This window comes from Psammomys obesus, unplaced genomic scaffold (genome assembly GCF_907164565.1).
Source record: "Psammomys obesus unplaced genomic scaffold, mPsaObe1.curated_primary_1811, whole genome shotgun sequence".
Taxonomy (NCBI): Eukaryota; Metazoa; Chordata; class Mammalia; order Rodentia; family Muridae; genus Psammomys; species Psammomys obesus.
In genome coordinates, this window is record NW_026596046.1 from 37,712,994 (window position 1) to 37,820,855 (window position 107,862).

Below are 107,862 nucleotides of genomic sequence, written 5' to 3' on the forward strand. Positions count from 1 at the left end.
ACCATGGTGTGTGGTCTGGAGGCTTGGAGATGACTGCAGGTGTGCGGAAGTGTGCTCAAGGGGCTGAAGGCCCGTCCTTTTATTCTTTGCCCTGGACCTTGCACCCCTTCCCCCTCCCCAGGACTCTGAGGCCATTGGTCAAGAGAGGCTGGGCAAGACAGGGTGGGGTCCAGTGGGTAAGTTTAGATAGCATTCTCACTAAGAGAGTGTCAAGCAGGCCCTGCCTCTTGGAGGGAGACCCTCCCTCCTGCTGCACTTGTCATAGCCTTTACTCTTTCTTTCCTTCTTTCCTTCTGTTTGGTCCCAGCAGGAGATTTTTAAGGATCTCTTTCTTTTTTTTTTTTTGCCTCTGGAATTAGGAAGGCCAGTAGATAAAGCTGAAGCATAGGCAAACATGGGAAAGCCTCAGAGAGTATGATGCTCTTTTGAGGCATGGGGCTCAGGACCAGAGTGACAGAAATACGCCTCTTACACACAAGCCGTGTAAAAGAAAGAAGTGGTGAGCAAACCGTTGGATGCCTTTTCTATGGTTCAGGCCACGATCTTCCTAGTTCCCAACAGCCATGGGCAAGCAGCTCCTGTGACATTTTTGTGTCTGAGTGGGAATAGAACACTGTGGTGTGTTAGAACCTGGCTCATCTGCTGTGTGTGAACAATATTTTTCACCATCTGAATACACTGTAGCGTTGATACTAAGCAACAAGCATTCTCACTGGATAAGTGTAGCTGCCTGGTAATACAGGGTGTGTGCTCTGCCTTCTCTGTGCTCATGGAAGGTTAAGTACTGAGAATGCTGAATAAGTGATCTTTCTTTTGGCTTCAACCAGACTCTGTCACTGCTTTTGTGTGTTTTTTTTAATTACTCTGAAGTCAGAGGCAACATGTCTATCCGGTAACAGTCCATATGCTGTGACAGCTGGGACAGAATTACACATTAGAAAAATCATTCCTAGTTTTCACTTTCTACTAACAGCCCTTACACTTTCTTTGCTCTTTCTATATAGTGGTAGGAGGGATTTTATAGGTGTGTAAGTATAGAAAATACAGTATGATAAAATCTACAGACCAAAGAAGCTGAACAAGGAGGACCCTAGGGAGGATGCATATATTTCATTCAAATGGCAAACAGGATAGACACCAGAAGTTGTGGAGGGGAGGACACAGGATGGGAGCCTACTAGAGAGGGTCCTCTGAAAGAATCCACCCAACAGGGTATCAAAACAGATGCTGAGACTCAGGGCCAACCTTTGAGCAGAACACAGGGAGTCTTATGAAGAAGGTGGGTAGGGGATAGAAGGACACAGAAGGGACAGGAGCCCCACAAGGAAGCCAAAAAAGCCAAAAATTCTGAGCCCAGGGGATCTTGTAGAGACTGATGCAGCAACTAAGGGCCATGCATGGAGAGAACATAGACTTCCTGCTCAGATGTAGCCCATAGACAGCTCAGTCTCTCTGGGGGCTCCCAAGTAAGGAGAGCAGGAGCTGCCTCTGTCATGAACTCGGTTGCCTGCTCTTTGATCACTTCCCCTGATGATTCGGCCTTGCCAGGCCACAGAGGAAGAGGATCCAGGCAGTCCCGATGAGACTTAATAGGGGCACATGGCAGGCAGGAGAACTCCCCCTTTCAGTAGACTAGGGAAATGGAATGGGGGAAGAGGGAGGGAGGATGAAACTGGAAAGAGTTGATGGAGTGGGCTACAATTGGAATATACAATGAATAAATGATAAAAAAAAAGGAAGGAAGGAAGAAAGAAGGAAGGAAAAGAAAATACAGTAAGAGAGAAAAACTACTACATATCTTTAAGATAAGACATTTGTGAGATGGTAGTAATGTACACAGATCTGCCAACACTGCCAAATGACCACCTGAAGCCCAGGCCCAGGGGAAAGCAATAGCTCTGGCTCCTAGGAGCACCTCTTTTTCACACACACAAACACAAATAAAGACTCATAAAACTTAAAATAATGAAAGCTTTTTAAAACTTTTTCTTTGAAATTATGATATAGTTACAGCACATCTTCCTTTTTCTCCCTCCAAATCCTTCTGTATGCCCTCCTGACCACCTTTCAAATTATGTCTTCCATTGCTATTGTCATTGCGTACGTGTATTCATATGTGATTTTCTTCTTCTCTCATTTACAACAGTCTCTACTGTAGATGATGGCCACTGCAGAAACCCAGAACCAATCAAACTGTACAGCTGTGAAGCCCAGTCCCATTGAATACATCTACAAAACTCTCCCGCACCTGAGGCCTGGGGGCAGTAAAGAAGAGGGACAAAAGACAGTAAGAGCCAGAGGATCAGGGAGTTTACTGAGACACATGAACGTGGATGGGGAAGTCCTTGAGACTTCAACAGAGAACTACAGACAACTAAGGAATGCTGAGAGCTGCCACAAAAGTCTTCCCTAGGGAAGAGCATATCAGTTGGCTACCCAATAAATCCTTTTTAGAAGAAAATGCACATTATATAATTTAAAATAATGATCATATCTTAGATATTAGATTAAAGCTTTTTTCTTATATATTAAAATATTTGTATATTTTTCTGCATTTATTTATTAATTTAACCACCTTACATTCTGATCCCAGCCACCTCCCTCCTCTCCTTCCAGTCTCATTCCCACACCCCTCCTCTCATCTCCCCCTCTCGGATGTGCTTAGCCCTGCAGTGACTAAAGCTCTTTCTTAATGGAAATGGGAAGTCACTACCTCCTGTGAGACGTCACTTGTCACCCTTTATAGTAGGTTTTCATGTGTTCCATACACAGCTCCTTCTTTACCACGTCAACGCATTCTTCTTCTCTTTGAGAATCCTCTCACTCTTTAGACTCTTCCTGGCCTGCAGATACCTTACACGGCATCTGTTTTCCTCTCTCGAGTCCCTCCAGTTTTCAGAGAAACTCAGGTGCCTTCCTGTGCTTCTCATTTTCCACAAATACATCAAATATTTTTTTTTCCTTCGCTTAATAAAAAAAAAAAAAACAGACAAGACAAAATGACTTGGTTTTGATTACTGGGAAGAATGATCTTTATTAAACATTTTGTGCTATCAAGGATCAGTCCAGAACACGTGTGGCAAGGGAGCAGAGGGGACACACAGGATTGCTGGACAGCGAGAGGGCTCAGTGGTACTTGAGGGACAGAGCAGTGGCCACAGCAGCCACCAGCTTCTGCCAGGCAGCCTGCACTTCCGGAGTGAATTCCTTGCCGAAGTGACTAGCCAGAACAATCACCAGCACGTTACCCAAGAGCTGTTAAAGGGAAGACAAAAGAAACAGGTTGTTGTGTTAGATGAAGATTCAGAAAGGAATAACCATAAAAAAACAAAGAAATGCTTTGAACCTATACTGTTTAACACATTCAGCATCAAAGTTCTTAGTCATCTCTGACTAAGAAGGTTTAATATCTCTAACATAACTCTGTCTGCCCACTCACCACTGTCCTACCTGAATTCTCACACCTCTTTTTCCCATCATTTTTGTTTGCCTTTCCTCCTACTTTTCTCATTTACCTGTTGTCTAATATCTGGAAATACAGAATTTCTGTGCTACATCTGATCTTGGTGGTGTAGGAAAAACCCTCCATTTTTTATAATATTCATTTGGGATTTTAATATATTTTTATAATGTTGACAGAGAAATTCCATCTTTAAATTGCCTCCCAAATCTTTTCTTCAACATCAATCATTAAGACCTACAGAAAGTTAACTTCTTTTTTCTTTTCAGATTCTTTTTCTTCTTACACAGACCTGCTATCCTTTCACATTACTCTCCGTGATAATTACAACAACATTCTATTATTTAAAAAAATTCTAAAGGCTTCTTACAGCCATTCACTGTCACCCCGCCTAGACCAGTGAATTTTGAGATCTGTGTTGGCACCACCAAGACAAGCCCCAGATAAACCTGTGAGCTTGCCCTCTGCTCACCTTGAAGTTCTCAGGGTCCACATGCAGCTTGTCACAGTGCAGCTCGCTGAGCTTAGCCAGGGCAGATTTGAGGTTGTCTAGGTTCTTAATGGATTCTCCAAAAGAAGTCATCACTTTCTTACCATGGGCTCTGACCCTCGGATTGCCCATGATGGCAGAGGCAGAGGACAAGTTCCCAAAGCTGTCAAAGAATCTCTGGGTCCATGGGTATACAACAAGAAGCCTGTGAAATGGAGGAAAAACATATGGAAAAATCAGGGGTCCTCAGAATCCTTGACTTTCTTGCCTAGTTGTCCAAAGTACTACTCACCCATCACCTAGATGAATCAATATGCAATTCTTACCTTCCCAACGCTTCACCACCAACATCTTCAACATTCACCTTACTCCATAGGCCATTGATGAGAGCCTTTTCCTCAGCAGTAAAGTTCACCATGGTGTCAGGTCTGGGAGCTTGCCGGTGATCACAGGAGTGTCAGAAGCAAGTACATGCTGCTGCTAGAAATGGTGGCCTTTTATCCTTCATAGCCCTTTGTTCTGGTCCTTTGTTCTGCATGATTCTCGGAAGCCATTGGTCAGTTTGACCTGTGGTCCTCATGGGTGGAGCCAGGTCATGGGAGGGTCAGCAGTAACTGTACACTGAGATAGTGATAATACACTGTAGATATGGAGGCATTCTTTTTTTGTTGGCTCCTCCTTCAGCAAAAATTTTTCTTTTTTACTTATTCTCTTCTCATTCTCTACTTTCTCCCTGTAAATTTCTAATATAACACTCATCTCTCTCATTGTATTTTCCAAAACAAGTGAAGGAGAGGAGCCTAACCCATTATAGAAAAAAAAAATTTCAAGCCTAAATTAACTTTAACATTTAGGTAAAGAGTGGTCACATTGATAAGAACAAACTCAAGAAAAAAAAGTGAGTTTGTTCTATGGACACAGAAGTGTCCACATTATATCTAGTCCTTCTTTTCTTAGATATGTGGATTATAACTATACTTTTTTGATATAACTTGCCCCAAGTTGACAAGAATTGTACATGTTTGCATCTAGCAGATGAATAGAATAGCGAACAATCAACAAAGGGACCAAGGACTCGATTCCCAAACATAAAGCAGAGAGTGCAACACTAAAGAGAAAATAATAAGTTCGTTATCTGTGGCTCTGGAGAGTCCTCTTAGCAACTCTCTGTGGATCTCTACTCCTTTGGAGACATTGTTCTGGGTTCTTTCCTTGCTTATTGTTATATAGATATTTCTCAGCTGTGAGATGGAACTGAAATGGCTTTAAACTATGCTTCATGATCCAACTGAGGAAGAAGCAAACTGATGCCTCAGTCACCTTAAGCAACATCTGTGAATAGTCAGCATTTGTTATAGCCAAAGGTTCTGTTCATGGGTGTTCTTGATTTCTGCTCTCTTCTTGGGATTACTTGTTAGCTCTTACATGTTGGACCTGAAATTAGAAGTCCATGTGTTTAATTGCATCCATGTGTGTAAAGGCTAGTCTCTGTACCATTCTATTGAATCTACATCTAGAAATACAGTGAGCATTATCCACCCTTTACTTAAATGAAGGAATGAAGTTACAAAAGTAATATAGCTGTGCGGTGAGAGAACTGGTGATTGAGGGAGAAGGGTGCAGAGTTGTGCATAGTTCAGCTTTCCTATGGATGGGAAAGTTCTCTTATATTGCCATAATGTAGTTGCCCTTTGAAGTTCCTGCCTCTGGCCAGTTCTGCACATATATCTATCCTTTATCTCCTCTATTGCCCCCTATGCTCCTAATAACCCTAAGAATTTCTTTTCCAACAGCTTTCATTTCGTATAGTTTAGTTCTATTTTCTTCCATTGTTTGTTTGGTTTTGGGTCCCAAGTGCTACTGGCTATTACTCATTTAGCAGTGCAGCTTCTGTTTCTCAAGTCATCCTACTCCAAGTTTACACAGAGGCCTTTCTTTATAATCTTTGGCCTGCTGTGGCTTCTATGATGATTCCTTATGTGTATAACACAACCATTTCTGACATATGCTAATGCCTCTTCTTTTCTTTCTATGATTGCAGAAGCTCTAATCTAGTTTAAAGTTTCCCCCAGTTGGCATCATTACAAGCCATTGAATCTCTACGCAGCTCTTGGTTTTAACCCTACATTATCTTTTGGGAACAGATTCTAACCCATGGCTAATACAGATGTGAACTTATCTTTGTGTGACATAGACTAAACTTGGCAGGCTGTTAACTACTAAATAGTGTGCATAAACTCATATGCACAGGATTACCAAAAATGTCCATGTAATTTCCATACCAGTTTAAATATTAGTGTAATATTGCACTAATTTTTATGGACACATTAGATTAAGTGGTAGATCTACCGTGACCACGATATCCATTCCATATAGGTTGCTGGTAAGGGTATCTGTAACAACTATAGCTACCAATTTTAAAATGCTCTCTGGTCCCAGTTTAAGATTTCCTTGCCTAGCATAAACAGCCTAGGAAAATGGAATTCTAGGTTAAGAGAGATGTTTGTTTATCAAATTTAAAATGGGATAGACAAAAAGAGATTGCTGTCAGCCCAAGTTACACAGCAAGACCCTTGTCTCAAAACCCCAAGTCTGGAGACTCAAACAATACAGTGTTTGCCTAGCATGTACAAAGCGCTGGGGATTAGATTCAATCCTATTCTTTAAAAAAAAAAAAAGAATCAAATACTATGCTAATTTTTGATGTTATTAGTATGGGAAACCAAAAAATGCATTGTTTGTAGTAAAAACAGGTTCTTTGATGCAAGTTTTTTAGTGTTATCCAAGAAAAAAATAGTCTCTAGTGTTGTTCTTTGCCGTAAGTAGTTTTAAAACAGAAAAATTATAGTGAAGTTTCTGAACAGGAGAAAGTGTTTTGCAATTCTAACTGAAAGAAATGGTCACTTATATTGCTTCCATTGTGCATTTGCATTTGTATTCCCAGAACAGCAGTAGATGGGATAGAACAATTAATACTATTAAGTGTTGCATTAGCCAGAAACGACTTAAATGCTAATGGCATCAAGGTAACATCCCTGTAACCAGCTCCAAACTTTCTCTAGTTCCCTGCAGAAAATAGGGGAACATGCTACAGACAGTGTCAGATACACGGAAGGCATAAACCTCATGATTTCCAATGGATTGTAGAGAGAGCCACGTCCCATTCTCAGCATGACTTCCCTCCCTTTTTCGTTCAGAGCTGACACCTGCTTGGTTGACCTCTGGAGCTGCACTGAGCAAGCCAGGCAGAGATGTGTGTGGGCTTTAATTACCAAGAGTGGTTGTTCCTAGAAAAAGAAAATAGAAACCCACAGCCAGCCAGTTATTCTGTTTCCTTCAGCCTTGGAAGTTTATACTCTGGGCTGGTAACCTAGGAAAGTCATAAATGTTCTATTTTCTCCAAAAATGTCACTTTGATTTCTTGGTTTCTTTTGTATTTTATTTTAATTTGAGTCATTTATTAAAGAAAGTTGTCTATTTTCAGGACTAAAATTTTGGAGAACACTTGCCTTTTTATGTTAAAAACTCTCGCTTGTGTATACTATTAATGAAGACCAACCTATCAAAACATTCTGACATAGTCAAAAAGACAGACACTCTTTTTTTTTTTTTTTTTTTTTTTTAGGGTGGGTACTTTTTGTTTTCAGTCTTCCTTAGTTTACACCACTTCAGGTGACACCTTAGATAATGAGCAAATTTCTTTGGTTTTTTCTAGTTAACTAAGTCAATTAATAACTGATGAACTTTTTTCAAATGTGGTCCTTCTTAAGTATACACTAACTAAATATTTAAATAATTTCTGAATAAAGCTGGCTCAAAAGCCATGCTGATGTGCAGAAGTTAGAATCTATGTCTAAATATGATGGAAATGGTTCTACTATGTGCTTAGGGTTCATTTGTACTTCTAGCTGACAAAGTGAAAGATGTCTTCAATTTGGTATAAAATGTTGCCTAGGCATGCCTCTTCAGCACTTCCAGTGTCCTGTGTGGAAGTTATATCTTGGGGCAATTCCTGAACAATGGGAAAAGATAAAGATTTAAGAATTGGCCAAGTAAGCAAAGATTCAATAAAAGCCATCCTTACAATGGTCAGACCCCATTAGCATCCCTTAGTAAGGTCATCCCCAGTGGGTGTTGTGATAAACTGGGACCTGGTGCTTGTTGTCCAAGGCTGGCAAAGTTTAATGATTGTTCTTGCCCCAAAATTCATAACGCAGCATAGTTGTTCTGAAAGTAAGCCATGTCAGCCTCCAGTTTATTGAGTCTAAGAAACCTATGATGGGAAGAAGCTTTCCTTTTTCAGGACGGTAGACCAAGGTTCTGAAAGAGCGCTTAGCAAGACTCCAGTCTCATTCTCACTAGACAAATTTTCTTCTCTTCATCTTTCTTATTTTTTCCTTCTCTCTCTTCTTTCTTTTTATTCTTGTTCTTCTGGCTAGTAGCTTAGGGCTTTCTTTTTTTTTTTTTTTAAGTAGAAAAGGCTGGTGTTTTTCTTCTTTTGGGACTTTGGCTCTTGAGAGCTGGGTGGGGTCAGAGACTGAGGGGACAGATAAGGGCCAGAGCTGCACAATGCTGAGTCAAGGTTGGGGCCTCCCTGAGACAGTGACAGCCAAAGTGTTGGGGCTCCTGCCTTCTATGTCCCATCATTGCTCCTCCTAAGCAAATAAGAGAAATGGGTTACGGGATAGTGTTCCATGATCTGGTTTGGGAATTCCTGATGAATATGTTTTCTGTTATACATACATAAGTTTATACATAGTGTTATAAATGTGAGGCTACTATTCTTTAAGAATACCATGGCTATATATTTTATGAAGCCCACAGAACCAAGGAATTAATAAATTACTTTCTCAAAATTCAACTGAGATGTAATTTTGTTTTTTAGAAAAGAAAAGAAATGAGCAAAAACTCAAATGATCAAAAGAGGGGCTCTAAGTGTTATGAAGGAGCTAAAATGGCTTCGGGCCATTATAGGCTTTTGACTATAATCTTATTAAATTCTGATATTTAAAGGAAAAGTTAGTAAGTAAGGAACTGGCCCAGTATAAAACTGAGGAAAACTGTTGACTTCCCTAGAGCTATTTTGGACTTGCCATGGTTTCTCCAGGCCATGGTGGCTCTCCTTTCTCTGGAGGACAGGAATAAAAGCTGCAGCTGTGATGTTGGCACGGTGACGGTCTCAATGGCATAATTGCAGAATGCCTGCCACATGTTCACACATGCTCACTCTAACTCATGCTGACTTCTAAGTTGGAGTATACATATGTATAAGGATTTTGAGGATGAGTCCATGCCTGTGGTCATCACAATCATGGCACCAGAAATGCCTTGGAAGTTCTACTGGATGAGAAATTGGAGAAATTAGAACATATTTGGAAGTTGTCTGCATATTAGAACTTTAGCCAAAATAATAGCAGGTAATAGCCCTCTCAGATGGTAACAAGTGGCTTAGAATCCATGGCTTTTTTTATAATTATTTTTATTTTTTATATTAATTACAGTTTATTTACTTTGTATCCCAGCTGTAGCCCCTTCCCTCATTCCCTCCCAATCCCACCCTCCCTGCCTCTCTCTAAGTCCACTGATAGGGGAGATCCTCCTCCCCTTCCATCCTGCATTTTTTTTAATTTTTATTTTTTTAATATTCATCACAAGTTATTTACTTTGTGTCCCAGCCATAGCCTCCTCCCTCATTCCCTCCCAATCCTACCTTCCCCTCCCTCATCTTCTCCCTGTCCCTTTCCAAGTCCACTGCTTTTACCTGAAAGAAATTTACACTTTCTTTGAGAAAAGAAAACCCTGTGATGTCAAAATAATTGAAGGAAATACATCAGGGCAGTGAGGGCCTTTGGTATAGAGGCTGTGGCCTCTACGTTAACAAGGGAGGTCCAGGTGCTTTCTTTTTCCCTCCAAATTTGCATTTGCACTACAAATATCACCTGTCTCTCTGGGAGGTATCCCTAATGAACACTTCTTATGTTCAAAATGATGAGAATAGTAGAATTTCACTCAACCAGCATTTATAGCAATGATTCTAACCTAAACTAAGGTTCTGTACTAGAATAGAGGTTACATAAGAACTAGTCCAGGAACTACCTAGGTCAGATCCATTGACCCTAACTATCCTAATAGCATTTGGTTAACTACTGCATATTTTATGAACAAAACTCTTGTGTGTGTGTTAAAAATGTGTGATTCTTTTGCTTTTAGTTATGAGACTAAATAAGCACTGAATTCCCAAAATCTGATTTTGTTATGCCATCTAATAAGGATCATAAGAGATAAATTTTAATCAAAAAATAAAGTATTCTAGGATATGTCACAAGGTGTGGCAGGGTTCTCCTTTCTTCGTGATGCTGGTGGAGGCAGCAAACTTCTTTTCTTGCCACCTTCCCTGTGAGCTCTCTGCTGGAGACCCAGATAGCACTCATCACCCAGGCCTGAAAACATCTGGCCATCCACCCTGAGCCCCAGCATGACTCAGCATGACTCAGCATAACTCAGCTCTGCTGTGCTCAAGCCAGATGCTGGCTCAGAAGGCCAAACACACCCAAAAGGTGGGGGCCAGAGAACTAACTCAGCTTGGGCCCAGCCAACTACCTCTATGCTTGGACTATGGAAATGCAACAATGAAACCTAGAGACAGAATATGGAGGAGCAGAAAACTGGAGTTTATTTAAATTAGAGATGGGGGCTAGAGAGAAAAAAGAGGGTTGTGAGTTTCTAGAAAGCCAAATAGTCATTCAGGAAATCTTTGTGGGAAACCTGCAGTGTGCTGACACTAATATCAATGCTTGAAAAATAAGTGAGACTAACACTGTCACTTGTCTGCCAGAATCCTGGTTAAAACTACAGTTAATCATAATACAAGATTATAATATATTCTTACTTTGTAGAGATTGTGAGGTTGGAAATGCATGTCTTTCTCAATGGAGATACCTTTTAGAAAGTAAGGGATGGGTAAAACATGAAATATAATGTAAAGAACATAAGCTGATTTTTTTTTCTTACTGAGTAGGCCTGTGCTCTCCCTGTTTAGAACAAGGCCTGGGAACTAGTCATGATTAATTGACTCAGTGTGATGTATTACAGTCAGAAGCCCCACTAAGCAGGAACAGAGAAGGCAACTTCCTCATTTAGCACAGGCCGCTCTTCCTTTCTCTTCTAGGCCAGATTTTATATAAGCCTACTCAGTTAAAGTATGTCAGATGAGGAAATAGAATGCCAGTGAAAATCTGTAATGAATACAAGCCCATTTCTAATGCAACTAAGCCATCAGTGTTCCAGTGGAGATCACACCTTTAATCTAAGACCTCGAGAGGCAGGAGTAGGCAGATCTTTGTAATTACCAGCCGAGCCTGGTCTCCAAGCTGTGTTCCAGCCAACATGGCTATATAGTGAAATTCTGACTCAAAATGAAGAAAGAAAGGAAGGAAAAAGGGAAAGGGGAAAGAACAGGGACTGGTTATCCTAGAAATACCACCTACTTCCTATGTAAACTTGAGCAATTTGCTCAGCTTCCCCAAATTGTAAAACAGAATGGTAATAGAGCTAGAATTAAAGGACTGCAAGGATTAAACTTGCTGTTAAGAGAGTAGGAACATAGGACATGCTTAGTAGCTGTTAATTATAATATTAGCTCAAGTTATATGTAACTACTAAGTTCACTTGTCACTTTAAGACAGTGACCAGAAATACATTGTGGTATTTATTTTTTTTATTTTCAAAATTGAACCCATTTTCATTTAATAGATTTGCATGCACATTCTACCACGTCTCTTTATAGAAGATAAAGATTCACATCTGAATTTTAAATGTCAATTTTAGAAATTTATACCAAGTGCTTATTGTGTTCTTAAGCGAGCTACAGGCCATGGGAGATGTTAGGATCTCAGTGACTTTAAAACTACCTTTGAACCCAAGTTTGGTACTAGACCCCTCCAGCTGTGTGATCTTGAGGGATCTACTTCCCTCCTCAGGCCTTCAGTACCCTCTTTTACAAAATGGAGATAGTTAGTGTTAGGGTTTGCGTGCTGGATGTCTAGCACAGGTTGTATCTGAATACTTAGTCTATAGCTGGAGGTACTATTTTAGCTATTACTTCAATATCTAGCTTAAACAGATTCATTTTGTTTAAAAACACTATTTAGGTCTCCAAAAATAATTTCTCGGGAGATGTGTGATTATAGATCATCCTGCTGGAACTTCTGCTCAATCTTCTCTATCTAGACACTCCTACTTGCTCATTTTCTTTACTCAATCTCTAGTCAAGTTTTTCTCTCCCTAGCCTGACTCTGACCAGTAGGCCTAGACAATATGAAGCCTCTAAGTTTAGCCCTAGAGGAACACTGCCTGCCAGCTGACATTTGAACAATAAAAGCTGAGAGCGGTGGCCTGACAAAAATGTCATCAGAACTTCTGTAGGCCTGGTACTGAGACTTTCCATCCTCATTGAAGATGAGAATAACAATATGAAGCACAGAATGATTTTTGAAGCTGTTGGAATATGGAGTAAGATACGTACTGCTGAGACCTGAGAATATTCTATCGTCAGACCATGCACACTTGTCTCAAGCCAAGTGTTCCTGTTGTAGCAGTGCAGCATGCTGCCTCTCTCGGTTTAAGGTCTTTGAACCTAACAAGAGGTAAAATGTCACGCCACGTGCACTACATGGGTAGATTTACATGTACCAACGAAGGGGAAGTCAGTGTTTAGGACAGAAGATTAATGGTGGACTTCATGCATGCTCAGTCTCTTTAAACAGTGCTGACTCTTGGCCATAAGACAATTTGAGCACCTATGGCCTCTAGTTTTCTCCAAAATGTACCTATAATTAATCATCTGTAAAAATCTCTGATTGAGGACATTTTCTTTTTGTATTCCAGACGTTTTCAACATACCTTTAAATTTTCTTCTCAAACTTTCCTATGAGATATAGCCATGACTAAAGAGGTGTGATATACAAGTGAGTCATGAACTCTATTTTTTATATATTTAATTTTTAAGATAATATTTTATTAATTTTTGAGAAATTCCTACAGTGTGTTTTGATCATATTCACCCCTCTCTCCTCTGAAGCCCTCTCAGATCTACCCCTATTTGCCCCGTCCTTTTAAATTTAATATCCTGCTATTCATTTTATTTAATCTTTTTCAGAGCCCCCAGAATCTAGTTCGTTCTGCCCGTGAGCATGAGACTATCACTGGAGGGTGGCTGAATCACTTGGGAGCCACGCTCTTCAAGAATAGACTCTTTGTCCCCAAGAAGCCACCAGCTACCCATAGCTCCTCAGTTCAGGAGCCTCTCCTTGCTCCATGCTTGACAGTTATTTGTCTTCATCTTTTTTTTTCTAAATTTACTTTTACAACTTATTAAACATAAAGGAACTTATGCATGCTAATGAGATAAATTTGTTTGCTTCTTTTTTACATTAAGAATGACTGCATAATATTTGATACTATAAGATATACAAAATTCTCAATGTTTTGGGGTTGAGTATTTTGAATTTTTTTTATTTGAGGATTTTTGAGATAGGGTTTCTTTGTGTAGCCTGAGCTGTCTCAAACTCGCTTTGTAGACCAGGCTGGCCTCGAACTCACAAAGATCCACCTGCCTCGGCCTCCCTGAGTGCTGGGATTACATGTGTGCACCACCACATTGGCTCAGTTGTTTTTACTTTATGGCCATTGTACTGGGAACGCTACTTCACATAAACACATAGTACAAAAATGTAGAGTATGTTTATGACCACACCTGACCCCAAGACTTCATGAAGTAAATGTCAGAAGAGGTGACCAGGGAGAAGGAGTTTGTGTTTCTACTTCCTTGAACCCACAAGAGATGGTTTCCTTTGTGTGTTGTTGTTACAGCAGTATTCTTCAGCAGGAACAGAAATTACCTTATAGTGTCACTTTGGGGAGCTCTGTAATCTTGGGCCAATGACATCTTCTCTTTGGTTCTCAATACCATACACTTACCAAGAAGTAATATACTATATATAGCATAACAACCAGTACACCTGGCTTATAATCACTAGATCATTTTCTATATGCCTTAAAAACTTATTCACCTTACTATGTTTGTTTCCCTTCCTCATCAATGAAGAAAACAACAATTCATTTCTGAATGTTGTTATGAGCATAGGTAAATTCATAATAATGATTTCAATTAGATTCTAGCAACTCAGTACTCAACAGGTGTTACTCATCACTGGAGTTAATCCTACATGTGGCAGAGAATTTAAGTATCACAGAATTACCGTGATGGTGGACAAACTGAGATTTCAATTAAGTACTATCCTTTTAATTTTCCTTTGGTCTAAATACATTATATCTTCCAGTTCTCTCATATGGCTTCCAATTCCTTATCAAACCATGCTCTTCTCAATTTCTGCTCAGGTTCCTAAGACTCTTTTATGCCTAAAAATCTTATATGTGTTTGCTTGATGACAGCATCATTAGTTACAGAGGTGTTCTTGAGCAGAAAAATGGCTTTCAGTGGTCTTCAAGTACCTGGTTAGATGCTCCTAATACAACAGGGTATAGATTTGTTGTTGTTTGGTTTGTTTGTGTTTTTAAATAATATCCAAACCATTACTAGTTAATCATAAAGCTGTGAGGCTGGCATTACAATTCTTAGAGGGTCTTATTTTCTCTAACTTATCTGCTATTTAGGCCTACTGGTTCTGAGGAAGATCAAAGTTCTGAACTGAACTGTTGGTCACTGATCCATAAACCGTTATCTCACTTGATCATCAAATAACCACTCAGGATATATACAGTTGTGACCATGACTTTTGTAAATGATGAACATAGAATCGGGAACCAAGGGGTTGTTTTCATATAGCTGAGAGAATGAGAGTCTCATGTGGTAGGACATAAAAACGCCATATTCTTTTCCTCCCCACCCTTTCTCCTGCTCCTCTCACGTTCAGGTCTATCTTTTCTGAGTCACAGACTCCACCCTGAGTTGCAAAACAGACCTGGTCACCTATCAAAGCCAGCAGGTATGTGACCCTTCTTGATAGCTGGCAGCTAGCTTCACACTGCCCAGTCTGGGACCTCTGATAAACACATCTTCCAAAGCAGCTCTCTCAACTCCTAGGGGCCTAGGGTTTGCTGAGTCAAAGTTCTCAGTAGTTGGTACACTAGAAACCTGTGTTCCCAAATATGCAGTCATAGATCTTTCCCCTGCTTTCTCCTCCATCTGTTACTAGGTTCCTCTTCATCTAACCCACTGAATCCTCATCAGGGCAGCAAGGATCTGTCAGTAGCAGCTTTAATCTGGCATCTTTTCTCACATTTTGACCTTAGAAAAATATCCTGACTCTTCTGAGTTCAGCCTTGTCACGCAGAAAGAAGGACTATTACTGGTGTCTATTTATAAAGTGAGTTGAAGACTTGGCAAGGACTGAATTGCTGGACCATATACAGCAGAAAAGTCTTCAATGAATGATAGTTGATCTTACTATCTACTGATCTCTCTGCTCACACACCTCATTTATCTTTCATTCTTTTATTTAGCTTTTGTGTTTGCTTATATAATTCTTCTTATTACACTCTTCTTACTGTTTCCAGATATGAAAGTGAGGTAGAGGCTGAGACAACTGTGGTCTTTCTTAATAAAGTATTTCTCATGTGGACCATCCCAGCAATGTTGAGAAGGGAGCAGGAGAGTCAGAGGGCTAATGGGAGTATCTACACTCGCTACTTCTCAGAGACTAAAAACAAATTAGGGCTGGCTTCCAGGTGTCACGGTCATTCCAATTATTAAGGCTCTGAGATCATTGGGAAGTTGTTTCTGTCTGCAAAGAAACAAGAGAAACTGAGGAAAGGCTGGAGGGTCCTCTGAAAGTCTAAGTCAGAGAGAAAACCAGTTTACAGGAAGGAGTCATGCTTAGTGTAGTTTAGGCTCTGCCTCTTAATTTACACTTAATTCAAAACTATTTTGTGCTATTTCCTTGTGTGTGTGTGTGTGTGTGTGTGTGTGTGTGTGTGTGTGTGAATACCTCAATCCTAGGTCACACACTCAATTCCCTAGAACATAACCTTTTTTATTTTGGAATATATGGAGATTAAACAGGGATGCACTTTAACAAGAGCTAGACATGAAAATACACCAGAAAACCACAGACTTTAGATTCATGAAGATAATTTGTTCACTGAACGTGATCATCTATAACCAGTACACCTTCTCCACTTAAGTCTCTCTGGCTTTGAGTAAATGGCATGGGATCTTTTGGATCTGAAGTCACAGGCTGTCATGAACCAACCATCATGGATGCTGAGATCCAAACTCAGGTCTTCTTAAAGAGCAGCAAGCAAGCTGAACCTCTGAGCCATTGCTTCAGCACAGTGGTATAATTTCACATTAGCTTGGGACAGTAGAGTATAGAATCAAAAACATATTTTGTCAGGGCCAGTAAGGTGTTTAAGGGGATAAAGGCTCGTGTCACAGAAGCTCAATTCAATCCCCTGATCATCTCAGCACTTCTGTGGTGACAGGAGAACGGCTCTCGAAATTTGTGGAGCAAATATCCTGCAGTCCACAGACCAGCAGGAACAAGAGAGATCCTATTCTGACAATGAGAAAAGAGAGAACTGACTCCAAAAGCTTTACTCTGATCTGCAGATATGAGTCCTGGCATGTGCGCATGTGTACTTAACATAAATCACATACACTAGTAATAATAGTGGCCATAACTGACACAGGGACTAGGGCTTAAAGCTTCAAATTCAGCACTCTGAGTTGTAAATAGTATGAAGTAGATTAATGTTCTGGAAAATGGAACTGGGAATTCCCGAGAAAGAAGAATGGTTGAGGAATGAATTCAAATTCTACCATTTGTATATGTGTAAGTGCATTCATATGCTAGAGAAGATTGAAACAGTGTTTTCTTAACTGTAATAAAATAAAAATATTAATAGTATATACTTTAGGTAGTTACGTAGTCAAGGGGATAATTTATCTAAAACATTTTTAATTTTTCCACATAATAAGCCTTCACTAGATATTAATTTTATCATTACTGTGCTATTTAAAAACAAACTAAACCCGCTAGGCCACAGAGGAGGACTTTGCAACCAGTCCTGAAGATACCTGATAAACCAGGATCAGATGAAAGGGGAGGAGGTCCTCCCCTATCAGTGGACTTGGAAAGGGGCAGAGAGGAGATGAGGGAGGGAGGGTGGGATTGGGAGGAAATGAGGGAGGAGGCTACGGCTGGGAAACAAAGTTAACCAACTGTAACTAATATTAAAAAAATAAAAAGAAAAATAAAATAAAAGCTAAAATAACATGTGGACCAAGACAGTTTTTAGTTGTAGTTAGGAAGATTACATAAAAGTAAAATATTAGCAGTCAACATTCCTGGATCATTTAACATATGCAAGGCAATACTGTAAACTCTGTATAAATAACCCCAGCAGTTTGCACAACAGTTTTAGCAAGCATGTTGAAAGCCTATGGGACATTAGGATTTGGTTTAATGCTATGTCCACTTAAGGCATGGGGACAAGGGAAGAGGGGTAAAGGATGAGAACTGGAAGGACTGGAAAACTACAAAAAAAAAAAATCTCTTCTGGACACAGCAGGGCAGTTGCTCAGATGAACTCATGGTGGTTGTGACAGCATACATGAAACCTGAGAAATTCCAAGGCAGAGAAAATCCCAGCATGGACAGGACAGCTGGGCACATGGTCCCACTGGTTGCCTTGGGGCTGTTAGCATCCTTAGCTGTTGGGAAAGGAGGGGCTCTCTAAGAGCACAGCCATGGGAAGTCATCCATGCTTCCACCGAGGACCCCACATCCAAGCGTATTGTAGGCACAAATTGTTCTTGAGGTTTTGTTGTTGTTGTTTTCAAGGACGTAAAGTTGAGGGATTATGGAAGGGGGTATTGCTCTGAGAAGAGCTGGCAGGGTGAATCTAATCAAAACCATTGTATGAAACTTGAAGAACTAACCAAACAATGTAAAAAAAGAATTCTTAGAAGTTGATAATAAAATGACAAATAACCCATCTGAAGAAAACCCGTATACAGGTGAAGGAACTGAACCACACAGCCAACAAGAGGTGCTGAGTCTTGCCCAATGTTCTGTGTAAAACTTTTGTGAAATAAAAGGGTTGAGTCCCGGGAAAGGAAATGAATATGTGTGGGGAGAGAGTTCTTTCCTTGAGTTCTATGAGAACAGAACGGAGAGGAGCTTCTTCTCTCCTCCACAATGGGAAACACCCACATATCTAGTGCTCAGGAGCCTGGTTGAACAGGATAATTTCACTAAATTAGAAAAACCTTTAGACTAGCTGCCAGTAGAGGGCCTCAAATTCAGCGACCTCTCTGTTGTAGGAAATGGGGGTGTTCATACATTTAATGGATGTAATGCATATCGAAACACGCACACATACGCCAAAAACTGTCGAAGTGGTTTCCATGGTAGAGAAGAGAAGAGAAAGTCCTCCTGCTCAGCAGCTGGAAGGCCCAGGCTCTGGAACCTGGTGTCTCCTGGTCTGGTAGATACTGTTATCAGAGCCCTGGCAGACTCTATCCACATTGCTGTGGGTGCGAAGGTCTCAGCCTAGCAAAGCGGTGGGGAAAGCCCTCTCATTCTGACATGGCTGCTGGACCTTAGAGAGGACAAAGAGTTCGCGCTCTGTAAACTCAGGACAAGGCTACCCTCACCTGCAAGGAAAAACGACACTGGGTGGTCTCTGTGCCCCCGTATCCCTCCTTTAAAGTAAAGCGATGGAAAGATCTTTGCACCGAATGCAGTTCTGTTCCAAATCTCATATTCCCCAAACACCAGTCACGGAAAATATCCCTCCTCTGAATGCTCATCATCAAACAATAGTCAAGGAAACAGTTCAGGTCTCTCCCTCCCTCTTACCCTGTTCTTCCCACATCAAAGGCTCAGTAGGAAGAGTGTGCCATGTAGCACTTTTCCCCTACACGTGGAAACAGACTTAATTTCGTAACAGCTTAACGGCATTGGTGTCAGTTCACAATATTTATTTGTTATGGCTCTGAGAAAATTACTTCTAGCGAGTAAATACAGTGCAAATCAAGACATAACAAGAACAGCTTTGAGCCTGTACTTTCTGTCAAATATAGAACTGGAGAGATGGATGGCTCAGTGGTCAGGAGCTCCTGTAGCTCTGGCAGAGGACTTGACTTTGTTTCAAAGTACCTATGTGGTAGCTCACACCTGTCTGTAAGTCTAGTTCCAGCGTATCTATGCCCTCTTCTGACCTCCATGGGCACTAGGCACATCCATGATATACACGCATACATACATACATACATACATACATACATGTTGGCAAAATATTCATACACATTAAATGAAAAAATAACTAAAAAAATTTAAAGCATATAACTATTATAAAATTAATCCAGTGGTTGTGAACAACAATGAGATAATGTATATAAATTTCTTTGAATGAAACATGGTATAAAAATTTAGAAAATACATTGAGGCATTTTATTTTATTTTTGTTTGATTTATTATTATCCTATTTTTAAGTTTTTCAAATATTAGTACTATTTTTACATCACTTTCTCTGTTTCTTCTCTTTTCAATTTCTCTTTAATACCTCCCACTCCTCAAATTAATGGGACATTATTCTTTAATTATAATTTTATATATAATATGAATTATATAATGTATAATTGTGTATAATACATAAGTGTATAATTACAGTTCACTGATATCATTTAGAGTTGCTGAGATGTGTCTATGGCTTCCCATTTTAACTTGGCTAACTGATGGGGGAATTTATCCTGTTTCTTTCCAGCAACCACTAATTGCCAGTAGCTCTCTTTTGAGAAGTGAGTAATTTTAGTTCCTAATCCCTGGTACTACCTGGGTAATTTAAAGAGTAAGCATACATATCACTTATACATACCAAAACTGACTGGAAAAGATATTTGATGTAAGTCAAATTTTAATTTTTATAACCAAAAAAATAAGGAGACACTGTCTTTCTATCAGTGACAAACACTTGGTCTTTCTAACTATTGGACCTGAGAATGAGTAGCTAATAAAAGGCTTCCACATGCTTTTTGTCATGTGGCAAGGTAGAAGTTCTCAAAAAAACAAGTATTTTGGTGCCTAGTAGGAAACTCCTTGCCAGCATGACAGTGACCTGACATTTAAAAGTACCAAGTACACCCCTTGTCTAATCCCCAAAAGGAGATGACCGTCAGGGTTAGAGAGGGCTGGGAAAGTTTGATTTCTGCCTCCGAAAGCTGACACCCTTTTCCTCCTTGTTGGCCCAGTCCCAAGGTCACTGTACTCAGGTTGAGTTCTAAAGACTGACATACTGGGACTCTGATGTAGAGAACAGGAGACATTAAAGCTTAGGCTATCAGCACCCTCGTGAGCTACTTTGAGTCAGCCATCTGTGAAGCTTATGTGTTTCCCATATCTTTTGAATAATTTTGAGATGATAATATATGTTACAGACCATTGAACTGAGTCAAAGGCAGATACTTCAGATCAACAACAGGAGCACTTTATATAAACAGCACTAAATAAACTCAGCAGATTATATTGGTAGATTCATGCTAATATATATAACTAATAATTAAAAAATATGAGGCTATGAATTTGAGGAGGAACAGGAAGCGTTAAAGGAGTTGGGGGGAAAGAGAGAAAAGTAAAACAAAGGAAATATATTACTCACATATGAAATTCTCAAACTACATTAATTTTTTAAACAAGGGAGATGATTTTGATGACCAACATTTATCATTATTTACCTATGTCTTATCTATCTTTCTGTCCAATATCTATGTATCTATAATCTACTTCCCTAAGTATCTATCTCTCATCTATCATTTCTCATTTTTTCTTTTAAAAACATGAATGCAAAGCTTTCAGTGTGGCATAGCCAGTGAACACGCAACACTGTAGAAATGGAGTTGTTGGAAGTAAGGTGAACAAGACTTTGCTGCCCCCTGTCGTCCCTCTGCTATATTGCAGTTGTCTTTTTAAATTATTCTGACTTAAATTTGTTCTTTTACACATCCGTCTGTAACTATATAATGTATATGTGTGTGCGAGCGTGTGTTTGTGTGTATATTCATATATGATGTATATAACGCATTTCCATCACTCCCCACCATTCTGTCTTGTCTCCCTCCCATTCTCATCAGTTCCTCCACACACTGATGTCTTCTTGCTTGGTTTTGTGAACTAGTGAGTTTAATCAGGACTGTCTGTGAGATCACGGTTTGGGATGATCTGTTGGAGCACATTAGTCTCAGCAATAAGGATACAACTGAAGACACGTGTCTTTGGGCTTCTTGGTGTAACTGATCATTATATGGAGGAGGGGGCACCTGTCCTCTTTGTTTCAGCATTCCACAAAAACCTATGAATAATGATCCCTAAAATACATCAGAATATGGTCATATAGGGAGGGTAGTATATAAAAAAAATCAAAACAGAGTTTGAGTTCAGGCCTCTGGAAAAACTTCATGGCATTAGCCAACTTGATCAGTTTCAGGAGTTCTGTAATTCTCCAGCCCCAAATTAGGATAATAGTACGTGACTCCTCGTGTTGAAGCTTAAATCTTTGATATAGAAACATTGCACAGGTTAAGAAATTTCAGTTTTTTCAACCTTATTTTAACAGTACCTGCTGCGGATCAGCTCATGTGCCTAATGAAAGTTTTAGGTGCACCATCTTACTTAGTCCTTATTAATGTTGGATATGTTTTTTTCCCCACATGAGCAAATTACAACTTAGAATATTTTTTAAAATGTTCAAAATTGGATAGTTTGTGTAGAACTCCGGAATTGGTTTATATTTTAAAGTGATACAATAATATAGACTTATATAACAACTGTATCTCTCCAGACACACTCATCTACCCCGAGGAAGCTAGCTGCAGTTACCAGATATTAATTCTCATAATATATATATATATATATATATATATATATATATATATATATATATATTTTTTTTTAAGAATTGAGAACTTAAGGAGAATTGTGGGAGGAAATACAGGCATGGGGAAGCTAAACTGAATGAAAAAAAGAAAGGTGAATATTAACAACAACAAAAAAAAAAAAACAGTTACTAGTTTATCTCTTGGAAAAACAACTCTTCCTAATACAATAAATTTAAAGAAACTTTTCCCTTCCTGCTTTTTCTAAAATAAAGACTGCCTAACATGAAAATGTATTTGAAAGTCTCTGGCATTTGCAAAGTACAAGGTGCTATTTTACTGATTTTACTTAATTATTGTAAGTGGGAGAACAATGACCTTTTCTCAGAAGGCCCAGTGGGGAACAGAGAAGTTAGGTTTAAGACCTAAGTGTCTGTTCATCCAAACCAGAAAACCACCTCTAGTCAAGGAACCTTTTCAGCACTTTTCTGACTCGAGGATCCACACACCTAGCTGTGCTGGTTCCGTAGCAATTGCCTTTCCCCTCATGCTCAAAACTCCTCCTTCTTTTCCTCTAGTTCTGTCGGATTCCAGTCGGTTAATATACTCCACTATTAAAAGTAAACTGTGTTGAAAACAAAAACAAAAAACAAAACTGTATTTTGTTGTTGTGATCAGCATTCAGCTTCTCATCCTTCACTGGGGATCACTCAGACCACTCCATGTGAGGACCAGCAGGCTGTGACATATTAACCTGGAATGAGTCTTCATGCTTACTCTACTAAAGTGGAACTGATGCAGCAGAGTAGAACTTTGTAGATAGTTTCCAAAAAAGAAAACGAAAACATCTGCACAGTGTATACAGAATACTTGCAATGTTCATCAAACCATGATGAGAAACTTCAGCAAAAGACCATACTAATTTCTAATCTAAGCACAAGCTCATACTAAGAGGACCATGGCCAGATGGAGGCAAGAGGAACACGAGAAATTATAGGATCAAGAAAAGAGCCCATTCACTCAAACATACTACAGATAGGACCAGAAGGATACAAAAAAAAAAAAAAAAAAAAAAAAAAAAAAAAAAAAAAAAAAAAAAAACAAAAAAAAAAAAACAAAAAAAAAAAAAAAAAAAAAAAAAAAAAAAAAAAAAAAAAAAAAAAAGGCAAAGGAGAAGCGACTCTGTGAACATGGACAGCTGCTGTAAAAAGGCTCTCAGTGGACAGAGGCCCAGGTGCTGTGGCCTGTGACGTGCTGAACTACAAGAACCATCTCTGGGAGACACTGTAAAGGCAAGTCCTAAGGCTGCTAAACTGATGGGGACACCACAATAAAAACAGGCATAAGCATGGCTCACTTCATTAACCTAGGCAGTTTCTCCTGCAGCTTAGATGTACGCACCTGTCACAGTCTGGGGCTGAAAACTCTCACATTTCAGCCTTTGAGTTGGGCATCTGGTACATGGAAAGAGGAAGGAAGAGAGTGTGGTTGGGGACACTCTACCTTAGCCAGGAGCACATTATTTTAGCATCTATTTAGCCAAACTCAGACACATGACAGGATGACTGTGGAGGGTACAGATATTTTAATGATGAGGCTCATTCCTGTAATCACAGTCACAAAGTCTACCAAGACCCCGGGCTCCCAGAATAAAATCAGAAATATGTATGTCATTTGTAAGCACAAGGAGATAGGTGTTTATAATTCCTAAGCAGTTAAAGACTGATTAGAAATGGCAAAAATATTAAAGAGTACTTTATTCTTCAGCATGTAGACTCTCTTACCCTAAATATCTATTTCAGAGTAAATACCGTAGACTGTGTGAAACATTTTATCAAAGAAGAGGGAGAAAGAAAGAGAGAGAGTTGTAGAGCCCGGTGACAATGGATACGTCGACAAAATAATTCGACACCCAAGCTCAGGGAACACTGTGGAAGATGATGAGAAGATTGCAAGAGCCTAAGGGTCATGGAATTTGCTGTGAGAATCTCTCCTGGTGATGTCAAAAGCTACATCCATAAAATTTTATCAGTATGGCTGCCTAAACATTAGCTGAACAATCAGTCTCCAAGTAGGTTCCCTAATAATGGGGACAGGGACTGTCTCTGACATGAACTCAGTGGCTGGCTCTTTGATCACCCCCCCTTGAGGGGGAAGCAGCATTACCAGGCCACAGAGGAAGACAATGCAGCCAGCCCTGATGAGCCCTGATAGGCTAGAGTCAGAGGGAAGGGGATGTTGACAGTCCCTATCAGTGGACTAGGGGAGGGGCATAGGAGAAGAAGAGGGAGGGAGGGTGGGATTGGAAGGGAATGAGGGAGGGGGCTACAGCTGGGATACAAACTGTAATTAATACAAAAAAATAAATTAAAATAAAAAGAAGTAAAAAAGACTATTTTTCTATGAAGAAAGACATTGCAAATAATAGATTGATTATGAAAACTAGATATATCAGAATTAGCCAACAATATGCAAACCTGCATTCTTTTTTTTTATTAATTACTCTTTATTCACTTTGTATCCCCCCCTGTAGCTCCCTCCTACCTCCCCTTCCAATCCCTCCCTTCCTCCCTCAAACCTGCATTCTTATGCTTCATTTGAATGTGGTTTTTAGCTTTGTAACCCTGAACACAATCTTGCTTCGTTGTTGAAAAGATACTGTATGGAATATAATGCTGAGTTTAATCATTTTTCAACAACAAAAACAAACAAACAAAAAAACCATAGTGAATCCAAATGCAGAGTTTAAATCCAATCTTTGTTATAATCTTTAACACTTTTGTACATTCCCTAAATTTTCATTATTCATACATAAAATCCACAGTTTTTTCTTCATTTTCTACTTGCAACTGAATGATTACATTGCTATCTTAAAAAACAGAAAGAAAACAGAGAAGAGAAAAAACCAATATAGACACCAAAGTTGGCTGGGGAAAGCTCATGAGGCCTCTGCTCTACCTGAAGGCAACTAGGAGCAATCCCGACTCTCCTGGAGCTTCGCTCACATTCAGCTTCACTAGGATTGATGTACAGGCCAGCAGAGAAGCAGAGCCCCACCTGACGGTAATGAATAACTGGACATTTCTACTGTTTCCCCTGACCAGCCCATGGGAGACGGCTGAACCACCATGTTTCTGTGAATAGATCTACCTGGGTTGCACATAGTGTGCTTTTTGATAAATACTTAGCCTACCTATTCACCTGGATAGGCATCAATCTCTTCAAGGTAATGAAAAGAAACTGAAGCTTCTCGTGGGAACCAAAAGCTGTGAAGCTCTTGGTACAGAGGTTAGTTAGACTAACACATGAGAATAGGGCATGTACCTTCATTCTACTCTTGCTCCCTGAATTCACACAAGGCAGTAAGTTCTATGTTTTGTTAAACTGTACTTTGCTGTGACTTTGAAGTTGAAGGTTAATAATGCACCATGCCCCACAGGTTAGCCCTAATTCATCTTCAAGTTGTAATTCTTGCTCCTCGTCTTTCAACAGCATGTCTGAATTCAGCTGTTTAGCAAAGATAACAATTAGTGCTGATGCAGAAGGGCTTAGACAGACTATCAGAGAGTCAAGGCCAGTGAATACAGCAGAAGAATCTGTCAGAAGCCAGATAAAAAGAGTGCTTTGGGAGGGTGTCTCATGAGATAAGAGACTGAAGAAAGAAGAATGAAAAGCATGTCTATCAAGACTTAAGTGATTTCACTAAAGCACATGAATAAGAAAACTAAAAACGATTCAGCATTTTAAATGAGAGTATTGAGCTATTCTGGCAAAAAAAAAAAAAAAAAAACTCAGGAAAGGCTGTTAGAAATGGTAGAAGCTTACACTAACTGGTTGGAAATAATTGGGAAATGGAAAACAGCTGCTACCTTCACGTGGGGAACACCTAATCAAAGAACAATGAATCAATGGCAGATCCCGGAACTCAGTAGTACTAAGTCCCCAAAGCACTATGCTGGGAGAAAAAAAGATAATCTCAAAGAATTACTTCCCAGCTAGTTCTGTGGTGCCACGTGTTTGAATATATAAGAAATACTAGTGACTTCTGTTACAGGGATTAGCATTAGAGTGTGTCATTGAACAATAGCAAATGGGCTTAACTTGGAGTGAAAGATCTGTGCTGTGTCATTTTATAGTGTGCTACTCAAGTAAGAAACAGAGACCGTGAAGAAAACTGGTACATCAACGTCCTTATTCCACAGTGAGAAACCAAAGGTCCGGAGAATGCCACATCTGCAGGTTTCTGCTCTCACCATCTGCACACACTACCGTGAAATATTTGAGTTATTTTTGCGCTGTGGCTGTCTCAAGTGTACTATAACTAAGGAAAAAGAACTCATAAATCTCCGTACAAATTTGAGCAACTGGACAAAGCAAGCAGACTCAGTTTAGAAAGCTGCAAGCATTCCACGAATTTGGGACTCAGCAAATTTTCATTGCTTAAAGATAGCTGACATCTCAAGCATTGAAGACAAAACTTGACAGGAGGAAAAAAAACGATACATACTGTGAATTCCTAAGTGGAAATTTTAAGGAAGCCAGAATATTTCAGCGAGGCTGTCTAGAAAAAGCCTAATACTCACAAAGAGGTGGTAGAATTAAAAGGAAATGTTTATGGAATGGAAAATAGTCACGTCTGAATCTGATAGTTTAGAAATAGGCAGAGCATAAATTTTATTCAGCAAGATAGGTAACAAAGTTAAAATCTAGAACATGGGGGTAATGGTGCTAACAGAGACAACCACAGCTGCTCTAGGCATTGATACCTATAAAACACTTATCCATGAAAATCAAGATTAAGCTTTATAGAGATCTTTGATCTGTGACCTTTGTATAGTTTATACACCTATAAAATCAGGTCATTTCTGTTTGCATACAATCAAGTAATTTCGAAGAAGGTATATTATGATAATTAAAAATAAGAAAAACATTTTCCTTACAACTTCAATTAGAATCTGTTTGTCCGGAATCTTTAAAATAATTTTGTACGGTAAACAACATCAGTAACAAGTCTGAAGATGAATTCAGGGAGACTGTGATGATAGCAATCTTTTTACCCTTCCATCAGTATATAGCAAAGTCTTATCAACAATCAAAAATGCATATGTAGGAATTGTAGGATACTGTGATCTCTCTGATAAGAAGTCATTACTCTGGAGAAAAATTAATAGAAGAAAGGTTAATGAGCTCTGAAGAAAACACTATTTCCTAGGACACTAGCTATGGTGAATCAGTCAGAGAAACTGAATGCCAGCTACTCTAATAGGGAGGGGAAGGAAAGGACGTTATCATGACATTATTATGACCTGTTAGTCATCTTGGCTTTGCAAAACTAATGTATACACCGCCATGAGCAAAATCCCTGCTACAAACAACCTACGTGTGGAGAGGAGACGTAAGCTTCACAGCCTGTTATGTGGAATAGCAGCAAGTGAGGAATCTCTGCCTCCTGCCACTCTGAGCGGTAGATCAGAGTGAGCAAACACAAGACCCAGCTTCTTTCTAGACTTTGGATCAATGAGGTTTTAAGTATTGATGCTAAATAGGAACTCTTTTGAGAATAGTTAGAATTTGTTAGTATGTATTTTATTGACAAGCCAAAGAGTACCCTATTAATACTCCTTACCAGAAAGTATACTGAAATTTAATTGTAGCGTAACTGGCAGTGTCAGAAACTTTGTACATATCTGACTAAAAACAGCTGCTCAGCTTAGAGGCTGTCCTTAGTGTGGGCCTGGAGGAGGCTTCAGGGCACTGGTCGCTCTTGCAGAGGACCTAGGTTCAGTGTCCAGCACCTAGATGGTGGGCCACAACTATCTGTAAATTCAGTAAATTCAGGGATTCCAGCACATATCACTGGCTCAAACTTCTGGAGAAATTTTGTTTTCTTATCAGGCAGTGTACTGGGATCTCAGGGATGTAGTTAAGACTGATACATTGTCTCACTTACCCCTTTCTGAAGGTTGGTTTTGGACTGATTCTCCTAAAGCAGTAAGCCCTATGCCCTCAACAGTTTACCATAATCTCACAAACAGCATCCAGAAATTGTTCAGATAGTTCTAGATAATCTACAATCATCCTCTATAATCCGTGTCCTCTGATAGCATGCCCTAACCTCAGCCTACCACCCCAGAATGTGTTTATTTACAAGAGCTGTGTAGGTCAGAGTTACCCAACTAGAAAACCATAGGCTGAAGGTGGCAACCTAAAGTCACAGCTTGGAAGAACTGGTTAAAGTTTATCAGCCTTCTATGCTAATTAAGATAGAAGATGGGGAAAGAAAAGTTTGCTTATTTGGGGAATATTTATATAGAAAGAAACAAGAGTATCATGACAAAGTGAACCAAGAAATGGTAAGTTTAAATTATTGGAGGATTCTAAGGGCGATTTATATTTGTTTTGTCTATATCTTTTTTATTTATTATTTATTACAATTTATTCACTTTGGATCCCGGCTGTAGCCCTCTCCTTTGTCTCCTCCCAGTCCCACCCTCTGTCCCTCTTCTCCCCTATGCCTCTTCCTTAGTCCACTGATAGGGAGGTCCTCCTCCCCTTCAATCTGACCCTAGTCTATCAGGTCTCATCAGGACTGGCCAAATCATTGTCTTCCTCTGTGGCCTGGCAAGGCTCCGCACACCCCCTCATGGGGAAGTGTTCAAAGTGCCAGCCACTGAGTTCTTGTCAAAGACAGCCCCTGCTCCCCTTGCTAGGGAACTCACTTAGAGACTGAGCTGCCATTCTGGGCCCAGGGGTCTTTGCAAAGACTGATACTCCAACAAAGGACCATGCATGGAGAAAACCTAGAACCCCTACACAGATGTCTTTGTCTTTTTTTTTTTTAGTTGAAAGTTTACAGCATGAAATGTCTCAACAATCAAAAAGTATCCGAATTTTCAAATAACATAAAAATTTTTAAAGTTCATTGTTTTTTGACAAGTATGTCTCTGGTGAACTTTCAGAGTATAGCAGGAATAGATGCCTAATGATTTATTTGGGAATGAAAAGTGAATAAATACAAAAAAAATGGAAGATAGGACATTACTTAAGTTTTCTAGAAAAAGGAAATTAAAATTTTGGCAAACAAACCATTTTTCTAAGGTTGAACATTATGTGGTATAGAGCAATTTAAATTCAGTTTTCTTTGGATAAAATATTAAGCTTATTTTTCAATTAGAATTCATTAAACATAAACAGCACCCCTTTAGTTCATATTTGTCATTCAGTGCAGCATGACCTTTCCTTAAATTCTTATTTAAGTAATTAAAAAGATATTTCTTACATTCTCAATTTTGTCCCAAGAATTATTACAAAGCCAGGTAGAAGGCTGAATTTTAAATGTATGTACTACAATTTAAATATGTATTTCCTTACCTGAAACAGTTTTCTCTTTGTGATTTCTAAACATTTCCATCACACCCTTGGTATACATTTAGAATCCTAAAGATTGGCATATTTATTTAAAAAAAAAAAAAAACCTCCCAAGATGTCATTCTATCTCATTTCCAGAGGCTGGGTATACCACGTAAAACCTAGAGATACTTTAGTGGTTAAGAATACGTACTTGCATTAATTCTGGGTAGCTTACAACTAATCTAACTCTTTCTCCAGGAGATTCTGCACCTTCCTCCTCCTAATCCTCCTCCTCCTCTTTTTTCTTCTTCTTCCTCTTCTCTCTCTTATACACACAAACATATGCAGTTAAAAATAAACCATCTTTTTATTAGTCCTATGAGAATTTCATTCAATAAGTTGTTTTGACTCTATGCTCCAACTCCTCCCAAATTTGCCCCTTTTCCTATCCACCCAACTTTGCATTCTCTTTATTTCTTTTCACTCATCAAATGCTATTCTCAAATGCATGGATGTGCACCTTTCCCCTGGACCATGGTCGACTTAAAAATGGCAATACTCTTAAACCTCCTGTTCCCACTCCAATATCTACCAACTGCCAATACCTCCCTGGCTATGGTGGGACTTCACGTCAACTTCCTCTCTCCATGCTGGGATTGGTCATGCTTAAGCTTTCCTTAGAAGAAGGTGTAATGCCAAGCAGAGTACAAGGAACCTCCAGACTTAGACTAGGGGAGTGTGTAAAAGAATGTCTGCACAGATTGGCTCTAAAATAATTCAGTGCGTGTTTATCTAAAAGACATATACAAACGACCAATAATCACATGTCCCTCAAAGGAGGAATGGGTACAGAAATTGTGGTATTTCTACACAATGGAATACTACTCAGCAATCAAAAAAGAGGAAATCATGAAATTTGCAGGCAAATGGTGGGATCTAGAAAAGATCATTCTGAGTGAAGTATCCCAGAAGGAGAAAGACAAACATGGAATATACTCGCTTATATAGACCTAAAAGATGTGATAAACATAATGAAATCTATACACCTAAAGAAGATAATCAAGAAAGCAGACACAAGGTATGATGATCAATCCTCATTTACAAAGACAAATGGGATATGCATTGAACGTATGACAGGAGTCTGCCGCAGAAAGCATCTGAAAGACTACCTAGCAGTGTTCCAAAGTAGATACTAAGACTCATAACAAAACCTTCAGCAGAGTGCAGGGAATCATATGAAAGAAGGGGAGTTTGATGTGGAAAGGATAGGAGCTCCACAAGGACCAAACATATCTGGGCACAGGATCTTTTCTGAGATGGACACTCAACCAAAGACCATGAGAGGATAAAACCTAGAACCTCTGCTCGGATGTGACCCATGATAGCTCAGTAATCAATAGGTTTCCCATAGTAAGGGGAACAAGGACTATTTCTAACAGGAACTCAATGACTGGCTCTTTGACCTTCCCACCTCCCAAGGGAGAAGCAGTACTGTTAGGCCACAGAGGAGGACTTTGCAGCCAGTCCTGAAAATACCTGTCAAAACAGAGTCATATGAAAGGGGAGGAGGTCCTCCCCTATCAGTGGACTTGGAAAGGGGCAGGGAGGAGATGAGGGAGGAAGGGTGGGATTGGGGAGGGAATGAGGGATACAGCTGGGATACAGAATTAACAAAATGTAACTAATGAGAATAATAAAAAAAAGATGTTCATCATAATTATTCATTACAGAAAGGTAAATCTAAACTGCAATGAAGCATCATACTGTGAACCTAAACTGACTGTAATCAAAATAACAATTGTTGGTGAGAGTGTGGATTAGTTGTGATTCTAAATTAGGTGGTAAAAAAATGTAGAGTGGTTCAACAGCTAGGGAAACAATGTAGAGCCTTCTCGATGTAACTCTTCTCAAAGGGTTACACCTAAAATTACCATAGTAACAGAAACTGCATTCACACACCCATATATATGCAAGGATGTACATATACTTTGTTTGTTTGTTTGTGGGTGGTACGCATGTGTCATGTTAATCTGTGAAGGTCAGAAGACAGCTTGTAGTTGTTTCTATTGTACTACATGGATGGTAAAAATTGGGCTTGGAATCAGAAAGTGGATAATACTGAGATATTTCAGCACCCAATGTAATATATATTGTTCGGTCATTAAAACAATGAATATCTGACATGTGCTACAATGTATGTGAGCATTAAAGGTCTTCCTGAGATGAGCCATATACAGAGGAAAAGTGTGTGAATCCACTTACATAGGGCTTAAGTTCCAAAGGCATACCAGTCCTCAAGTCATGACTCATCTGCTCTGTTGAACTACCATGTGTTAAATTGACTAAACTTTTATGACATTGTATTACCAAATATGTAACTGAGAAATTAAAGTTGGTTTGTTATAAGTAGAGCCAGATGAATGAAAGAAGAAAAGGAAGGAAGGAAAGAAGGAGGAAGGAAGGAAAGAAAGAAGGAGGGAGGGAGGAAAAAAGAAAGAAAGAAAGAAAGAAAGAAAGAGAAAGAGAGAAAGAAAGAAGGAAGGAAGGAAGGAAGGAAGGAAAGAAAGAAAGAAAGAAAAGAAGGAAGGAAGGAAGAAAGAAAGAAGAGAGAAAAGAATAGATACCAAATTCAAATTAGAAGGTACTAAGTTCTTGGGAAGAACATAGCATAGGAAAATACTAATTAAAGAACACCAAGCTATTCTATTTTTGGTTGTGAGCCTAACCTTTAATGGCTGAGCCATCTCTTGAGAACTTTGGGAAGTTTCTCCATCCCTGACTTCAAGCTGTACTACAGAGCAACAGTAAGAAAAACTGCATGATATTGGGATATAAATAGACTGGTTGATCAATGGAATCGAATCAAAGACCCAGAAATAAACCCACACATCTACAAACACTTGATTTTTGCCAAAAAGCAAAAACCATTTAATAGAAAAAAGCATCTTCAACAAATGGTGATGGTCTAACTGGATGTCTACATGTAGAAAAATGCAAATAGATCCATACTTATCACCCCGCACAAAATTCAAGTCCAAGTGAATCAAAGACTTCAATATAAAACCAGACACACTAAACCTGTTAGAAGAGAAAATGGGGAAGAGCCTTGAACTCATTGGCACAGGAGACATCTTCCTGAACAAAACACCAACAGCACAGGCACTAAGATCAACAAGTGATAAATGGGACTCATGAAGCTGAAAAGCTTCTGTAAGTCAAAGGACACTGTCATCAGAACAAAATGACAGCCTACAGACTGGGAAAAGATCTTCACCAACCCTACATCTGACAGAGGGCTAATATCCAGAATATATATTTTAAAAAAAACCCAAGAAATTAAACACCAACATACCAAATAATCCAAATTTTAAAAATGGGGTACAGATCTAAGCAGAGAAGTCTCAACAGAGAAATATCAAATAGCTGAGAAGTACATAAAGAAATGCTCAACACCCTTAATCATCAGGGAAATGCAAATCAAAATAACTCTGAGATTCCATCTTACATATGTCAGAATGTCAAGCGTCAAATATTCAAGTGACAGCATGTGTTGGTAAGGATTCAGAGCATAGGGACCACTCCTCCATGACTGGTGGGATTTACACTTGTATAAATAACCACTTTGGAAATTAATCTGGAGGTTTCTCACAAGATTTGAAATAGTACTACCTCAAGACCCACCTACACAACTTCTGGGTATATACCCAAAAGATGTTCCACATTACCACAAAGACACTTGCTCAACTATGTTCATTACAGCCTTGTTAGCAATAACCAGAAACTGGAAACTATCTAGATGGCTCTCAACTAAAAACTGGATTAAAAAAAAAATCTATGGTACATTTACACAATACTCAGCTATTAAAAACAAGGAAATCACGAAATTTGCAGGCAAATGGATGGAGCTGGAAAATATCATCTTAAATAAGTAACCCAAGAAAGACACACTTGGAATGTACTCATTTATAAGTGGATATTAATCATATAGTACAGAATAACGATGCTACAAGCTACAGACCCAAAGAAGCCAAGGAGAGCCCAAGGGAAGATGATCGAATCTCACTCAGAACAGGAAATACAATAGACATCACATGTAGATGGAGGGAAGGAACTAAGTGAGAGATAAGGTGAGAAAGGTAATAGGGGAGGAGATCAGGTGGGCAGAGAGATGAGGAGGTGGTGAGGAGAAGAAATCGGCAGGTGGGGGGCCTCTCTGTGGCGGGGGAAGCTCCTGGAGGTCTGAGCGTCACCCTAACGGGGAGTCCATGCCATGGGTGTTAGGGAACATGAAGTGAGCGCCTCCTGCAGCCATTTGGAACTCAATGGAGGGAGGGGACACCGACCCGCACATAAAACCTTTGACCCTAAAGGTCAAATCTTTCAAGAAGTGCAGGGCAAAGATGGAACGGAAATTTCGGGATGGCAAACCAGTGACGGGCCCAGCTTGAGACCCACTTCATGTGAGAGGGCCGACCACTGTCACTATTAACGATACTCTGCAACACTTGCAGCCAGGAATCTAGCATAACTGTCTTCTGAGAGACTGTCTGGCAGCTGACCAAGACAGATTCAGAGACCCAATGCCAAGCAATGGGTCCAGCTCTGGGAGTGCTTTGGAAGAGCAGGTGAAAGGATAGAGGGAGCTGGAGGAGTCAAGGACACCACAAGAAGACCTGCAGAGCAATCTAACCTGGGCTCACGGAGCCTCAGAGAGACCATAACCTAGACCACTAACCTTGACCGTTAACCTGGACCTAGACTCCCTACACATATGTAGCAAATGTGCAGCTTGCTCATCATGCAGGTCCCCTAACAAGAGCAGGGACTGTGTCTGACTCTGTTACCTGTAGCTGGGTCACTTTCCCCTGGCTGGGCTTGTCACTCCGGGCGGGAGGGGATGTGCTTAGTCCTACTGTGAACCGATATTCCAGGGTGGATGGGTACCAACGGCTGCTTCCCTCATCTAGGAGAAAGGAGAATTATACACTTTGAGAAAATCAGATGGTAAATCATATCTCATACAGACATAGGAAATCATTTTAAGAAGTGAACAGATCACGCTTGGCTTGGGATCCAGATCTCTGCATCTCTGACCCCTTATCAGGGAAGCTTAGTGGTGATTAACACAGAGACCTACAACTGGACAATATTCAGAAAGTGAAAGGGTTTGGAGCACTCAGGTCTTACTGAGATGTCCTTACCAAACCCCTTCCTTCAGAATTCAAAGATAACTGTGAGCAGAGGTCGTGAATGGCTTCAGAAGATGGCATCTTTCAAACATGAGGGCTGAAGCATGTGTGAATTCCCAGCATCACAACTTTTCACCTCTAACCAAGAAGCCCTTTGCAATTGAAACCTGCCGGGGCCGAGGGAAATCAGCTTTTCCCAGTCTCACTGGGTATAGTAGCCACACCGCAGAGCAGGCCCCATGCCCTGGAGAATCGACCAACACAAAACGGACTCCACATTTCTGTGACTTTCTTGGTTTGTTTTGGTATTTTTTTTTTGTATTATTGATGTTTGTTTGCCTTTTTTTTTTTTTTTTAGGGAAACAGAAAGAAAAAGCATGAAGTCGGTTAGAGAGAAAGAGGATGGGGGAATAATGTGATCAAAATATATTGTATGAAAGAATTTTAATAAAAACACACAAAGCTGAACAGATTAGACTCATTCATTAAATGTATTGTGAAAATTACAGAAAAGATCTGCACTAGATTAAGCTGGTCAAAATTCCAGCATGGATGGAGAGGGTCTCACGAGGTTTCACACTGAGCTATTGCAGGTGGTGACTGGGGTAGAGACAGCCATGTTCCCTTGGGATTTCGGCCACTTGTGGTGGCCTGAGCTGCAATGGATGACCAAACACACCATGTTCATACAGGTGGACCTAACTGGCAGCAAGATACAACTTTTCTAAAAAGGAAAAAGACCTGAAGTTGAGAAAGGAACAATTGAAGGAAGGACTAGAGGGAATGACATATAATCATAGCACATTCTATAAATGTACAGCATTTTCAAATAAAGAAAAAAAAATCTTTTTCAAAAGAAAACTTTGAAGTCAGAAAGTACAGGAATAAAAGTTGCGTCATTCTCTCACATTGTCCTTTGTACATTCATGAACAGAGACACAATCACACGTGTGAGCACGTGTGTACATGCGAGTATGAAATCTCTTAGATATTAAAGGGAAGTTGTTTATCTACTTTTTACAATGTGAAGGGATGGTTCTTCTCATACATAAAGGCCAGTAATCAAGAAGGGACTTTTTTAGTCCCTGTAAGTGGTGCCTTCAGATCCTCAGTGGGTCTCGCATCTACCCGTTAACTTCCAGCTCCACTTTTCTAATCTCAGTCACTGTTAACCTTGCTCAGTCTTCTCTGCTCACCTCTACCTTGCCCACTTTTCTCTCACCTCCCTCAAATCCATTTTGTTGTCAACACTGAAATGATTTGAAAACACCTTCCATGGTGATTCTGTGACCCAGCCAACTTGAGCTTCTGTGTATAATGCTTTGCTCTTAGAATATTCTTGGCCTCACTTCCACCAGTTAGCTCTTGATGCATCTTTGAATCTCTGTTGCAAGAACACATCTTTAGTAAATTTTACTCTTCCCTCAAGCCAGAATGTGCCCTCTTCTGAGACTCAGTCATTTTTATTAACGAACAGTGAACGTCAGTGAAATTCCCATGAAGATAAGCATGTAAAGGCTGATGTAAATTACTTACTCTTCCACAAACACAAATTTATTTAACATAAGATACATAAAACTATTATGCAAAAGTATTTTTAAAAGGTTTAAAATAAACCTAAGCTCAGGAAAGACCCTAAATGTAAGGCTCCAGTATCTTAATAAAATGAACACTAAGATATGTATAGAAAGGCTAACAAAAATGTGAAATATTTATTATATAGTCAAAGTTTGAGAGACACTAAATAATGAACTTAATACAAATCAGTTTTAGAGGGCAAAAATAATAAGACATGTGAGCAACAAGATTAACTTATGGTTAAAACTTAATTGTTGAATGATAAAAGAGAGAAAAATAATGATTAAGGTTCAAAATAACAGGAGTGATATATTCTAGAGGTCTATTCCAATATACAGGAAAATTATAATAAACAGTTCATTATATTTTATCAAGTAACGAGGAACACCATTTTGAATGGTCATACTAGAAAATGATTAACATAAATATGATAATTAATCTGACTTGACCAAAGCATTTAACACATGGATCAAAATACCACACAGTATCCTCTGCATCTGTATTATTATCATAAACAAGTTTAAAATGAATATAAATCAAATTGGTCATACAAAATTACAATATCAGGTTACATTTCACTTATCATAAATACCAAAATATTTTTGTTCATACATTTATGCATGTGAAATAATGAAGAGTTGCAAAAACAGTTTGAAAAAGGAAATTGGCATAAATTTTATTTTCTTAATATTCTAAACGATAATTGTGTAAAGCAAAAGTAGTAATATTTTATTTGGGGATAACATATGTAAAGGTAAGGAATGTGTCAGCAACATTTCAAATATGGGAAGAAGAAATAAGATATATTTCATTGTAAGGTTTGCATTATGTTATTTATAGAATAAAATAGTATTATTTGTAAGACTAATAAAATCTAGGGCAGAAGTAAAAATGTTAGAAAAAGTTGTACAAGTTTGAAGTCATTGAAGAAATTAATATAGAAAAATGAAAACAGTCCAAAAGCATGGACATAAACAGTAATGGTGCTCTGTAAGAAGTCTGCTAGAGACGCTGAATCTGTAGGGCCCATGTGATGAGCACAAAGTTTCTGGAGGAAAAAGTGGCACAAAGGGGCTTCACTGTGGCGAGCTTCTTAGACTAAATGAGAGTCTTTTTAATTCATTATTGGTATTCTGTATATTTAAAACTAATATACAGAATAATAGATTTCATTGAAGCATAGTCGCAGACTATGTATAATACAATGCAAATAAAATGAAATAGGAATGAAAAATGAGAAATACACAGTAATGCTTTGCTGATTTGGATGGTTTTTCTCTGCCTCTTAGTTTGGTTAAGGGTTTGTTTATCTTGTTGATTTTCTCAAAGAATCAGCTCTTGGTTTCCTTGATTCTTTGAAGAGTTTTATTTGTTTCTAATTGATTGATTTCTGCCCTGAGTTTGATTCTTTCCAGCTGTCTGTTCCTTTTGGGTATATCTGCTGCTTTTTTTTTTTCTTTTTTCCTAGGGCTTTCAGTTGGGCCATTAAGTTGCTTGTATGAGATGTTACAAATTTCTTTTGAAGGCACTTAGTGCTATGAATTTTCCTCTGAGCACTGCTTTCATTGTGTCCCATAAATCTGGGTATGAAAACAGTGAATTTTCATTTTCATTGAATTCTAGGAAGTCTTTAATTTCTTTCTTTATTTCTTCCTTAAACCAGCTGTCATTGAGTAGCAAGTTGTTCAGTTTCCATGTGTGTGTAGGCTTTATGTTATTTCTATTGTTGTTGAGGTCCAGCTTTAGTTCATGGTGGTCAGATAGAATACACGGGATTATTTCAATCTTCTGGTATCTGTTGAGGCTTACTTTGTGACCAACTACATGGTCTATTTTGGAGAAGGTTCTATGAGGTGCTGCAAAGAAGGTAAATTCTTTTGTGTTTGGGTGAAAAGTTCTGAAGACATCTATTAGGTCCATTTGGATTAGGGCCTCTGTAAGTGCCTTTATTTCCCTATTTGGCTTCTGTCTAGATGATCTGTCCCTTGGTGAGAGTGGGGTGTTAAAGTCTCCCACTATTAAGGTGTTGGGATCGATGTGTGATTTAAGCTTTAAATGGCTAATGAATGATTTCAAAAGAAAATTCTACCTTGAGATAGTGCTGTTTGAGACAGAGTAGAGTCCATTGGATTGCCGTCCTCATAGTCAAACTGATATTTATTTAGCCATCAAATGTATTAATAATGGGACAGTTATTTCTGTAGCTGATGCAGACTGTACCCTTGACTCCTTCGAAAATGGTTCTTCTCCTATAGATATGTGATCTGAATGATCCCATAGTTTCTGCTCAAAGAGTACTTAGCTATTTGTCCTTTATCTCCAAATTTAATGGTGTTTTACTTCCCTACTCTCTGTTTTCCTATCCTTCTCTCAAGATAGATAGATGTTACACAGATAAGTAGGTAGGTAGATAGGTAGATGATAGATAGATAGATAGATAGATAGATAGATAGATAGATAATCTTTATATATTTATAATATCTACTTGTTAATTGAAAAGCCAGATATCGAGATATATTCATTATTTGGATTAACTTATAGCTTTATTTAATAACTTACACTAATGCTGATAAAGAGCAAATGGAGATATAAATGTCTTTGAATAGACAGGAGGCTGAAAATGCCCCACCTCTCTAGATTATGACATAATGACTCACGGCCTCTTACACAGACAGTAGACGAATGCTCCTCTGAATCTGCTTGGTCTTGATGCTGTAAATGATGGGGTTCATAAATGGAGGAAAGAGAAAGTAGACATAGCTCATGGTAATGTGCACCACATGTGGGGCATGCTTCCCAAACCTGTGAATGAAGGTCAGGCCAATCACAGTGATGTAAAAGACCAGGACACAGCTAATGTGGGAGACACAGGTGTTGAGAGCCTTGGCTCTCTCCTCTCTAGAGGCGATGCCCATAACTGTCTTCAGAATGAGGACATAAGAAAAGACAATGATCAACACGTCAAGGAAGAAAGTCATGGCAACCAAAACAACTGGGTATACACGGTTAAAGGTAATGTCAGCACATGCAAGTTTCATGACGTCTTGGTGGAGGCAGAAGGCATGAGAAAGAACATGGGATCGGCAGTATGGGAATCGAAAGAGGGGCACGATTGGGGGCACAAGAGATAAGAATCCCCTGAGTACCACCCCAAGTCCTATCTTTATTACCCTGGAATTGGTAAGGGTAGAGCTGTAATGCAGAGGCGTGCAGATGGCAACAAAACGGTCATAAGACATGGCCAGCAAGACCCCTGACTCCACGATGGAAAGGGAGTGAATGATATAGGCCTGTAAGAAGCAGGCCCCATGTCTGATCTCTCTGTGATTGGCCCATAAGACTGCCATTACAGTGGGCATTGTAGTCACCGTAACCATGAGGTCCGTGCCGGCCAGCATGGCAAGGAAATAGTACATGGGTTCGTGGAGGTTGTGGTCATCTTTGATGAGGTAGAGAAGTGTGCCGTTGCCCAGAAGCACAGATATATAGATGGCAAAGAAAGGGACGGAGATCCAGGGATGGGCTGCCTCCAGTCCTGGGAAGCCGGTCAGCACAAAGGGGGCAGCACTGCCATTGAGCCACATAGTGCACACCCTACGAAACTCAAAGCAGCTTCTTTACTGTAGTGACTGCCCTGCCTTTCCTCTTCAGGCAAACGCTTCATGGCAGCCGCCATCACAGCATGATCACAGCCATGATCATACTTATGCACAGCAGTAAATACTTCCCAGGTGCATTAAAAACACATCATTTTTAGAGCATGATGCACTTTTGCCATGCACAGCTGTAAGATGTTTCAAAGATGACAAACATATACACATAGATACTAATTTTCCCTAGCTAGATTGATGTTTGTTTGTAAAACTTCTTGCTATATTTAAATTTGAATTTCATTTTATATTTCTCAATCATAAAAGAGACACAGTTTGGTTAGAAAGCTTTTCTTACTTTGGCTTTGCAGTTAGATTGTATTTTATCGAATTCTTCTCAAAGCCGTGAGTCGTTTATGGAAATACAGGGAAGTGGCTAGATAATTACCACATACTTTCTAACAACATTTAGCATTTTTTTCCTAAAGTCCATCCATGGGCTCCTTGCTAAAACTTCACATCTGCCTTGATATGCTTGCTGAAAATAAAGTCTGGCACCCCAAGTGTGCTATGTCCTGCTTTGAAGAAAGATTTGTCTCTATTTCACAGATTTAAAAGAGAAGTCTTCCCTTGTTTCTATTTCTGGCACTCACCAACCCCATAGTTTCATTGCTGGGTAGGTACTCGTCCCTCACTAGTCCAGACAGGTTCTTCTGAGAGACTGTTTCGGAACCAGGTTGGAAAGGTACATATGATGAGATCACCTCCCCCGGGTCTCTCCTTTCCAGACACTCTGGAGACCTCAAGGTCTCTGTCCTGCTTCTCTGGGCCACTTAAACCAATGTCCTTAGGTATTTCAGACATGTCCTCCAAGGCATATGAATAAAATAAAAACTTGGAAGCCTCATGGCATAGATGATGTCCTCAAGAGCCTCAGCATCTTCGGCATCGGCTCTCATAAATACAAGCATGAACTTCTTGTCATCCTCCTCAATAGTCAAAAGAATATTAGTTCCTACTAGGGTCACATGTTTCTTGTTGACCTTGGAGCAGTGTATTACATTTTGTCTTCCCTGATTCTTTCTGGAAAGCCAATTCTAGTGCACAAGAACCTCCCTGGATGGACTAACTGCCACGTGAACTGTGAGCATCGGATGCCTCACGTTCTCCTTCAGATCAATTTGTTTATATTCACTTAATTGTCCACAGGTGTCAGGTTCAGAGTAATGCGCTTGTTCTTTTTATTAATGAGACTTGCACGTAGTAGGAAGAAACATCTACCATAATTTTACATACGAATGCCATTACTTCATACATGTAGAGTGCTAGAAGGGACATATGCAATGTATGTCTGAAATCAGGAAAAACATAGAATAATTTGAATGATGAGAAATTAGAAACATGGAAAATTCTGGCTCAATGCAGATCCACACTGATGTGGGACATGATAAAATATGATGAATTCAAATAAATAAATCCATACTGGCTATACTACAGAATTGTGTTATTAGAACTGGAGAATTGTGTAGGGCTGAACCTATCCATGGTGAGCAGTCCCAGCGTGAAATGGAACAGGTCACAGCCTCTCTATCACCTCCTAGGCCTGCGCTCAGCAATGCCGCACCCAGAACAGCCATCTACGAGTCAGAAGAATGGATGCGTTTGCCTTTCTCTCTAGTTAATACCAATGGAATAACACAAAAGTTTGCCAGTTTTAGTCCTTGTAGCATTGTTCAACATCGTGTTTCTGAGGTGCAGTGCTGCTGTGGGGCATTTGTGGAGTTTCTAGTGAGGGCTCCCTGGATGCCTTAAACTCTCTGTGGGTATTTGAGCACGTTATGGTTTGGGGTCACTGCTGATATGCAGGTGTCGGCACCAATATACGCCTTTGGTGAACACACATGTGACACACTTGTTGCTAAAATGGCTGCAGGCTCTGCACAGAACGCACATTGGTGCCTGCTGCTACGTTGCCTTGTGAAGTGTGTACTTTTACTCCACGGTTGCAGTTTTTCCATCCCTCCAGCACTTTACATTATCACCAGAAAGACCAATGATCTGCCTACACTGATGAATGCTTTGAGAGTTTCAGATCGTACTTTTTAGATGACAAGCAAAAACTGAGTAGCTTTTTATGAGTATACTTACTGCTGGAAAGTGTTATATGTAAAAAGGGGACTTTCCCAGCCTCTGCTTCATCTTCTAACTGGATCATTGGTCTTTCTGAAATGTATTTAAAGATGCTCTTTATATACTCTATAGATAAGATCATTGAGAGAATATATGATGCTAACATGCAATTGAGACAGTCTTCTTCATTATCTAATGCTATAGTTCCTAATCAGTTTACATTCTTATTTTTATATAGCCCTTACATCAGTTATGTTGTATTTTTTAGATGTTATATAATTTTAAATGTTTACAAAACTAAATTGAGAAAGAGAATTTTGTAAAGCCCATTTGAATTGTATTCTATTTATCCAATTAGATTGTGTCCTATTTTTTTTCTTATTTTAAAATATGTTGCTTTCATTACTCTTCAGATTCATACTGCACAGACTTGAGGGGCTTGTTTGTTTTGATTGGTGATTGCATTCCATATGCAAACAGGGCAGTTAATTTATTTCTCTGTTATCAAGCCAGTTGCCTAACCTGATAAAATAAGAGAAGAAAAAAGAGCCTAAAAATCCTTTGAAAAATATTTGTGGTTATGTAAACATAGCATTTCTACCCAATTTTATGAAATACTCAGATTCTAAACCTGAAAAGCTAGAACCCAATAAGATCCTTGTATTTTCAATAAAATGTTTTGAACCCAGGAGTGACACATTTAAATGCAATGTCTTATTTCTAATTTTATTGCCTTCATCAACAAGACATCATAACTAGCTCCAGTTTTATTACTAGACAGGGTAAACAAATTTAATGGGAGATGGGAGGCTATTTACTAAAGGTGTGTAGAAAATCTGCCATCCATGTTGTCAAACTGCCACCTAAATACTTTCGTTTATGCCCATAGATTAACGCTGCCACCAACTTTGGTCAGAGAAGCCTTTTCCTTTTGCAGTGGGTAGGAGATAACACAGAGACTCATAGACCAGTGAGAATGCTCAGAGTAAGTGACTGTTAACTGGTCAGCCTTTAGGACACCTATAGTTCTGCCTCCAAGGCTCAGATAGAACATTGCAGAAAAAAAGGATGGGCCATCCATCTGTGATTGCTAATCTTGGCTATTGATTCGACAGCTGCTAGAAACAGCTAAACTCCAAGCAGCCGGGCACACTTGTGAGGGGGTTTCTTGATTGGATCATTTGGGGTGGAAGGTGAGAGCCAAGATAAAATGACATAGAAGATAAAAACCTTTGCTCTTTGCCCACTCACCCTCACACTCTCTGGCAAGTTAATCTTTCCTGTTGCTGGGGCACTCCTTCGCTGATGTTAGAACCTACTTCTTCAAGTTTCCAAAACAGGCTGAAGACCAACAGCTCTTTAGGGATCCTTTGGATCTCCAGCATCCGATTGACCTGCTGAGCCATTCAGCATCATTGTATAATCAGAGTTCTCTAGATGAACAGAACTCATAGAATGAGAAAGAGAGAGAAAGAGAGAGGAGAGAAAGAGAGAGAGAGAAAGAGAGAGAGAGGTATTAGAATGACTTACAGGCTGTGGTCTGGCTAGTCCAACAATGGCTGTCTACCAATGGAAGGTCCAGGAATCCAGTAATTGTTCAGTCCATGAGTCTGAATGTCTCAGTTGGTCTTCAGTATATGCCACAATCCTGAAGAAATAAATTCACCAGCTGGAGAGAGAGTAAACAGGAAAACAGAACAAGTTTCTTTTGTCCGTGTCCTTTATAGAGGCTTTCCAGTAGAATGTGTGGCCCAGATTAAAGGTGAATCTTCCCTCCTGATCTACATTAAAAGTAGATCATATTATATTTTCTTCCCACATCATATTATTAAGAAAAAAATCTCTCACAAGTGTACCCAGCTCCTTGGGTTTTAGTTAATTCCAGATATAGTCAAGTTGACAAGCACCAGTAATTGCCACAAGCCCATCCCTTGTCGCCTTAACACACAACCAATCTTCTTAGGTCATGCTTAATAATAATTCTTGTTTCTGCAACTGGCCACATGACTTTAGCTGTTATTTATAACTCCAGACATAATTTTTTTATATTTATTGTGAAAAACCAATCCCATTTTCCCTCGGTAATATTAATCAATCACCCCTCCTAATGTAGTCATTCTTTTCTTTGTCTGTTGGCGTGAGGGCACCAGGAACACAAAGTGGTCAGGGAGAAGTCAGGGCTTCCAATTCAACAGCATGTTTGTTGTGTACCCTGGACAAAGTGCTTCCCACTCTAGAACCATTCCATCTTTCTCTCATGCCAGCTACTTCAGGATAAAGGGGAACACGATGAGGTCAGCGAATTCCATTATCACGAGCCCACAGTCACATTTCTCTGGCTGTGAAGTGAGTTCTTCGGTCAGACACAACACTGTGTGGAATACCATGATGGTATATAAGGCACCTGTAAGTCCATACATGGTGGTTGAATCATTATAAGCAGGGAAGGCAGATGCATAACCAGAATAAGTACCTATACCATTAAGGACAGAGCATTGTCCTTCCATGGAAGAAGTAGCCCAATGTAATAAACCTGCCACCAGGTCACTGACTGGTCACCCCAGGGAATGGTGCCATATCTCGGCTCAGTGTTGGTCTCTGCTATTGGAAGAGCTGGCACTCAGTAACAGCTGTAGCCAGGTCAGCTATGTTGAGTGGAAGTTTGTGTTGTCAAGCCTGTGGATAAACCCTTTTCTACAATCATGGCCATTTTGTCCCTGTGCCCATTAGGCAATGACAGGGAAAGCTGGGGAAAGAGTCTGACTGCACACAAGTCATTCTGTCTACTTGATTACTGAACTCCTCCTCAGCTGCGATTGCCATTTGATGAACATTTACGTGGGACACAGTATCTTCACATCCTTTTCTCATTTGGGTAGATTTATCCATATCTTTGCTAGTTTTCCAAACATGCCTTTTCCAAGTCTCTGACCATCAAGCCAATCCATTATCTACGGCCCATAAATGATTGAACGATTTTACATCTGGCCATTTCTCCTTCCAAACAAAATGTATAAGTGTGTGTACTGCCTAACGTTCTGCCCACTGTGAAGATTTCCCTTCACTTGTATCTTTCTAGGTTGTAATGCTGCAGCTGCCCATTCCTGGGTGGCACCTGCTTAACATGCAGAACCATCAGCAAAGCAGAGCTGTTTCCACCAGTTAGCTAATCATGGGACGCACACAGTGAGGCTATAGGTGTATGCTTGGCAGCAGGTGGTATTGTAATGGGAGCAGAAACTTTAAACAGTTGGGCAACTTCTTCATGCAATTTGCTTGTGCCTTTCTGACTTGCTCAGGCCAGATTGTGTATATGCCATTTCCATTTCATAATGGATTGCTGTTGTACACAAAGTACTTTATGACTTGGTGGGTCACATGACACACAGCCCATGATAGATAGCTCTGGTCCGATGGTAACTTCATGGCCCAATGTCAAACATTAAATTTCCACTAAGGTCCAATGGCAGGCAAAGAGCTGTCTCCCAGAGGGAGCATCGCTCCAAAATCCCAATGTTTCACTCATAGGTTCTTGCCAAAGACTCCAAAGATCATATCTGTCTGCCACTGACACTTCAAATACCATCTTGTCTGTTGGATCACATGGTTCAAGTGGTAGAGCAGCCTGCACAGCAGCCTGAACCTGTTGAAGGGCATTCTCCCATTTCAGGCTCTAATAAAAGCTAGCAGCTCTCTGAGTCACTGGGTCTATGGTCTAGAGTAGCACAAAGTGAGAAATGTGCTGTCCCCGGAATCCAAATAGGCCCACTAAATGTGGTGCTTTTTCTTGGTGGGAGGAGTCAGATGTGATACCATATGCCTGATCTTAGAAGGAATATATCTGTATTCCCATTACCTCTGTCTTCTGAGAATTTCAGTGAAGTTGAAGGTCCTTGAGTAGAAGAATATTCCATGTGGGAAGCATATTGGGAATGTTATAATAATCAGAATGTATGTGATGCGTGCATGAAATTGTCAAGACAAGCTCAATAAATGTTAAATTAAAAATAACAGTGTTTTGATAATTCATTTAATGCAAGCTTTATGGTACAGCTCTGTAAACATATGTTCCTGCAAATCATAATTAGCAGAAGTCAGTGAACTCTGCATGTATTATAGAAGGATATACCCCAGTTGTCAATTGATCTGTGAAAGACAAGGACTGAAGTTAAATGTTGATATGAATGTAAAAAGTCTTTGAAAATGGCTTCTCAATCCTGACTATCAGCAAGGACATTTTTGTTGTTACTTTGAGATGGGATGTCTCTATGTAGTACGTTCCAGATTGACCAACAATTTGCTATGTATCTCAGGCTAGTCCTAAACCCATTATCCTATTGCACCAGCCTGTAAGGGACAGAATTCTGGCGTGTTCCTGGAGGCTCAGCTACACAGGATATGAATATTGGATTCCCCTAAGCCACAGGGGCCACTGTGCTCCATGTTAATGACCTGGTGGTACCAGAAAATCACTACGTGATGAAAATGTGAGGAGGAACTTTAAAGGTCTGGCCATTTTACCTAGTATGTTGAAGTATGTTTCATGGGGTAATACTTATATCTATCTCCAAAGTGTCCTGTTAGATTACTCAAGGCTTTGACAACCTACATCTCAGTTATATGTCTTCTTTTTATCAACTCATTACACTTACATTTTAATACACCCATTTCTTTAGTAAACACAATTTGGTTTCATTCACATATATTTCTAAAGAGCCAGCATGTAACAAGAATATAATGTGTCCGATGGCTTAGTCATCTTAACAATAGTACAAGTGTCTGGATAGGGTATGATTACAAGGTAACTCATACTTCAACAAGACAGATTCCTTGTTCTCCTTTAATCTGCATGTATTTCCCATTTTAGAGGGAAGGATTTGGATTTCTTAAAGACAGGACTCCATTGCAGTCCAGATACCTAACTGTTCTGTTTATGCTTCTGTATCGTAGCAGAAACGAATCACCCACCGAGCAATAGGAAGGAATTCAATGCTAGAACACAGAGAGTAGCATTAGAGACTGATAATAAAAAGTCCACAACCCCAAGGTTCAGCGTGCACACAAGGGAGGAAAATACAGAAGGAAGAAGGTAGATGAGAAGGGGGAGGGCAATGAAGAAGAGGCAGGTGAGCAGCCCAAATTACAAATGGTCCCTGAGGAAATGTGTCTAAAATAAATATCTCTACTAACCAGGCTTTTTTGCAGTCTCTAAAAACAACAAAAATAGGTGTTATGACCAAATCTTTTTCAAAGCTGAATATCTGAAGTTCCTGACAATGTTATCAAAGAATGCACAAGGTCAAAATATCGGGTCAGTGAGATTTTTCTCTCTGGGGTGCTACTGCAGGCACCAGGGCATAGGAAGATGATTTCTCTATTAGAGAAAAACAATACTAGTGCTTGCCAAATTTGGGGGCAATAGTCATGAGCCCTAAAAACTCTACATTGAGAGTGAATTGGTTTCTAGAAATAATGTGCCAGACAGTCTGTGTGATTCAATCATTTGAGAAAATGGTTAAGCTGGTGATATCAAAAGATGTAGGGAACGCAGGAAAGCTAATTCATCAATGACTCTTAAACAGGACACAAACTGTGTTCTGAGCATTAGGCTATTTATCAAGTATTTGAGGTGTTCTGGGAAGGCAAAATAAATTTGAACTGTTCAAAAACAAACAAACAAACAAAAAACAGAGAAAATGGACAGAGGCTCAGAGACATCCTATTGAGGATGGAATGAAGTGCTTTGGATAGTGGGAACAGAGTCAGGACAAAATGGAAGTAAAGAGACCAAAGGAAGATGGATCTGTATTTGAAATGTTCAAGCCTGAAAGAGGTTCCTAAGGATCTGTGGGGATGTTCAGTTTATGTGGGAGAGTTTGAAATTTCTCATCAACAAAACAATCCCACTCCGAAGACACCTTGGATAAGAGTAAGTGGCTGGGGGTTAAGAAAAAAAAATCTTGACCTTGCTAATAACTCCTTCACTCTGCACAGATCTCACAGATAAGCATGAGTACCACTAAGACAGCTCTGAGGAAAGCGGGCAGCAGTGCTCAGAGTTTGAGTGAAAGGAGAAAGAGGGAAGCTGGTATGTACGTCTAAAGATGCAACCTATGCCTCAAGCCTGCATGATCCACTATGAATAAAAAGGATGCTGGTGCTGGATTGGTGAGTCTCATCCACTCATGAATAACATGGACCTGTCATCTGGAAGCCCTGGACTTGTGGACGTGGTCTAGGAAGAGAAGTGAGTGTATATGGCAGTGCAGTTGCCGAGAGAGGTGAACTAGTGCTCCCTGCGTTTACATCTTGGTAGTATATTCCCCTTTTCTTCTTGCTCTGTGGTTTCTTTTCTACACTTTCTTGTTTATTCTTCAACTGATGCTTGCATAGTATCAACGTAACACAATAGAAAAGGTTCTGCTGTATTACGATAAACTTAAATTTTGTAAAAGAATTCAAATATCTTCACTACAAGAAAAAACCTAGCTGTGTAGATAATAGATACAACAATTAGATTCACTGTGGCAATCATGTCACAAGGTACACTGTTAAATCACAAGATTGTGGAATTCAAATACGTAACAGTTTTATTTACTACTCTTGCATTTTTCACCTTCCATAAGCTACCTACTTCTGAGCCTTTTCTTGACAGGAAGGAGTTAGCTATTTCTGTGTTTTTCACATGTTGAAAAGACCCCTCTCTCCCCCAATTTCTCTTAGTGTAAATGTTACAGGATCAATATCACTTCCAACAATGTCAGAATTTCCCAGTTGCCACTCCTCAACTTTTATTTGGCCAGCCGGGCACACTATTTGCTGCTTGGATGAAGTCTATTTTTTTCTTAAAGTTAAACCTCCTTAAATTGTCTTATTTTACCCCATAGGTTTCATAAGAAAATAGGGTTAATAAGAAAATCACTTGGCAAATCTCAGCATAAAGTCTGCAGATGTCTGTCTACTGCAATTTTTGTAATGACAAAAATTCTACCTGCTAAATCATTCTTTGCTAGTTCTAATCTGCTCTTGTACTTAGTGTCAAAAGCATGATGAGGATGGAAATCATTAGTACCCTTTATAAATGACAACCTTAAAACGCATGTGTCAGCACAAGTTCTCTACTGTAAAGAAACAGCAGTAGTGGAACAGCAACCAAACTCTGAAGAGTGAAGCTCGGTGATCCTGAGGACACATTTTCATGATGAAGATAGGTTACATGAGCAGTGTCTAAAAATGCACCAAGATATGGTTTTCACAGCATGTCAGATGCACAGTCCACACAAGATGCGAAAGAAGGGGTCACTTTCTTATGGCTGCGGCCAGATGACTGCCCGCCTCCAGTGGTGCCTTCGAATTCCGAGTCACAACGCCTTCTCAACTTATTTGAATTCCATTAGGTTCTTTAGTTATTGAAGCATAATCCATGTTAGCATGCCTAAATGGCCATTAATTTGCTTCTGTAAATATCTGATATGTAACGGTCGTTTTTCTGGTGTTACCGAACAGTATCTTCAAGAGACTGTCATAGACTTATTTTTATTATATGTATATGTACATATACATATAATAAAACTCTGAAGCTTTGGAAAGAGCTCATGGGAAACTAGAGTATGACACTGGTCAGTATGTTGAGGTTTATTTGGTTTGGAGAAACAAACATAGAGGTCAGTTTTATGTTATTTTCATCCTCCCCAAATCTAGGCCTTTATCATGTGAAGATCACTTATAGACATATTGGATATATCATCCCTAAAATTAACTGGTTTATTTTGTTTATTTACCATTTTCTTTATATTTTTTTACAATCAGATATCCACACTTGGTCTTGAGACAATGTTTAGATGCTTTCTGTCATTCTGTCTCATATACTCTGGACAACTTTTTGTCTATTCTAAATATCGTCATTCAGGGTAAGAAGTCCCATTTAAAAAGCCTTTTAAGTACCAATACTATGAAAGCACTACTCAATTAGAGTTATTTCATTCTTCATTTTTGTTTGGAGACTAGGATTTACAAAGATTTCATCTAAGTCAGCTCTTCACACATATCTCTAATGTACAATCCAGTAATCGTGTAGTGAAGTCTGAATAATGTAGGGCTATTCTTGACATACGCTGTTTCTCCATGCCTAGAAATCTCCCATGATTGAATGATTGAACTACCACTGTTGCTGGAAAGCAGGAAGACTGAACATCCACACAGCATGTGACGTAGCCTCCTCAAGAGGTAAATCCTAAAGAACTGAATTTGATCACCTTACCTGGGAGAAATATTTCACTCTACAATGACTGTAATGTGGCTCAACGCCTCCTCCTCTTTCTCCCCCTCCTCCCCATTCCTGCTCACTGGCTTCCCAGGTCTGGAGAAAGCCCATCATCTGCTCTCCCTCCCATTGCTGACGGCCTATATCTCCATACTCCTTGGCAATGGCACCCTTCTTTTCCTCATTAAGGATGACCGTAAACTCCATGAGCCCATGTACTATTTCTTAGGTATGCTGGCAGCTACGGATCTTGGAGTGACACTGGCCACCATGCCCACAGTGCTGGGTGTGCTGTGGTTAAATCACAGGGAGATTGGCCATGGTGCCTGCTTCTCTCAGGCCTACTTTATCCACACTCTCTCTATTGTGGAGTCAGGGGTCCTCCTTGCCATGGCCTATGACCGTTTCATTGCCATTCGCAACCCATTAAGATATACCACCATCCTCACTGACACTAGGGTAATGCAGATCGGCATAAGTGTATTGACAAGGGCTGGTCTATCAATCATGCCAATAATCATTCGCCTGCATTGGTTTCCCTATTGTCGATCCCACGTGCTCTCCCATGCTTTCTGTCTCCACCAAGACGTCATTAAGCTAGCCTGTGCTGACATTACATTCAATCGTCTCTATCCAATTGTGGTTGTATTTGCAATGGTCCTGCTAGATTTTCTGATTATCTTCTTCTCCTATGTTCTGATTCTCAAGACTGTCATGGGCATTGCTTCTACAGATGAGAGAGCCAAGGCCCTCAACACGTGTGTCTCCCATATCTGTTGCATCCTGGTTTTCTATGTTACTGTGGTTGGTTTGACATTTATTCACAGGTTTGGAAAGCACGTTCCTCATGTGGTCCATATCACAATGAGCTACATCTACTTCCTTTTCCCCCCTTTTATGAACCCTGTCATCTATAGCATTAAGACCAAACAGATTCAGAGTGGTTTGCTTCGCTTATTCTCCCTGCCTTGTTCTAGAACATGACTCTGACTGCTCTCCGAGGCACAGATCCTGAAATGTGGACATATTTGCAGGCAAAAACACCCATGCAAAATAATTAGCAAATTGCCTCTGCTATTTGATTGCCGACTGGTTGAGTACTAATGCCTCTGCTATTTGAATGCGATTTATTACTGAATTGGTGTGGTATGCTGTGTTCACAATACTAAATGCTATGTCAAGGCCCCACTCTGATGTTTAACTGTTTCCCTACAGTAACTTACACCAGTTGTTGAGCTGGTGACACAGGTCGTGTACATACACATATGCCTTTGAAATTACAGTGTAGGTCATACCTGTTTGGATCATTCTCCGTGTGGTCTCCATGCACTGGCCCTCCTCTACCGAGGGCTAAAACATTTAGTAATTTTGCTCATATGGACCTGATTAATGATTCTAGAAAACTATCTTGAGTGAAATGAGCCAAACTCAGCCTCAGTTCGGGATTGATCTGTTATAATCATGTCCTTAAAAACTCTGCTCAGTTTCCATACTGATAAACATTTATCAAATAATAATGCCCAAATAACAAATTTATAACAGAAATTCTAGTCCAGATAGCAATTATCGTCATAAGTTTGTCGCAGACACTGCTAAATAGACATAGTGATAGAAAAAGTGATACAAAAAATCCTATCTGAAGAACAACATGCTTAACACTAGCTTGGAGAGCTGCTACACAGAATTTCAGAGCATGGCATGGCTGGTCATTTCTCTGGGAGGGACAGGATGATGAAAAAAAGAAAACAGCCAGTAGTTATTATTGGAGAGAAAATTTCTTTTCTTTTCCCAAATACCTTTCACTTTTTATGGCCTCTTAAAGAACCAGTTCCCATAATCCAAAGGATAAGTTTTAACTGTAACAAAAATCATTCCCATTAGCATACCACGTAAAATGCTAGGGTACACAGAACCACACCCGTGAGGAATCACTGGCTTTTCAATCTCTGGGTTCTGAGCCTTCTGAGTGCCTTATGTAGGCCACATCCACTCTTTCTCACAAAAACAGTGATAATTTTCTTGAACCTCTGTGATTTATGACTAACTTAAGAGAAAAAGAAAAAAATCTTTACAGCAGTTTCCAAACTATTAGAGAACTTTTATCTGATGTGAACAATTTCTTGTTTCACTTTGTGCTTCTGCAACTTGGCTTTATGTTTAGATTTTTGTGTAAAAGTTATTTTTTCTTTCATATCCCCAAGAGTTTATTCCTTAGAAAGGACAGAATAATATAAGCACCATTACCATGATTCAGAATTTACCAAATAGATTATTTTTAATAAAAATATAATTTTTATCAAACCAATGAAAATAAGTTTTAATGACTGGCCCTCTGTCTGTGTGTCTGTCTGCTACTTCTGGCCTATGTCTCTTTTATTTCGTCTTGTAATGTTTTCTAAAGTATGGACAACATTGATGGTAGCATTATCTAGAGATTTAAAAAATGTCAGGGCTGGGCTGTAGCTCAATTTGTGGACCACTTTCCTGGCATATATAAAGCCCTTGATTCAACCTAGACAGCACATGAAACTGCAGTGTGTAGATACACACCTACGATCGCAGCACTTAGGAGGTAGTGGCAGGGTGATCAATAGTTCAAAGTTATTTATTCTACCTACATAGAAAGTTGCAGATGATCATGTAATATATAAAAGTCCTGTCTCAAAAAAAAAAAAAAAAGCTTTCATTTTTTTTTTTTTTATCTCAGAATGAATTTAGGAGGGACTCTAGACTGAGATGCTTTCCTAGACTTAAACTCAGGCCAAATGGAGGTTTGTAGCTTCAACTCTCAAAGCAGTTTTTAGGACTAGACAGTCCAGTAAATCAGAGATTTTTTTAGAAGATATTCTAATATAAGCTTGAGCATGAAGGATGAAGGAAAGACAGGCAGCCTGAAGGAAGTGAATCACACCCAAGTCAGTGCGTGTGTTTCCCAAGGGGGGCGGGAGCAAACGAAAGTTAGATGCACTCAAGTGCGGGTACTGGCTTCAACAGAGTGTGAGCAATTAGTTCCTTAGATTGAGCCCTAGCTACATTTTGACGACTCTGAAGTTCCTTCTCAAAGGATTGCTTTGAAAAAGAGCCCTTTTGATATAGGAGTTATGTAAGGTCTCTCTAAACACGTTCGGCTTACAATGAAAATCTCATAAAGTAAGGCTGCACAAGGGGTTCAATGCATGTCTTTTCCCTGTAAAATGGGGTTTCTGGTGAGATTCCTAGAAAACCGGAGGCTTATGTCTGAGAAAGGAGAAGAGCCATGAGCAGCTGTTAATCATGTTGGAATTCCCACTTCGCTGCTGGCAAGAGCTTTGATTAGGTTCTAGAACAAGGGCCTTCATTCTTCCTCCTCATGTCCTCTTCCTTTCTATCCTTGCTCAGAATGGCTTGTGTTAGTTACTTCCAGATATAACTAGCCACTTTAATTTTTTCCAAGAATTATCACTCTCTGATCAGCTGTCATTCCTAGAAATAAATACGTGTAAGCAATATGAAATGTACTCAGCATGCTGTATTTATTCTTCTATATGTATATATAGCAACAACATTTTAAAAAGAGGTCATGTGAATTTTGGAGGGTGATGTGAGCAGCGACATGGAAGATGTAGAAAGGAGAAGAGTAAGGGAGTGATGTAATTCCATTTTAAATAATTTTTAAAAATTAAAAAAAAAGAATTATCACTCCTATAGCACCCTTGATCTCCTCAAGAGCTGTCTGAATCATGTATTAAGATGAACATTTCACTGGGGGAAATGAAGCTTGGAAATGTTAATCGCCTCACTGATGAGGACTGGGATTCAGGCCAGGAATCTGATCTTATGCCAGGAAGCTCTTTTCAACTTCTGCTTCTTCCTGACCAGTCCCTAAGACAGAAGCTCATCACTGAAAAATATCCCAGTGACAACTCGTAGACTTGGGAATTAAGTCTCTCTCTCCCTTCTTTTGTCGCTGATTCAATATTGTGCCTATTCCCTTGGATTACTCATCTGAGAAGGTTTTTTCTGCTCTCTTACATCTGGTTGCAGCGTCTTATTTCTGTGGGAGCAGTTCCAGTCTGTTGTATACAACATACTGTTATCTCTCCCAGAAGCATGTGAGAGTCCAAGACCATTTCTTTGGTTCTGTTTCTTGTTTCTAAAACAAGGTCTCACTGCATAGGCCAGGCTGGCCAGAAATTTTGCGTAAAACTCAAACTGTCCTGGAAATTACAATCTTCTTCTATCTGCCTCCCAGGTGCTAGGATTACCTTTGCATGCCACAGTCTTTGATTCTAAAACCATTTCTTAATGACTGTGCCTCTCTTGCTTTATAGTTAATCATTACTGGGTCAGATTCAAAGCAGCCTAGCACAAAGCAAAAAACACTCAGTCGTTTTAAGGAGGATTCAACTTCAGAGACCTGTGATTGACAGTCTTGCTCCTGCAGGACTTGAAAGCTGGTGCTTCCAAGCTCACTGTATGCCTTGCTGGCCCAAGCTGGTCTTGACTCTGAATTTGAGCTGAAGAAGAAAGACTGTCCTATGATTAGCAAATTCTTTCTCTGCAGGAAATTTCAACTTCATTTGTAGAGCCTGACAAATTATGTCTGCCGCCTCCTTGGTTATGGTTCTATGGGGACCTTCTATATACTTTTGAAGCTAATAAATAGATGTGCCAAAGTGGATGGAGAAAAAAAAAACCAAGAGGGCTCAACCCTACACAAAGAACTACAGGCAAATAAGGAAAGCTGTGAGGGGAGAAATAGTCTTTCTCAGAAGGATACACCATTTGGTTATCCAGTACCAATGATCAGCCCTGAAAACATACGTATGAGTACCATTATACAGAGCGAACAGATTATATTTAGAATATACACATATGTATAATGGATGGGTGGATGTGAAAGAAAAAAGGAGGAATATATGGGAGCTTTTGGAGGGAGGAAATGGATGGGGGAAATGAGGTAATTATAATCTCAAAAAACAAAAGCAGTGATTTAAGAACGTTTTGTTAATGCTTGCAACATCTGCTCACTCTAAGCAAAATCTTTCCACCCCAGTGCTACATAAGGGTATGTGAGCTGCACTGTGGTGGTGACAGGCTTACAGCCACTGATCGGATTACAGACCAACCAGACCTTACAGCAGCAGCCTCCTCCCCAACATGGTTTCCATGCGAAACGATTCACGGAGCAGGTGTTTGGAAAATAACAGAGCTGCTTTAGTAAGACAGGTGCTACAGATCTTTGAGCTTGATAGTCCACTGCCTTAGTCAGGGTTTCTGCGTGAGGGAACATCATGACCAAAAAGCAAGTTGGGGAGAAAAGGGATTATTTGGCTTGTACTTGCACATTGCTGTTCATCACTGAAATAAGTCAGGACAGGAACTCAAAACAGGGCCGTAATCTGGAGGCAAGGGCTGATGCGGAGGCCATGGAGTAATGCTCCTTACTGGTAAGCTACTCATAACTTGTTCAGCCTGCTTTCTTATAGAACCCAGGGCCACCAGCCCAGGTACCACCCATGACAGTCTGGACCCTCCCTTATCGATCAACTTAGACAACGCCCTACAGTTGGATCTTACGAAGGCATGTTCTCTACTGAGTCCCCTCCTTTCAGATTTCTCTACTTGGTGTGTCAAGCTGACATAAAGCTAACCTGAACATTCACACATAAAACAGACTTAAGGGAGAAAACGGGTTCCTCTTCAGAATGGCTGGGCAGTGTGGACTTTGAGAGCTTCCTGATGGGTAACGTGGCAACTACCATTCTATTAACACTCCAGACTCAACACATTTACATATATGTAGGTGGACAGGGAGGTGCAGAATGGACTAATTACAGCAGCAGTGTTCCAGCCTGGAGGACCCATATTAATCCTCCATCACACGCTGGATGTGATGTTTCTCACCAGACCTGGGCCTTGGGTGAGGGGAGAGTTGACTTTGCAGGCATGTCTCATGGATGAGGTCCCAACCAGAAGCAAACATTTAGGGGATGGACGATAAGTAGAGGTTTCTTTTAGGTCTGCTTGTGTCAGGTCAGAATGAGAGCTGAGGCTTAGTCAGTGTGGCTAAGGTGAAGGCTTCTCAGAGAGATTTGTATGTAAGAAATCACTTCTTTTAAATTCTAAATAAGGTAGAGAAGAATTTTGTCTCCATCAATGTCAGAATTTTTGTTCAGGGTTTATTAGGTATGGGGTGTGGGTATATATAACAGAGATACAGGTCATTCCTGAAGGACGAATGGGTCTGGAGTTCTCGGCTGTGTGGCAGGTATAGATGGTGGGCTACAAGAAAGAGGATTCCTGGAGGTGAGGAGGACCGACGCCGGCCTGCCCCTCCCCCTGGTGGCTTTACTTGAAAACTACAGCATGTGCATTAACCAGCTTCTGTTTGGGAGGAACCTGGGGTTCCAAGGGCTGGCTCACCCAGCAGGGGCCTCAACTCTGCAAGGGGCCTTCTTTAGTATAACTGATATCGTATCTGCGGGAAACAGTAATTGAGCTCTGTATCTCACTGATACATTCTCTCTCTCTCTCTCTCTCTCTCTCTCTCTCTCTCTCTCCTCTCCCAGTATTGTGTGTGCTAAAATCCACCAGCATGTATACAGAGAGAAAACTCTTGTTCCAATATTCAGAATCTTTTTATAATGGATTTAGGTATTTTAGTAACAGAACTCTTGTTCCATGTTAAAGCTCTGACAGAGGTATGCCATGACCCCATGGGACTCTACCCTCATCTGCTTCACTTCACATCTCCCAGACCCCAACATTATGCAGAGAAATAGGAATAGAGCTAAGGCTGGTCATTTTCTGGCCCTTACCACTCTTGTTCTGTCCTCAATTTCCATAAATGATATCTGCCTCCCTATTGTGTGCTAATTGTGGGTTCACAAATTCTGATAGAAAACCTATCGTTTTTACCAAATGTGAGCTTCGTATCTATATAACACAGAACTCAGCTCAGGGTGCTTACAGTGGGCACTAAATGTATGCATTTGGATTAAAAATGTACAAAAATGATTAATTTAACTTAACATTCAGTATAGGTTACATGGAGAATGATAGAATAAACCTAAATATCAATTGGAAGAGCAAAGAGGTGGAAGTGCAGGGGGCTTTTTGTTTGTGTGTTGTTTGTTTCAGTATGGCTGTCGAATGCTACTGTTTGACTCTAGAACTTCAGTTACATAATTGAAGTAAGAAAAGCATAAAGTTGTTGGACAGGTTTCATAAAGAAACAATGAAAAGTCAGTATTAAAGGCTCCATACGCTTCTGATCCACTCTCCCTGTTGAAGGATATGATACGTGTCTCATGCCAGTCTCTTAAAAGACCACCCCAGTGTATTTTGAAAGGAAAGAAAAGCAAGCACATTGACTGATGATGTCATGAAGAAGTATAATGGACTTTTTTTTTTTTCAGGAAAAGATTGAGATATTACATCAGAGGAGTAAAGAAAGAAAGAGCAATTAGGAAATCTGATTTGCTGGTGGTGGTGTGGGAAATATCCCGTGTATTCAAAGTTGAGTGAAGACCTTTAAGAGAGCCTCGGACATAGGCCTGAACAAGAACTTGAGGTCAGTTATGAAGACATGATTAAAGTAGAGCTATCTCTGGACTCATAAACAGAGTGGCTGGCAGGGAAAAACGAATTATTTAACAACACAGAAAGCAGGAATAACAGTGAGAAAATGATGAGTGCAGGAAGACAAGACATTTGACGTAGTCATGACTGTGGGCTTCAGACGAGAAACCCCAAAGGCAACACGGCATGGCATAGATAACCCCTTCATATGTCACTCCCAGACTTTGCAGCAAGCTATAGGTCCTCTGCTGTGGACAAAAGGAGGGGGATGAAGTCACAGCTAGTGAGGATGGCTCTTCATAACGCAGAAGAAAACAGCAACGAGGTAGGATGACTCTCATTGCTGGACCCAACCCTCCAAAGCAAGAAGCTCCAGCCTCAGGTGCCTCTGTACAAAGACGGATGAGTCGGGGTAATGACAGACATCTGTGCACATGGGCTCCAGCCCCAGGGACTGCTTGTTTGTCCTCAAATTCTCCCAGCTGACGTGAAGTGCTTGACATGCACAGAAGAGAATAGGAGGATAAATACTTCCTTGACAGAGACCATCTGATGCCTATCCCTGACCCTGCGGGCATTCTTGATTATAGTACAAACTGCCCTGACTTCATGCTTTTTACATTAACAGCAGCTGGTGAGTGTCCACCCTCATCTTCTAGTGAAGTGGTGTAATCGGCATTCATGAAAGAGAGGGTGGAGGACACACAGGAAGTGGGGGGTGAATAAACGTTCCAGAAGGACCTTGGGCATGGACAGAGTTGTTCTCGGCTCCATTTGGGCTTCTCCCCTACATGTCTGAGTGTAAATGTTTTACCCATATTTTCCTCAGTGAAGCTCAGACGTTTTGCTCTTGAAAAATTAAGTCAGAGTCTGAGCTGTTCACAGCTCAGATCTTCTCTATTTCTGATGTTCTCAGAGAAAGCCCGAGTCAAGGTCTGCTATCATTGGAGCAGAGAAGAGACCATCTGCAATGTCATGGTTAAGGAACAGCTCTGCCTCATTCTCAGGGCTTGTCCTGGGTCCTGCCTAGGAATTAGCCTCTCACTGGCACTGAATGGTCAGCTTTCTGGTCTGTACGTATGTACCTCTCCCTGCCCAGCTGTCAGCTACACTCTGTAGCCTCTTTCTCTCCTAAACAGAAGTCATTCACTTATCTAACGTGGATGTTAAGTGCATCTTGTGCCGCAGGCCAGTGAACACAGGTGAGAATCCAGCTCTTTATCAACACGTGTTGATGCTCTCAACCTTTAGGGACCATCTTACTATCCAGGCACAATCTCCTTCTCCATGGTCCTCCTCTGCCCTACTCAAAAGAGGCACGCTCCACCATGTGGGGATGTGCTCGAGCTCAGTAGGAGGAATCTGGGTGAAATAGTTGTGCTCAAATCACACAAAACACTGTTTCCACCAATAGTTCGCTCTAGAAATAGCAAATGCTGAGTTTGAAAAAGATAGATACAGTCAAGGTAGCTAACTGCTCCTCATGTATTAGAAATTCCCCTTTTGAGAACTTTCTGTTTCCAGATTTCACCTTTATTTGTTCTGCTGTGAATGGTGCGGCTCCATGGTCATTAGTGAGACTGTGTATTGATGGACAGACTCTTCTGCTTCTCTATGGAAATGGAGATATGGGTGTTGCCCTCCCTTCAAAAAAAAATGTCTCATTGCCAACATAAATTCCTCTTAACTTCCCTTCTAAAAAGAGTAATCCAAGACCAGTCACTGTCTCTGTGGACTTCTTACTTCTACCAGGTCCTTCTCCTTGTCTGCTGTATCATGTTACACTGAAGTCAGTGGTAAGAGCTGAGCCCAGGACTCCAGACACAGCTTGGCAGAACAAGAGGTGAGCAGAAGGTCCACTCATTTCTTCATTTGGTTCTTAATGCAAATACTGCATGATAGAGAACACCATGCAGTCAGCACTGCCCTGGAAATAAGGCTTCTTAGGGATCCTAGTCTACGAGGCTGAAAAAAGAGGAGTTAAAGAACCATTAGTTTCAAATACATGTGTATGAAGTATATATGCACATATATACATATAAGTGCTATATGTATATATAAATAATTCATGTAACATAAAGTTTATATAGACATACTTTGCTGTGGCCTTCTGGCCAAAGATCAGTTGTGAAGTATACATAATTATAAATATGTGTAAGTATATGATCATAATTTATTTTTTATTTATATGTATTTCTTTAGCATTTTGTAACATATTTTAAATAAAAATCTACAATATATATAAAACCTACTGATTATTGATAAATAATATGTATTTACAAATCATTAGTAAGTTTATAAAACACGTATTAGTTGTACATGTTTGTAGTTATGCTAATGTGTGTGTACTCTCTTCTACATAGAAATGTATTTCCTATCTAACTATAAAAAGTGTATACTTCAGGAGATATATATGTGCATTACATTTCAGTAGTGTTATGTAAAAGAAATGATGTGAGTACTGAGAACTCTCCTAACTCTGCACAACGAATTCAGGAAAATTTTGGAAGAAGGAATATTTGTGCTATGTCTTAAGCAATCAGCAAGTATTTACTGGTTGAGAAAACGAGAGGTATTATTTGCTAAAAAACGTGAAATATAAAACATCAAAAACTATGCATGGAGCATAAAAAATAATAATGTGAGTATGTTGAGCAGAGTAAAGAAATGATGGGTTTGGAAAGGTGACAAAGCATAAAAGGCCTGGCCAGAGGTAGAGTGCTACAGATAGAGACAGAGACAGAGAGAGAGATACACATGCACATACAAAAGATACAGATACAGATGATACAGATTATACAGATACAGATGATACAGATACAAACACAAATGATACAGATGATAGAAATACAGATACAGGTGATACAAATACAGATGATACAGATGATACAGATACAGATGATACACATACAAATACAAATGATACAGATGATACAGATATAAATACAGATGATACAGATGATAGAAATACAGATACAGATGATACAGATACAGATGATACAGATACAAATGCAGATAATACAGATGATACAGATGATAGAATACAGATACAGATGATACAGATATAGATGATACAGATACATATATAGATGATACAGATATAGATGATACAGATACAGATATAGATGATACAGATAGGTACAAATACAAATGATACTCTTATATGACATTAGGATCATATACTTTGCAGTGATACATAGCTTATGTGCCACCTGAGATAATGACATCACTCATAGTTATGAGAAACACAAATGTGTAATGTTTTATACTCCTTCTGAATTGTGCCTGACCTTAAGAAACTGAGCCTATTACCACAGCTCTTTACTGTACTGAAAAGGAATCTAGTGAAGGATGGCTACAGTGGCCCAGAGCTACATTTTTCAAGTGATGCTGTGACAGTAGATGGTGGACTCTGGAGCTGGAGGGATAGACCTGGGCAAACTACGGATCAAAGGGGTCAGCTAGGAAGGATTAAGGAAAACTCAGAACTAAGATGATGACTACAAAGATAAATACAACAGAATCAATGAAGCGATACTTAAAAGGCAAGAAAGACTGAAGTCAGTTTAAAAAATAGATAAGAAAGTCATAAAATTGTAGTGGATATTTGGAAACTGTAAGTGATATCTAAAAATCACTAGTAGAGGAGAATTAAGTGTGGAGTGACGGAATTGAACTCAGTGGTAAATGTGGTAAGAATAATTGGTGCACATTTACAAGCAACTCAGAAAGAGACAGTGATTCATGCTGGCTACGCAACAGAGCTATCTGGACTAGAGACAAATATTTGTAGGAATCTTCATAAATAATAAATGAGAAGTTAAGATGTCAAAGGTCAGGAGATTGAGTAACTTTAGCATTTTGAGTAAGTGAAGGAAGAGTACAATGAGAACTATAAGAATCAGAATATATTGACATATTTTGTGGCAAATATATATGTATATGTATATACATATTTAAGATATGTATATACATATTCACACCTAGCACAATGCAATGGTCACGTGTTAGGGAACAGGTAATTAACAAACTATGAAAATAATAAGAAAACGAATACTTTAACAGTTCAAATCCTTTATGACAGGCTAACTAATATCCAACGATATAAAACGCCTATGTTATAGTTTTAGAAAGGGATTATATCATCATTGGATAATTAAGTAGCAATAAGATTCTCTATTTTCATGTCATCTGAATACTGTAGAAACACTGTCATCTAAATCTTACCTGTAAATTCATTGATTAAGGAAGACAGAATATGTTAAAAGTAAAATTATACATAAACAGTTTGTTTGTGAATGAGTATCAACTAACCGAATTTCAGGTGTAAACAAGAAAGCAGTTACCAGTAAATTAAAGGAAAAAAATGATCAAATAATCGTGTCCAAAAGAAGAGGAGGAGAACCATCCAGTATGTTCTCTAGCTGTTAAAGCATTTGGAAAAGGAAATCCCAATGTCCGGGGTAGTAGACACTACTCATTACTAGTTAGAACTTTGCTTTACAGAAATATCAACATTTTCCAAGGAGGAACTTAAAAGACAAAGCATGATCAGGGGTCTATGTAACTAATGTGACTAAATCAGATATTTTAAAGGTGTGCTACACATAAGCCCCTACATTTGTATTGGAAGAGTATTTCTCTGACTGGATAGGCATAAAAAAATAATTTGTGAAGTATTTACCAGAGTAGAGAACTATTAAAGAAACTGAGAGGATAAATGGGCAGAATATTCTCACTCCCTGGCTGAAGTGATACGGGCTCATCTTGATCTTGTTCGTCTTTTGTTTGCTTGTTTTTAAACATATAATTTTTCTTTGGGCTCTGAGACAGGGTTTCTCTGTATAGCCATGGAACTTGCTCTGTAGACCAAGTTGGCTTTGAACTCAGAGATCTGCGGGCCTCTGCCTCCTTCTTAGGCTAAGAGCGCCACCACAGGCTTTGTTTGGTTTTGTTGTTTTGTTCTCACTCTTTCAGGACCCTCCCTTGACCTCTTCTGCACCACCTCATCCATTGACTGCTGTTTCTCCTTATTTCCTTCACCGCCCCAGGCACATCACTGCAGACTTTAACACAAACTGATTTTTCTCATTCTCATGATCATCTACACACAGTTCTCAGTGATTTAACTGTTAAATGCCCTCAAGTTCTTATCAAGAGTTGTAAAATGTACCTAAAATCATTGATCAACTCTAACGCATATTCTAGAAAGTCTTTTCCCTTTTCATTACCCCTTCCTCCTCTCACGTTTTAGCTGGATTTTTAACCTGCGATTTTTCCACAGTACATCATAATATTAATAATTTATTTGCCTGTGTCCTGAATTCATATCATGCTGATTTAGCCAAAGTTCACTCTAGTTAAATTATCTTTTAGTCTTTTTTTCTTTTCATGTGAGTAGCTAAATGTAGCTATGGGAAATATACATGAACATGCACTGATCATTCTTTGATATATGAACCTGAAAAGGCCCATGTGTGTCATGGAACCTGCCCTATTGCTCTGAAAACTTGTTCACTCTCCCCCCCTTTCTCCTTGATGCCTTAGAGTCAGGTTTTATTTTTAATCTCTCTGCTGGAACTGCTCCTGTCTTGGCCATCAATGGCGCCTGTGTTGGTTTGGTTTTAGTCCTTTTCCAGCTCTTATTAGCTTGACCTTTTAAGGGTGCTGTAGGTTCCTGTTGGACACCTCCTGTGATGCAGGCTCAAACAGAATTCCCTGTTGGATTATTTCCTTTCTGTAGTTTTTTGTTTGGTTGGTATTGCTTCTTCTTCTTGGCTTCTACTTGGTTCCACATAAATATCATGAAAGTCAAAAGAAATTAAGAAAAACTCTAATGAGCTGTGAAGCCGTACATAATCTAGATCAAGCTGCTGTCTCAAATGCTTCTCTCACCAGGACGCATCTACTTCTATTGCCTATGCGTCTCCTGTTGTTTTTCCAACTAATCAAGCTGATGCCCACTTCAGGCCCTCTCACTTTCTCCCCCTCTGCCAGAACGCACTACAATTCAAGATACAGTTGCCCAAATTCCAGGGTATTTTTGGAGGTTCAATGTCTCATAATGCTTTGTTTGGGCATTTTCTTTGTTTCTTTGTTTCTTTCTTTTTTTCTCTCTTTCTTCCTTCCTTTCTATCTGTATATATATATATATATATATATATATATATATATGCATATATATGAATAAATGTGTATATATATATGTATAAATTGGTTTTCAGCGTTACGGTTTTTACTGAATTTCTTGTGTGCAAATGTATGTGTCTCTGCATCTATATGTCTCTTTTTTTCTTTCTTCCTTCCTCCCTCCCTCCCTTCCTTCTTTTCTTCCTTCCTTCATTTCTTTCTGCTTATAGGTCTTTTGCATATATATTGTGATTTTCAGTGCTATGGTTTTTGTCGGGTTTCTGAAAGTGCAAATGTGTGTGTTTCTGGATCTTTATGTATTTCTTGTGCTTTTTCCTTGGTTCTTTTGCTCCTGGTAATTTGTTTGTTTCATCCTACTCTAGTTTGTTTGTTTTCATTTTATATTGCTTTATTATTATTTTTAGATACCTGTGTGTACTGTAATGCTAGGGAAAGAGAGAAAGGGTGTGACTTTGGGTAGGTAAGGAGTCAGAAAGAATTTGGGAGGAGGTTGTGGAGGGGAAAACATAATCAGAATATATTGCCAGCATTACAAACACACACACACAAAACCCAACAATTTGACTTATATCCCTAAGAAGAGCAACATAAAATAATAGCATAAAGTTTTATCTTGCTTTTGAGCTGAGAAACATCAAGTTACAGATGTTTTATGTGCTACTATATATAAATCTGGAAATCAAGAGAGAAATTCTAGAGTCACAAATATAATTCTTATCAGAATAAAGATGGAAAATGAAATTATGAGAGTATATTTTACTACCTGAGGACAAAAATTAGAACATTCTGAAAAATGCCTAAGAATACCCATATTTAAGGAATGGACATGATGAAAAGCCAGTAGAAAAGATTAGAAAGAACTATAAGTACACTGCAGTAGCATCGCATGCCTTTAACCTCAGCACTCTGGAGACAAAGGCAGGCAGGTCTGTGAGTTCAAGGCCAGCCTGGTCTACAGAGCAAGTTTCAGGACAGCCAGGGCTACAGAGAGATACCCTGTCTCGCTATGTCTTTCTTGAAAAATAAACAGACAAACAAAAAATGAAAGAAAGAAACAAACAAAGGAACAAATATATAAAAGGAAGGCTGATGCCAGGTTATTTTATTTTTAAAAAAATCCAATAATGTGATGTGAATGGCTAACGTGTACAACTGAGGAAAGAGGTTGAGGATTTAAGCGAAGAGATAATTGCAGAGTTCCTGACAGAGATCTGCTGGCGAAGCTGAGGAACTAATTAATAATCAGAAATATCCATCTCTTTCAGCTCCATCCTGGAGGACTGCCAGCCCAGCTCCTCCTTACTTCTCGATTCATGGTCCTGTCCAACATTACACAATTCAGCCCCATATTCTACCTCAGTGGTCTTCCTGGTTTGGAAGCCTTTGAACGCTGGATTTTCATCCCCTTTTTCTTGATGTACCTGGTGGCTATCTCAGGCAACTGTCTCATTCTGATGATCGTTAAGACCAGCCCTCGTCTGCACACACCCATGTACTATCTGCTCTCCCTGCTGGCGCTCGCTGACCTGGGTCTGTCAGTGTCCACGTTGCCCACCACTGTGGGCATTTTTTGGTTCAGTTACCGTAGCATTTATTTTGGAGCCTGCCAAATCCAGATGTTCTGCATTCACTCTTTTTCCTTCATGGAGTCTGCAGTGCTCCTCGTCATGTCTTTTGATCGTTTTGTGGCCATCTGCCACCCGCTGAGGTACTCGGTCATCATCACTGGTGAGAGAGTGATGAGGGCAGGCCTGTGTGTCATCCTCAGGGGGCCTGTAGCCCTTGTCCCAATTGTTCTCCTCCTGAAGGCTTTTCCCTACTGTGGGCCTCTTGTCCTCTCCCACTCATTTTGTCTACACCAGGAAGTGATACACCTGGCATGTGCAGACACCACCTTCAACAACCTATATGGACTGTCACTGGTGGTGTTCACGGTGATGCTGGACCTGGTGCTCATTGCACTGTCCTACGGATTCATTTTGTACACGGTGGCGGGCCTGGCTTCCCAAGAGGAGCAGATCCGGGCCTTCCAAACGTGTACCTCACATCTCTGTGCTGTGCTGGTGTTCTTCGTGCCCATGATGGGGCTGTCCCTGGTACACCGGTTTGGGAAACATGCGCCACCTGCTGTGCACCTTCTCACGGCCAATATCTACCTCTTTGTACCACCCATGCTGAACCCAGTCATATACAGCATTAAGACCAAGGAAATCCGCAGAGCAATCATCAAGTTCCTTGGCTTTAGAGCGGTCAGTTCTGAGTCCTGGGGAGAGATGCACCCCTGAATGCCCTTACTCAAATAAGGCAAAGCATTTTCTCATTCAGAGCCTGTTAAAACACCCAACATCATGAGAGCTTCAATCTCCAAGTCATAAATTAAATATTAGTATGTTTCTTTCCTCTCAAATTGTGGCTCAAGAACACAGACCTTTTTCTTAAATTATGATACCTCCTACTCCTTCCCATCTTCTCTGCTTGGCCAAAGTCCTCTTCGTCTCTCTGTTCTGGTTAAGCCTTACTGTTGGACACCTAAGTCACATCAATTCATCAAAATACAACACACGTCCCCTAAAGTGGTCTAGGAAGAATTCCCCAATTCTTCCTCAACTTGTTCTCCTATTATATTTCATGTAATGGAAGCCCTTGAACCTCTTCCTGAGACTCTGCTCATCTCTGATTTTGTCTTGCTTGGTTTGTTTTTTGTTTTCTTAATCTCTTGAATCCTGCAACTCAGTGCAGTGTTGGTTGAAGCCACTATGTATCTCTGGGTCCTGTAGTTGTGAGATGGTGCACAATGATGTGCAGGGGAACATTTCCAGTCAAGGAAACTGCCACAAACATTTCAGGTCACAATTTCATTGCTCAGGGTATGTGACCTCAAAATCAGCAGGGCATCTGGTCCTACCACAACCTATCACAAACCATGTCCAGTATCTAATGTGACTTCCTAAAGGACAGGCCTGTTTTCTAAACACAGAGGAGGCAATGCTGTTTGCTTTCTCAGCACCCCGTGTTTACCATGTTAACATTTGTCATAGAATGGCCTAATGTTTGTACGTTTGTGTATTGTGTGTATGCGTACATTAGGATAGAAGACTAATTTAAATTTCTTGCAGGTATATGCATGCCTCTACCATTAATAAATCTATGTGCTGTAAATTCAGTGACTTATACATAATATGCCTTCAATAATAAGTGTCAATGATAGCAAAAGAGGCACAGTAACAAAACAGAAAAAAGAAAACAAGCTTGTTAATCTAGAAACAAAACATAGCACAAGGCTTCTCAAGAGCCACATTCTAGATCTTGATCTCTTAGTTTCGGGGTTCAATCTCGTGTGTGTGTGTGTGTGTGTGTGTGTGTGTGTGTGTGTGTGTGTGTATGGCCTGTTTTTGTTTATACATATGCACATGTGTGTACAGCTATGCAGATGTATATTTGCGTAATAATTCCAATTGTTTAGGCTCCATGAAGCCTGGGTTTCTGCAGCTTAGAGACAGATGCTTCTTACACTAATAAGTTTTATTCTGAACTTTAGTTGAAGACCACTGTTCACAGACCCAGCTCTGGCACCTAAACTGGTCTTTAGTAAACACTCTGAACACTTAGCAGTAACTACAAATGTTAGGTTTGTTTTTATGATAGTAAAGCCGTAAGCACATAACATATCCAAGCCAAACATGATACAAAAGATATGAGATGACGCATTTAATAAAATGTTGATTATTCCCATAAAGTTTAATGCTTAGGAATCTATTTAGCAAAAATTAATGTAGAAGCAAAGCATGAGGGTACATGTTGGGAATTCCAGCAGCTAGACTCATAGAAAAACTAGAAGGTACAGCTTTTCAGAGCATTTACATTAGAAAAAGCAGTGTTTTATATAATCTTGTTTATATATCCTATATTTCACATAATCAAAATTTTCCGAAGATTATGACTCAGTTGCGTTGCCTAAAATTACCTATTTTAGTAGGTGATTTGCAGAGTCTGGACGATCCTGTGTAACTGTGTTGGCAATGATGGCGATGACAGTGTGTATTGGCACTTGTTAAGCATCAACAGTGTGGTGAAAGCTCAGTGCTTTCTATTTTCGATGTCACCTGGGAATTAGGTAGACTTTATTTCTGGAGAGAAAAAAGTATATGTTAATTTCTTTATTCCATCTATTTATTTGTTTTTTGGATTTCTGAGACAGGATCTCATACACCCTAACTAATCTCAAACTTGCTGTGGAGCCCAGGATTACCTTGAACTCCTGAATCTCGTGTTTTCATTTCTCCAGTGCGGACTTGAATTCCAGTCATGTCCAGTTGTCTCAGAAAAATTTCTATGATTCCAGAATTGAGATCCAGGCTAACTTGCCTGCTTTTCTTAGACCATTCAAAATGAAATCTTTCATGTCAGGATTTGCTATGTCTTAGTGAAAGAAGACAGCTATTAGTTAACATTAGCCACTCAACCTTGATGCACCTTTGCCATGTGGTATTATTGATGTTTCAGTTTTGTATCCAAAAGTAAAAGAAAAAACAAATTGAAAAAAAAAAGAATTGGCAGGTTGTAATAGCCTGACTTTTGAGCAATATTAGATTCCCTAGAAAATTTAATGGATGATACAAATGTTTCCCGTATACTACCTTTTATTTGAAGAAAGACCTGTATCCCAGTCTGACCTGGAATCTATGATCTTCCTCTTTGGCTTACTGAGAGCTGGGGTTACAGGTATACACCACTATTTAGATACATACTAGGCTATTTAAACACACACTATGATCCTGGAATCGTTATAAAGCCTCAGTGTGCTATGTATCATTTAAACTAGACAGCACCCTTAAGAGGAAGGTGAAGTCAATCTATAGACAAATCAGCTGCAGCACAGAGGCAAAATAACTTTCCCAATGATACCGGAATACGGCATTGTTCTAAATGATGGCGTAATTTATGTCACACTACTTAAAAACACAAGGAAACAAAATTTATCTTAAGCACGTTTATTTTTGCCGAGGGCTGTCTGCTGTAAGGAGCTTGGACCATCCCTCGTCTTGTTTAATACCATTTGGATTCCTAAAGCTTTTGAAGCCAACACTGCTCTGACAAAGTCTAGGAACCAGTTCTGGATCAGTAGAAATGACACCAAATACATTTATATTTCTTTTTCTGCTCCAAACCTTGTCCTAAATTCTGCACATACAGGGTGTCAGTTACATCTCATCCCTCCTCTTTTAAAAGGAAACATCATTGAGTTGTTTTACTGATGAAAGTATGAAAGCAGGTACTGCATCAGACACTGAGACCGAGGACGGCGTGGCTGGCCATGAAAGCATCCTCCCGGGCGCCGTGCCTTTGAAGCTCTGGGAGCTAGGTCGAACAGAAGGCTTGGTTACTCTTGTTTCTTCTATGTTGGCTGGTTGAAATGTCTGCTTAAGAAACAGTGCTCTAATTGTTTCTAATAAAGTTATGTAAGAGTTCATCATGACTGCAGTAGAATTTCTGAGGAGGCAAAGCTTTGGGGAGATAAAGAGGCATAAGAAGAATATGATCAAACATATATTGTAGAAAAATTTTAATCAGAAAAGGCAAAAAGAAAGAAGAAAACTAGTGTGTATGTGCATTCTGAAATTGCACATTAAGATAAATTAGATACTATTTTCTAGTTGGCAGCAAGAAAGTCTTCATTCTCAAGGATTAAGAAAGTCTTCATTAAAATTCCTATTGCATTACCCCATACTCCCATTTATTTTTAAAGTCAACTTTGTTTATGTGATATTGTACTTTTTTTTAACGTGTTAATACTTAATGTAACAAATGTTATCCTAAAGGGGTCATGGGAACATTGTAAGTCCACTAAACATATTTACCTGCTACTCAGTTTTTTTTATGAATCAAATCTGATTTAAACTTCAAGGAGGCTTTAGTATATACTATTATAAACCAACAACCATCATTATAATGTACATAATTCTAGTATGGTATTTATAAAACTCTGTGTCTCCAGGATTTCAGTACAAATGAGTTGCACTGTGTAGTACTTAAAGGATTATAAAGTTTTGTATGGTTTGATTAAAAAAAAAAAAAAGAAAGTCTTCATTCTCACTTAGGTAGTCTGTTACTCTTAAGTAATTAGAAATCTCAGTAAATGGTGACTGTGTGGCTTTGAAGACCCAGGGTAGGAGACCTAACACCCATAACTCTCTGAGGAAGACACACACACACACACACACACACACACACACACACACACACACAAAAGAATCTTGAGCTTTAGCCCTGAAGGTTAGGTTCAATTAACTCTATGTATAAACGTGTGTGCTTGAGCGTGTGTGTGCACAGTATGTGTGCAGGAGCCTGCAGAGGTCAGAAGATGAATCTAACTTCCTGGAACCAGCCTTACAGACAGTTGTGAGCAGTCAACTGACTGACCGTTTCTCCAGCCCCAGAGTCACCTGGTCGTTAATTAAAGCCCTGCACGCCTGGGCCTCCCACCGTGCTCTGCTTCTGTGTGCCGCGTCACCTCTCTGTTAGACATAGCTCAGGGTTCCACACCTTGCCCCCGGCACATCCGTACAACACTGTCTCCTAACCATCCCTTCTTTGATGGTCCTTGTTATCTACAGATTCTCTGACAACCCATCATCTCCTCTGATGTCCAGGCCTCTGATACATTCACTGGTTATTTTTTAACATTGCTTCTGTTTGGGGCAGAAAATTGTCTACCAGATTTTATCTCTGACAAATAACTGTGTGGCTTCCAATAAGACACCATGGTCTCTCAGAGATCTTCATAATGACACTGGATTGGACTGTTGCCAGAAGCATGTATGTCTAGCATATACCTACTTTTCTGGCCATCAGAAAGTCTATAAAGAGGATAGTTTTACACGTAGTGAGGTAGTAACTCATGCCTGCTGAGCCACAGCTTATAACTGCCCAAGGTGTCCTTATGATCATTAAGAACAGAAATTTTCTGGTTAAGTCTCTCCAAGAAATGGCTGTGTAGGCGAGACCCGCATAATAGCAATACCAAAAGGCTTGTTCACACGGAAAGAAGAACTTTATGAGGGCCCATCCTTACACAAAGAGCCGCAGACGACAAATACTGCCGGGAGGAGAGAATTAACTCTTCCCAAGAGGAGCCTCCTTCTTGGTTGTCTAACACATCTGACTGGTCAGCTTTGAGACCATTTACACATGAACAGTGCAAATTGACCTAGCGTGTTGTATTGATATTTATTCTTGCACACACATACATGGATACATATGTATGTTACAACAATAATAGTAGAAAAAGAGGGTCTATCAAAGAGGGGAAAAGGGGAAGGGTTTGAGGGAGGGGAACAGGGAGTGAAGAAAGGATGAGGAAGGAAGTAATGTAATTCTATTTCAATTTAGAAATAATAAAATAAAGTAACATTAAATAAATTCCATTTCTTTATCCTGAAAGGTAGTTATTTCCACGCAGTGAGCAATAATGCATAGCTCCCTTTCCCAAAATAAAGGTTGAATTGTTTCCTCATGGTGTTTCACATCCTCTTCTTTTTTAATTTTTAAATTTATTTATTTTTATTAATTACAGTTTATTCACTTTGTATCCCAGCTGGGCCCCCCTCCCTAATCCCCTTCCACTCCCACCCTGCCTCCCTCTTCTCCCATGCCCCTACCTAGTCCACTGGTAGGGGAGGTCCTCCTCCCCTTCCGTCTGGCCCTAGCCTATCAGGTCTCATCAGGACTGGCTTCTTTGTCTTCCTCTGTGGCCTTGTAAGGCTCTTTGCCCTCTCAGGGGGAGGTGATCAAGGAGCCAGCTACTGAGTTCTTGTCAGAGACAGTCCCTGTTCCCATTACTAGGGAACCCATCATTTAGACACTGAGCTGCTATGGGCTATATCTGTGCAGGGTTTCTAGGTTATCTCCATGAATGGTCCTTGGTTGGATTATCAGTCTCAGCAAAGGACTCCGTGCCCAGAATTTTTTGGTGTTGTTGCTCTCCTTGTGGAGCTCCTGTCCCCTCTAGGTCTTTCTATCTCCCCCTTCTTTCATAAGATTCCCTGCATTCTGCCCAAAGTGAGTGAGGTATCCCAGAAGCAGAAAGACATACCTGGTATATACTCACTTATAAGTGGATATTAGGCATATACATAGGATAAACATACTAAATCTGTACACCCAAAGAAGCTAATCAAGAAGGAGGATCTTGGGTAAGATGATCAATCCTCATTCAGAAAGTCAAACAGGACAGACATTGGAAGAGGGAGAAAACAGGTAACAGGACAGGAGCCTACCACAGAGGGCCTCTGAAAGACTCTACCCTGCAGGATATCAAAGCAGATGCTGAGACTCCCATTATCTTCTAGCCCGCAGGCAGGCTGTCCTGAGCTCTCCCAGACCTGTCTCTCATTAAAACTCACTTTTCCTGTGCAGCCTACCAGATATCCTCTTTGATGATCTGGCTTATTTTCTGTTTGAGTGATGAATGTCCGTAGCAACCAGTATGAATTAAGATAATTGTAGCAGATATGAAAACAAGTCCTAGAAGGTTGCCTGAAGTTTACATTTAAAAGAGTAAAATGTAACAGTGAGGTAAAATTTTATTTTACTCACTTACTTTACACTTACTAAAATCATAATAAATTATGTTTGGCACAATTCCTTTTTGGTAGATTTTGTTAAGCGTCTCAGTTGCATGTATTTTGACTGATGAGCCACTCTGTACCTTGGAGGAAGCACAAAACCAGAACAACCAAAAGCTAAACAAAATCACCACAAACCCAAAGGTGCACTACGGATTACATAGATGGAACGGTGTTTTAAGCCAGTTGCCGTGTTAGATATTCTGGTTCAAGCTCTCTGTGTTAAGGGAAAGATCTGATACTTGTGTGGCCTGTGCCCCATGACGTGTATATGAAGTAAACATGGAACACATTGTCCCCTGAACCCCAGAAACTAACAGCACAACTCAGAGGACAGGCTATAAACATCTAGCAACTGTGAGAGGCAGCCCTCTGCTGCCCTCTTTTGATAGCATCTGTAACTACTTCAAAAAGTATGCGCTGACCCCTCCCTATCCTCTCAGGGTGAATTGTTTAGTGTTCTATCATTGCTATCCTCTCCCTGCTGTGGGAGGAAAGCCGGCTGAACCTAGTTGGCTTTGGCATTCAGGGAATCTTCAGATGCTGTAGTTTACCAGTGATCCTCTTCTCCAACTCCTTCCTGCTTGGATTTTTCTCAATGGTGTCTTTGTTTTGTTTCCTGCCCTTTCTGTAGATTTGCCTATTATCTGAATTAGATCTAAACCCTTGGGTCCTCTGTATCTGTTTAACTTATAATCCAAAAGTGAATCAAAAGTAGCAGCTGTTTATTTCTCTAGTCAAGTATCTGTTCTGTAAATGTCTAAATGTTCTCTAAATTCACATGATAATCCACTACCCACTCACTAACGGCCCCACACTACCTGTTATTTGAGAAAGTGTGCAGTAGAATTTCCAAGACTCAGCAGTTTTCTTCAAAGCTACAAGGATTATGTCATCTCAATTTTATGTAGTCATGGAATTTCTCAGGTATTTTTAAGCATGTTAGTATTTATCGGTGCATTAAGAAGGTTGCACTTGGTGTTTGACTGAGCCAGAAGACTTGATGATACAGTTCCTAACAAGGATCCCACACCTTCAGGAGCATGCACAGTAGGGGAAGTAGCAAGGACTAACTTGAAAACCAAAGTTAAAGCAACAGAGAGAATGAATCAGAAAATCAAGCCTGTAGGTGTTTGTATGACCTTGGCATGTCCTTAAGTCCTAATGTAGGTACAGAGACTCAAGGGCTTCATGTAAACTACAAGTCAAAATATTTCTGTATATCATATTTATCTGGTTTCAACATAAGGCAACTTATGCCTGTGCCCACAGAACATATAAGTTACTCTGTCTAGTGGGTTTAAGATATCGTATGGAGTGAAGATGGAATAAGCATTAGAGTATTTGAGAAGACCTGTAAATATTTATAGTTAAATATAATAAATTATGTTTATATGTTTAAATAAATAGTTATATATTATATAAATGCATATATAAAATGTAATATGTACATATAAAAACATAAATGCACTTAATAGATATATTTATATATGTGGTAAAAATGTGATGTGCATGCTCACAAATTTATGTACATTCTCAACTAAGTTATACATGAACAGTACCATTATTTATACACATAATTTGTGCACATGTATACATATCTTAATTTGTGTTTACATAAGCTCACACACTTGCATGTTAATGTAAAACCTTGTCCAATATTTTCTCATCCTTTGAAGCCTAGACAATTCCTCTGAGACTCTGCTTCTGGCCTAATTATTCTTGGAGGCACAGAGGTAGGAAACTCTCCAAAGGCTTCTGGCCTGTTTCACTAAGGAGATTGACCAACAATAAGGGGCGGAAAGAGAAACCCGGTTCTTAGATCATGATAAATAGAAGGCCCTAGGGCTTCCATCTAGTGTGCTAGACGCCAGGGTGAGGCCATCCACACTGGAGGGTGAGTAGTCTTACACAGGAGGGGCTGGGATTACCATGAAAGTCCTAACTGCGGCGCCAGGAAGATGGGGACTCTGCAGGTGAGCCTGAAGCTGTGATTTTTGTTCTGAGTTGCCCTCATACCTAGGGTACATTATATTTATCATATCCCCACATCATGAAAGATACTTTTTTTTAACACATGCTGGTGTACAGCAAATAGTCTTAAAATGACAGAGGCATAGTTGGGGTGTCTCTCTAATCCAGATCTCCCTCAGTTCTTAAATCAGATAAACAAGAAATCAGAAGTTACAAGTTGCATGAGAAATTTGGAATAGCAGGTTATTCTTATCCCAGAGGTACTCAGCTCAGCAACTAAAATGAATCTACTACAGTGTATAAAAGGGAAATAAAGATGTAGGGAAGGAGAAAGGGAGAAAGCAAAACAACAGTAAAATGTAAGAAAGGCAAGCTGTCATGATGTAGAAAGGACTCACAGGAGTCCCTAGAGTTTAAAATACATTATGAAGTGTATAGAAAACAGGTGGCTCACGCCTGTAACACTAGCACTGGGTAGTGTAGGGCAGAAAGTTCTGAAAGTTCATGGTCAGCCAGGGCTAAATAGTGACTCCCTGCCTCAAAGAAGATGTTTTATAGATCAGAGAATATGTGTGAGATCTTTTAAAAATCTTCATTGGAAATTTGAGACAAAATTACCCTTAATAACGCCAATGACTCGATTGTGTTCAGACATGACTACTTTTGTTCCAGCACACTACTTTGACACATAGAAGTGTTTGTTTATCTTTACACTGATGCGCCTCTGGAACAGCTCCGTGTAGACGACCATCTGGCGTTTAGGTGGGCTCTCTAGCCTGTCTCCCTCCCTCCATCTGCATTACCCCTGAGTACATTCTCCTCCAATATCACTGTTTCCATCCACAGGGCAAGTGGCATCCAATACTTTGGTTGTTCTGCAGTTACTAATTTCTCATCCAACTAACTTTGTTGGTGCTGTTGAATCAACAGAGGAGTTCCTTAATAAAATGAGTATTAGCGCCTCTGCTACGAAGAACACTAGAAAATCACGTCTTACACTCATACCAGACTTTTGAAAAATCTCAATAATGTTACATCTCAGTTAAAAAATACAGAGTTAATATCTTTATTATGGACAGTTGAGGGCAACTATGAAATTGCTTAACTTGGAGAAATCTGGATGTTATACAGACTAAGTGAAACATCAACAAAAAACATCCTTAAGGAGTAACACGTGAAAATTAAATGCCTCATTTGTTTTGATGGCAGTAATGGTATTCTTGCTTCTCTAACACTAAGTAGGACTCGTTGAAAAGGCATTGCCTTGTAGCTGCTTTGCTTACATTAGCTCAGGTAAGGCTCAAGAATACCCACTGGCTAGAAATAATTCTTACGTGTGGTTTACAGGTGTGAGCCAGAAGGAATGAAGCTGAGCTAAGCTGACATTGCTAATCTTATCAAGTAAGCTGCCACCCTAGTCTTTAGCATGTTGTTCTGAAGTTAGCATGTAGAGAGCATGCAGTCTCAAAGCCGTAAATAAGGTGTACAAGAACTGATTCAAGGACAGTAAACGGGCAAAGGAAGCTGCTGAAAACGCATATCTGTGAGCGTTGTTAACAGGAAGAGAATAGATGAATGCTGTGATGAAGTGAGGCTGAAGAACTTGAGTTGGGAAAAAAACACATACTTTGCACTAGTAATTTTAAAGAGACAAGATCTTGAGTATCAATGCTTCTATAGAGGAGCTTTTGATGCATCTCTGACCTTTACTCTTGACGGGAAATTTAGGCATTTGCCTAGAGAACTCTTATCTTCCACTGTGGCCAATATCACCTTCTCGTGGCTGGTAATTACTTGAATTCAAAGTTTCATAAATATTCCTGGATCTATCTCCCCCATAGTTTGTCTTAATAACATAATGCTCTTCATCCACAGATTTAAATGCTCAAAACTTTCACCCTCCAGAAAGTAGAAGCCAGGAGCTTATAGTCACGACTGTAGAATCAGCTCTACGCACAGTCAAAGCCTCAGCTTCTTCCCCAGGGCATTTCTCAGCATGTCAAGCTTCATTGTTTCCAGAAGGTCTTCAGGTACCCTTTCTTCATCTGAGCAGTGAGTAAAAGTTTCCTCACATCTCAGCATGAGACATCTCATCCCCGTGCTGAGTAGTGGACATTTTTTCATATCTTAGCAAGGAGGGGTGCTATTCCCTTTTCTTAAGCTGCATTTTTCTTTTGGATGAGATAATCAGATTCATTGCCTACCCAGGGAGGGCTTCAGGGGTGTCACAAACACAGATTAATTTTTTTGTCCTCATTTCTGCCAACTGCATTCAGAAATGTACTCCAAAAGATCGATATCTTTGCCCATCACCCCACTCACACAGGGAACCTGACAGTCCAGTGTGTAGACGGCCAGTGGGGGAGAAATTTTCTGAAAGAATGCAATACTTATCTGCACTAAAAAAAATAAAAATAAAAATAAAAAATTCCAATGAGCAAAATATTCCTTCCTTTTGACCTCTTTTTGAAGGGAAAGCCAAATAATTCTGTACTCCCAAAGTTGCTTTGACTCTTATTGGGTGGTAGGGATAAGATTTGGGGTCCTTACCTCTTTCCTATTTCTGTATATAATTAAAGTCATTTTTCTTTTAACCCCTATTCCCATACACTCCTGGAAATTAAATATAAAAATTCTTTAGTAGAAATTTACAGAATGCCTAGCCAATTGTTTCAGCATTTCTAACGGATGCAGTCTCTCTGTCTAGAGAAAGGGTAACAATGTATTTATAAAAGTGAAACACAGCAAGATCAAGAGGAGAAATTAATTTGACTTGTGATTAATTACTTGTCACACTTGCTTGCAAGCCATGACACACTTCATATTGCTCTGTTGATCGCACTGAGTTGATCATAACATAGAAGGAGAGAAATAAATTGGTAAACAATAAGAGAGAGAAAAAAAATCAGGTCTCTTTCATCTACAATAAGCTGTGTTTGTTGTTGTTGTTTGTTTGTTTGTTTGTTGTTGGGTTGTTTTGTTTTGTTTTGTTTTGGTTTTGGGTTTTTTTTTTTTTTTTTTTTTTGTCTGGTTGGATCCAAATCCCTGTCAAATCAAAGTCCTCAGATATCAGGCACAGGAAAATGTTGAACCGCAGCCAGTTCAACCCAAAATACTTTCTGCTGACTGGTCTGGAGGTATTGTACCCCCGGCTGGTCTTCCCATTCTGTGTCTCGTATATTTTAGCCATTGTAGGCAACACCCTCATTCTGACGGTGATCAGGAAAAGCAGATCTCTGCACCAGCCCATGTACCTGCTCCTGGCTATGCTCGCCTTCTCCGAGCTTGGCGTCTCTGCTTGCACTCTTCCCACTGTGCTCGGCATATTTCTGTTTGGCGCCAACACAATCTGCTTTGAAGCCTGCCTCTGCAGATGTTCTACTTGCACTCATTCTCCGTCATGGAGTCAGGAGTTCTTCTGGCCATGTCTGTGGATCGCTTTGTCGCCATCTACAGCCCACTCCGCTACATCCTCACCCTGCCCCGAATTGCTGCTACCTGTATTGCTGTGGGACTGAGGAGACCGTTGCTCATTTCCCCCTGCCTTTTCTCCTAAAACGGCTCCCGTCCTGCGGCCACATTGTGCTTTCCCACTCCTACTGTCTGCACTCAGATCTAATCCAGCTGCCATGTGCGGACACTCGTCCCAACAGCATTCTGGGACTCTTGGTTGTGATTTCCACGACTGGACTGGACTCACTGCTCACCGCTGTCTCTTACGTGCTGATCCTGTATAGCGTACTGAACATTGCCTCCGGGGAGGGGCGGAGGAAAGCCCTCAACACCTGAGCGTCACACATGTGTGCAGTTCTTGGGCACTATGTACCTATGGCCAGCGTGGCTCTGTGCACCGCTTCCTGAAGCATGCTGCCCTTGCTGTCCGCCTGCTCCTGGCCACCGTCTATCTTCTGGTACCGCCCGTGCTCAACCCCATCATCTACAGTGCTGAGAACACGCAGATTCGCCAAGGGTTACTACAACTCTTTCTTCAGAGAAAATGTTAAAAGTCCCTCGTCCACCAATTAGAGGCTTCCAAGACAGTCATATCACCAAAAGCAGTAGAAAAAGGGAGAGAGAGATTAGCTTGAAAAGCTAGAAAACTCGGAAGTATCTCCTGTTGATGAATGCATAGGGAACAGGCATTTCCATGTACCACGTGTGTCAATCTAAGTTGATACTTTGTTCATATGTTCGTAATCCAACAGTTCAGGTGCTCAGCCCTGGCCGAAGTGTATAGTCCGTTTCCTTATTATGACAGACACTTAAATACAAAATTCTCTTTAGCAATATACAAGATAGTGTGTTTTGTTTTGCTCAAACAAGAAAAGAACAGGGCTCATCACTTAAGAGCACACACTGCTCTACCGAAAGAGAAAGACGAAAGTCTGGTGGCCAGCATCCACACACTTTAACTCCAGCTGTAGGGAGTTTGACGCCCTCTTCTCAATTTTCTAAGACTCTGAAGCACTCAGATATATATTCACACACACACACACACAAACAAACAAATACGGTCTTCCTAAAATGAAAAAATCTGGTGTTCTTTTCCTTTTAAGAAAATTCTGTTTTGGCTGTGTGAGTAGAACAGGTCTACTAGTCTCACCGTGAGGGCTGAGAGGGCTAGTGGCAAGTGACAGGCCCAGGACAATGAAGAAATGGACAGGAAGACTGCCCTTTAGGAGGAGGCATTGGCCACTAGCCTGCAGCAAACAACCACAACTAAACCAAACCGCAGAGGACAGGCTGGCTGACTTGCCCCTGACTTTCTATGGGCCACGCCCAATAGGCAGATTAACGATGGGCTGGGTGGAGATTGATATGATATGGAAATGTTCATGGAAGAGATGAGAGAAGTCAGGAGAAAACCTAGGGAGCTACAGTTGACAGTTTGTCTCCGTATTCTTATGGGGGGCTCTCTAATCACCAAGGTGATCATCATGAATTCTGCCTTTTGCCTCAACTTCGCCTATTTTCCATGAGATTCATACTGTGGTTCCCAGCATGTCCTTTTCCTCGTATTCCTGACACACCTTTACTGATCTATTTGTGGCGGGCACTCGGTTATTTCCCTGTGTAAGGTGGGGCTGTGCTACCTGCTTCTATTTGGAGAGTGCCTTCCCACTCAGGGTAGGTTTCTGTCAACAGTACAGTGTTGTCCATCTGCATGGAAAAAAACGTAAAGTCAATAACACAACTGAAAAGCAAAAAATAATAATAATTTCTGGTTTGTTTGGGGTTTTTTTGTTTGCTTGTTTGTTTCCTAAAGAGAGAGAGAGAGAGAGAGAGAGAGACAAGGGGAGCTGGGGGAGTATGTGGAAGTAGGAAGGATCTGGGAAAAGGTGTGGGAGGGGAACCCGGAACAAAATACATTGTATGAAAAAAAAAAGTCTTCAGCAACAACAAAAAGACTCTCACACATCAGAAACGGATAGATAAGCGGGTTTAACTATGCCATAAAACATTCTACATTAGCCAAAATGATGCTTCAAGCTGATAGGTTAAGCACGAGTTAGGCAAGAAATTGCAAATTTTATATTATATAGGGTGATGAATCAGTCAATGTGTGCACTTGTTTTGAAAACACATTCAATTCACTGTGATAATGGCTCTTTGGGGAAATTCCATGATGGTAAAGAAAAGAACTAACAGAAACACCATTTTACATATGTTTGGGTTTTTTTTTTCTAAAATGTTATTCAGTTGTTTCTTTTGTTCGTATAACTTTATTTCCTCATGGTCTGTGTAACATCTCCATAAATATAAAGATATGAGACCTATTCAAACCTTGGGACAATTAAAAAAACAAACCCATGTAGCTGAGAATGTACATGGCTTACGACAGAATGAAGCATTTTGGGCATCTACGGGTTTCTATATCCTAGAAAATAACAGTTACTCATCCTGCTTATGGAAATGGGGGTAGTTTGGAGGCCACCCCACAGGACTAAACTTATTCCTAATGCTATAAACTTGGTCAAAACTCCATGATTTGAGAGGTCACAGGCTCTGGGAAGAAAACCTACTGTGGCTGTTCTGCTGTTTATGGCCTTGTTGTCAGTGTGCCTTCCAAATAGCTCTCTTTATACCACAGATTTAGTGCTGTTCTCAACCTTCATCAGAAAAGCTGATTTTGCAAAGCTTGATGGGCAATGGTTTATAAAGAGACTCAACTGATCAGAGTGCTGGGGATGAGCGAGTGTGAATTCTCAGCAGCAGATAGGACAACGATGTGAAACCCACAGGCTTAGGGAGCATCACAGAAGGGGAGCAAAAGGACTAAGAAGTCGCAGACGGAAAAGAGTACCGTGAAATGCCCTCTTCTGGACTGACGTGGCTTTCACACTCATAAACTCACAGCAGCTCTGGTAGCCTGCACAAGGTCAAGCCAATTAAAACCGCAGCAGGATGACAAAGAGCTCCGGAGCCCCATTGCTGGCTGAAGAGCTACTGGTCATCTGTGGCTTCCGGGGGTGGGAGAGCCAGTTTTGTTTATGAAGGTGGGATCCTTGGTGGGTCGCCTGGGCCCCAGTGAATGTCTCCACCACATACAAATACGGGCCTCATGGATTAACTCTATGGATTATTATTGTTTTTTTTTAAAAGAACATGAAATTGAGAGGGAAATGTGTTAGAGGAAGACCTAGGGATAGAGAAAGGACTGAGAAGTAGATATGATCAAGATATATAAATTAATGAAATATTTAAAAATTTAATTAAATTGCTATTTTAAAAGGGCATCAAGAATTTACTATAGATATACATTGAGATGATGAGGTGAAGAGCAAAAGACATAGGGATTCACACTAGACATCCCTGAGAATTTGAAGTGTGAAGCTTCAGAAGGACTTGCACTGAGCTGACAACATTGTGACACAATAGACCAGATGTCAATAAACTTTGTTTTAAACATCTTTAGCCAAATTTGCAACTGTCCTATTCACCATAGCCACTTCCAGTGGACACCAGGGCTTTCTCACTTCTAACAGTACATTTCCTCCTTGTTCTCTCATTTAACTAGTCATCTGTGAACTATTTGTGTTTTTTGGTTGTTGTTTGCTTTGGTTTTTGGATTTTTATTTTTTATATTAATTTCATTTTATTCACTTTGCGTCCCAGCTGTAGCCCCCTCCCTCATTCTCTCCCAATTCCACCCTCCCTCCCTCATCTCCTCCCATGGCCCTCTCCAAGTCTACTGATAGGGGAGGTCCTCCTCCCCTTCCATCTGACCCTAGCCTATCAGGTCTCACCAGGACTGGCAGCATTATCTTCCTCTGTGGCCTGGTAAGGCTGCTCTGCCCTCAGGGGGAGGTAATCAAAGAGCCAGCCCCTGAGTTCATGTCAGAGACAGTCCCTGTTCTTCTTACTAAAGAATCCACTTGGAGATTGAGCTGCCATGGGCTACATCTGTGCAAGGGTTCTAGGTTATATCCATGAATGGTCCTTGGTTAGAGTATCAGTCTCAGGAAAGACTCCTGTTCCCAGAATATTTTGATCTGTTGCTTTCCTTGTGGAGCTCCTGTCCCCTCCAGGTCTTTCTATATCACCTTTCTTTCTTAAGATTCCCTGCACTCTGCCCAAAGTTTAGCTATGAGCTTCAGCATCTGCTCTGATACCATGCTGGGTAGAGTCTTTCAGTGGCCCTCTGTGGTAGGCTCCTGTCCTGTTCCCGGTTTTTTCCATCTTCCGATGTCCTTCCTGTTTGCTTTCTGAGTGAGGACTGAGCATCTTACCCAGGGTCCTCCTCCTTGCTTAGCAAGTACACAACAAGGACATTTACTCAACTATGTTCATAGCAGCTTTATTTGTGATCGCCAGAAACTGGAAACAACCCAGATGCCCCTCAACTGAGGAATGGATACAGAAATTGTGGTACATTTACACAATTGAATACTAATCAGCAGTTAAAAACAAATAAAATCATGAATTTTTTCAGGCAAATGGTGGAATCTAGAAAAGATCATCCTGAGTGAGGTATCCCAGAAGCAGAAAGACACACATGGTATATACTCACTCATAAATGAGTCTGAAAGTAAACCATAATATCATTAATAGTGTCAGAGGTGGGCTCTCTCTCATGGTATAGACCTCAGGCTGGGCCAGTCCTTGACTCCATCTTTACCCCTGCACATCTTGTTGGCAGGAGAAATTGTGGCTCTAAAGTTTTGTGGCTGAGTTGGTGTCCTGATCCCTCCACTGGAAGGTTTTTCTGGTCACAGGAGATGGCCATTTCAGGCTCCATATCCCCTATTGCTAGGAGTCTTAGCTAGGATCACCCTCATAGATTCCTGGCCATAGGGGCTCACAGAGACTGAACCTCCAAACAGAGAGCATACTTGGGATGGACCTAGGCCTTGGCACATATGTAACAGCTGTGCAGCCTGATCTTCATATAGGACTCCTAACAGCAGGAGCAGGAGCTGTATCTGACTCTGTTGCCCCCTTTTGGATTCATTTTCTCTAAATGAGCTGCCTTGCCTTTCTTCAGTAAGAGAAGATGTGCTTAGTCCTACGACAACTTGATATGGCAAGGTGGATTGATATCCATGGAAGGCTGCCATTTTCCCAAGCCTTTTCTGAAGAGAAAGGGAGAATGGGAAAATAGCGGGGAAGGGAGGGAAGAGAGAGAAACTGGGAGGAGAAGAGGGAGGAGAAACTGAAATCGGGGTGTCAAATAAATAAATTAACTTTATAAAGAATAAAAAACAGTCTACAAAAAGTTTGGCTATGAAGCTTAGCATATGTTTTGATATCCTGCTGGGTAGAGCCTTTCAGAGGCCCTCTAGGGTAGGCTCCTGTCCTGTTCCCTGTTTTCTCCCTCTTCTGATCTCCATCTTGTTTGCCTTTCTGTATGAAGATTGGGTTTCTTACCAGGGTTCTCTTTCTTGATTAGCTTCCTTAGGTGTACAGGTTTTAGTATATGATTATACTATATTATATGTCTAATATCCACCTATAAGTGAGTATGTACCATGTGTGTCTTTCTGCTTCTGGGACACCTCACTCAGGATGATCATTTCTAGATCCCATTTGCCTACAAATTTCATGATTTCTTTGTTTTTAATTGCTGAGTAGTATTCCATTGTATAAATTTACTACAGTTTCTGGATCTATTCCTCAACTGAGGGGCATCTGGGTTGTTTCCAGCTTCTGGCTATTACAAATAATGAAAGAAGGGGGAGACAGAAAGACCTGGAGAAAACAGGAGCTCTACAAGGAGAGCAACAGAACCAAAAATCTGGTCACAGGGTCTTTTCTGAGACTGATATTCCAAGTAAGGACCATGCATGGAGATAACTTAAAACCCGTGCACATATGTAGCCCATGGCAGCTCAGTGTCCAAGAGGTTCCCCAATACTCGGAACAGGGACCATCTCTGACATGAACTCAGTGGCTGGCTCTTTGATCACCTCCACCTGAGAGGGAGCAGCCTTCCCAGGCCACAGAGGAAGACAATGCAGCCAGTCCCGATGACACCTGATAGACTAGGGTCAGATGGAAGGGAAGGAGGACCTCCCCTATCAGTGGACTGGGGGAGGGGCATGGGAGAAGAAAAGGGAGGGAGGGTGGGATGGGGATGGGATGAGAGAGGGGGCTGCAGCTGGAATTCAAGGTGAATAAACTGTAATTAATAATAATAAAAATTTAAAAAACAGTCTATAGTTTTCTTTCATGACCTGTAATTGGCTCTACATGTCTTTTGCTTGTTTATTTGTTTCCAATACACATTTATATATTTGTCCTGAAAGTAGATTAACCACAGTAACTTTGTGAGGTCTCCTCCCAGGCAGCCATGTACTTATGTGTACAAGATAAAGTCCTTGGAAGAGAGGACTTTTCTAGACTTTGATTCTCTTTTCTGGAGTGACTGTGCTGCATCTAATCTGCATGCTTAGTCTTGGGTACATTGTCACTCAATGAATTCAAAGCTCTTTTCCGAAACTGCGTAGGATGCCAGACAAATTCTGTTCAGCATGCTATCTGCACTGACAGCTGTTCTTCAAGGTGTTTTCCGGGTATCATGCCTGCATGAATGTAGCCATTTCAGTGTGTTACCTGGATATTTTGCTGCCCGTGTTCTTGGAAACATCTCATCATTTCCTTGAATTGATGAGTTATCACTTCCTGGAACACTGAATTGATACTCACGTTCATGTTGATTTTTGTAGAAAGCAACTCATCTTCTCCAATAGCACCTATACCTTTTAACTATCACCTCTTCCCATACACAGAATTCGGTTTCACCTGGTCCTTAAACATTTTTTTCTTTTCAGGATAATAGATTTTGTGTCTTGTCTGTGTAAGATGCCAGAACACCTCTGCATATTTGTTGTGTTCTGATACTTATTAAAGATTTTCTTCTAATTTCTCCACTTTCTTCTAAGCCTCTCAGCCCACTCTTCACTTACAATACCTAGATCTTGTGTATAGTTGTGTATATCTTATCGTTTAAAGCATTTTTGATAACTATACAACTATACACAGCCTCCTCTTTTGGAAAACTAGTGGCACAAAGAGAACACTTCCCAAAAACTCTTAGTGAAACTTACAACTGGATTGCGATAAATTTTAAGACAAAATATGTTTAAATAGTATTTTATCTTTAATTGATGCACTAACTAAACATACTTTTATGATCCTTCAACACAGTCATAGGCTGGATACTGGTTGAATCAAGATCATGTGACATACCCAGCCTTTAGATATTTGGCATTTCTGTGTGGTGATGGTATTCACAACGCTTTGTGTTGGCTGTTTTCGAAGAGACAATGAATTACTGGTAACTATCGTCATCCTATTATGCAATAGAGAACACCAGAATTTGTTCTTCCTGCTTAACTGTAAAATTATATATTTGGCCATTCTCGTCTCATCCTCTCTTGCTTCTCTTAGCCTTTTATCATTTTAATTCTAACTTTAATTTCTATATGACTGTTTTCAGATAACATAGTGTCCTCCACCTGTCTGCTTTCATTTTCCATTGTAAGGATGCAAAGTGTTCCAAATAGTAACTCTACATTACCTATTTATTTATCATAAAAAGTAAATATATCCGTATTCATTTTCCTACCCATGCTTAGTTTTCTTAGGGGTATTTGCTATGGAGAGAGTCGTATGATTATGTAGATAATTGCTCTTCAGGGAACCTGACTCTGCCTCTGTGACTCCACTCCCAGAGATTCTGATTGCCTTTAAAAGATGGAAGCCATCGTTCTAGCCACAGATCTACAAAGCTCAAAACAACATGGCCAAGGAATTGCCACAGTGAGCTGCTTTGGTCACATGCGCTGAGGCGTGGTGAGTGCTCAAGCCCGTGGTCTGCCAGCCCTGCACCCTAAAGCAGCTTCGGAAAGATTCCAACCTCCACCCCAGGTCAAGCTCTGCAGATACCTTTCTAATGATAGACACAGCATTCTAGCTTCCTCAGCACGGGATATGGAATGACGAGGAGCATTTCCTAAGCCTGAAGACAGCTAATGGCAAGTTCACAAAACAAGATCAGGAGTCACGGGTTCTAGAAATGGTTCTTCTGTAGACCACTTAAGGTATCTCATGAGACCCATGCACCTTGTCAGATGCTGATCTATCAATAAAACTTGCTTGTTTTCTTGTCTCCCACACAAATGCAGTAATACTGACAGGAGAGAAGAGCTTAATTACGTAACTGGGGGAGTCTCTCAGAGAATACTTTTGAAGAGAAAACACGAGCAACAGATACTGACATTTACGCGTTGCTGAAAGTTTAAGATAAAAATACTCTGACCCATTGTCTGAGGCAGCTAGTAACACTGCTTCCTTTAACAGTAAAGAAACAAATATGCACACAGGTAGGAGAAGACGTGCTTTACTTTGGAGTCACCTCCCACGGTGGCCTGTGCCAGGTCTGTGGGCTTCGGTGCATCACAGTCTTGTCTTTCTGCTGATATTTTCTATATTGTTCTTCTAGTCTATGCTGTTTGTTTTTAATCCTCATAGCTAAATGATCCCTTTTATCACCTCGCAACTTTTGAAACACATCCTAAACTCAGGAGAACAAATGTATTAAGAATGTTTGCAGATGGGAGAACAAGAATGAAAAAGAAGCAAAAATGCAAGAGAGATAGAAAACAAAATCAACAGAGAACAAAGAGATAAGAAAATTAAAAAAAGAGGGTCTCTTGTTCCCAGAGTCTACCAGGATCTGTCTGGCCACTATCAAGTTTTCTGAGATGTGGCAGGCAGGATATGGCTGCAGTAGGTCAAGGATTTAGTAAAGTCAAGAAGAGGAGCTGTTCTGTCCAGGAGGTTAATATTTGGTCCGCTTAGGAAGCTAATTGTTGAGGTTTGTGTTTTAACACATTTTGGGGAATTCGTGATCACTTTCCCTGGGGTCACCGATCTGCCCCTGAGTCTCTCCACCTTAAGTGGCAGCACAGCTCACCATACAGACCTTTCCCAAATCTGATCCCTGCTGAGCTAAACTGCATCAGAGAGTGATGAGTACCAGGGATCCTATGTGCAGGAGGAAAATGTACCTTTTCATTGCTCTCTTTGATATTTTCATAAAAGGTTATAAAGACGATGCTTTTTAATATCCCTGTGTATCCACAATTTTGATCTTCTCAGTGCCTTTATTCAGTGTTTGGCAAAAATGCTATGTGGCACATGGGCTGTGGCAGTGTTTGTCTCTGTCAGGCACGTTCCTCCCTTCGAGGTTGCATACGGTGTCGTTATTTACAAACTTCACAGTTAAAACATAGAAATCATGCAATGTTTCAAGTTAGTTCGTGAACTTGTGCTGGTTCACAGGCAGAGCTACCCTCAGCTGTGTGCGTCCCACCGGCAAGTTAGACACGCCTGCAGGACGCAGCTAACATCGCCACTTGAGCCGGAAACTTCCTGCTGGTCAGAGCAGAAATGTCACTCTCTAAGTAAAGTTTTCTCCGACTTTCAAAAGGAAATCAAATTCCCCTAGGATTCTTTCATAGAGCCCCAAATTTTCCATCCTACAATATTATATTATATTATATTATATTATATTATATTATATTATATTATATTATATTATATTATATTATATTATATTATATTATATTATATTATATTATATAACATTAATTATATACCTGAGGAGAGGACTTCAGGATGCTTGGTGTGTCTTAACAGTGTCAGAAGTATGTGATCTCTCTGTGTTTTATGGTTAAAAGTTACAGAGGTTTCCAGAGTAAGCCCAGCACTCTATGCTTTCTCCATCATATATGGTGATTTGTGAAGAGAAATGCTAATTGCGTACAGGTCAGCCAGGAAGAAAGAACATAGCAATGACTAGTGTAGAATAACGGATTCTCTCTACGGCAGTGGCTATAAAAGAATTTGCATCAGGAAATTTTTAAGTTAGGCTTGTGCATGTGTGAGTAGATATGCAGGGGATTGGAGAGAGAGACAGACAGAGGCAGAGAGAGAGACAGAGACAGAGAGAGAGCACATTTGTAAGTGAGTTAAAATTCTCCCACAAGAAGCCCCTTCTAAGGCTGCTCCACAGAAGAGGACAATGCAGCCACTTTTGACGAGAACTGATAGACTAAGATCAGAAAGGAGAGGAGAACCTCCCCTATCAGTGGACTTGGGGAGGGGCATGCATGCAGAAAGGGGAGGGAGGGTGGGATTGGGAGGGGAGGAGGGAGGGGCTTATGGGGGGATACAAAATGAATAAAGTGTAATTAATAAAAAAAGTTAAAAAAAATAAAAAATAAGTGGATACTAGACCTATAAGACAGAATAAACATACTAAAATCTGTAAAAAAAAAAAAAAAAAAAAAAAGCCCCTTCTACCCTCCCTGTCTAGGATGCTCTTGTAGCCCTCTACTGGCCCAGAAAATGCTCTGCTAAAAGGTGGTTTCTCATTTGCTGACAGCATTTCCTGCCCAGAAAAACATTTATTGAAAGTGTGTGTAACTATGGTTTTCCATGACGCTGTAAAGAGAGGTTTCTTTGATGAGGGGTGGTAGCTACACTGACCTGTGGGTATAAGAGTAAGATTACAATGTATCAGGGAGTTATTCTGGTCTAGCAAAGTGGTGGCAGCAGATTCTTATCTAGGGTCCATACTAATCCTGAGAAACTCGCTATGTTTCTGGTACCAGGCATGGTTTCCCTCCTATTCAGTGGACCTTAAGGAAAACCCGCTGTTTTGTGAGCAATTTTTCATTTGCTCTTTTTTTAAATTTTTTATTTTTTTAATTTTATTTATTAATTACACTTTATTCACTTTGTATCTCCCCATAAGCCCCTCCCTCCCCTTTCTTCACGCATGGCCCTCCCCAAGTCCATTGATAGGGGAGGTCTTCCTCTCCTTCCTTCTAGCTGGGTACAGTGCAGAGCCCGCTGAACTGTGGGTAGCCTAAATAACAAATGCATCCACAGCACTGCTCCTGCTTCTGTGACTTGGGGAATAGTGCAGAAGGTTGGGTAGAAGGAGTGTAAGAGGAGACTAGTAAGAAGTCTGCTGCAAAACAGTCTCTACTTGAAAGAGCTACGTAAATAAGACCAGAACACTGGCAATATCCATGCTTGTGCTAACATGGAAAGGGGGATTTCGTGGGGTCTCACTCCTAGACAAAGAACTATAGGCAACTAATGACTACTGGGAGATGGAGAATTAACCTCTCCTTGGAATGAATCCCTATACTGGTTGTCCATTGCAGACAGGTCAGCCCTGAAACAAGAAATATACAAACAGCAAAAACAACTCAGCAGGTGGTATTTATATGATTGTGCATATATATGTATTTATGTATGTAGGGTGTGTAACAACAACAGCAGTAATAATAGTAAAAGGAGCTTCAAAAAAAGAAAGTGTGTGTAGACTCTAACTATTGCTGCTGTTGTGAGTTCAGTGATTTGTCTAAGACAAAGAAATCCTAATGGATAAGTTTAGCAGTTATATATATAAAGACTATCAGTCAAAAGAGTCTACATGTTATCATCACAGTATTTTCATGAGCCATACAGACTTTTACAAATCAGCCAACCTGGTTCCTAACCCTTTCTCAATCACCTGGTCATCTGCATAGTCTTTCTAGTTATTTGCTCCAAGCTGCATTCATTGCCATGATCTCAGCCTTGCCTCAGTCCCGCATTATTCACTACCTATTCATTGGGAATTTTAAAGCAGTTGTCTTGTGCTTAAATATTTATCAATAAAATTTATCTACCTATTACAAACATCAACTAATAACTTATTCTGGGATTGTGTATAGGTTTGCCTCCCTAGTAGCTTCCTACAGGCAGGAAAGTCCACACCGGCATGAACTAATCATTTTCCTCTTAACTGATCTGAGATCCACTGCAGTTGGAATGTATACTTTTCATCTACAATTTCCTTATGATAGAGACAGACACTTATTCACGGTGAAAACATCTGCGTGGGAATCATCTGTCAATTTCAAATAGGAAATGATTGCTCACATGATCAAAATTTGATTTTTTTAATTCTCTTTTCCTGATGCCCAGTGTGTTGTTTTGTTTTCCCAACATACTATAATCTCACTAGATTTTTTTTCTAACCTTTGAGGTGGCACCGCCTCCATGGGATGAGATTTCAACATGAAGAACTCTAATAGCTCTCTGGGGTTCTTACCTACAACATTCATTCTGGTTGGCATCCCAGGACTGGAGGCAGAGCACATCTGGATATCGGTCCCCTTCTGCCTGATGTACATCAGCATCTTCCTGGGGAATGGCGCCATCCTTCACGTCATCAGAACAGACGCTTCCCTGCACCAGCCCATGCACCTCTTTCTTGCCATGCTGGCACTGGCTGAAGTCGGGGTCTCCGCCTCCACTCTGCCAACGGTGCTCGGCATCTTCCTCTTTGATACTGCAGAAATTACCTTTGAAGCGTGCCTTCTCCAAATGTTTTTCATCCACTCTTTCTCCATTATGGAGTCAGCGGTGTTGCTAGCCATGTCTGTGGACCGCTTTGTGGCCATCTACAGCCCGCTACGTTACACAGCCATCTTGACACTGCCTCGCATCTTTGGCACAGGAGCTGTCATTGGACTGAAAAGTGTTATTCTAATGGCTCCATTGCCTATGCTGTTAAGGAGACTGCCCTTCTGTGGCCATAATGCCCTCTCTCACTCCTACTGTCTCCATCCCAACCTTATCCATCTACCTTGTGGGGACATTTCTATCAACAATATCTATGGACTCTTCATTGTTACCTCCACTTTTGGGCTAGATTCATTGCTCATTGTGGTGTCCTATGGGCTTATACTCCACACTGTACTCGGCATCGCCACTGGAGAAGGGAGGAAGAAAGCGCTCCACACATGTGGCTCACATGTCTGTGCTGTGCTTGCTTATTACGTACCGATGATTGGCTTGTCCATGGTACATCGCTTTGCACCTCATGTGTCCCCTCTACTGCACACCATGATGGCAAACGCTTACCTCTTTTTCCCGCCTGTCATCAACCCCATCGTCTACAGCATTAGAACCAAGGAGATCCGTCGTGGCATTGTCCGAATGCTGTCGGAGAAGAGGCTCAGAGTTTAATGGAAGATGTTTTAAAGGGTGTTTGTGGGGGGGAGGGGTTAGTTTCTGTAGTCACATGTCGTCCCAGTTTATATTCTGTAACTGACATAAGAGTACGCTGATATCAAGGAGCTCTGAGGATGCTTGGTGGTGAAGAGTGCATATTGCTGTCACACAGAACCCATGTCCTGCTTCCAGCACCCACACTGGGCAGCTCACCACTGTCTTCAACTCCAAGTGGAAAGGTTTCAGACTCCTCTGGCCTCCATAACCATTTGTACTTTAACAAGACATATACACATAATTAATACAAAATAAATATTTTTAAAAGCCCAGCATCTAGTAAAAGGGAATTAGAGTCTGGTAATGATCTACAATGGAATAAGTAGAAATGAGCTTTTGTGATGGGTCAGTTTGAAAAATCTTTGGTATGATATGCCGTGTTGTGCGGCATGCATGCCTCAATACTTTACCTTGCAGAGCTGGGGCAGGAACGCCAAAACAATCAAACACCACGTTCTTCATCAGGAAAATTAAACTGATGCTTGAAAGAGAAACCTCCTGCACTCCGTACACCAGGAAAAGAGAAAATGAACAGCATTAAAGCGTCCTGAATCTCCGGATTCCACAGTGGGTAAACTGATTCTGGAGCCGCAGGCAGTTCAAAGATGTTCCTCACGCAGACACTGACTTGCCGTTTGCCAGCCTCACCGGGGCCCACACCAGGGTCCCCTAACGTTATGAATCTTATGCAGTGTACAGATACTGAAGTTGCTCCACACAGATGCAGAGAAAAAGCCTTCCCCGTCATATGCTGTTTATGTTGTTGAATGTGACTCTTCAGATGAGTTAGATAATTATACGTATGAGTCAAGATTACTGAGGAACAATATGCAGTGGATACACTATTCTTTCAGTGATTCTTCACAAAACCTTCAGTAGCATTAGCATAATGTTTATTCTTTATATAAAAACACAGTGAATAAGTATCTTATTCAAGCATATAGAACCAAGAGCTACTATTTCCCTCTAGTTGGGTCAGACTTTAGAACAACAGCTATTAACACTTAGCATATGTCAATGGAGCAAAAAATCAAACACCTTGGTTTTACTGTCATTCGGCCAAATGGAATGTACTGAACACAAGTATAGACCATCAAGATTGAGCCGTGACAAAGGAGAACAGGTTTCTTCACTCATGGAGCTGAGCAAGTATTTTCTCCATAAATTTTCTCTTTCTGCCACACTTTGTACTTCCAAGAAGGAACTTTAGAATCATTTTAGTCAGAATTTATAGGATCCAATATATGAGTAAACACAAATAAAAGACTGAATATGAACTTAAACATTTAAAATCTTGCTTCTGTTGCATTTTAAGGACTGTGATGACTGACAAGGACTTCCTGTAAAAGTTATGACTGTGACCTGACCTCCAAGTTTCCATTTCCCATGCTTGCATCCATCTACACTGGGAATCTACAGTTGACTACGAATACAGGCTAACTCAAAGCCACTGTCTGGCACTGGAACTCTGTAGAGGACAGTGACTTAAAATTGTAAAGAGAAATCAAGCTAGCAAATGCACAAAAAAGAGCTTTCCCATAGAGAACCAGAGCAAAGAAAAGGAGGTTATTTCTTGGCCCAAGAAATTAAGAGGGAAAATATTTAAATAATCTGAAGGAAAGCATCCATATTTAGAGGGATACAAAAGAGATGATGGGTGAGGTTGTCAACAATGTAGTAGAAAATGAAAATCTTATCCGCTGACTTTCAGTTCTGGGGTTTGCATCGTAAATATTCAGGCCCTGCACTATTGATACCCCAATATCTCAGGCTGTTGAAATTTTGAGTCTCCCAACATAGGTGCATATCAAACATATTTACTTTTTGTCCACATTTTAGTCATTCTGTTTTATCTCTCTAAACATCAAAAACCACTTCAAGTTATTATATTTCCACATTGATGTGTTTATACATGCATATTGTATTTGTAATAAATGATGTGCACATTGGGCCTGTAATTATAAAAAAAAAAAAGGATCTTTTACAATGAACATCTAAATCACAGCTTAGCGGCAGCGGCTAGGAATAAGTGCAGACTAAATAAAGTTTCCCGTTGCCTAGGAGTGTAGCTCAGTTGGTTGTATGCTTGCTTAACGTCATCAAGTCTTGAGTTCACGATCTGTGTACCTTACATAATGGGTGTGGTGCTGCAAACTTGTAATCCCAGCCCTTGGGAAGCAGAGGCAAAAGAAGCCGAAGCTCAGGGTCATCCTCAGCTGCAGAGCAGACTTGAGGTCAATCTGTACTATATGGAACCGCCTAAAATAATTGACAAATAAGTAAAGTGACACAAAACTCCTAAGTCAGATGTCTCTAGGTGGCACTCATCACTCCCCTCCACTCTGAGAAGAGAGCCGTACTTTCTTGGGGGGAGGGGAGGAGATCAAGCACCTTGTATTCAACAGCTTTCAGAAGATCACTGTAAGGGAGAGTCATTTGCCTCTAACACTGTTTTCCATTGAAAATGTGCATTGTCCTCCACTCAGTGTTTAATGTATGCATATGTCTTTGAGATCACTCATAGTCGGTATGTGAAAAAGCTTTGGCATGTATTTTTATATCCACATGATTCATGGAATTCTGGTATATTGTGTTTATGAGAGTGTATTTGTAGGTTCCCAGTGTATCTGTTTTTATATAGTCTTATAAGTAGTATTGTAGTCAAAAGTTCTCATACATATGTGCCAATTTTTATGTAGATAAATACATATGTAAATGTGATTTCTGAAGAAGGAATTGCTAAGAAAAGACTTCTGAAAAGTTATAGTTTGGGTAGGTAAAGTATTGTCATTATCCCCAAAACAGTTCACATCTATTTATCTGCCAACCAGAGTCTTTCAATATTCTTGGGTTTTGCTAATATGACAAATACAAAGCTGTCTCTCAATTTTATTACACTGGTTATTGTTTTTAACTATATAAACTATGTGACCATTGTTTTCATATACTATAAACAGCCCCTTCATGTCTGCAGAGAGACCCTGCCTTCCTGGAAAGGAAGTAATGTGTGCCCTATGCCATAACCGTTCCCCCCTGCTGGCCACTGTGAGGGGACAACCCATTTGCCTAAAGACTTGTGAGTCTCCCAGAAGATCTGGACACCTCTCGCCATTTGCAGGCTACATCAGTTCTGAGTCTGATTGTATTCGTGACACAACAATGTTGATGGGTAATTTATTTCCAACACTGGACAGTCCCCAAAACAAGAATGAGAGGGAGACCAACAGTCACGGAGACAAACCTCCTTTAGGACACGCTTACTTGGAGAGGCCGTGCTTACTTAAGCTCAGAGGGCCCAGGGCCGTGGCGTTTCCAAGTGTCAGCTTCCTCGTTTGCTTCCTCATTTGCTACACACGGAATGTGTAGGAGATGTCACTGACAGTGGTGTATGTTGCTACTATTCAGTTTTTCTTTTTCAAGCTAGGAGTCTGCCTTCACTGAAGACAAACAATTTTATTCCTTGCCTTCACATCTTTATAATAATTTCAAATCATCTTATCTCTGCCCTAAACTTGTTTTTACAAGCAGTCAGAATTGGAATTCACATAAATAACTTTTGCACTTTAAGTTTAAACTTGAATGGTAAGAACTTTTTCAATAAATTGAACAAAAATCTGAGGTTCAAGACTAGAATTTCTCCTAAGAAATAAACACACTCCTTCCTGGGTCAGCGTAAGACTTAAAATTTAACTTCTGCCCTTGACCCCTATGGTAGCCCATCCTTACAGAACTTTGCACTAATTTTCTGGAAAGTATGTTTCAAACCGGGAGCAAATCCTGCACTCTCCGGTCCGAATGCTCAGATTTCCAGCTTCACAATACCCAGTTCTCTCCCTTGAGGACTGAGGTCTCAGAGCACATTCTGCCTGTTCCTGTAGGGAACTGGGGAGATCTCCCCACTGGACTCCTACATACTGCCTGAGACCTTCAGTAACATAAAAACCACATGCAGACATGGGCCAGAGAACAGAAAGCAAAGGTCACTGAAAGAACACAGTGAGTACTCAGTGAGGCTGGACGACTCTCCTGAAATGGGTAGCAATAAGAGGAGAAGCTGGTGACTTCAGGGCAGGGAGGATTGCATGGAGACAAGGGGGGATTAGGCAGATGCTTCTGGGGTGTGCCACGGAGACGGGGAGGCGGGGCTGGTGGGAAATGTGGCAGGTAAGAAACATGAAACAGTTTCTGCAGATATGAATCACATACTCCCATGCACGCTAAGAGGGGCTCAGGTGCCCCTTATCCCATGCTCCATGGAACCTGCGTGTGCTGGTCTGTGCCACCAGAATCCTGCCCTAAAAAGTGGCTTTCATTGGATGATACCTCTGTTGCTTCCTTATGATATCCCCTCTTTCTGTCATCTTTTCTGTTCTCCTTTGCTTCCATCTGTCCACGTTTCTTCTTAACACATGTCCGCTGGCTTTAGATCTGCCCGGGGTGTCACACATGCATGTTCGTGCTCAAACACATGTTCTTACTCACACACGGCTGCTCACACTCACAAAGTTGTAAACACACACAAGTACATTCTCACCTTTAGAAACTGTGTTGTCCACTAATTCCATACTTCTTCTAGAGGTTCGCTGCCCACAGCCACTCTGCTAAGCCCCGTAGTAACAGCGTATTGCCTGGCTTAAAGCCTGTGGAAGCTCCAGCCTCCCTCCAAGGCACTGGTTTTCACCCCTTTCTACCTCAGTTCCCACCATACCTACAGACAGGCCCATCTCTGCAGGGCTACAGAGGATTCATATTCATAGCAGAGGCTGGTTTCCTATCTTAGCACAGAGAACAGCAAGGGCTACACAGAGAAACTCTGTCTAGAAAGAAAGAGAAAGAAAGAAAGAAAGAAAGAAAGAAAGAAAGAAAGAAAGAAAGAAAGAAAGAAAGAAAGAAAGAAAGAAGACAAAAGAAAAGAAAAGAAAAGAAAAGAAAAGAAAAGAAAAAAGAAACAAAGCAAAAAAAAAAAAAAAAAGCGTGCCTGAGTCAGCAGAGTAGAGTGCCTGAGGAACTGTCTGGAATCAGGCTAGACAGCCTCAAGGAGCCACTGTGCTGGGGTCATTTCCTGCTTGTGTGAACAATCTTGTCTTTGCACAGTGCTGACGGGTGGAGGCACCAACACGATTTCTCTCAGATTTCGTTCCTTTAGATTTTTGCAAACGGCCTGATACCTCTCTAGTTAGCATGGTTTTGTTTAGAGTGTTTTCTAAGTGGTTAAATATTAATAACAAATCTATTGATGAAGATTATTAATACCCAGTACTAGAGGCGCGTCACAAGCCTTAGCCACCACCACTCAACTTTTGATTTATGGATTATAGGAATTCTTATTCTTCGCCATTCTGTTGTTCATTCTCACTGGTGTCTATAACTTCTCTATAATTTTCTTTCTTATGAAAATTTCATTCGTTAATATTTGTTAATATTTATTCTCTCTCTCTTTCTCTCTCTCTCTCTCTCTCTCTCTCTCTCTCTCTCTCTCTTTGGTTTTTCAAGACAGGGTTTTTCTGTGTAGCCAGTGCTGTCCTGCACTACTTTGTAGACCAATCTGGGCATTTTTTTAATGAATCGCATTTTCTATGTTTTAAATATTTTTCTTTATAATTAGTTTCTTTATTTCCCACCCACCCTCACTTTCTTCCCATCCCTTCTCTAGTCCTCAGAAAAAAATAGCCCCCCACCAGCCCACCCCAGCATATCAAGTCAAACCAGAACCGAGTACTCCTCTTCCCCTGTGGCCTGGAGAGGCTGCCCTGCCAGGGGGAAGTGATCAAAAGGAAAGCAACATAGTCCAAGTTGGAGACAGTCCCTGGTCCCCTTACCAGGGAATCGTGAGAAGCCCGAGCTGCCCACCAGCCACTTCTCTGTAGGGGGCAAAGCTCCAGTTCATGCAAGTTCTTTGGTTGGTGCTTCAGTTTCCTCCAGACCACCAGCCCCTGGTTAGTTGGCTCTGTTGGTCTTCTTTTTATTTCTAAAATTTAATTTTACTTATATATTTATTTATTATAATTTATTCACTTTGTATCCCCGCTGCAGCCCCCTTCCTCATCTCCTCCCAGTCCCACCCACTCTCCCTCTTCTCTCTTTATGGCCTTTCCTAGTCCCCTGATAGGGGAGGACCTCCTCTCCTTCTATCTGACTCTAGCTTATGAGGTATCATGAAGGCTGCCTGCATCATCTTCCTCTGTGGCCTGGTAAGGCTGCACCCCACAGGGGCAAGTGATCAAAGTGCCTGCCACTGAGTTCATGTCAGAGACAGTCCCTGTTCCCCTTACTAGGGAACAGCAGAAAGGCACATATGATATATTCTCACTTATAAGTATAATATGATATACACTTATAAGTGTATATTAGCTATATAATACAGGATAAACATACTAAAAATCTATAGTTCTAAGGAAGCTAAACAACAAGGAGGACCCTAGGGAAGTTGCTTAATCCTCATTCAGAAGGGCAAAAAGGATAGACCTAAGAAGTAGGAGAAGACAAGGAACAGGACAGGAGCCTTGCACAGAGGACCTCTGAAAGACTCTACCCACCAGGGTTTCGAAGGTGATACTGAGACTCGTAGCCAAACGTTGGGCACAGTGCCAGAATCCTTATGGAAAAAGAGGGAGATAGCAAGACCTGGAGGGGACAAGACCTCCACAAGGAGAACAACAGAGCCAAAATGCTGGGGGCCAGCAGGGCCTGCAGAGACTGATGATACTCCAACTAAGGACCATGCATGGAGAGGACCTAGACCCCCTGTTCAAAGGAGGCCCATTGTCTGCTCAGTTTTCAAGTGGGTTCCCTATGCTTTAAATATTAACTTACAGGGAAACACAACTTCTAAATATTTTAATCCTTTTTTCTTTCTTTTCCTAACTGAAAGACATCCATTTATGTTTTTATTTTCTGTTTTCTATTTCCCCCAATTTTTTTTTCAAGACAGGGTTTCTCTGTGTAGCCTCGGTTTTCCTGGACTTGCTCTGTAGAAAAGGCTGGCCTCAAAAAGATCTGCCTGCCTCTGTGAGTGCCGAGATTACAGGAGTCTGTTGCCGCACCCAGCTTATTATTTCCCCCAGTTTCATGTTGTTGTTGTTTCTGGTGCTGCTGATGCTATTCAAACTCTTAAGTGAATTTTCCCAGACTTGTAAATTTGGCATTTATGGATCTCTTAGGGTTAGTGAGGTTACAGTACTCCATAATTATAAAAAATAATTAAATAGCATGTTTTCTCCTGGTAAAAATATCATAGCTTTTATTTTCAGATCAGTGCGAACATTGAGACCCATTCATTGTTGGGTTTAAAGAATGAGACCTGCATTCATCCTCTGGAGGCAGGATACAGCCCTTTGAGGATACGTAGTCTCCAAAGCTCTCCAAAGCTTCGCATTAATTCCCCACTTGGACCATTTCATCTTCGCTTCTCTTCCCATTACTCTACTGACACTAAAATGCCTTTGTGAATGTTTCCATCACAGAAACATCTCTGAAAAATTCTTTTCATACAGTTCTCTTTGTTTCCTCTTTCATTTGTATCTAATTGCTAAATTTTAGATTTCCTTATGAATTGGGCTTAGTCTGCCTGAACTTTCCTTCCTCTCTACCCTCCCTTCCTTCTTCCTTATCTGAAGTTCTGGTCCACAGCATCATATCAACTCCTAGATTCTCAGCTACTTGCAAAATGTAAGTTCCCATGATTTCTCCCTGTCTTATTGGACCTATGTACTATCCATCTATGTACCACTTCCTGTGAACTATCCCTATGAATATTAAACTCTTTGTGCACACACATAAACCTGTGATAGTGCCTCCAGACTTCTGTTCTACTCCAATGCTCCATAAGAGAATAATTGTCAATTTAATCCACAAAATTGCTAAAGCAAGATACTTGGAAGTCATCTTGATAGTTTCTAATTTAAACATGATTTCATCTGAGTAAATATCACAAAACACCTTTCTGTGACCTCAGTCAGGTAGAACAGAGACAAAACTTTGAGTTTGTTTGTTTGTTTGTTTGTTTGTTTAAAATCCCAATAAGATTAGTTTCAGTTAATAAATCATAATGTAGGTAGATGTGCACAGATACAACAGTCATCAGAGTGTATGACCAGAGGAAATATATAGTTAAATTTTGTGCACATCGAAAGAAATACAAGTTGAAAGAAATGAGTTTATCTTGAATAGACATTTATGGGAGAAGAATCCTTGGTATTTGGCTTCTGGTTGTTGAATGACTCAGTATTACATTTCTTGGAAACAATCTGCAGCATATCCTTCTTGATTGTACTGGTTGAATGAGCAATGCTATCATATTGATGCTGTTCTTAATATGGAATGCAGATTCTGTATGTTACATCCATCAAGCATGTCAGAAGTAACCAACACCACTCACAATCCTTTCTACTTCATCCTCGCGGGCATCCCTGCATTTGAGGCTGACCATCTCTGGATCTCCATCCCCTTCTGCTGCCTCTACACTATGTCTATCATGGGCAACATCACTATCCTCACCGTCATCCGCACAGAGCCATCTCTCCACCAGCCAATGTACCTCTTCCTCTCCATGCTGGCCCTCACTGACCTGGGTCTTACTCTCACCACACTGCCCACGTCATGCAGCTTCTCTGGTTCAACATTCGGAAAATCGGCTTTGAGGCCTGCTTTGCCCAATTGTTCTTTCTCCATGGGTTCTCCTTTGCGGAATCATCTGTTCTATTGGCCATGTCCTTTGACCGTTATGTGGCCATCTGCCACCCACTCCACTAGGTCTCCATCCTCACCAATGAGGTCACTGGTAGAACTGGGTTGGCCATCATTTGCCGCAGTGTCTTGGCTGTCCTTCCCTCCCTTCTCCTGCTCAAGCGCCTGCCCTTTTGCCATCCACACCTTCTTTCTCATTCTTACCGCCTCCACCAGGATATGATTCACCTGGTCTGTGCTGACATCAAGGTCAACAGCTGGCATGGATTTGCTCTGGTCCTGCTCATTATTGTGTTGGACCCTCTGCTCGTTGTAACCTCCTATGCACTTATCCTGAAAAGCATCTTGAACACAGCCACTTGGACTGAGCGACTCCGGGCTCTCAACAACTGTCTGTCCCACATGCTGGCTGTTCTGGTTCTCTATGTCCCCATGGCTGGTGTGTCTATGACTCACCGCTTTGCCAAGCATGCCTCTCCACTGGTTCATGTTCTCATGGCCAATATCTACTTGCTGGCACCTCCCGTGATGAACCCCATCATTTACAGTGTAAAAACCAAGCAGATCCGCCATGGAATCACTCACCTCCTCTTGCAGAGAAAAGCACACTGAAGACTGAAGTTTATGCTGAAAGGAGTAATTTTATGCAACGTGGAGTCAAGCGTAAATATTACTGCCATAGAATCGCACAGAGCAAAGGTGTGGGATGGAAGAGATGTCTTAAAGGTACTCCCAGATAAATCAAGAGACGTTATTGCTTGACTAAAAAATAAAAGAGGTGTGTTTTCTAAGCTTAGGTTTGATTTTCTCTAACCGTTTGCCTTTGAGATGAAGAAAAACATTTTTAAAATATAAAGCCTTTTCTTTCTTCTTCACAGTGTTTTGAACATATGGTAAAGAATATGATTTTGGTTTACAAACTCAAAATTCTTATAATGTATGAACATGCTCACTGGCGCAATAGCCTCTTTCAGTACTAAATACTAGAACTTAATTAAGCCCGAGTTTTTACATAATTTCAACCCATAATAATGCAAAAAAAAAAAAAAACTTCATGGACTATGAAACCGAGAAAGAATAAGACAAAGATGTTGGTGTGATATGGAAAGACAAATGAACACTACATATTAAAGAGCTGAAGTGGAATAAGCTTAAAAAACTGCAAGTTTAGGAAAATTAGGAGTATGAAGAACTAATTTATCTCTATGCAGAGTTCACATAAATTGTGTGATTTAGGTCCAGAATCATCCACTAAGCAAAGGCTCTGGGGAATAACAGAACAATACTGATGCCATCTCCTGTTTCTTTTATCAAGCTTTCTAGTATTAACATTTACAGGAAAAAGAGAAAGTAAAATGCAGGCTGATCTAGGTTTCATCTGTTGACAAATACTTATCTGGGATCAAAATGTATTCCTCTCATTAAGAGATCAGTTCCTACCCAGATTTCATGTAATGTATACATTTTTAATGCTTTTACTGTTTACATAAATTATATGCTAAATGCACTTTTCAAATTTTAAACCATTTTTTTTTTAGTTTTTGAGATTACTATTACATCATTCCTCCCTTTCCTTTTCTTCCTCCAAATATTTCTGTATATCTGACTTGTTCTTTTTCAAATTTATGGGCTCTTTAAAAATACTATAGAAGAGCTATTTTGAAAACACATATTTAAATATGTATGTATGTTTTGTCACATATATTTACAGTAGAATAAACATTAAAATAATTTTAAACACAAAAACATATTTCAAAGTCAAAACTTTGTTAGAAGCAAAAATAAAAAATGATTTAGCAGCAAAAAATGTGTTGATGTAAATATCTGTTAAAGAATATGTTCTCGAAAGACAAAGAAGCCAGCCCTGATGAGACCTAATAGAGTATGGTCAGATGGAAGGGGAGGAGGACCTCCCTATCGTTGGACTCAGGGAGAGGCATAGGAGAAGTAGGAGGGAGGGTGGGATTGGGAAGGGGTAGGGGGAGGGGGCTATAGCTGGGATACAAAGTGAATAAACTGTAATTAATAAAAGAAAAAACAAAAAGCCAAACAAAAAAATATCCTCAAATCACTAATGTCAATTATTAAAGAAACATTTATGTACGTGTATGAAGTATATGATGAAGTGCTGTAAACCTACTATAACATCACTGAAAATGAGCTCTCAGCGACTACATACATTTATCATAAAATATTAGCTATCGACCTAAAAACACTGAAGCTACACAAACTTCTGTCGTTACAGAGACTATAGAAACAATGTTTTTGTAATTGCCGTTCTAAGCAAAATAAGTACTTCAAAACTTTCTGTACATCTTGGTGACTACTGCACTGATGAATAGGGAGGGACAGCCTAGGAAACATTGCCATTGTAGTTGGAGGCTTTCTATTAGACCACAGGCGGAAGGAAAAAGAAACAGTTAGACCTGTGCTGATGGCCACAGAGGAGAGCGGCTCAGACCGCGCAGCATGCTGCAGCTGATGAAAGGAAGGGAAGGAAGAAAGGAGAAGACAGAATTCCCAAGCACGACCCCTTGGCAGCTGACGCCGTTCATACTTTGTTTTATGCCTCGGTTGAAATCATTCAACGTACATCTCAGTCTTTAGATACATGTAAATTCTGGATGTGGAGACCATTGCATGGCGGGATGGAGGAAGAATCAGTTCCTTATGTAGTAAAGTGGCTTCACAGGTTTCAAACACTTTATTGTCTAAACATGGACAGTTTTCAGAGCAAAGGGATGTTCTACCAGAAGAAGAACATGTTTAAAACATGACTACCTGGTGGCAAACAGAAATGTAGACTCATTCAAAGGCACATTTCCAGAATCACTATTCTTAATTAAGGAGGGAACTTTATCCCTAAAAATGCCATAAAAAGTGAATTTTTTACTATTTCCCACTTCTTACATAAAATTCCATTCACTCTGCCCATCAGTTGGCCATCAGGCTCAGCATCTGCTTTGACAGTCTATACTGCAGAAGCTTTCAGAGGCCCTCTGTGGCAGGTTTCAAGGTTGTTTCCTGTTTTCTTCTGGCTTTCAGAGGCCCTCTGTAGCAGGTTCCGAGGTTGTTTCCTGTTTTCTTTTTCTTCTGATGTCCATCCTCTTTGCCTTTCAGGATGGGGCTGGAGGGGACGGGAACTCCACAAGGAGAGCAACAGAACAAGATAATTTGAACACAGGGAACTTCCCAGAGACTCATACTCCAACCAAGGACTATTTGTGGAGATGACCTGGAACTCCTGCACAGGTGTAGCCCATGGCAGTTCAGTGTCCAAATGGGTTACATAGTAATGGGAAGAGGGACTGCCTCTGACATAATCTGATTGGCCTGCTCTTTGATCACCTCTCCCTGAGGGGGGAGCAGCCTTACCAGTCCAAGGTAGAGGACAATGCAGCCACTTTTGATGAGAACTGATAGACTAAGATCAGAAAGAAGAGGAGAACCTCCCCTATCAGTGGACTTGGGGAGTGGCATGCATGCAGAAAGGGGAGGGAGGGTGGGATTGGGAGGGGAGGAGGGAGGGGCTTATGGGAGGATACAAATGAATAAAGTGTAATTAATAAAAAATTAAAATAAATAAATAAATAATAAACCACAAAAAAGTGAATTTTTTAAATTTATTTTAACCTAAATCTTATTAAATCTTCAAAACTAAGAGTTGGGATCGAATAAAGGATGGATTTATTATCCCTACCTTCTATTATTAATGTGATCAAAGAAGAAAAGGAGTTGGACACGAGTGCCCACGTATGTACATGTATGTCAGTAGAATGTAAGATGTGAGTATGACACTTGTGATTCAGAATCAAGCTTGCAGTAATGCTCTGAATTCCTTTCTTGTTTTCCTTCGCAAGGCATCTAAGAGAAAACTTTACTTGTGGGAGAATTGCAGAGTTTATAGACTCAAGAATTATCTTTGCCCCCCGATTCTGTGATTCAGATCAATCCTTTCTTGCAAGAGAACAAGGAGGCAATTCCCTGTTGAATTGGACGGGTCTTAACACTGTATATGATGGGATTGAGCACTGGTGGCACAAAGAGATATATGCTTGACATGAGTGTGTGGACCACTGGTGACGCATGCTTGGCGACACGATGCATCACAGACACACCAATCATGGGCACATAATATATAAGCACTGCACAGATGTGTGACACACATGTGTTGAGAGCCTTCCTCCGACCCTCTCCAGAAGCAATACCCATCACTGTGTAAAGAATGAGCCCATAAGAGACCACGATGAACAGTGAGTCCAGCCCAAAAGTGGCCAGGACAATGGCCAGCCCCAGGATGCTGTTCAGCCTAGTATCCGCACACGGCAATTGGATCAAGTCTGAGTGGAGGTAGTAGAATGGGAGAGAATATTTATGTGACAATACAGCAGTTGTTTTAAAAGAATTGGAAGAGGGGCCATGAGCGCAACACTCTTCAGTGTAGTGCCCAGACCCATGGATACGATCCGAGGCAGAGTTAGGATGGCTGTGTAGCGCAAAGGGTTGTAGATGGCTACAAAGTGGTCATAACTCATTGCCAACAGGACGCCTGACTCCATGCCAGAGAAAGTGTGAATGAAGAACATTTGGGCCAAACAACCATTAAAATCAATTCTGTAGGCATCAAACCAAAGAATGCCCATAACTGTGGGCAGAGTGGACACAGAGACTCCCACCTCAGTGATGGCCAGCATGGAGAGGAACAAGTACATCGGCTCATGGAGAGCTGAGTCCGCCTGCACAGCTGCCATGATTAGGCTGTTGCCCACAATGGCAACCATGTACATGATGAAAAAGGGAATGGAGAGCCAGCCATGTTGGGCCTCCAGTCCTGGAATGCCAGTCAGTAAGACTGATAGGAGGTCGAGACTTTCACTGCTCTCTGCTCCCATGACACCAACAGTAGAGATACGTCTTCACCTGCAGTTGAAACAAACTGAAGTTAGCTCCCACCTGCTGTGTCATCCTTTTTAGCATCCACCGTAGAAACTGAAGAAAGGAGGTGAGAAAGGTGGTGGGTGAATTAATCTAACAGGCATTCTCATCGTTCTCCCTGGTCCCTGGAGTCCCCAGTGCTCACCTGTTTCATGTCAGACTGCTCAGTCTTAGAAGAGATTGCTTTTTTGTTTACTTGTAAAATAAAGGTATACTGTTCTCGTATTTAACTGTGTAGAAGGCAGAGCATATTGGTATTCAGTGCTCATGTTTCTGGTTTTCTAAGGTGGTGAAAGTGTATCCCAATTGTATCTAGGTCAGAGTCATGACAGCTGAATTTTCACTCAGCTGCTGTAAATCTGAGGAGACAAGAACACCTAGGTAAGTGGGCACACCCATGGATTCTCACTCTGTTCCTGGCAGGAAGCAATTTATTGCATAAACGGAGATTGTGGCTTCAGAAGGCTGCCAAGTAAGTTCCAGAAAATGCAAATTTACAAGCTACCTCTGAATAGAAAAAAAATATCCAGCAAACCTATAAATGATGCACTGTTACGAAATGAGAGTTGACTCGGAATCCATGGATTGAATGAAGATGCAGATCAGGTTCAACTGACCACCAGCTCACCCTGTGTTTTCGTAAAAACAAAACAGCTCTCCTGACAGGCGAAATGTGCTTCCTTGTGTCTCTTATTCATAGTCCTCTTGTTTCTATTTCACACATTGGTCGTTCTCAACCTTTATTTTACATTAATACTGAACAGTCCCAGTGCTTGGAGTAGTAGTCCATACCAACTAAATTAGAACTTCTAGGTCCAGGATACAATCACCACTATTTCCTGGGATGAACGTAGCTCGTGAAAGTGAGGTTCACTTTGCTTCATCCCAATGCTGTTCAACGACAGTATCTACAGTACAATGATGCTTACAGGCACTCCCTAAATCACCCTCAACTCTCTTATATTTCAGTAAGTTTTCATTCTGGAGTGCAACTCAACGTACCCTTGTTCATCATTTAGTGGACTCACTCTCAGCATCTCCCTAGCCCTCTAAAGAAACCCAGATTTGTTCATGATGTTCAAGATTTCACCCTCAAATGGAGACTAACTGAGGCATTAATTTCCTACCTCCTTGGAGCCCAATTGGACCATTTTTTTAACAGAAGCCTAAAGTCAATAACTAAAAAATAATAAATTTCTCAGTACAAGAAAATGAAATAGATTGTCTTCCTTTACATTTTTCTTGTTGCTTTGTATCTGACTAACTCTCAGTATTCTGATAATTCTGCTTATTTAATTTATTCAGAATCTTCTTCACAACATCTTGCTACCAACTGCACCCTAAAAACACTGACCTCATCCTATCTCATTGCCTTTCAGAGGGTTATCTTTTTTCTGGGTTTGAATATTTGTGAAAACATTAATCTAAATTTGTGAATATACATTTTCTTGTGTATTTGTTAGTTTAATATCCTACTAGACTGAAGCTCCATCAGAAAAAAGGGGGAGAACACTGATATTCTGTAATAAATTCTAATATTTGCTTAACTTTAAATACAGACCAGATTTGTATAAAAAGTACTGGATAAATAATTTAATATATAAGCAGTAACTGAAAATTTCAAAAATGGTGCTTTAAAATTCCTTCTCTGTATTGCACATTGTTTATACGAAATTCATTTGTCTACTTCTCAAAATATCTGGTTTTTAATTTCCAGACTACACAGTATTCATGATAGATAATGAATTTACCATGAATCAACAATATGATACACAGTTTACACAATGAAGGCTTTTCATAACACTGTGTAAGCATAAATAAAAAGTTATCTCAATCCTAAACTCAATAATATTTTATGAACTTTTTAACAGTGGTATTCATACGTGGGCAGAATAGTACAGTATTCATAACATATCTTGACAATTACTGTTTATAATTTATAAAGTTCCTACTCGGCAATATTCTTGAAATTCTTCTTGAGAACAAGCATTCTCTTGTATTTATTTTAAGTCTAGGTCTTGGGCATAGGTATTTTCCATGAAATGAGTCTCTTCCAAAGTTATCTCCTTATTTCCTTACAGATTCCTGCATCATTCTTAGGACGGTCTACCAGTGTAGAACTTCTGCGTTCAATAACTGATATTTTAGTCCTTTCTAAAATTATTCTAATGCTCTTGATTTCCCCAAAGGAAAATGTTCCAAAAACACTATTCAGCTTTTTCGTTCTGAGGACCTTATTTTTTTCAACTATTGGTACTAGCTTCCCATTAGCCAGACTTACCGTGGTGCTCTTTAGAGCTGAGAGGTAATTCTGTGCTGGCTACAGAGTTAATACTCAGGTGGCTGGTGATGCCCAGAAAATGGTCTTCTATTTTTTTGTGTGTGAGAGGGATTGGTTTTTTGTTTGTTTTGCTTTGTTTTGTCATTTGTATTACATAATGCTGTGATATCTGACTGACAGTTGAAACTTGTGAATACACCTTCAATGAGAGTATTTGAATAACTCATGAAACTCAATGAAGAAACTGACCTCATAGCCAGGCATGGTGATGGACACCTTTAATCCCGGCACTTGGGAGGCAGAAGCAAGTAGATCTCTGAGTTCTGGGATAGCCTCATCTACATACCAAGTTCCAGGAACAGCTATATAGAGAGAACCTCTCTCAAGCAAAACAAATAAAACTCAAAGAAATACATCCCAGAACCCACTTGTAATTCCCTGTAGTAAATTATTGATGTACATTGGGATTGTATTTCTGTCCTTGCTGTTGGGCCCTGAGCTCTTTGGAGGTCATGCTTCTGCCTGACCAAGTACCTCCAGGGCACTCCTTGTGACTATGACTCCAAAACGTGCTTCTGGGAAAAGCATGACTAGATAAATAGAAGCTCAGGTATGATGCTCAGCTGAAACTCAGAGTTCTGGGTTCCACATTCTAGACAGCATTCAAATCAACAAGTGCCACATGGGACGCTTTGGAGAAAGATGGGACAGTGAATTTAACAAGAAGGGACTGCAATGGAGATGATTGGAGCCAAGAATGAGCAGGGGCGTGAAGTGTTGGGGGAGGGGTCCACAGGAAGGTGGTTTGAAGCTTATGTAAGGAATGTTGTTCCTAGAATTAAGGCTACACTGCTTGTGGACAATGGAGATATTTAAAGACAATAAACCCTGGGGGGAATGTGGGGGAAGGGGGCTGGCAGGAGTAAAAGTCCTTACAGCTTTCCATCTGACCTCAGGCCTAAGGCTGCAGGCAATCAAGGTCTGCCCATTCTGTGACAGAGTTTCTTGGATGTGGATCAGTGTGAGACATGACAGAGACTAGCTTCTAGTCCTTTTCATGCAGCCACTTCTAGTACTTTTTATTATTATTATTATTATTATTATTATTATTATTATTATTATTATT

The 107,862-nt window shown here is 40.2% G+C and overlaps 7 protein-coding genes and 2 pseudogenes across 7 annotated transcripts; 6 read left to right on the top strand and 3 right to left on the bottom strand.

The window, feature by feature from the left end:
- Positions 1–3,126: 3,126 nt before the first annotated feature.
- Positions 3,127–4,368, bottom strand: LOC129688584 (hemoglobin subunit epsilon-Y2). Its single transcript, XM_055623503.1, has 3 exons — positions 4,277–4,368; positions 3,933–4,155; positions 3,127–3,255 (listed from the first exon to the last, which is right to left on the bottom strand). Exons 1-3 carry the CDS (start codon positions 4,366–4,368, stop codon positions 3,127–3,129), a joined length of 444 nt encoding a protein of 147 aa, XP_055479478.1.
- A 34,258-nt stretch (positions 4,369–38,626) lies between these two features.
- Positions 38,627–39,550, bottom strand: LOC129688620 (olfactory receptor 51B2-like). The gene has a single exon (XM_055623560.1). The coding sequence runs from the start codon at positions 39,545–39,547 to the stop codon at positions 38,627–38,629; it is 921 nt and encodes a 306-aa protein (XP_055479535.1). The 5' UTR covers positions 39,548–39,550.
- A 10,417-nt stretch (positions 39,551–49,967) lies between these two features.
- LOC129688640 (olfactory receptor 51B6) lies at positions 49,968–50,930 on the top strand. The gene has a single exon (XM_055623587.1). The coding sequence runs from the start codon at positions 49,968–49,970 to the stop codon at positions 50,928–50,930; it is 963 nt and encodes a 320-aa protein (XP_055479562.1).
- Positions 50,931–64,963: 14,033 nt separating this feature from the next.
- On the top strand, positions 64,964–65,944 carry LOC129688734 (olfactory receptor 51M1-like). The gene has a single exon (XM_055623697.1). It carries the CDS (start codon positions 64,973–64,975, stop codon positions 65,942–65,944), a length of 972 nt encoding a protein of 323 aa, XP_055479672.1. The 5' UTR covers positions 64,964–64,972.
- Positions 65,945–77,340: 11,396 nt separating this feature from the next.
- On the top strand, positions 77,341–78,261 carry LOC129688735 (olfactory receptor 51I2-like; annotated as a pseudogene).
- Positions 78,262–78,444: 183 nt separating this feature from the next.
- LOC129688736 (protein BEX3-like) lies at positions 78,445–79,334 on the top strand (annotated as a pseudogene).
- Positions 79,335–89,839: 10,505 nt separating this feature from the next.
- LOC129688674 (olfactory receptor 51J1-like) lies at positions 89,840–90,793 on the top strand. Its single transcript, XM_055623630.1, has one exon. It carries the CDS (start codon positions 89,840–89,842, stop codon positions 90,791–90,793), a length of 954 nt encoding a protein of 317 aa, XP_055479605.1.
- Positions 90,794–99,167: 8,374 nt separating this feature from the next.
- Positions 99,168–100,132, top strand: LOC129688671 (olfactory receptor 51Q1). The gene is given in 2 exon segments (XM_055623624.1): positions 99,168–99,429; positions 99,432–100,132. Coding segments are annotated over 2 exon segments (963 nt in total).
- Positions 100,133–103,462: 3,330 nt separating this feature from the next.
- LOC129688687 (olfactory receptor 51L1-like) lies at positions 103,463–104,412 on the bottom strand. Its single transcript, XM_055623641.1, is given in 2 exon segments — positions 103,463–103,878; positions 103,881–104,412. Coding segments are annotated over 2 exon segments (948 nt in total).
- Between the last annotated feature and the right edge of the window lie 3,450 nt (positions 104,413–107,862).

Bases quoted from the DNA above. Each gene is read 5' to 3' on its own strand.
- LOC129688620 (XM_055623560.1), bottom strand. From the start codon at position 39,547: ATGTGGCTCAATGGCAGTGCTGCCCCCTTTGTGCTGACCGGCTTCCCA.
- LOC129688584 (XM_055623503.1), bottom strand. From the start codon at position 4,368: ATGGTGAACTTTACTGCTGAGGAAAAGGCTCTCATCAATGGCCTATGG. The intron at 4,156-4,276 runs GTAAGAATTGCA...TCCATTTCACAG, and splicing joins GGTGGTGAAGCGTTGGGAAG to GCTTCTTGTTGTATACCCAT. The intron at 3,256-3,932 runs GTGAGCAGAGGG...TCCCTTTAACAG, and splicing joins TGGACCCTGAGAACTTCAAG to CTCTTGGGTAACGTGCTGGT.
- LOC129688734 (XM_055623697.1), top strand. From the start codon at position 64,973: ATGGTCCTGTCCAACATTACACAATTCAGCCCCATATTCTACCTCAGT.
- LOC129688640 (XM_055623587.1), top strand. From the start codon at position 49,968: ATGACTGTAATGTGGCTCAACGCCTCCTCCTCTTTCTCCCCCTCCTCC.
- LOC129688674 (XM_055623630.1), top strand. From the start codon at position 89,840: ATGAAGAACTCTAATAGCTCTCTGGGGTTCTTACCTACAACATTCATT.